Raw genomic sequence first — 143252 nt, forward strand, 5'->3', positions numbered from 1 at the left:
GTCTCAGGAAATCTTTGCCCACGTCAACTGTTTTTGAAGTCCGCTGGGGTGTATGGTGTCTTTCTGCAGAAGAGGCACGTTGGGGGCTCAGGGTACTGGGTGGGCCCTGGGAGTCATGTGAAAGGACGGCTGTATTTTATTTTCTCACTTTGCTCACCAAGCACCTTGTTGGGCCCCCACACTGTGGCCTTCAAGGTCTGCCCGATGAAAGGTAAATTAATCTTCCCTGTTGTGACTGCAAACAGAGGATCGGGGATGCTATGAGCTGAAAGGGCCTCGAGATGCTGCTGCGTCCGATGTCCTGGGGAGACAGGTGAGGAGCCCGGAGCAGGGAGGAGGTGGTGTGTACCTGCGCGATCACATGGGATTGAAGGGCAGGGTGCTGGCTTCCTGTCCAGAGTTTGACTTTAGGGGTTCCTGGAAAGGGGAACCAGTGCACCCCCTTCCGGTTCCTTTATTCATTCAGCATAGTTATTTTAATAAACTAAACACGACTGTACAGTTAACCTGTGTTATTCAGACAACACACGACCGGAGAGAGACGAGACAAAGGGTCCCTTACCCTGTCACTCCCCCTCAATGCCACCTCTCTCCCCTGGCTACACGTGGCACCTAAAGCAAGATGCTGATGTCATTGAGGACCTTGTGGGGGGGAGATCATCCTGGATGACCCGAGGGACCCTAGGTGTCATCACTGGTGCCTGTAGAAGAAGGAGGCTGAGGGGGGCTGGTATGCCCTCCCCCTTTTTGCTAGGCATACAATACCTATGTGTATCTATACAAAAGTTGGTTGGTCTTTATTTCAAAAGCAAGATTATACTGTACATATTGCTCTGAAAATCGCATTTTTTCCTCCCTTAACTACATCTCAGAAATCTTTCCATGTCAGTACATACAAATTTGCGGCATTCTTTTTCGTGGCTACATAGTATTCCACAGTAGCGATAACCATCGGTGATTTAACCCTTCCCCTGTTATGAACATTTAGCTCCCTTCCAGTTTTCTGCTGTTACAAGCGACGTTTCAGCGAGTACCTTCTACAAGCCATTTGCGTGCATGTTGGAGAACTTGTCTGAGATAGATGCCTGGGAGTGAAATTGCTGGATCAGACATATGTGCAGTTTCCATTTGAATAGATGCTGCCCAGTTGTTCTCTGAAAGGGCTGAATGCATTTGCATCCCCACCAGGGGTACTGGAGGCTTTTCTGGCAGGCAGTTAACTTTGCTGATGATTTTGTATTAAGGATTTCAATTTAAAAAGATTATATTTCAATCCCAGCAAAGGATCTTATGAAAACAAAGCATGAAAATACTTACGCCATCATAAATTTAACTGTGGAGAGAGTGAGAAAAGGTGGCAAAAGGAGAAAAACAATAAAGGCAAGAATCACCTGTCATTCCCCCATCCGCTGATCTCTGCCGTTCTTATGGATTTTTCTGAGTAGCACAGGCACCCACCTAACAGAAGCATGGGACCACACAGGGTACTTTTGTAAGTGACTCTTTTCACTGAACTATGTACCACGGAGCCCAGTCCACAGCAACTACCCCGGATCCACATAATCTGTCCCATGGCCGTTTAGTATTTTTTCAGTCCCCTCTTGTTGGGCATTTGGGGTGCTTCCCGTTCCCACCGTGGTGAGTGGTGCTGTGACGATGTCTGCTCACGCATCTGTGTGCACACTGCCATCTCCTACATTCATTTCATCCCTCTCGTCTGCTTCTCCGCTCCTGTTCCAGACCCCCTCAAGATCCCTGAAACAGGCTACTGCCACTCAGATTGTGAAGGCTAACCGGCAGCACTTCCCCGGGGCTGGGGTGCTGCCCGTCACCCCATCACCCCCTTTGTACTCACATCTCTGACTCTGCCTCCGAGGCACCACCAAGGGACTGCCCCGATCTGCCTAAATGACAAAGACCCTCCTCTGCCCAGGGAGGCTTGTATCAGCGTCCTGGGGCTGCCATCACTTGGCAAACAGATACTTATTCTCCATAGTTCTGGAGGCAGAAATCAGGCGTGAAGATGTCAGCACAGCCGTGCTCCCCTAGAAGGCGCTAGGGGAGAATCCTTCCTTGTCTCTCACAGCTCCTGGAGGCTCCTGGCATTCCTTGGCTTGTGGCTGCATCACTCTGGTCTCTGCCTCTGTGGTCACATGGCCTTCTCCCTGTGTCTCTATGTCTGTCCTCTGTGTGTCTCTTATAAGGATTTGTCATTGGAATTAGAACCAACCTGGACAGTCCAGGATGATCTCATCTGGAGACCCTTCACCTCATTACATCTGCAAAGACCCTTTTTCCAAATGAGGTCACAATCACAGGAACCAGGGACCCCAAGGCAAACGTAGTTTTTAGGAGCTGCCGTTCAACCCATTACGAGACCTTTTGTGTGACTGCCTTCCACGCCAGGCCCACCCTCGCTTTTACCCCACCTCCTCCGTGTCCTCCAGCAGATAAAACAGCTGCTCACAGCCAGAGTGCTCCAGGGCCTTTGGTTCTAAAAGCCTACGCAGCCAGGCCTTTGGGGCTGTTCCACACGCCCTGGTCACAGGAGGGGCCCTGGGGGAGGCAGCGTAGTCTCCGACATGCTTTGCAGACCAGGTCTTAGGAATCTGCCTCCTTCAAGGGCATCTCTACACTTGCTTCTTCATCTGCCCCTCACCTCACGCGTCCCGGCCAGAGGCTTGAGGCAAAGTGGGGTACAGTCGGACGTCTGGCAGACAAGCAGGAAGGGTACCCACCCGGATGCTGAGGCCGTGCGTGAGAATGCATGGGCCTGTACAGAAACAGAAGTAAGGTAGGCTGGTGGGCATTTCAGGGCCTCTGGTTCCTAGTTTGACTCCCTGGGACCTTGGCGAATCTCCATTTATACGGGTAGATTTGAGATTTAGAAACAGTCAGGAGCCCTGGGGAACTAGAGCAGCTTGTGAGACGGACGATGAAAAGCCGGAGAAGCCGTTTGGAGAGAAGAAGGTGGGCGATGACAGAGCCAGGAGGGGACAGCAATTCGGAACGTGGCATCTTGGGCGGTGAGCCAGCCCCCATCCACCGCGTCCGAGGCACCGACCAGCAGGCTCAAAAACTCTCACATTTTTGTTCCAAAAAAGAGAGAGACGCTCCTTCCATTCTTCCCCAAGCTCCAAACTAAGGATGAACAGTTTCCTGGGGATGTTCGTCTCCCCGTTCCCTCTCTCACCCTCCGTGCGGGTGTGGAGTCGGGGTGCTTGACTGGAAATCCCGCTGAAGCTCTGGGCTCCCACTTGTTCTAAGCCCTTTAGGGTTCTGAGCCAGAACAACCTGAAACAAAGTTGCGATCACACAGACTCCAAGTTGGGGGCCTTTGGAATGTCGTTGATGCCAGCAGGGACAAAGAATGAAGCTGATTCCAAAGGACCGTCGCCATCATTTCATGAACAAAAGGAGGTGTGGGCAGCAGAGCAGTAGAAGCAACATCGAGTCCCAGGAAAGGGTGGTCCTTCCGATCGAATGGGATGTGCTTTGAGAGACACCGGCCACACACGCCTCGTTTTTCTCCCTTGGTTGCCGGCCTGTGAACGTTTTGTTAATAAGCCAACACCGCTTAGAGCCGCTGGACCCCCATGAACAGGAACCAGAAGACTAAAAATTCGGAGTTAGGCACTGACCACAGTTCACCCTACAAGCTGGAAGCAGCTCATTTCACACGTGAATCTAAGTGATTTTGCCCAAGGCCACGCGTGGTGCAGGAGGAATTGGGACCTCTGGGCCTGCCTCCCAAGGCTGGGTCTATTTCCACCCTCCATGCTGCCATTCATTCAGCATGAGTGTGCTCTCTGTCCCAGGGATCATGGGCTTTACACACTTGTGGACACCAGCATTTACGGAGCCATTTCTGTGCATGAGGACCAGAGCTGGGTGCTGGGGATAGAGAGATGAATCTCACATGGCTCCTGATCGCAACAAGCTTACTTCACAGCCGAAGGAAGCAAGAGGTTCATGTAAAATCATGAATGATGCACGATTGGGAAATTCGGGGCCAAGGGACGGGCCCAGTCACCAAGAGTGTACAGGGCTGGGGTCCTTAGGGAGTTGGCACAGAAGACGTGTTGGGCATCTTGCCTTTCTGGACACGGAAACTGCCTGTGTAAACACGAGAGTCTCCAGCACCTGTTAGTCCAGGAGAGGTTCACACGTGCTGGCGGCGTGAGCATCTTCTCAGTGGGTGGGTTGACCATCTACATCAGCAGTCCCCAACCTTTTCTGGCACCAGGGACCAGTTCTGTGGAAGATAATTTTTCCATGGACCAGTGCTGGGGTGGGGGGTGGTACGGGATGGTTTTGGGATGATTCAAGTGCATTACTTCTTTCTAGCTCACCTCCTGCTGGTGGCCCGTTTCCTGACAGGCCTGGACCCGTACCGGTCAGCAGCGCCAAGGTTGGGGACCCCTGGTCTGCGTCATCCTTCACACAAGGACATTGCCTTTGAACGGACAGCTCCGCTGCTAGGAAACTGTTTTAATCCCTAAGTAGATTTCTCGGACGATGACCAGAGAAGTGTGCCAAGGTGACTGTGCTGAGGATTTTCACTCCAGTCCTACTGATAATAGAGAAAAGCAATTAAAAAACCAAACCCTCATCCTCAAAGAGAACATAAGGAAGCCAAACTGAGCTACATTGTGACCGAGTCAGTCCAGGTGTTTGCATCACCAGCAGAGGTGGGGTCTGGAGTCAGACGGTGCTGGAGCCCCGTTTTCGACCTTGAGCAGGTCCCAGCCTCTTTGGTGCTCTGTTTGGGGCTCAGGGAGAGAGGAGGAGCAGGCCCCCAGAGTCAGTGCAAGGCTCTGAGGGGCAGGACGATAATCTGGGCTAATGTCACAGTGAGGTGGGGCCGAGGGGAGGGAAGACACCCCCTGTGGCTGTTACTTTAACTATCTGCTTCTGAGGGAGGCACTGCTCATCTGTCCAGGGAAGCCCTGGGGCACCCCACCCCTGGCAGCCCTGCTGGAATGGGGGTGCGGGACCGCAGGTCTGTGCGACTTGGGTCATTTACGCTCCCCTGGCGTTAGCACGAGAGGCGGAGTAATTGCCCCAGCAGTGCCCTGGCTGAATTCCAGTTTGGGTGATTACATTCTGCCTACTTAACATTCCCTGCTCTGGGATCCACGGTAGAAGCAATTCCTCAGACCCTCTCCGGTTAGGGGGAAAAAAATTAAAAGAAAACCAGCCCAGCCTCCTCCAGCACGAGGCACTTAGGGCTGTTCTGTGCACCCCAGAAGTGGGCTCGTTGTAAATGGGGAGTGGAGGATCCCCATTGGAATCAATCTGTCAAACGTGCTGGAATTTTCTGGAAAGAAAAATTTTGTTCCGGGAGGGGAGGTGGTGGGAGCCGGGGCTCTGTGCCGGAACATGGGGCATAGTAACCTGAAGAGAGTGTTTTAGGTGGGATGGGCGGGCTGCCTGGGCTGCTGGCCTGGTGGGCTTGGAGCTCAGGCCTCTGGCCTTTACCGCCCCCACCTCCCAGCCCTCCCCACGCACCCCCTGCCTGTTGCATGCTCCGGATTGCTTAATTATAGAATATGAAATTGTTTCCTTTCATTTGGTTGCTATTGGGAATGATGTATGGATAACAGCTTGAGAATTCAAATTATACTACAGATCAACATGACCCGGGAGAAGAAACAATGTTTGGGCTGCGACGCCAAACAAACCGGGGTGGGCGCCTCCGCGTGCAGGCTCTGCGCTCGTCCTGCGTGGCTTTATTAAGGCAAGTGCACCGGGGCTTTCCAGCATTTGTGCCTGATGTGTTTTTTAACCACACACGTGTACACACATAAACACAACAAAGATTTCAGAGAGTTTGTCCCCCCTGCCCCACCCCGCCAGCTCTTCCCCACCTGAAGGGATTCTTCTGAAGCTTCAGCTTCCCGTTCCCACAGGTCTGAATCACAGTTAACCCCTGATTTATGGGAGGTCTGGCGCACAAGACACACGGGGAACCTGCTCGGTGGGAGACAGAAAGGCATCAGGAACCCCGTGCAGAACGATGTGGGAGCCTGTCCTCCATCTCGATGTCTGTGCACGTGAATTTACAGCAGCCCCAGAGCACAGCTGCATGAAAGCTGAGGTGCTCACTGCTGGGGTGACCACGCATCTCAGGGTGTCTTTACCCAGGCACCGGCCACTGCAGTACCAAAGGCCACTGCCCGGGGCATCCCTGTGTGCACCCGTCACTGACAGGCAGCGAGGGCCGGACGCTAGTAAGCTGAGGGTGGTCTGGGCACTTGATGCCTGTTTGGTGTCTGGGGGAGCCCCGAAGAACACAGACTAGACCGTACCTCCCTCCTCTTAGTCAGCCGCCCTGAGGTGGACAAATAGTCCAGGGTACCTTTCTGCCTGAAAAGCCCAAGACCTTGGAGGAATGTGCCTGGCCGCCTGGCTCCTCTGGGGGGCTGTCCCTAACTGCCAGCGAGTCTTCCAGAGTGAACTCACGAGCGTTCCTGTCACTGCAGCTCTAGCTGCCTGGAAAGATCAACCCTCAGGTGGACAACCAACTCCTTTCCACTGCTTAAGGCTTCTACTGAGCCAGGTCGATCCTAGAGGTTTTCCAGCCTGGGCCGGTCCCACGTGGCCCGCGAGGTCTGCACCCAGCTCCCTGGCTCCTTCTTTCTCTAGCACCCACTGCCTGTGGGGTCGCGGACGTTAACCCGGCCACGTGCAATCTCAGACGGCTGTCACCCTGAGGCTCCTGTCACAGGACTGTGGCTTGGGCTTGGGTTCCATCTGCAAAAACAAAAGCTAACAAAAAGAGCTGAGACTCGGCGGCAGCCCGGAGAGGGAAGGGACAGCTTTCAGTTTCCTCTGAATTATGAATCTATTTTGCTGTCATATTTTCTAGCTCCCAGCCTGTGTTTTTTTTTAATTTCATGAATGCTTATTCCAAAAGCTCTATCAAATAGTGGCACCATTTTAAGGGATATGGCTCAAAACAACACCCTACAAAGGAAAAGAGGAATGCAAGGGGAGATTTCTAGCCAGAGTGGCCAAAGGACCGCAGTCCGCACAGCCCTTTCCAAACGCAGCGCTGTGTTCCCAGCCGCAGCCACCACGCGCTCACATCACTGCCTCGCACAACGGGGTTTATTTTCCGACAGTGCAGCTGACTGACAGAGGCGTGGAGTGAACACTGCGGTGTGGGAACCTCTCTGGTCAGCTCTGGGGAAAGGGCTCTCTCCTGGTAAAACAAGCTCGAGGTTTTTCAAGGAGCCAGCGCGAGCAACTCGGATTCCAAAGCCCAGACAGCAGTGAGTGGCGAGACCAGGGGTGGGCGAGGGGGGTGCAGAGAAGTGGCTTCTGCTGGGTTCTCCTCCACTGTCCCGGGCTTCCCCTGGCTGGCAACATTTACAGAAAACAAGACCTATTTTGTGGGTTCTTCCCTGGAGAAAGCACAATCGGTCCCCTCCTTTGCCCCTACTGCCTCTGTTCTGTTCCCCAAATATATTATCACTTTTAAAACTGGTGGTAAAGGAAAGAATACATTCATTTTGCAGGCCAGCGAGGCTGCAGGAGAAAGCAGGTTCTGCTGCTGGGGTACAACATGGCATAATGTTGTTTTTCAAAACCCCACCAGCTCTGCCTCCCTCCTTTTAATGGTATTCATCTTCTTTCTTAGAAAAGGGGTTAAAATTAGTAGGCACATTTCATATTAGCGCATTTCATGCAATAAAGCATAAATTATTTAAAATAACACGACCTTTTATCTTGCACCTTTTGAAGGAAGCAAATTAAAAATGTAAATTGGGAGCTAATTAATATGCAAATGTATTCATTCGCAGTTAACAATTAGCAATTAAACCTGCAGTGTCTACAAAGAGCACGGACAAAATTAGTAACTTAATTTATCATTAAAAAATGAAAACGTACACAAAATTTTAATTGACTTTCAAAATATTTCCCCTGCTTTTTTTGCTTTCATTTTTTAATACGAAAAAAAAATTTTTTTTGATATTATGCCTTAGGTCTACAGATAAAACTGGGTACACGCAGCATTGGGGGAGTTCATTAAATAAGGATCGGAGGGAAGCGTGTTAGGAAAAGTTTGCCTTTTATATGAGGTATTAAAAGATGACATTTAAGAATGTTGACTTGTGTTTCATAGTTGAGTTCAGGAGAGAAATAAATACATAAATTCTCCTGTGTTTGGGAATATAGAGATGGCAGGCATTTGTACAAATAAAAAGGGGGTACGCTCTGCCTATGTGCAGAGACAGGGGACCGGCTGTGAATGTGTGTGTGTGTGCCCGCACCTTCTAGAAGACACGCAACAAAGGCTCAGGGTCATTTAAATGCCTTGGGCTCTGCTTTGAGAATTCGAGCACAGAACAGTTGCACAAACAGCTTCAGATGTAAATAAGATGCTGTGGGTTGAGCACGATGCACACCAACACGCAATGTTTCAGCCACCCTTCCTCACCGCCGCCCAGACACACTCATTTCCCACTTTCTGTGCTTCGGCGGGGGGGGGTGGGGGTTAAAGAGCAAGCCCTTCATGTGTTCTCCGTGTCCTTGCCACCAGCCCCGCTCTGCCCGCAGATGTGGGCTTGTGTTTTCACACACCCCTTTCCCAACGCCGTGCCTCGTAGGAAGGGACCCGGCAAACAGCGGATCTGCAGCTTGCAACCCTCTTCTGGTTATTTCAGCAGCACCTGCTGCTTTAGCTCCATGGAGAGCTTGCGAAGTCCCACTCACAAGTGTTTCGGTTTTTCTTGATTCAGGGCTGACTCAGGCTAGTCTTTCCGCCTCCTCTCCTCTGGGGAATTTCGTTCGTGTTCGGGACAGGGCTGCATCGCGCCGTCTGCTCCTTCCCGTGAGAGCTGGACGTAGTTCTCGTTTGCTGGAACGAGATTGCTCCACAGAAAGGGCCGTTTGAGCTTGGGTGGGGGTCTGGCTGCTTGTCTCCCTGGGCCCCCCGGGCTTGGGTGCAGTTCAGCCAGAATTGCCTGCTGTGCTCTCCCACAATCACAAGGGACAAATGGCATCTAGGGTGAGAATGTCAACGGCTGTGGCAATAGCATTAAGTGGATTTCCTCTGGTTTCCCAAAAGGCGATTCTGCCTTCCTGACAAAGTACTATTATTGATGAAATTGTTATTATTCTTATGTATTTATTTAGCTGTTTGCACAGAACTAAAGAAGTGTGTTGAGGCACAAGGAAATATTCTATCCTTTCATAATTGCACCAAAGAAATATGTTTTTTTTTCTCACCTAAATTTGTGCTTCTCTGGGGCCCTCTAATACCTTCCCAGTATGTGCCTGATGCAGAACTTTCCAACAATAAGAACGGCCAAGCGGAAACAAATAAAAAGGCGTGGTTTTCATGGACAACTAGATAATACATTAAACATTCCTCTTGACTTTGGAACGCTGGGATTCAGATCTGGTCATTTTTGTTTGCCAGGAAGATGTTTTAAACCGGGACCTCATCCCCATGACGCAGCTACAATGCCCTGGCTGGGACCTGGAGATCGGGAGGTCTGCAGAAGGCACTCAGGGACCAGCTTAGAATAATTAACGCTTTCTCAACTTATGGGAAATATGCATCACTCTAGTCAGCATGGAAAAAATACCAACTTCCTCGTGGTCACTTCTCACGGACCATTTTAGGTTTTGAGCATCTCAATGCCCTTTCATTCCTTCTGAGCTCTCTGTGGGATGCTGAAGAGAATGTGCACATTTCCCTATAGGAACTGTCACCAAACTAAATAAAAAACCTCAATCTGCACACCAGCTACCTCATCTGCCAAAAAAGGCCCAATCCGCCTTCCGTACTTCTGTGTGTGTGTTTGTGTGTGAGCGCTTGCGATATTAAGCAGCTAACAACAATCTGAGAATTAAGTTACCACAATTAGGAATTAGAAGCAGGTGGCATAATAATGGTGCTTTTTTCATTTCATTTATTAGCAAAAGGAGAGAGAGGAGCTTCATTTATTTTCATCAGCGCCTCAGTAAAAGCATAGCAATTTGCAACACAAAAATCATTTCAAGTACCTCAGCCTCGCAAACCTCGTTTTCTTTTTCTTTTTCTTTCTTTCTTTTTTGCATTAAAAACCTTTTAAAGTTCACCCCTCCCCCGTTCTGAAAGCGTGTATGTGCGTGTGTCTTTTGTGGAGTGGTGAGTGCTGGTGGAATCGTACTATGTCTCTTCCGAAGCAGTTTTGGGGTGCAGTTTGGAGCCGAGGGCTGTAGGTGTGGGGGCTCTGTCCTTTTCTCCTGCCTGACATTCAGTTTCACACGGGCTTGTCTGGGCTTTGCAAAGATTCACTGCAGGTGCAGCCTCTCCCACAAATAAATAAAATGCGCTACACCCTTTTGCCTGGCAGGGGCGGGCATCCGGGTCAGGGCCGCCCGCGCAGCCCCCCACTCACCCTGCTGCGGGGTCGACACCCTGCAAGCTGCAGGCCTGGTGGCTGCGTTTCGCCGGGGCCGCTCCATTCGGTCCCCGCGCAGAGCAGCGACCCTTGTGCGCCCTCTAGCGTCGACATCTGGGATCGCCACGACAGCTGGGATCGCCACAGCCAGCGTCTCCAGACCGGGAGAGGACGCGTGGGACCAAGGGGATGCAGGACGACCGGGTGCACAGGCGCGTGCGGTTTCACAAGTCCCGTCTGAGCTGCGGGCGTGGGTTGGCTGATTCTACTGCAAACTTTGGGAGCCCCTTCCAAGTCTGGAGCCGCTCGCTCGCGTCCAGCACCAGACATTCCCTGGAAGCAGGGCGAGTAGGCCCCAGACTCGGGCAGCCGCCCGTTGTCGTCCCAACCTGCCGCCTGCGTTATTTCGAAAGAGGCGGAGGCTGCAACGCGCTCTCACGTTCCCCCAGCACAGCGCCACCTCCCAGTCCCAGTCCACTCCTAGCCCTTCTCTTTCTCTCTTAGTCTCCATCTCCCGCGGCCAAGGTTGCTACGCCCCCTGACTCTCCGTCTTTCCCCCTTTCCTCTGTTTCACTTATTTTGAGCCGCGAATCCTCCAGCGCATTCAGGTCTCTCCGAATGTCTGTCTGTCTTGCAGTCTCCCCTGTCTGCTCCCCATTCCACCGCTCCAATTTTCTCACTGTTTTCTTTCTTGCTTCTTTCTCCTTTTTCTCCACTTAGGCCTCACTGGTCCTTCGCTCTGTCTCCATTTCTGTTTCTTAGTTTCCAACTTTGTATTTTTTCTGCCCTGTTCCCCTTCTTCTGCCCTCTCCTGTTTCCCAGGGAATTTCACAGTAAACCCGGGGCCTCCCATGTAATGATCCCTAAGGCGCGCCAGACTTCTTCATCCACCGCGTTGGAATTGGTTGTCCAGACCTGGGGAGATGAGCTGCTTGCTGGTCTGTGGGGTCCCAGTGCCCCTGTGCAGCCCACCCAGGCCTGGCTGTTGGTTTTGTTTTATTTTAAAAACGCAGGCCAATAGGAATTCTTCTGGAACGCACTGTCCTCATCCCAGGAGGGGCAGTAAGGTGGTGGGGGCCCAAGCACCAGCTGGCGGGTTGTCCAAGGTTGGACTTTCCAGGAAAACCAGGACTCCTGCCTGGAGAGTTGGCAGACCCGGAACCAGGCACACCTTTCTTGAAGACTGACCCCGCTCAGTCGCCCTGAACCTTTCAGCGGTTATTGGGATCTGAGAGAAGGACCAACCACCCAAATAATGAAGGAATTCAGATCAAAACAATGAGTCAGTACTTTCGTCAAGGAAGTGAGCAGATACTCCTACACTAAGACACCAGGAGGAGTCTTCAGAGCTTTAGGGAATATAAATCGGTGTAGCCCCTTTGGCAAAGAAATTTGGCAATCTGTATCAAGAACTTTAAAGTGCGCATACCTTTTGATCCAGTAATTCCACTTCTGGGAATGTAGCCCAGAGAAATAATCTGAAATGTAGAGAGAGCTTTCTGCCTGGAGATGTACATTGAGCTGCCATTTACGAGAGAAAAAAATTGGAAATAACCTGAATGTCCAACAAAAGTGGGCTTGTTTAAGTAAACTATGGTCTGTCCACGGCCTCAAGTTGACAATGGCCTGGAAGGTAAGGGGGGGGTCAAATGTCAAGGGAAGAGCAGACGCAAAGCTGAATTACAGTGTGATTGCAATGACCTCAACTAGGAAAGTTGGGCATGGGAAGCATTCATGTGTGTATCTCGCTACGGGAACCAGGGCGATATGTTTTTCCTATTCTTCTCGTTTGCCTTCTAGTTTTCTGGATGGCATGTGAATTTCCCTTTAGAATAGAATAAAAACAGTTCCCCTTTTCTCCCCCTTTTTTCAAAGTGGTTGTGAAAGGGACATTGGGCTCCGAGAAGAAAGGATGAGAGGACAGAAGGGAAGGAAACGAGGTCCCAGGATGACCATGGGCTGTGAGTTGGAGAGAGGTGGCTGAGAGTCGGGGTTCTAAGGTGAGGTAGGGGCGAGGGATGGAGAGGTCTGGGAGACAAATGGACCCAGGTTCGAATCCTGCCTCAGCTCCTGACCTGGGGCAGTGCTGGGCTCCACCAATGCTTGCTGTCATCTCAGCTGTTAAATGGGGGGGTTGGTTTCTTCAGCTGCTCACCGGACCTCTGTTTGTTTGCATCTTACGTCCCCTGTGGCCATTACCATTGTCCTTTATGCCGATGACAACAGAGAAAGGTGCAGAGTACGCTCTCTTTGGAGAGACAGCTACTCCCCGGTTGGGGTGTTGACCCAAACCAGCCCCTCTGTGGCCCACACCTGAGCATTCCCTCCGCAGTGGCATCAGCTCTGGGCTTCACGTACCACGAAGAGCAATGTCTCTGGACAGGTGTTTTCCAAGGTGTGCTCAGTGGCACCCTGTGCTGGACATGGTCCCCAGTGCTCTAGGTGTGCCCTGAGGGCAGTGAATCCCTCAGAGACAGGGAGCTACCTCCCCCAGCCGGGGTCTCGCCTCGAACAAGGCCCTCCACGCCTTGACTGTTCTTCCATTCACTCCATCCTTCCTTCAGGGCTGATCCCTGAAAAAATTTGAAGTGGAGGAAATTTGTTTTGATGACCTCTCAGCTCCCATTTCAGAATGCCTCTTCTCTGGCTGGACATGCATGCTTTCTCTCCCTCTGACCCCACAGCGCTAACAGAATATTCTATGACATGGGAAATATTCTGTAACCTGTTTTGTCAGATGCGGTGGCCATTAGCCACATGTGACTTATGATGGTGTGTCCAGGGCCACTGAGCAACTGTGTTTTTAGATTAATTTAATTTGAATTAATTTAAATTTAAACCCAACAGTCACTGACGGTGAGTGACCGCAGTAGGGACACTGCAGCTCTGGAAAACCAGTCCTTAGTCCTGCCTCCAGGCTCACTCAAACTCAGAGCCGCCCTTCCTGCCCCAGAGTCCCCAGCCCTCAGGTCTCAGTCTAGACATCCCTTCCCCGGGGTCCCATGCCCTGGCCTGCACCAGCCTGTACCCGCTCGCAGACCACACGTGTGGGTAATCTCTTCCTAACTCTGCAGAGACTTCACGTGGGTAGCTTGACACCAGCTGCTGTGGGAGTCTTCACACCGAGGAAATGGGCACATGCTGCTAATCAGGCCTGGTTCCCCGAGAGCCAGTCAAAACTTTCCTGGCACATCCTTGCGTACCAGGGCCACCGCTTGCATGCCCCTAAGAGCGAGGGCCTCCTTAAGTTTCACTCACAAGGTTCCCCCCTTGTCTCTCCCTAGTCCTGGCTCTGCTGAGTAACTTCCCTCTGGCTTCCCAGTGTCCGATTGGGCCCATGGTCTGGGATCTGGTGGCTTCCGGAGCTCACATCTGGCCCCAGACTCTCACACGGCCTCTTTTTGTCTTCTGCTTTTGTTAGATTTAGAGTTCCTTAGGGTAGGTGGTGCCTTTGTCCTACTGGGTGCTGAATGCCCAGGGCCTAGCACATAGTAGGTGCTCAATATGTACTTGATGAATAAATAAACGAAAAAGCTTAGTGGAAAGAACGTGGGGCTGGGGTTCATATCTGGGGCTCTGGGTTTGAGTCTTGCTCTGGCTCTTGCTAGCCATGTGACATTGAGTATGTCACCTCTCTGAGTCAGTGTCCTTGTGTGTTACATGGGTATGTCATCGCTTTCCTGTCCTCATGGGGATAGTATGAGGCTCAAGGAAAATGTAGGAATGCTTTGAGAAACCATGCAAATAAGCAGATTGCTTTTAGAAGTCCAGGGACATTCTGAATTCTCTTCAGTTCTTTGTCCTCTTAGGTTTGGGCATCCAGGAAGACCAGAGGGATCTGTATGGTCCCACTGATTTCAATGCAATGGGACCAGCAAAGCAACCAACTGACTTGACCTTGGCCTTGGAGGAAAGGTTGCAATTCCTTTCTCTCCCTGGACTGGGAAGTGAAGCTCGGCTGCAGCTGAAGAGAACGCTTCCTGCTCAGCACTCGCTCGAGGGACAGGCCCTGACTGTGACGGCTGAACTCCTGGGTGAGACTGTGATGGCTGAACTCCTGGGTGAGACGTTGTTTTCTTCTGACATTTGGGGGAAAAGTTCTCTTTTTAAACCTCGCAAATATTTGTCCGTTCTTTTTCTCCTTGAGAAACGTTTTTCTCCAGTCTGTGATGCTAAAGACTGTGGCGGGCCTTCCCGCTTCCGTGGCCCGTGAAAGTTGACTGCGTACCAGGCAGGGCTGCTCCAAAGGGGTTAATTGCATCTGAGCATTGGAAAGTGATTATCTAATTAAACTTTGAAATGGAATGGTAAAAACACTGGGTGACAGACTGTCTGTAGGAGGGTCCCCTGAGGTGCTCTGCAGTTATTGCTAATCATCTTCCCTGCCCGGGCTGTGCCTGTTTGCAGCAGAGCCGGAGCTCAGCCCTGGCTCTTCGGGGCTCTGGATTTAGCGGCTTGTCAGGCAGAGCGCCCCTTGGCGGTCGGTGCCCTGCCTGAACTCCGCAGTCCTGGACTGCAGTGTCCAGTGAACTCGGGCCTGGATACCTTGAAAGACGTTCGTCACGGGTCTTCAGCTCCCTAATTTCTACTTAAACTCAAAACGTTGTTTCTATGCTTAGAACCATGAAGTCCAACAGATCTGAAGGGCTGGGAGTTATTCTGGATATTTATGGATATTGCCCAGAAAATTTGGTTTCAAGACCTAGAATGCCAGCCATCGAGTACACACGTCACATCCCCTGTGTTTCAAGCTGCCGGATTTCTTCATCCTTCCAAGCAAGGCCCCTGGTAGGCCCTTGGGTGGGTGCAGCTTGCAGGGGAGAGGCGACCAGATGGGTAACTTAGACCTTGGTCAGGTCTTAGAGCTTAGACCGTAACTTAGAAAACGGTCCCGTTTGCCTCTCATTCCCACCTTGAGATGCGGTTGCCGACACCACTGCCCTTGTGTAGATAGATGTGGACACTCTGCCTGGCGCTGGGGACCCACGTGAGACCTGCTGCCTGTGGGGACCTGAGAAGGAGGAGTTTGCTCCCGTGGGGGGCGGAGGCAGGAAGGGAAACATCGTAGAGGAGATGGCGTTGAGTACGATTTTTTTCGCAGATGGGCCTCAGCTCGTTGAAGGGAGGCACAGAGCAAAGCAAGTGGACATCGAGTTTGGGGACCAGCACGTTGGCAGGAGTGGCTTGAGACACTGTACTTTGTTTTTATTTTCCAGTGATTCCTTTATGCAGCAATAAACATTTATTGAGCACCTATCACATGCAGACCCTGTGGGTTCAGGGACAGACAGACAAACAAGGAGGCTGCGTTCCCCTCCTAGCAGATGCTGGTGCTGTTTTGAACAGGACAAGCCGTGCTCAGGCCTGAGTGTTTGGGCAGTCACTGTGGTGACAATTTGGAGGAGGGGCTGGAGGTCAAGGAGGTCAGAAGAGCCTCGAGATTCCTGGCTTGGGAGAGATGAGGAGCTGGCACAGGACCACAGCAATGAGGATGGGACAGACTCTAAAGCACCTTTCACTGAAATTCCAGAATTATCTCTGTGTGTTCTTTTGTCTAGCACTAAGGCACTGTATTTACAGGCTTACCTTGAAGATACTGCTGTTCAGTTCTGCTGCGATAAAGCGATATTGTAATACAGCGAGCCTTGATCTCTTTGCTGGGGGAGAGTTGCCTTTAATTTGTAAAAAGTGCAACATCTGTGAAGTTCAATAAAACGAGGCATGCCTGCATTTAAATCCCCCGTTCCACTTGCCTTTGCGGAACAACACCTTAATGTTTTGCCCTCAGCGAAGGTTACACAATGATACAAGTAGAGCCACTCAAGGAACATCACTGCATTTTTTAAATAAAATGACTATTGGGGACATAATTCATTCTTCCGCTCAATGCCACTTATGCTAATGTCCCTATGACAAATGCATCTAGGGCACCGGGCCAAGAAAAACGGGTTCTCCTGGCGCACGGGCTGGACGATGGGAACCCGCGGCCTGCCTCCCCTCCTCCGGGCTACGGGAGCTGGGAGGTGCAGAGGGAAGTTTGGGGCTTAATTCCTGTAGTGTTATCTGGAATACAGTGCCCCCATCGCTCGATCTAATCGTGTCCTCTTTGTACTGTAAGCCGCTTTTTCTTTGGAAATGGAGGTGGGGAGAAAGTCCAGTGATTACGTCAGTCAATAAATGGCAGATAATAGCTTCTGGCAGCATTAATGGAGTTTGCATATGTCTCCGAAACACCATTTCCCAAACTCCGTCCCATGGCCATGGGCGGGGGCCAGTCACAGCTGGTGGCATTTTTAAGTGTATGTCAGAAACATGTTAAGCCCTGGCCAAGTGGCTGAGTTGGTTGGTGCGTTGTCCCATACACCAAAATGTTGTGGGTTCGATCCCTGATCGGGCTGTGTATGGCAGGTAACTGATTGATGTTTCTCTCTCTCATCAGTGTTTCTCTCTCTGTCTCTCTTCCTCTCTAAAATCAATAAAAATATATCCTTAGGTGAGGATTAAAAAAAAAGAAAAAAAAATGTTAAGCTTCTTGATGGAGCTGTTCCAATGATCCAACAGGAGAGGCTGTTTGGCCTCACAGAGTGCAGGCTCTGGGGCCAGAGTCCTCAGGCACAACGCAACCTAGGAAATCACTCGAACTTTTTGTGACTCAGCTGCTTCACCTGAAAATGGCACTTGTGTAGTATCTGCCTCAGAGGGTTAGCAGAGTGCCTGGCACACAGTAGGCCTTTGATTGGTGGCAGTTTCCATTTCTAAGTGACCGCCTACCTCTGGGAAAGGGTGTGTCTGGTCCCTGACAACGTCGGGAAGTCATGTGACAATTGCCTGCACAGGCAGCGTGAGGTTCTGCAGCGGGCTGTACGTTTTGCCTTCCTCTGCCAAGCTGTGTGTTTTCTGTTTGACAATCGCCAGTCTTTGTTATGCCTTTTATCTCATAATTTTAACATTTATTGGTGCAATTATTCAATGTTTACTTTATATTAAGCATATGGATCAAATTTTGATCATTTCTTACCACAATTAATTCAACTGTGAGACCCTTTTTTTTTTTGCTGTCTATTTTAATCTAAATGGTATTACATGAGCCTCTATTGGCGCCCTGACAAAACAGTGCAATTTCGATTATACTCCGTGGTCGGACACGTTTGGGAGCTACCACCTGAGTTTATATTTTTGTTCGTACATGCAGCCTTTGAGCAAGATGACTAGGCAGACCCAGACACAGCACCGGCCAGCCTGTCCTTCAAACACCAGTGCTCTCTGTAAAGAAAGCCTGACCCTCGCAGCTGTGGGTGTTCTTACCACCAACACCAGTTTGAAAACCGTGCCTGTGTGTTTGTTCAATCATGTTTGTTCAATTCATTCGTTCAGTCATGACTTACTGAGTCCCCCCCACGTGCCAGGCACCGTGCTAAGCATTAGTGGTACTGAGCTCTGCCTCCCCTGTTCAGGGTCTGTGCTGTCCCACGTGGCAGCCACAGCCACAGCCACGTGAGGCCACTGAGCGTGGTGATGTGAGATATGAGGTGTGGTGCACATTTAAGATGCACACTGGGATTCAAAGCTGTGGTGTGAAAAGGAATGTAAAATGTCTTTTAAATAATATATATGTTAAAATATACATACTTATTATATGTTAGAAATATATAACATAATTTAAATAATTAATATTGGTGGCATGTTGAAATAGTATTTTAGAATTACTAGGTTAAATAAAATTGATGATTAGAGTGAATTCCACCTACCTCTTTGTACTTCTTTTAGGGTGGCTATTGAAAACTTTTAGATTACATGTGTGAATCACCGTCTATTGTGATTGGATAGTCCTGGTCTTGGAAGCTTCACAGATGTGTCATTGGTTAATTATCACACAATAACGAGACTGCTGTGATTTTCCCAGCTCCCCCTAGAGCTGAAGCCTGACATGGAGAGGTCGCCCCAAGGACAGAATGGAGAGGTCAGCTGAGGTTCCAGCTATGTGGGGAGGCCCATGGCCCTACATGAAGTCAGGGTCAGGAGGCTGGAGTTGGGATCCAGGGAAACGAGAGTGAGCACAAACATCTCGGGAGAAAATGGTCGTGTGGGGATGTATAAGTCAGTCTTTGCTGTGTAACAAACAATCCCAGAACTGCAGAGACATAAAATAATAGCCTTTGTTTTCCCCTCAGACCTCTGCAGATGGACTGGGATCCAGCAACTCCAGGCTGGGGTTGGCTTCTCCCAGAGGGTTTGGCCCAGGTGGGAAGCAATGACCAGGGAGAAGCTCTCACATGCTCAGAGGTGCATGAAGCAAGTTTCAGTGAGGAAGTGCTTTTCAACCCTCAGCTCAGTCTCATCAGCTAACGTGGCCGTGGCCACAGTAAGCCTCGTGGCTCAGACCAAATTCAGCTGCAGGGAGGCACGCTCTGCCCATGCGCACAGGAGGACAAAGCAAGTCAGAATGGCCAAGCCATGGACATAATCCTGCACTCTCTGTCTTTTCCCTCACCTGCCGCCAGCTGTGGATGGGAGAGTGGGGGACTCTGACCCACGTGGAGTGACTGCTGTGCTGTGTGTACGAATGACCCTCACTGCGGGAAACCAAGGAGATTTGGGAGTTTGTAACCACGGCTGTCTGCTCTGATCTGAACTCCCCCCTGCTGCTAGAGCAGGGCCCCACGGACAACTGAACCACATCAGGCAAAGCCTGTGGGAGAGAATCGGGCCAGGTGGAGGCCTGGTCAGGGAGAGGCTCCCATGGCTCAGACACACTCTCCCCCCACCCGCTCCTGCCCATTAGGGTCCAGTGAGCTGGCCTGACAGTTAGGTCCCAAAGGATTGACCAGGGCAGGACACTTCCTAAGGAAGGAGAAAGTATCAGCCAGGACCAGGAGATTGGGAATCCCAGAGTAAGGTCTTCAGATGGGCCCTCAGGAGCCAGAGGGGGCAGTTGCCACAGGAGCGAGAGCAAGGACAAAGGATGGGGGCCAAGGTTAGGGGCCCCGCCTGGACCAGGTGCAAGATAGGTGTCTGCACTGAGGATGGAAACCAACCCCATGCGAGGTCCTGCTGGCTGCTGGTGAGGGTGGGTGTGAGATGGGAGGGTGTGCCAGGCTGTCCTAACAGTTTGGCATTTGTCATTCACTCATTCATTTGTTCACTTTCCAACACCCACTGTGAGCCCAGCCTGAGCCAGGGGAAGGGACTAACACACAGGATGCCTGGTCTTGGAGGTGCCTCCACTGCAAGCCAGCGGATCCATACCAACATGGAGTGTGCGAGGTGCTCTGACAGCGGAGGAGACGCGAGGAGAGCAGGGTCTCAGAGGGCATCTCCTGGAACCCGGAGGCAGGGGGCTGTGGTCACAGTGGCAGCCCAGAAGTGGACCCCTCCTGCACCCCCAGAATGACTCACAGGGCGCTCAGCAGCCGCAGCAAGCACCGTGCTGTCCCATTTACCAGTGAAAGCCTCCTTTGTCCTCTGCCTTGGGGAAGGACAGCGTCCTGACCTGGTCTCCTCGTGCTCGGGGCCAGCAGGCTCCTGGTGGATGTGAAACGCGAGAAGACCCACTTACTTTAGCAGCCTCTGCTCTGGTGCCCACTGGTAGCTGGAGGAGGCGCATATGCGTGCACACACACGCACTCCGCCCATGGGGTCTGGCAGATGCAATTAGCCTCTGGGTCCCTCAGAATTAGATGCAGGTGGCTAATTGTCCGTGCCAGGAGGCAACTGTGGGCACAATTAGTCATGTCTCTTTCCCCACTCGGGGCTAATAATGGGTGTGGAATCTGAGGGGGAAGGAGAGAATCTGATGGAGCTCGGGCTCTCCCTTGGCCCTGGGCTATGACGGACAGCTTTGGGTGGCAGTGCTCATCCTTTGGGCCTGGGGAGGGCTGAGGGGACAGGCGAGGGGGAGGGTGGCAGCTCTTCCTCAACTCCCCTCCCCCACCCCATCGGCACACTGGAGCCTGTGCGTCCCAACCTATGAATGGTGCCAGCCCCTTGCTTTCGTGTAGCCCTTAGGGTTTGCACAGCCTCTTTGCATGCATCATTGCATCTCACTCCCACGCAGCTGGGAGGGGGTGTGGTTTTCCATCCCATTTTACAGATGAGAAAATGGAGGGCCCCCTGGCAATTGGCAGAGCCTACACTAGAGCCCAGGCCTAGGTTGCTGAGCTTGCTCGTCATGCTGCCTCTTGTCCTTCCTCTTCTTCCTTTCCTGTAGGGTCGGAAGGATGGATCCCCAGAGACCAGAGAGCAGCTTAGGGCAGAGCAGGCCAGAGAAATTTTCAGTGTAAGGTTTGCCTCAGTAAATTTTAAACAATGCTCAATTAAGCCTTGAAAATCTTCCCTAAGAACTTTTCCAGGAGGTGTGGGGGATATGGAGACAGAGCAGGTACAGTCCCTGCTTCTGAGGAGTTTACGGTGCAGTAGAGAGAACTTATTCTCTCTATTGTTCACGCATATAACACCCATTATACCGGGGAGACTGCGATTGTGCTATGAGACTTCCCCAATTAGTCCCCTATCTACAGAGTGATTTCTGTTGCTTCTTGTTGCCCCTCTGGGCATCAGTTTCCCCAGCTGCTAAAGCAGGATGCTGAACCTCAGTAAGGTCTCAGGTTCTGTCCAGTTCTTCCGACTGATTTCCAACAGTGCAGTGAATCAAGAAGGAAGCGATGACTTCTGATTAGGGAGGAGAAATTGGGGGAGTCAAAGTTGGGGGAGGGGGCGCACCAAGAAGTGTATTTGATGTGGACTTGATGGTTAGGATTTCAACAGGGGACAGGCCAGAGCAGGCCTGCATCCTAATCCAGGCTCTGCTCAAACTTGCTTTGGTTGCAAGTAATGGAAACCTACCTCTAAGGACATCAAAGGGAATATATTGGCATATGGAGGTAACTAGTCTTTTAAAAAGGCCTCCCAGTGAATGATGCCTGTTGGAATTCATACCTTGGAGAGGCTCCTTTCCTTGAATTTGGGTTGACCCCCAAACTCCCGTGTAACCAATATAAGTGGCAGCAATAACGCTGCCTGGCTTTGGAGTCAGAAGGGTTGCAGGTTTCATCTTCTTCTCTTGGAACACTCACGCTAGGGAAAGCCAGACACCATGGGATGACACCTCCATGGTGTGAGAAAGTCTCAGCCTGCCGTGCGGAGAGGCTGCGCGGAGAGAGATGCCTGGCCAGCCCCAAGCTGGTCCAGCTACACCAACCCGGCCAACAGACATGTTAGTGAGGATGTCATCTTGCACACTGAGCTTGGGGGGCATCTCAACACAACATGCAAGACCCCGAGTGAGAACCACCTAGCTGAGCCTATCAACTCATGGAGCCATGAAGATGATGAGTTACTGTCCGAAGCCACTACATTTTGAGACGGTTCGTGATGCAGCAATGAACAACCAGCATACAACCAGCATACATATAGAAGCAAAAGTCCAGGGAGGTCTAGTTTCAGGCATGGCTGGATCCCAAGGCTCAAATAATATTGCTGCGTCTTGTCTTTCCTCTCCTTCGTGTGTCTTGCTCTTTTTCTGGGCTGGCTTCTTTCCTGAACCACCTCTCTCCACTGCTATCCCCCTGAACTTCCTGATTTGTGCATCCCCCTCCCTTCCACCGTGACCAGCAATACCATTGTGAAGACCTGCTCTTTCTCAGCATTACAACGAAATTCCTGAAAGCATATCTCATTGGCTTAGTAGCATGACTTTCCCTGAGCCTTTCCTGATGTGGCTGGAGGAGAGGGCTGGGAGGGGCATTCTCTACTTCTAGAAGCAGGAGTAAGTGACACGAGAGGGTGTGCCCTGCCCTAACCAGGGCTTGGGCATGGGGGATGACACTTCCTAAAGGGATGTTTAAGGGGACTGTTACTGAAGAAGGGAAAACGGACCCTGGATAGGCACAGAGAGAGGTCCATTCCCATGACCGTATGCAAGAAACCTAACTTTGCCATATCTTTACTTCCTCTTATTTTAGAACATCCAGGAAATCATTCTTGTCCTGCCTCATGGAGTGTGAGGCCCAGTTTGAGAAGGTCACAGTGGGAAGTGTGTGAAAGTTATTAACAGTCTGTACCTGGAAGAGGTGACCATCGACCTGCCGGCAGCTGAGAAGCTGAACCAAGGAGGGCTGGATGTGGCTCTCCAAACCCGAACCCACCCACAGTGAGGAAAGGAACGCAAACGCAAGGTTTCCAAATCAGTAGGCAGAGGGAGTCGGCGCAAGTCCTGCCCTGCCGGAGACCTTTGTCCTGCCCTTCCTGGGTCATGCATTTCTGGGCTTTAGCAGAGTTTGGGTCATCTAAGGATTCCCTGAAATCCAGGTCTCAGCTGAAGCAAGGGGGAAGAGAGGCACCTGTGCCGAGAGGTCAGAGACCTGCACGGGAGGCCCCAGTCTAGGGAGACCCATGTCACTTGAGGGCGTACGTGGTGTTTTCTTTCTAGTCATCACTCTCAGATGTCCCTGACATATCGAAAGAGAGGAACTTTTACCTTAGTCAAGGTCACAGGGCAAAAACACAGGCAATGTCAGAAAAAAGTCTCAGTGCTAGAGGTCAGAAAACCAGCGCTCTTTTCACTATGAAACCAGTTCAGTTCTTGAGCATCTAATTCTTAAAATCTGGTGTGCCCTGAAATGGTATGCATCCATCTAACTGTGCACACATGCACCCAGCCACCCACTCATCCACCATCCACCCACCCACCCATCCATCCATCCCTCCACCTGGCCATCCGCCCATCCATCCATCCCTCCACCTGGCCATCCGCCCATCCATCCATCCCTCCACCTGGCCATCCGCCCATCCATCCATCCCTCCACCTGGCCATCCGCCCATCCATCCATCCCTCCACCTGGCCATCCGCCCATCCATCCATCCCTCCACCTGGCCATCCACCTATCCATCCATCCCTCCACCTGGCCATCCACCCATCCATCCATCCCTCCACCTGGCCATCCATCCATCCCTCCACCTGGCCATCCACCCATCCATCCATCCCTCCACCTGGCCATCCATCCATCCCTCCACCTGGCCATCCACCCATCCATCCATCCCTCCACCTACCATCCACCCATCCATCCATCCCTCCACCTGGCCATCGTTCCATCCATCCATTCGGCCATCCACCCACTGCTCTATTCACATAGTCAACTATGGTTTTAGCCATACCAGCCTCAGTCAGAGAAAAGCTCCAAGGCCTAGAGAGAAACTCTCAGAGCAGGAAATGGTTAAAATAAATCAAAATAAAATCAGAGTTGGCTGTGGTGCTTATTTTTAATGACACACAGGAAACTATAAACCAGCCATGCTACATAATTGACCACTGAGGGTTTCTCGCTCTCAGTCAGTTTGAGATGTACCAAATCCAATATCATATCGCTGATTTGATTTGTTAATAATCAAATTGCAAATACCTTTTCATTTGGCTTCAAAAAGCAAACAGCCATTCGGAATAATTTTTATGGGTCTTGGAATGTAATATAAACTTAAAATATTGTGTTTGCAAGTCCTATTGGCATGACCGTATTATAATTTATATTGGCCTATTTTGATGTACAGCAGCATAATGAAACTTTAAAAAATATATTCTGCAAAGCTGCATCTAAGCCCAAGCCGGCAGCACAGATTAATGTAAGAACATCATGGGGATTCCTTGAATATTTTCTTAAGGAAATTTCTAGAGAATGGCTGTATTACTCACCAAAACTTGAACTTAAGCAGGGATTGCAAAGTCTTGCAGAGTTCTGCCTCTTGTCACCTTCCCAGACCCTCTGCCTGACAGTCCCCTCCCTGCCATGCACCTTCGCCCATGCCCTGTTATTTCAGGTCCTTGAAACATATCACGTGTCTACATTTCTGTATTCAGTCCGTCTAGCCTGTCCCTCCTCTCTTCTCTGCTCGGGGAATATCGCTTAGACATTCTTCAGCTCCTGGCCAAAACTGCCATCCCTGCTGATGTCCCCAGAAGTTACTATCTCTATTCTCCCACGGCAGTTTAAAGGGGACTGTATTGTAGCACTTGTCACAATGTGTTATTATTATTTGTTTACACACACTGGACTCTGAGCTCCTTCCTGGTCAGCCTGACCGTGATATGTTCAATTCAAAAGCCTCGGTGTCAACCCCCGTGCCTGGTGCATAATACGTGCTCAGTAAGGGTTTGTGCAGTGGTGCTGTGGGTGGGTGGGTGGGTGGGTGGATAGACTGAAGAAGAAGAATGCTTTCTCTGGCATTGGGAGCCTTCAAACACAGGTTGTAGAGAAATTTAAGGCCCTAGGTAGGTGGCCAGACAAACTAATCCATGATGCGTGGTGCTGAGATGTTAAGACAGCCATGATGTCACTAGGCGGTGGGAATTCTTCAGCTCTGCTGCAGTCTTTACAGGAACTCCAGGTATACGTGGTGTATCGTTGAGGGGAGCGTCGTTATGTGGTGCATATCTGTGTCTATCTCAACCATGTATTGAACTCTCCGATTATTTCTAGTACTTTTTCAGTAGGAAAGCAGATAATTCTACCACCTACCCTTAATGGAAATTTACATTTCTTTCTCTCTAATATTCATTATTTTATTCTCACCTAATTGCTTTGGCCAGGACATCCAGCGAAATGTTGAATAACACAGAAGATAGCGGGTATCTTTTTCCTGTTCCTGATTTTAATGAGAACATCTCTATGATTCATCATAGGAAATGATGTTTGTGGTGGTTTCTGGTAACTGTAATATTACTGTACTAATTAGGGCACAGGCTAAATGGCACAGCAAAGACACCCCAAAATACAATGGCTTGGATAACACAGAAGGTAATTTCTCTTTTATGTCAGAGTTCGCAATGACCGTCCAGGGCAAGCAGCCCAAAGCTGGTTCTGCCCTTCTCCTCCAAACTTGCTCTAGTCTCGCCATTCTCCTGCCAGCGGGAGGGGCGGGGAGGGAAGTCTAGGGAGAACAGCTTCCTCTGTAGAGCAATAAACTGGCAATTGTAGGTATCTTTTCTGCTCCCATGCCATCGGCTTGAACAGCTATCCCCCGATCACAACCACCTGCTAGGAAGGCTTGGAAATGTCGTCTCTGGCTCAGTGGCCAGATTGCCAGCAAAAACTGGGGTTAGGTACAATTGGAAAAAAGGGAAGGAGAGAATAGGTAATGGGGACCGGAACCACATCGGCATCTCTGGGATTCAGCTCTGTGGGTCAAGTTGCGCCGTTCCCTTAACAAACTGTGATTCAAGCTCTCCGCAGGATGGCTTCTGTATTAGTAAGTGAAATCGACCTATGGCTTTCACCTGTGCGGCACTCTTGTCTTATTACCAGGGCCACGCCAACCTGCAAGGATGAGCCAGGGGACTCTCTGCCTTTTGCACGCTCTGTAACAGTTGATATATTATGAAACTATCTATTTTTTGAATGTTTAGGAGAATTTGTTCTTAAAACCATCTGGCACGGAGATCTCTTAGAGACAGATCTTTGGCTACTGTGGCAGCGACTGCTAATTGTCCACAATACCTATTCTGTCCTTTTTCTAAGAAAAGAGAACCCTTGATTTGTAGTGGCGTCTACACACCTGGCATGAGACAAGTTTCCCTGGCTTCTCTGTGGCTGGATGTGACCTAGATCCAAAGTTCAGGTTGGGGAAGATTTCAGAATTCAGGTTGTAAAGGTGGCGATGTGGTGTGCGGCTTCTGGCCCAGGCTTTGACGTGTATGTTCCCCTTCTGCCCTCGATGGGCTGCCCGGAAGGGGCCCCAGCGGTGAGTACGCTGGTGCCAGGCTGGGGTGGCAGGTCAGAAAAGCAGTGGAGTGCCCGGAGGGCCCGGAGGCTCCCACGCCAGCTCCCGAACAGGTGTTCTGATGAAAAGTAACTTTTCTTTTGTTTTTAAACCACTTATTGTGGGTTCTTGCTACAACCACTGACTGCACATCTAATTTGTATAAGCCACATTTTTAATAAATTCTATTTTGAAAAATGCTTCTATCCATAGTTATGCCTCTCTCGTGTCTATTCTATATTTGTTCTCTCTGCCTGCATTAAACAATATAAGGCGACCCTTCCAGGTGGAAAGCGGGCCAGCCTTGACTCACCAGGAATGGAGACACAGTTCGGAATGAAGGCTCTGGATAATTCAGTGATTTGCCTGATGGGGTGTATGAGTCGGTTTGAGTCGCCCTAAGAAACTGGGAGGATTACACACTCCACACGGCCTCCCAGTCCGGAGGCCACAAGTGCCGGGTCCAGGTGTTGACCCCAGAGGCTGTTTGCAGGTGTCCGGGCCTCACAGAGAAGAGCGTGACTCCTGGGGCGGGCGTGCAACGCCGTGCAAAGCCATCTGCATATAGCAACTCTCGTCTCACTGCTGGCTCACCTGAGCCTCCATCTGGGACCCTGGGGATTTGCTTTTGAGCTATTTCATGCCCACCTCTGTGAGTCAAACACACCCCACACTATGTCCTTAAGAAGGGAAGCTTCTAGAAACAAGGTTTGAGTAAGGACATGCTCTGGGCTTCCTCCCTTTTCTCCCAACATCAGTGCTTCAACTAAGTGGGTAAAGAAGGTTCTCCTGGAAGAACAGAATTCTGTATGCAAAAAGTCATTCTTCAAACAATTTGCGGATTTCTCTGGGGCTCCTAACACTCCCTGAGGGGAGTGAGGGCCAAGTTCTACCTTGACAAGGAAAGACAAAAGATGTGAGTGGCAGACAGGGGTAGGCGTGGCTGAGCTCCCTGGAAAAGTCGGAAGTCCAAATTTTATAGTTTCTCATGCACTTGTTTTCCTTTTGAGGGTAGTAGACGTGAATACTCTGATAAACAGCAAGGAACTAATAAGTAAAATGAGGAAAATGAACATAAAAGAACAATTCCCCATAGGCATTCATTTCACAATAACATCTACGCACAAAGGCCCCGGGTTGGAACATTCATTTTGCATTTGTGACTCAATGAGAATAACAGATACGAGGCTTGGATAATTGAAAATTCCCAATTACCGTTCCGACGAGCGGGGTTTTCCAGCCGCTGCTGAGTGACGTGCTCGACAGTCCTGCTGAACCCAGTCACAACGTGAGAGGGAGATGCCACCCGCGTCACCTGTCTTCCTCCGAACAAAAGCCCCGATGGCTTTGTCAGGTCCCATTTGGAAACACAATATCAGTCTTGCCTTCTCCATATTATTGATGGGTTGTGGGTATTCTACTGTAATTATGTCAAAAATGAAATATTTCAAAATGTGATTGGCAGGCTGATTACAATAATGTGTGTGATTAAACCCAGGGCATGCTTGTGTAACTAAAGGAAGAATGTCAGTGGCAATTAACTCTATTTTCTTTAAAGTTTGCCAAGATTTCTCTTGTTTTCCATTGTGTCGTTGTAAAATAAGCCACCAGGCACCTGGTGGTAGGCATCCTTACTACTCTTCCTCCAAAGAGCCAATGGGGATTGGAGGCAGGAATGAAAGGAACACTCAGCTCCTGCGTCTACCAGGTAAGCTTTGCCAGCCGTAGGAAGGCACTAGAACCAAGGACAGAGACTGTTCCCATTCCCTCTCCATCTCTCTCTCTCTCTCTCTCTCTCTCCCTCTCTCTCTCTCTCTCCACCCCCGCTCTGTCTTACTCTCTGACTCAGGCTCTCTTGGGGTCCATCGGTCTCTCTTTCCTCATCTCTTTCCCCATCTCTTCAAGTCAAAATCCTGGAAGGAAGGGACTTATTGGCTCAGTTTGGGTCACCTTCCCAATTGGCTGCCATTTTGTATGATGCCACCAGCTCCCCCTGCCACCTCTGACCCATTGCATAGGCCACGGATGGGTGGACTTGATGGGTAGGTCCACTGTCAGATGTGGAGGAGCAGGTGGTCACAGCTTCTCCATGACCTCAGGGCTGGGCTGGGCTGGGGCTCAGCTTTGCTCTCATTTCCATTGGGTGAACATTTGTAGGGAGCCTACTAGGTGCCAGTCTAAACCCTGATTGGAGCCTGCAGGGTTTAGAGCCCAAGAAATTACATCCCGCGTCTGCCGCATGGAGTTCAGAGGAAATGGAGGGTCACAGGAAGGACCCACTGACCTTCTCTGACCCCTGGCTGCTCTTCTCCTCACCAGAGCCCCTATGAGGAAAACAGGATTCTTACCTCAGCCACACACTGGCATTGGGGGTTGTGTCTTGAGAGAAGAGAGAGCATGTTTAGGGCCAGAATCCTCCAGATGAAACATAACAGTGATGCTTAGCACCTAAAGAACTTGTCCCTCACAGTCTTGGAAGTTACCCAAATCTCAGATGTCGCTTCTTCCCAGAAGCCTTCCCCTATTCCCTGTGCCAGTCTAGGAGCCTCTTCTCTGCCCCTATGCACTGCCTGATTTTGAACTTAGCAGATGACTGTGTGTGAGTATTTCTCTCAGGAAGGCCCCTGAGTGCAAGGAGGGACTATCTCTTCCTCCTGTGTATGTGAGGCCCAAGGACACAGGAGGGGCTTAGTGCGTGACCCCTGTATTGTCCTGGGGCTGCCCTAACAAAGTACCACTAACCAAGAGGTTTAGACAACAGAACTTCACTGTCTCCCAGTCCTGGAGGCTGCAAGTCTGAGGTCAAGGTGTGAGCAGGGCCACGCTCCCTCTGAGGGCTCTAGGGAAGGATGTGCTGCAGGCCTTGCGCCCCCTGCTGGTGGTCCCCAGGCTTCAGACAGCCCAGCTCCTGTCTTCACAGGGCTTTCCCCTGTGTGCGTGTCTGTGTCCAAATGTCCCCGTCTTGTAAGGACATTGGTCCTATCCAATGAGGGGCTGGCCTACTCCAGCATGACCCCACTTAACAGATTGCATCTACAATGACCCCATCACTAAAAGGGCCACCTTTCTAGGCAAACTGGCAGTTAGGACTTCAACACAGACATTTTGGGGACTCACAACTCAACTCCTAACAACCCTTTATGCTGGTCTCAAGGCTCCATCCCCCAGACTTCACAGAGAGTTTGCAAGTATCCTACCTCACTGTGGCCTCACAATACCCCTGAGACACAGAAACAGCTGTCCTGTGACAGAGACCCCTAGGCTCAGAACGGGGAGTGAGCCCAGGTCTCCAGCGCCCAGAGCAGCGGGGGCCTGGCCAGCGTGCTGGCTCTCCAGCCCCCAGGACTGTCTCTGTCCTTCCTGCAGAATGGCCCCCCCGCCCCGAGGCATCTGTCAGCCCTGCCACCACAGAAGTCCAAGGTAAGGCTGAGCGCTGCCTTTGGCTGTTCTGGGTAGACTCTGTGCCTTGGGAGGGCATGAATGGCTAGAAATCGCTCCCAGTGCCTCCTGGGAAGGGAGGGAGGTTTTTACTGGCGTGGCAGGGGCGGCTTGGATCTGACCCAGGGTTTCGCAGTGGGGATAAGACACCACCTACACAGTGTTATTGCTTGCCTCCCGGAACTGCAGGAATCAACGAGGCACACCTACTAATGATGCTCCCTGCACCTAGGCCGCGCTCTTCTTCCTCCGAGGGGCCACGGTCCCTGTGTTGTCAGAACTGTGGCTATGCCGGGACATGTGCTGGGGCAGGAGACAGGGTGAGAGTGAGGGATGAAATAGGAGGTGTGCCTGAAGTGTGTGTGTATGTGTCTGTGTGTGTGTGTCCTGCTTCCTCTCCTCTCACATGACAGGTTTTACTAGAGTCGGTGCTCTGAGACTGCCCAGAGTTCTGTTTACGCCTTGCTGTGTACTAAACCACTCCAGCCCTCAGCCACCCCAGACAACCGCCATTAATTTCATGCACGGAGTTGTGGGTTCAGTATTGGGGCAGAGGCGCCGGACAGCCAGTCTCTGCTCCACAGAGGCCTGGACTCAGCTCAGATGGCCTGAGCGGGAGATGGCTGAGCAGCTCAACCGCGGCTGCATTGCTGCGGCCTTGATCCTGGCCGTTGGCCCTGTTCCTTGCTTCTTCTTCCCCTTGTGTTTGCTAGGGATGGATTGTCCAAGACGGCGTGGGCACTCCTGTGTTTGACGACTGGGCCTGGGCAACTAGAACAGCTGGGGGCTGGGCCTCTCACCCTCAGTATGGACCTCTCCATGTGGCTAGCTGGGGCTTCCTCATAGCGTGGTGTCCCCAGGGAAAATGGACAGCTAGCCTCCCTCCAACTGCTGGCTGTTTCTAGGCTTCTGACAGCTTAATTCTTCTCTTCACATGGTGTTCCCCCTGTGTGCATGTCTGTGCCCAAATTTCTCCTTTTTATAAGGACATGGGTCCTGTTGAATCAGGGGCCCACCCTGCTCCAGTGTGACCTCACTTAACAGATCACATCTACAATGACCCTATTACTGAAAAGGTTACCTTTCTAGGGAAACTGGCACTTAGGAATCCCGAGGCTTCCAGGGCCAGGCGGAAACTCCAAGGGTTCTTATTATCTGGGTGTGGAATTCACCCAGTGTTCCTTCTCCCACATTCTATGGGCCAAGCAAGTCACTAAGGCAAGTCCTGATCCAAGAAGAAGGGAATGAAACTCAACTCTGGATCAGAAATTTGACAGAATTTGCCACCATTGTTAACTTTTAAAGCTCATCCTGCCTGTCAGCTGTTATCCAAGGCTCCAGGTGGTCGCTCCACGCCCTTCTCCACGGGGCCTCCGAACTACTGTTCTTAACCCCAAATCCAGCCACGTCGTTTCCCTGCGCCCCCGACCTCCCACCCCCGCCACGTGCACGCGTGCAGCTGCACACACCACACAGATCTTGAATTGCCACAGAAGAACACCGGAGCTCCTCGGAACGCACAGCTCAGCAAATTCTTCATGGCCTGGCCTCTGCTCCCCTTGCCATTCCTCTCCTCTCATGCCCTAGTCCCCATCCTAATTAAATTCCTTCTAAGTTAGGAACCCCCCTTGTCTTCCTCTGGGCCTTTGCATGTGCTGCCTTGGAAGCATCACTGCCTCCTCTGGCTGTTTCCTCGGGCAGCGACTCATCCTTCAAACAGGCTCCTGTGAGGTCAGGCCCACCCACCCCAGCCTATAAGGTGCCGATTTATCTCGTGGACCCGGTCACTCTGCGTGGTAATTGACTGCACACGTAACTAACTTCCCTTTTAGACAATGACATCCTTGCAGCCAGAAGTTGTGTTTTCGAGGGCGCTGTCTTTGCCAAGGAGGGGTGTGGGATGTGGGGTGCATTCTGTGGAGGGGGATGAGTGTATGAATGGATGCATTGAGAACAGGTGGGTGGAGTCACCTGAGGAATGGCTTCGCATTAGAATACCCGAATGGAAGCATATGAAGTATCAGCAGGAATACTGGAGCTTAGAAATAGATGAAAGGTCCCATTTCGGCTTCTGGAATCTTGGAGGCCCCCTGCCCCTCACCCCCAAGAATGCTCTGCCTTCCATTGGGGCCGTGGAGTGGTGATAGGTGTTACTTGGGGGAAAGATATTCTGTGGGGGACTATGTTTGGGAAGCCCAAAATTGGACAAAATCAAAATTTTCCCCCTTGACTACGGGAGTTCCATATGCTGGCAGACATTGAAAATCTCCTCACAGGAAGTACAGATGTCATATCTGCCAAACTTACTTCACCCTGGAACTCTGGCAGGGCCACTGGGAAATGTTATTTTTTATTCTCATTGCTGCTCTGCCCACCACCATTTTCAGGGCATAGTCCTGCTTTCAGCCCCTGTTGACGAGGCAGACAGTGGACCAAGTGTCCCTGGTCCTCAGGTATTGGCAAAGGGTGGCTCAGTGACCAAGGTGGGCAACCGCATCCTCTTTGCTGTAGCAGGTTACTGAGCTGGGGGGGGCACGTGGAATTGCGTGGAGGCAGCCCTATCGGTCCAGGCACAGCGTGAGGGACCATGCCCACTCTGTGGCATATTCAAATGCCCTTGACAGTGAGGAAGAGGAGTCTTAGAGAGATGAATGGCTTGCCCTGGGTCAAGCTGAGCATCAGTGGTCTTTGAGCTCCAAGTGCGGGGTTCTACACACTGTACCACTTCCCTCAGTGGGACCTGCATCCTTCGGTTACTGAAGAAGGACGCCAACCAGGGACGTCACTGAACACCCATATGTACGAGGCTTCCTGGCAACTATAATTAATTGGCCCATCAGAACACGGGAAGCGGGTCTTATGGAACTTACATTGTAGCTGAGAGGACCCAACCAAGGAAATACACCACAGCAAGGAGAGGGTGAGACTTGAGCTCCATTTCTGGATGGCTGGGCTGTCTTTCATGAGCGATGGGCCTTGCAGTCCATCCGGAATGGTTTCGATATCTGTGAATAGACGACACTCGGAAAGTGCTGCCCGGTGAACTACTTCTCCCTCCCTGGCTGCAGGTCTGGCCTCGCCGTGGGCTTTGCTGTTGCCTGGGCTGCTTCCAGAGCAGACTTCTGGGGGGAGGATCAATGGAAAAACTGGGAGATCCAGCAAGGCTTTTGCAATAAAAGCTTTCTATGCCTCTTGTTCAAAGCAGTTAAGTGCCTTTTAGATCACAGATTGAACCATCGACATTATAAAGTGGAACCTTTTAATACCAAACTACACTTCCAGAGTAAAATTCCATTATGGGAAAAAGCGTTTCACGGCACCAGGCTAGATAATAATTCTCTCACGTGTAATAGGAGGTTTAAATGGTTGATGATAAATCGAGTTTCTCAGCATTGCAATAAGGCGACTGGGGTGTGTGTGTGTGTGTGTGTGTGTGTGTGTGTGTGTGTGTGTGTGTTGTATGTACATAACAAGTCCTGTCTTATTCTGGACCCCAATTTCTTTATCTGTAAATAGTGGGAATTGAACTTGATGGGCTCTGAGGTGCTTTCTGCTGTCAGGTTACATGAAAAAGCTATTTTGCCACTCTTGGTTTCCATTTCCTCATCCTTAAAATTAGGGCTTTTGAATGAATCGTCAAACTTTTAGTTTCAAGTGAGGACTGAAAGTGGCTTAAGCAAGAGAAAAAGGGGAAAAAAGGAAGGACTATAATGTCTCATGTAACTAAACATTTCACAAATGTCCTGCATTCAGGTAAGGGTGCATCCAGGTGCTCCAGCAAGGTTACCAGTCTCTTGATATCATGGTCAGTCAGGCTCCCTGCTCCTGCTTCCCTCTGTTTGGTCCAGGATCACATTCTCACTGCTCAGCGACACCAGCAAGAAGAACTTCTTCCTCCCAATATTTTCAACAAAAGCCCCTGGGCTGAATTTTATTGGCTCAGATTGGATTACATGTCCATCCCTGAACCAATCACCATATTCAGGGTACAAACTACACCAATTGGCCAGGCCTGGATCACACGCTCACTCTAGAGCAGAGGCGGGAGCAGGGTGAGCCCATTCCAACTGTGGAGTGAAAGTTCTAGAGGCTGTTTCCCATGGAATTGCAGGGAGCAGCTGATGGAGGAAGCAGGGAAGGATGCAAAGGAAACAACAGATACCTGTGTTTGGGGTTTGAACTAGCTCTGGCTGGCCCTCAGGCTTGCCCACACTAGAAGCTTACAAATACTAATGCTTAGTGCTAGAGGCGCTTTTGAGATGATCAAGTCTAACATCTTTTGCTTCAGAAGTTACAGGAGACTGAGGTTCAGAGCGGGGGAGTGACTTGCTCAAGGTCACTTGAGTCTTCTGTAGCGGGCCTACTACTGTTAAATCGCAGCTCTCTGTCCCTCAGCTCCAAGCTCCTTAACTCTCCTCTTTGAACTGGGCAGCTAGGGAGGCCTCCTGGGAAGGACTGACCCCAGCGAGCCTGTTGGCAGCATGAGAAGAGGTCTCTGCTCCTTCAACTTGCTTCTGCTGCCAGCAGCCCTTTGCTCCACCCAGTTTTGGCGGACGCCTGCCAAGTTCCTTTGTGCAGATTTCTGAGTATATGTTGCTGCTTAGCTGTGTACTGCTGGTCAAGTGACTTAACCTCTCTGGGCATCAGTTTCTCAATTTGTGGATCTGCCCTCCTACCAAAGCTCCTCCTTGTTGCCTCTCCCCCCACACGTACACGGTGGCATCTCTTGTGTTCTGGAAGAAGGCGATCCAATCTAATATACTCTTCCAAGACCTGGGTTTCCACAAAGGCTTGGAAACCTCAGGGAGGGTTTGTATTGTAACGAATGCATTTAAAGTATACAGTGTGCGTTCTCTAATAACGGGACTGTTTCAGGCAGCGTGGGGTGGCCATGTCCCTGGTTTTGGAGAAGACACACCTGGGTTCCAGCCTCAGCTCCTCCCGGTGTGTGACCTCGGGCCGCTGGTGTAACCTTTTCAGACCTCTGTTTCCTTCTCTGGAGGGGGGGGGGGCCTTGCACAGTGGTTGTGCTTGGGTCAGAGCAGACTCCAATTTGGGGAGGACGCGTGGCAGCAAGAGACAGGACCAGCGATACCTGGGGACAGAGAGAAATCGTCAGTGCAGCGTCCTGTTTTTATTCCATTAAAGGGAAGGACAGTATCCACATCAGCCATGGCAACGAGGTGGGTGTGTTGTGTCTCCGAAAAGATAGGTCCACGTCCTAAGCCGTGTACTTGTGACTGTGACCTTGTTTGGATATACGGTGTCTTTGCAGATGTAATCAAGTTAAAGGTTTTGAGACAAGGTCATTCTGCATGGAGGGTGGGCCTTAAGTCCAGTAACTGTTGTTCTTAAAAAGGACATGAGAGGGAGCTGTGGCGCTCACAGGAAGAAGGCCAGGAGAAGCTGGAGGTTGAGTGGGGGTGAGGGGGCTGCAGGCCTGGGGCCCCAGAAGCTGGAAGAGGCAGGAAGGAGTCTCCCCCGGAGCCTCTGGAGGGAGAGGGTCCCTGCTCACACTTTGATTTTGGGCTTCTGGCCTTCAGAACTGTGAGAGGAGACATTTCTGTTCTTTCAAGTCCCCTAGTTTGCGGTAATTTGTTGCGGCAGCCACAGGAAACCAAAACAGCGGCCAGCCTAAGTTTGTGATAAAACAGAAACTTTGTAAGTTCCGTAGCGTTGACTCAAACTGCCTTTCTGACTACAAGAAAGTCTTATCTCTGTCTTCCTCTCCCCCTCTTTCCCCTCCTCTCCAGTCGCTCTCAGCGTGAGCCCTATCTTTATGTTCAGTCTGATTACCCACGGAAATTTTCCCTACTGAGCTGATTAATCAAAATACTGAGTCATCCATGCTGCCCTTAGAAATTCCTGATCGCGCTTAAAAATGGTCCGTAAAGCATACATACAAATCAACCCAGCCACCAACCAGAGCGATTACTGGCAATTTAATTCACTCCAGATCATAAGGTGTGTGTGTGGGGGGGGGGGGAATGCAGTTGAAATTATATGGCGGGAATGCATTTTTAATCAAATGTCTTTACTAATAAAAATATATTAATGCATTATAGTGTGTAGGCTTTGGTGAGTTAGCCATTCCAGCCCATTCACTTCTTCATTCAACAAATATGTACGGGACTGTGCACCCAGCACCGTGCAAGCTTTCTGCTCTTACGGATCTCAGTCCAGTGCGGGAGACCAACAGATGAACGGGCAATGACATTGGACGTTGAGTTTGGTGGTGAGCGCTTTAAAAGGAAAAAGGCAGCGGTTGGGAGCCTGGGCTCTGCAGCCAGAGCCCCGCGGTTGAGTCCCAGCCTTGCCGCTCATTAGCTGTGCACTCAAGACCAGCTGCTGACATAGTGGGCCTCTACTTCTTGGTTCCCTCATCCTAGGACATATCCTTCCCTCTTAAGTCCTGGTGTTTGGGGAGTTTTGTGGACAGCCTGAGACATAGATCCAGCTCCGCTAAGCTGGCAGGGCTCAGACTCCAGCACAGCCTCCCCTGCAGCAGGCGGTGGCTACAGCCTCCACCTGCCTTTCAGCCCTCTGGTTGTTTTTGTCTTTGGCTGCTTGAAGTCTTGCTCGTGTGGGTGCAATTCTTTCATCGGCCACGGGCTTCAGGGGTGGTTAGATGGAGGCTTTAGGGCTGTCCCTATAATGCCCTCCTTCCTGGAATCCCCACCTCCCCAAATTCAAATAGCTTTGGCTGTTCACACTACGTCTTTTGGCTTCTCGGGCTAATAAGGTTGCCACATTCTTCTTGAGTTCGAGCCATGGTATAGCATGGCAAGTGGCCCGGGGAGTGTCCTCTGGGGAAAAGTCAGGTAAATATGGATATCCCACAGTATGACTCTTCCTTTCAAGGCCAAAACCCCTTCCGCTTCTGCCTGCCCTTGGCTCCTGTCCAGAGGGAGGTTAGTGTGATGTCAGCTCTTCACCAGAACCCTCTGGCTTCTTTTTAAAGCTACACTCACTCCTCAGGGTAGTTCGTCTATTCTCATAGACAACCAGTCCTCACTTCTAACAAGCCAGCCCTATGCTGATGATCCCCAAGTCTTATCTCCACCCTCTGAAATCTGTACATTTGAACGTGAGGGTAGAGAACAGGGCCTTGAAGACTCAGAAGTTGGACCTGAAGATGATGTGCCAGAGAAAGGTCCTGCAGGAGAGCTTTCAGAAAAGGAAACAGACCCGAGGCTAGAGCAGTTCCAGAGGCCAGGAGGGAAGTGATTGGAGCAGAGGGCAATGGGCAACTGGGTTGAGGAGGCCAGCAAGATAAGAACGGTGGCCATTGTAACCAGTAACACATGGTCACTGGGGACCAGAGCAAGAGTGCTTTTGGTGGCATGAAGAAGGCGGACAGCACATTGGAGAGGTTGAAGAAGCAAAGACATAGATGGAGACAAAGATGTAGAGCGAGGGGCAGCAGCTAGAGAAGGTGCCATCCACGAGACAGGGGCGGCTTTTCACAATCTCTCAAGCCCAAGCTGCTTTCATCCTCCATGCCTTTGCATGTGCCGGCCCCCTGCCAGGAATGCCCTTCCCATCCCCGTCCACTTGGTTCACATGCATTCATCCTTCAGAACTCCACTTGAGGGTCCAGCCTCACCCACCAACCCACTGCCCCTGCTTGGTTAGGCCTCTGTCCGCCTGTTTCCCTCCGTCACAGCTATTGGGGTTTAGGAACTCAAGTAACCAACACTTCATCTCCTTCCCTTTGAGTTTTCAAATAAATTGCAATACAGACGTAGAAGGAAACAGGTGAATATCTGAATGTCAAGCTCATAATTGGTAAAGCTGGATAGGAGAACATGGCTTGACCTGTGGCCCAATGGTTTTCCCTAGATTTCAACTTGACTCCCCTGAGCAAGTCATATACAGCCAGATGCAATGAGGGTCTCTGCCCCATGCTTGTGAGACTTAACAGAGTGGTCTTTGCTTCCAGACCTGAGTCAGGAAGGCAGGATTTGTCCTGACCCCAGCTTTGACAGAGAGAGATGGAGACAGACAGACAGACAGACACTTGCCTCCATGCTGAGTTCTGCCTGCCAGTCTTCCAATCAGACAAGTCACTTCATATTTGGGAGGAGTGAGGAGGAGAAGGGCTGAAATTCATTTTTAATAATGCTCCCCCAGGGCGTGGAAGAGAATAGTCCAGTGGGAACTGGAGGGTGGAGACAGCAATCCCCCCTGCCCCACAGTGCAACCATCCCCATCCTGTAGTTGTCCCTTTGTGTCCATCTGCCCCAATAGAGCGTGGCCTCCAGAGATGGCAATCTTGTCTGGCTCATCCCCATCCTGAGAAGCCAGCGCTGTGCCAGGGGCAAAGTAGGTGCTCATTAAACTCTCTTTCAACAGTAAATGAATAAACTTCGCATCAAACTAGTGGATGCATCAAAGGGCTGTGTGGTGTGTCTTAAATCCTCTTAAAGCTGCTTGACAGATGTTAAAACACCTGAGGCCTTATCTCTAAGACCAATGACAGAAGAAAGAATGATCAGGTTCACAAATTAGCCTTTGGTTTATATTTTAATTCCCAAAGATAAATGTTACATCAGTTAAATCATGCTTTACGCCACTATCGCAGGTGTTAGCTTATAAAAATATTGGCTGAGCTCAGCTCCCCGGTGTGAAATGCAAATCCGGAGAAATTCAAACATACTGGTGAATTACAGCCTGGGTTTCTTTTATTAATGGTCACTAATGTCTGCCATCAAGCCACACCTGTTAGAGGCCAAACACTTGGCTTGTTGGCTTGAATTGCATACACTTTACCAACTTGCTGATTATTCATTCTCTCTCAAGGTGTTAGATAGAGACATCTATGCAGGGAAGAGGGGAAATGTCCACTTATCTAGTTTCCTTAGGCAGCGAGGAGCTGTCAGGTGGTGGAGGCAGACAGTCCCGGGTATAAAACCCCATTCTGTCATTGTTAGGTGGCGGTAGTCACGCCTGCCTTTCAGGGCTGAGAATGAGGCTTGGAGAAGTCAGCCCCTCCCGAGCCCGCCCATCACACAAGCACAACACGTGCGCCTTCCTGTCCCTTTGTTGTTTTCTAGGAATTCTGTCCATCTCGTTAACATTTGAAGGTGCAGCTGCACCCACATCTCTCCCTCTGTTCACGCTTTTGGCCTCTTAGGAGGTGCCCTCTGGACCGAGGGACAGAAGAAAGGGCTCCTGGCCTGGGGCACAGCCAGGTGGCAGCAAGAAGTCGGTGCTCAAGAGAGGTGGATGGGGAGTAGGCTAAGCCTCTCGGGTCGGGGGGCAGGGTGGGGGCGGTGTTGGGGGGTGGGGATTGGCTCACGCGAGAGCCGCGCTGCTCCGTGGCTGTAGGTCTGGTCACCACGTGCACCGGCTTGCTGGGGCTGCCATAACAAAGCACCACAGACCAGGGGCCTCAACAGCAGAAATTCATTTTTCTGAAAGCCCAAGATCAAGGTGTTGGCAAGACCCTTTTCTTCTGAGGCCCTCTCCCTGCATCTGTACACGGTCTTCTCTCCGTGTGTATCTCTGTCCATGTTCTCTTCCTGCGAGATCAGGTTAAGGTTCACCCGAACAGCCTTATTTTAATTAGTCTCCTCTGTAATGACCCTGTCTGTAATGTAGTCCCATTCTGAGGTACTGGATGTCAGGACTCCAACATACGAACTTTGAACTTTTGGGGGGTGCACAACCCAGCCCGTAACACATGGGAGCAGAGTAAGCAACCCAGAGCCTGGGAGACAAGGTGAGCCCCCTACTCTGAGCTACATCAGATCTGTCCCCTACGGGGTTCCATCGTCACCACTGTCTGGGACTGGTCTTGGTGGGGTAGGGAAGGGGCAGGGAACACAAAGGGCCCTTCTCAGAGACAGCTTGGACCTTCCCCATTTGGCTTCCCTCTTCCTTCTCCCCTCCCAGCACCCCCAGTCTTAGACCAGACGGCAGTCTGCTGGAACTTCCACTGTGCCCTGGCCTTTCCTTAAGACCTTGACTTCTGAGACTCAGAAGCCCAGGCTTTTGACTCACAAACCGCCCTGAATTACATTGCTTCTGCCATGGGTTTCAAAAGTGTATCTGAAACTGTGAAAGCTGAGAATCGCCCTCTTTGTTCACTGGTTCCCATCCGTGTGGCATTCCTCCTCTGAGGCACTGGGCTGGGATCCTGCCTTTGTGACCGGAACTGGGGAGGAAGCACAGGCTGCAGAGAAATTGACAGGAGGAGGGAGAGGGGTATAAAGAGCTTCATTAACAAAACGTAGCCCCCTGCACTCTGCCTGCTCAACCTCTGCCTCACTACCCCTGAGCTTGACACTGGCCTCAGAGCCCAGCGTTCTGAAGATCAGGGCCACGTGCTATTTCCATTGTTTAATCCCAGGTTCCCTTTGACGTGAACGCAGAGTGTAATCGCTGGCATAGTGCAGCTGGGTTCAAGTCCTGGCTGCACCATTGATTAGCTTATGACTTTGGGCATGTTGCCGAAGCACTCCAAGGCTCAATTTCCTCACCTGCAACATGGGCTAATTTAGGGACGTACCTCACAGAACAGCTGGGAAAACCAAGGGAGATACTAGATGTAAAATACTTAGGGCCATGCCTGGCACATGATAACTGCTGAAATATGTCGATTATTATTTTAAAATATATTCCTATAGACTGATAGGTTATGGGGTTGGTTAAAACCGGGCGGCGGTGATGGCGGTGATGTGTGAAAAACAGGGAAAAATGCGTTTCCACGCAGGGACTATATTTGGCAACAAGTCTCTCCCATTCTCTTGTGATAAGAGGGTTTTGTTTTGCTCCGAGCCCCTTTGAGTCCCGTAATGATGCTTATATATAGTGCCTTTTGTCCCAGAGTCTTGGAGCAGCTCTGAAAACAAAACATGAGAGTTGGGTGGTGGCAAAAATAAAAGCAACAATTTGCTTTTGTCTTTGGAAAAGCTTCCCTTCCTTTCCTCATTTGCAACTTGGCAGTTGGATGTGAACATGCATGTAGATTTGACCTGAGTCTTTGGCCAACCACGGACAGAATGTGAGGACAACCACCGCGGCTGGGCTGCTGGAGATGGACTGAGAGGCAGAACTCGTGCTGTTTAGAAGGAGAAACGGGAGGGGTGAGCAGCAGGAGGCGGAAACTACCTTTCTGAGTGTCTGAGAACTTTTCACATGCAACCTTGTTTAACCCCCAAATCTGCAAATGTGTGCAGGTGAGGAGGGAGGCTCAGTGAGGTTCATCATTCCTACAAGGTGGCACAGCAGTGAGGAGGTGGAAGGGCGTTCCAGGCCTGTCTCATGCCTGACACCCAAGCACCTATCCCACTACCACACTGCTTCTCACTTTCCCTAGGGACGTTTGTCTTCACTTTCAAAGTGGGTGGAGTGGGAGGAAGGAGGAAAGGTCCGTGCCTGCGGGAGTTTGGGAGTTGGACCCAGTCTGCGGGGCGGCAGGTGGCACGCGGAGGAGAGGTAACCTGGTGGGCTGTTCTCATGAGCCAAGCACGAGGTGTCCCAGAGCGTCATCGGATCTGAGAGTCCATGGGCTGTACCCCACGATTAGAGCCCCGCTATTTTATGTTACTCATAAGGAAGAAATAAAATCACCACTAAATATAGTTGGTGTTGATTGGAAGGTATATCTGAACTTTAGTGACGTAAAAAGGTAAAAAGCTTGCACGTTACAACAGAGATGTCCTATATCAAGGACAGTTTAACACAGGATGCAATAGCATTCTAGGTATTTTAAGCACAGAATGATTTACTACAGAGAGTTAAGTACTTACAAAACCGCTGCAGGGCTGGGCTGGCAGGGAACCCACAGAAGGACTGCAGACGGGCCTTACGGGGGAAGCTGCCAGCTCTGCCACAGTAGAAAGGGGGAAGGAGGAGGAGGCTGCCGTCGGGATTAGAGGGTTTAGGAACACTGTGGAGGTTCTGGGTAACTGTACCAATAGAGGGGACACAGTCCACCACCCTCACTTTGACACCAACCGCATGTTGGGGGGGGTCCCCAAACCACCCTCAGTTTTTATAACTCACGAGGAGGACTCACAGAATTCTCTGAAGGCTGTTATGTTCGTGGGTGTGGTTTATTGTGGGGGAAGAAGACAGTTCAAACTGGCCGAGAGGAGATGCAGAGGACTGACGGGTTCCAAATGTGGAGCTTCAATTGTCCTCTGTCCATGGAGCTAATGCCAGCATTACTCTCCCAGTACCAGTGTGTGACAGCACGCGTGGAGTGTTGCCAACCCAGCACCTGAGCCTCAGTGTCCTGAGTTTTTACTGGGGCTTCATCACAAGGGTGTGATTGATTGCCAAGGGGCTGATCTCAATCTCTAGTCCTTCACAGGTTGACTGATACTGCGTGACTCAAAGCACCGCAAATTGCATCGTTGGTCCTTCTGGCACGACCAGCCCCCGCCTTAAATCATATTGGTGACTCAAGGCTCCCAGGCAAGCAAAGATACTCCTAGTAGGCATGACATTCCTTGGTCTTAGAGACCACCTCCCAGAAGCTGAGGACAAAGGCCAGAGCTCTTTTGCAGCAAGGTTAAATTCTTTGCTACACAAACTCCCAACTGTACCTGCCCCCAGGGATCAGGAAGCTGCTACAGCCACCAATACCACTGCCTTCTGAGCAGTGGGCCGGGCTGCAGAAAAACCCCACAGCTCTGCAATGGCACTGACACCTCGTTCTGCCCGTCACATTTTCCTTGAGGAGTCTAACGGATGGAACTTGATTTGCATCCAGAGCCTTAGGCACTGGGGTGTCTGGGAAATGCAGGCTTTAGCTCTGCAGCCTCTGCAGTAGGAAGGGAGAGGACGAGGGAGTAGAAACGAGCGCTGAGTGTCCGTAGACCAGATCTGCCAATCCTCTTGCCACGTGGGCAGAAAGCGGCCCATCCTCAGACGGCTCCCATCACCCTCGGCTCAGAGAGCTTCAGCAGCACACTGTGAAGCAATTCAGTGATTCTTGGAGGTGCACATGTTACTTCTTGTCATACCGTGAATTTCTCAGCACTTGGGAAGACAAATAACGACGGCGTCTTGAGAACAAGCTCAGTAGATACAAATACATGAAGTGTTGGGCACTGATAGACAGTGGCTAAACGTTTGGTCTTCTGTGTCAGTCAAGACCTGGGCTTAAGCCCAAACTGTATCTCTCATGTACTAGCTGTGTGACCTTGAACCAGATACTAACCTTCTCTGAGCTCTAGTTTCCTTATCTCTGCAGTGGGGAGGGCATAATATCAAACTTTAAGTGTTGCTGTGAAGATTTCTTGAAATTTCATTTGTAAACTCTTAGCACAGTTCCTGGAAAATGCTTACTAAAACTTAAAAAATAGAAGCTGCCATTATCATCATCACCATCGATGTCATCGTTATCAGAATGAAGAAAAGGAGAAGGAGGCCACTTTTTCCTAAAACTTTAAAGTCCCGATCATTCACTTCTGACCTCAGGATAATCTATAATTGTCCATTATAACGTCATTAAATCTAAAAGGACCTATTGCTGAGATTAGGTCAGCAGAGTATGTGGGTTGGTGTTGCTGTGTGAAGCCTGGCAGAACGACTTGCTCTTTTTCCTGTACCCTCACTGCACAGTCTGTGCCTTCACCTAGCTCTTCTCTCGTGACCGTTTCCACCATCAGCAGCTGTGATGGGCATTGGGGTGGCCTGGAGTCAGACAGCTCTACTGGTCACTGCAGTGTGTCCTTGAGCAAATCAGTCCAACTCTCTGGGGCTTTGTCTCCTCGTGTGGACACTGAGCTTCTCAAAGTCACATGAGATGGTTTTCCCAACACAGAAGTGCTCACAAAAATCACAGTGATAGAATCAACAGACATGTCTGCCTCTCCTGCCGGATTATAAATCTGTTAAGGACCCTGTGACAGGCACATGGTAGATGCTCAGAAATCCTTTCTGAAATGAAAATAAGGGCTCTGGGCACCTGGGAGGAGGTAAGGCATCAAAAGGGGATAGAGGAGCAGAACCAGAGGTGGGGGCCTCAGAAGACACTTGAATACATTCTGCTTCTCATCTCTCTCCCGTTTCCCTCTTCCCAGGAGGTAATACTTCCTTGGGTGGTTGTTGTTGGATTGCCGACACTGCGTAATGACACGCTAGTTTTTGTTCCTGGGAGATCAAAGTTCTTCTTATACATTAGCTCAACTACCTCCCATTAGCCTGGGGAGGCAGAGGACTGGTTGGTCTGGGATGATTGTTCCCATTCTACAGATGAAAGCAGCAAGGCCAAGGACTCATGAACTGACTCATGCGTGGAGCCAGCGTCCTGGGTAGCCTGCCAGGGCAGTGTTGTTTGCTAGTGACAGTCATGTTTGTTTGAACATCACAGACTGAGTTTCTGCCGTGGTCCAGACTGTACCAACCTCCTCACCCTGTCCCAAACTTCCCTGTGTTATTGTGACTTTTCTGTGTCTTTGTGTGGGGTCACCTGGGTTGGAGGAGCTTCTGGAAATAAAAAAGGGCAAATCAGCACAGATCCTATGTATGGAGTTTTAGCTGGTCTGCTCTTGCTAGGTGGCTGCAAACTTTTATTCCTTGGGTTGAACCCACTCATGGGCCACCTTGTTTTATCCACGATGATCCATCAGCCAGGAAACCCATTACCTGACTATGACAGTATTTACAGACCTCTATCACAGCACTGAAATTATTTCTTTCTGAGAAGTCGTCTCATGAACTGAAGTCACACATAAAGAGGCAGTAGAAACAATATTTAGGAGCAGATTCAGGGGACCTGGAATCATTTAAACTCTTTCAGATTTTTTTCCTTTTAAGAATTGAGATACTATATGTGAAAAAGCATAGTAGGGCCTCCTTAAACATTAGGGTAACCAGAGTCCACAGAGGTTAGTGCAATCCCTGGCTCACAGTAGGTGCTCAGTAAACATTTGCTTGGCCTGTAGCGACATTTTTGAAGATGGGGCAGGACTATATTCATGAATCTGTCCTTCCTGGTTTAATTCTTAACTTCTAAAGCCCAGCCACACAGCAAGTCCTCCCTGATCGGCCTTCTGCACAACACAGACCTTCATGCCAAGCTGTCAACTCATCTAAATTCGTTGAGGATCTCCTATGTCCCAGAGTTGTATCCTCGCCTACAGCACTTCAGACACGCTGTTTCCGTGATGGTAGCTCGCACTGGTGTCCTGCCATATTCTGCACGGGTAAGACATTTCAGCATGTGTGGGTGGTATTGGAGGTGTTGACACCTGCCTTGGAACATTGGTGCATTTAAGCAGCGTTTAACAGTAAGCCATCTGGCTGAGGGTGAGGGAGCCCTGAACTCCAGCATAAGTACATTCCATTCTTACCTTGGGATACTTCGTGCACTGCCTCTGATTTAATGGTGCTTTAAGGTCAGCCAATCGTCAGCCCAGAGTGAAAGCCGGGACAGTTTTCTGCATGTGTACAGTGAGGTTAAGGGAACATGGTCACAATGTGACAGCTAAGTTCTGTTCCAAGGCTTCTTAGCATGTGTGTGGGTGTGGGCGCGTGTGTGTACACATGGGTGTAGAATGTCTTTCTCTCATTGGATTCGGACCACAGAGTCTTGCTGGGGAATTCCACACCCATTAGATGTGTGAGTCCTGAGACCCCTGTGCAGACAAATGTCCATCATGTGCTCACTTTGTGGATGTGTTTCCATCAGGGTCTCAACAGGAAGCAGACGACACATCTGAAAGAGGATAATTTGAGGTAGGGTTGTGTGCAATGAGACTATTATCAAAGGTGTGGGGGTGGAAACCACAGGAATAGAAGAGGAACTTGAGTTTCAGCAGCATCCCGCAGTTTTTCATTTGAAGATCTGAGGCACAAAGGGAGGGAGGGGCTGTCACTGCAAGCTGGAGTGAGAGCCAGGGAACAGGAGCCTTCAGCTAAGGGACCTGACCAGCTGGAGGTGACCTTGCCAATGAACATCGGAGGGAACACCTACCCTCAGCAACCTTTGTCTTTCTGTGCAATGTTGTGGGGATGGGGTTCCCCGCTGGTGGAGGTGGGGGGCATGCTGGTGAGGGCATCTGGAGGGGCAAATGTAAGTCATCACGGACAATGCTGCACGGTCCAATGGACAGAGCGACTCAGGTTTTGTGGGGACTAAGGCTCACACAATGTTGGAGGCCTTCTTTAAGAAAACGATACAAAAATATCCTACATGGCAAATATGAAAACCAAAACCAACCAACCAAACAAACCCCAAACGAACCCAAACAATGATGTAACTTCATTGTTAAGGCCCTTCCCGGGGCTTTTTGGAAGGGACCTGTACAAGTGAGGCTTCATTGTAGATCTCCCTTTGCCTATGGCTTTGGAGGTTTTGACAGAACAGTGTTCCAGTCCCCAATAAGCTTACAGTCTCCTGCGTGATGGAGGCTTGGGCAACTGATTGTAAGTACAAAGCAAACTGTGGCATAAGAGGATTATAGATAAAATACTAGGGAAGGTTAGGTGGACATTGAAAAAGGCTTTGAAAGGCAGGATTTAGACACACGACAATGGGTAGGCAGAGTAATATACATAATACTATCTACTGTTGGTCACCTACTATGCCCAAAGCACTGTCTATAGATTATTTATTGGATCCTGATGGAAACAGGAAACCAAGACTCCTAGGTGTTAAAACTTAGGTCACAGAGCTACAATGTGAAAGAGCCAGGGTTTGAACTAATGGCTGGGCTGTTTCCTTCCAGAGGCAGCCCTTGTACACCGCGGCACAAGCATTCCAGGGCGCTGCAACAGCCGTGAGAAAACCCAAGTTCAAGTTAGGGAGGCAGAGGAGATAGTCAGCCAATGGGAACATGGACTACTTTTACATCTTACTCGTTGTCTACACTTAGTTAATAGTGAAGCCACTGCGAACACTGACAATAATTATTTTGCTGGTTACGGCCTTGAGGCTTACAGCCTCTGAGCAGGACTGACTCAGAGCATGTAAACCACATTTCCAAAGGCCCGAGGGACTGTGAGCCTCTTTGGACTGCGAAAGACTCCACTTCCCAGCATGCAGTGGGAGCGCGGGCCCAGGGCTCCCGGCATTCCGAGGGAGGCAGCAGAGCCGGAGCAGGCTCCTCCCTGCTCCGCGTGGTTCTCGCCCGCCCCGCCTCTCCCGCTCGCCGCCGAGCCAATGGGAAAGCTGCATACTGCAGAGTGCGACGGGGCCGGCGTCATTGCGGAGTTGCGTGTTGGCGAAAGCGGCGGGAAGTTCGTACTAGGAAGAAGGCGACGGTTCTGCGGCTCCGGGTAGGGAGGCTGCGGGCGGCGCAGTCCGAGAGCGCGGGCGCGGAGCCGGGGCCACGCAGCAGGCTCCCGGGTGCTGGCCCGGCGTCAGGCAGCCGGGCGGCCGTGACCTCGGGCGGCCGCGAGGGCCGTGGGCGGCGCGGCGCGCGCGTCCTCTCCAGCTTGGTGTCCCGGAGTCCCGGCGGCGGCCCCGGGCTGCCCGCAGGGGCCTGGCAGGCGCCCAGGCTGGCCCCCACGCTTAGTGGCGCGTTCTGGACGGCATCTTGGCGCGGCCTCTCCTGGGTTCTCGGGGCGGGTCTGAGAGATGGAGTCTGTGCCAGCCTGGACCGATGAGGTTCCTCTGCTGTCACGGGGCTGACGTGCTGGAGAGTAAAGAGAATAGATGCAATACGGTCATTTGCAGGTGCCGAAAAGCTCCTTTAAACCGAGGACAGGCGATTGTGGGCCCGGGTGGTGGGGCCGAGGTGGGGTATCTCGGAGCAGGTGACGTTTGACTTGAGACCTGAGAGGGAAGAAGGAGCCGTCCCCCTGGATAGTTTTCAGGACCTCACCTGTGCCTACCTGTCCCCACCTGTCCCGCCCGGGTGAGAGCTTGCACTTGAGGGTCTGGCGCCAGGCTGCAGAGACCTGAGGGGTTTCACGAGGGATTTGCGGGCCCCTCTGACAGTTCCTCTTCTGACCTTTTATCTCCTTAGCCGGCAGGGTGGCACCCTTTGCTGATGCACCTGTCTTAAAGGGCAACGAACAATTTTTCCTGCCATCCGGAGAGCTTTTGGGCCGCGGTCTCATACGCTTAGGTGACTTAGTTAACCTCAACATACAGCACCAGAGTCTCTGGGTAGAGAGAGAGAGACAGACAGACAGACAAACTAGGTTCCTATTCAGGTCACCCATTTTTCTAACTTTATCAAGTCAACCATTTTTGTCTTTCTTCCTAGCGGCTATTCCATTCCCTCCCCATCTCCCTTTTTTCGGTAGAACTGGAAATAGCGGTTTTGCTATTGAGAGGGTGGTGCTTTTAGGGAACTGTTGCGGAGCGTCTTTCATTAGTTTCCTTTCTCTTTTTTAAAACCGGAATTGCCCATCTGTTGAGTCTGAAATTTGCAAGAGTAAAAAAAAAAATGGAGAGCAGCATTTCATTTTTAAGAGTTCAGAGTAAAGACACCTTACTTTTTATGGCATGCTGAGCATGATACTTTTGGGGGAGAATTTAATCAATTTTAGAGGGAAGCAACGGTTCTTTATATAATCATTTTATTCAGGTTATGATTGTGCTTGTTCAAAATGGCAGGTAGTAATCGGAGTTAAATTTCTGGGTAGATAAGGTTATGTTCATCTGCCACCTCCAGAAGGGAATGTAACCCAAGTAGCTCTGTCTGCTGAAGCTATCACATGGTTTTCCTGTGCATCTCAGCATTGCTGATCACATTCTGGGCTAATACAGTAAAACAACTTGAGTTTGATAACAATAAACTTGTGATCAGCATTACTGTCAAATTAGTACCAGTATGTAGAGCAAATGGTATCCAGTTTGTAGTGTGATGGCTTCCTGTGTTCAGTGCTGCAGAAATTATGAGAGGGTATTTGTTAAACAAATGAGGTAATGGAGTAATGTGTCAAGTATAGAACCTGGCAGGTGGTCAGGTAGTGAGTGCCCAGGAAATGGTGATACAAAAAGCTTACCGGTTTCATTCCAGGATGCAAGTGTAGAGTTTAAAAATAACAGCGATGCATCCAAAATGTTGACAGCGCCCAAAACGAAGTTTTTTGAATAGGCCAGCTATTTTTTTTTAAAAAGAACTAATGTGAAATAATGATAAATATATAAATGAATGTCTCAGATGTCTAAAAGAAAAAACAAGATTTTTATTTTGACAACTGTGTTTTTTTGCCTTAAAGCCATTCCTACTAAGATATAACTTACTATGCATAGAATTTTTATTTAAAGAATAAAACTTACTGAAAATGAAGCAAAACTTCATAGTTTACCTTATATCAAATGAAGGATGACTCCTGAATTCATACAAATGTGCAAACACTGATATCTTCATATACCAGGCAGTGAACTTAATGGGAATTACATTCTGCTTCTGTGTGTGTGTGTGTGTGTGTGTGTGTGTGTGTGTGGCTTGCAGGAAAATTGGTCTTGATGGGTTTTGAGAATGTATTGGTCACTGAGTAGGACTGGAGAATGTTTTTCAGACTGGTTGGAAATTTGACTAGCCCGCTGAGGTTATTTTCAGTGTGAGCAGAAAGGGACTCCTCCAGTCACCGGGGTCACGTGCCTGTTGTGTGTCAGGAACTGCTAGGTGTGGTCTCTGCTGGCTCTTCTGGCGTTTTGTTGAGCAAGTTTTCTTTGTTTTAAATTAACAGAGGTCACTCTTTTTTACTTCAGTTGTCTAGCATCCAGCACACAAGGAGTCAGTAAATGTGTAGGGTTCATTTAAAAACTGTATTATTACTGATAAAATAGAGCGAATAAGGCATTTTTGATCAGGATGTAAGGTTAATTTAGAAAGATGACAGAATCCTGACAAAGCACCCAGCTGGGTGGTGTAACCAGGATGTGTTTGTACTCTAGAGTACGTTAGGCTCTTTTGACCAAAACTTCACTTACTGGCCATTGTAAAGATGCATAGAAGGTTGTGTCCTGTATGCCTACCTCCTACCCGCCCCCTCTTGCCCCTCGCCCCGGGCTCCTGAATGTATTCAAGTACTTAGCATTCTGAGGTTGCTGTTTTGTGTTCATTTATTTATTTTTTAAAGGTTTTATTTATTTTAGAGAGAGGGGAAGGGACGGAGAAAGAGGGAGAGAAACATCGATTGAACCTGCGACCCAGGCATGTTCCCTGACCCAGAATGAACTGGGGACCTTTCACTTTGTGGGATGACGCCAAATCAACTGAGCCACACTGGCCAGGGCTGAGGTTGCTGTTTTGTAGTAATCATGCACTTTCCCAATTACTCCTGCTCCACCTCTCCCAATGTTGTAAATCTTTGCACTCAAATGCAAGCATGTTCATTATTCTTGTTCTGAATGATGTATGCGCAACACTTAAAAAAAAGCGCTCTCTAGAGAGATATGAGGTGTACCCTTCCCCCGATAGGAATTAGATTTTTAATATTCACCAATAAATACTAATGACAAGAAACTACTTTAATAATGTTCTTCAGTAAACTTATTAAGAATTTTATTAGCCACAGCATCAACTTTGTCAGCTGGGAAAAATACATTGTGAGTCATATTATTTATTTAGTCCTCACGAAGGTACAGGGATTTTCATGATTCTTTGCAGTAACTCCTATCTGTCCACGGGCCTGTGGCCCATAGGAAGAAGGGAACCAGTGCTCTAGGATTTGAAATGATAGACACTCCTCACACTGGCTAGTACTTAGGATGAATATTAAACACACACTGAAATGTTTATCAGTAAGCCACACAAGTGGGAAGATATACTAGACAGAAGTCATATAATTAAATTGCAAATTACTTTGAGATTTGGGAGTGTTCTGTTATATACTTTTTTTTATTCCCACCGAAATTTAGGATTTTTTTAAAATCACAGATGCAGACAACAAACCAAGTAGAATTAGCAGTGCCTACAACTTGGTCACCAATTGAAACCATGGATATGTTTTATATCACTTTACTATTATTGTAGGAATCTTGAAATATTTACTCACCAGTCATACACTTTTTGAGCAAATGCCTACTTTATTGGAAGGACTCGTTTGTCTTGTGGAACTCAAGTGTCTGGAACAGTACAGTTGGTCCCTCAAGGGACTAAATGAGAACTGGAAAGTCACTGGGAACAAGGAATGCACCATCCCGCTCTGTTGGGGGCTTTAGAATGTCTTTCTGTGCGTTCATTTGATTTTCCTCGCAGACTGGCATTCTCGCTGCTGTCCTCATGTGGGCAGATAGCTTTGCTCTAGACCCTGCTCCTAGTTTCAGGAACCCAGAAGAGACTGTTATCTATCTGAATGCCTAGATGACTCCAGCTTTATTTCAGGTTAATTACTTTCCTCAAGTTGTTTTTCCAAGTAACAGCTGATCAAATGTTGTTTGATGGTACTGTGTCTAAATGCATTGTGATCACATTTCAGAGTTCGAAGTGCTACAAATGACTGTTACACTTTCGGTCTTCATAGACTGTCTGGAAGATAGAAACTTTTTCTAATGCCAGTGTTGCTTTTTTCCACCTTTCATTGCAATTTACTATATGATATGGCAACAGAGCCATCAATATACAGATTATATCATAAATTCTTTGAGGTAATAAAGCAGTCTCTTTGTGAGTCAGGAAAAAGGTTTAAAAATTTATTTTTTAAAAACATCAGGTTATAACATTTAAGGCTCAATTTTGTTGTTTTTTACAGACTTTTAGAAAATATTTTAGAAACTGTGACTTTCAGATTTATATTACCTCACACATTGCTGGTGGGAATGTAAAATGGTACAGCCGCTCTGGAAATTAGTTTGGCAGTTTCTTAAAAAGATAAACATACACTTCACATACAACCCAGCAGTGCACGCCTGGATATTCATTCTAGAAGGGGAAAGGCTTTTATTAATACTAAGCCCTGTACATGATGTTCGTGGGGTTTTGTCTGTAACGGCCAGAAACCAGGAAAAAGCACCCTTGTCCTCCGGTGTGGGTCAGTGGTTAAGGAAAATGTGGACTAGCCATAAAATGAGGCACAGCTCATAAAACAAAAGGAGCAGACTAGACACATGCATCAGTTTGGGTGGAGCCGAAGGGCATTGTACTGAGTGAAAAAAGTCAATTTCAGAAGGTTGTGAGATTGTGCGATTACATGTGTATCACATTCTTGAAGTGACAAGGTTATGGAGACGGAGAACAGGTTTGTTTTTGCCCGGTCAGGGCTGGGGGTGGGGTGTACCTGTGAAAGGGTAGCACACGGGAGCTGCTTCTGGGTCACAGAACAGTTCTGCATCCTACTTGTTGTGATGGTTACATGAGGTTTTACACGTGATGAAATTCCTTAGACCTGTGCACAACACGAACAAAAAGAATGTAAAAACTGGAATTAAGTAAGTGGTGTAATTACTAATGCAGTATCAGTGCAGTGTCCTGGCTTTGGCACCTGTGCTGTGCTTGTCCCTGGATGTCTTCACCACGGTTCATTGAACCATTCGCCCGCTGATGGACATGCGGGTGGTTTCTAGGTTTCGGCTGTTGCCAGTGAAGCTGCCATGAAGACTCACGTACAGGTTTTCGTGTGAGTATGTCTTTGTTTTTCAAGGGCAAGTGCCCAGCAGTGCGGATGCTGGGTCGCAGGGTAGGTGGTTGTGTTTACCTTACTGAGAAACTCTTGCTTTCCTAGAATAGCTGTACCGTTTTGCAGTCCTGTCATCACTGTATGAGTTGTTCGGTTTCCCCAGGTCTTTGTCCGCACCCGGTGTGGGTGAGAGTTTTTGTTAACTGTTACAGTAGGCGTGTAGTGGTGTCTGATCGTGGCTTTAATTTTTATTCCCTAACAGCTAATGAGGTCACACATTTTCATGTGCTCACTTGCCATTAATATCTTATTCGGTGACTTGTCTGTTCGGATCGCGTGCCCACTTTGTAACTGGATTGTTTTCTTACCGTTGAGTTGAGTGTCCTTCATGCGTTCTCAGTACACGGCTGTGCCGGACCCATGGATTGCAAACGTAATCTCAGTCTGCGTCTGTCTTTTCATCCTCTCGCGGTGTCTTCTGCAGCACGGAAGTTTTTAGTTGTGGTGCAGTCTGACTCGTCTGATGTGCGGGTTAATTTTTCGGTGTCCTGCGTCTCGGAACTCTCTGCCTGACCTCCATCAGGAAGATGTTCTCCTGTGTCTCTTCTGTGTGCTTTTCACCTTCATGTCTTACATTTCGATTAGGACCATTTTGGGTTCATTTTTACATAGGATGTGGGGTTTAGGTCTTGGTTTTTTCTTTTCATGTTGCCTGTGGGTGTCCAGCTATTCCAGAATCATTTATCGAAAAGATTATCCTCTCTTGGCAAAATTATCTTACTTAACCTTTAGAAAAAACAAAATCAGTTGGCCACACACTGTAAACTGCATACAGAGTGAAGACAGAAAATGAGTAAGCCATTAAGTATGAAAATTAACACAGATTTATGAAGGTATGACATGGCCCGAGTCTTGGTAAAAGTAAGTGCACCGTATTTGCTGTATAATGTGTGCCTGCGTTTTTGTGTGCACTGGGCATGGGATTATAATACCCATGGCGTGATCATTATACCATGTGTAATGCGCATCCTTATTTTTCCCTAAAAAATCTGGGCAAAAAGGTGTGTGTTATACATGGCAAAATATGGTAGTTTTGAGAAGAAGTGGGGTAACGTTTAGGGAGTAGCTGAGCGAAGATAGGTCCTAGAGAAAATAAGTAAGAACTGGCTGTTACGGGGAGTCACTGACTGAAGGGGAGGGATTTGAAGGGAGGGGGTTGGGTCACGAGTATGGAAAACTGCTGGGTAGACAGCAGACTTTATCATCGGTTTCGGTGGCTACTAGGAAGGTGCAGAAGGTTCTTGAGCGGGAAAACAATACGGTAGAGATGATATTCAGGGTAAGGTGTTGGTGGGCCATGTGTGGGAGTAGTAGGTTGGTTGGACAAACAGGATGCAACCATGACCCTTAACTTGACTTACAACTTTGTGTAACATATGTTCTTCAGAAAGCTGAAAAGCTGGCGTCTCTTCCGAATATTAAGTCCCTAGTACTTTATAAAAGAATAATGGTAGATTGTAGACTTTGCCACTGTGTTCAGTGATGGATACTGAGAACTATACGGAACCTTCAAACTTCTTCATATTAGTGCTGCTTTTAGTAAGTTGTACATGTGGCAAGAAGAGTAGTTTAAAATTTTTTTTGGCTCATTATTCATGTGGATGACATTTCTTATCAGGCCTACCTAGTAAGGGTCCAAGAGGTGAGCAACTGAAATGATAAAAACAGGGTTGATAAATTGGTCCAAAGAGGAAAAGTTAATGGAATCACTTTTATTTATTATGGCAGAGCAGAGACTCGGGGGCTTTTTAATCAGTGTGCCCTGGTTCTTGTGTATGAAGAACTATGCAGAGAATGATGATGACCAGCTGTTCCTCAGCACCTCGGAGGACTGAGTAAGGACAAATGGCTCGGCCGGCAGCCCGCGGTTTTAGTCTCAGGGAAGCATGTTCAGGCAGCAAGGACAGTAGATACCTCAGGCCAGTGATCCGAGAAACCCTGACAGGTGGAAGGGGAGCCTGGACAGCTTCGAAGAACATTATAGCCGGGGCTGTGGTGGGCGACAGCCCCCGGGTCCTCATTTGTTGTGACTGAAAACACTCAAGTCTCTTTTTCTGAGTACCCACTTCACTTCTTGATTTCTTTCGCTGAACAAATTATCCTTTTTTTCTACTTATCTCTGGGAGTCTTGTTTGGTTTCTGCTTTCTTTTGTGCATTTAAATGATTATCTTGGAAATAGATTAGACTTCCGAAGTTTAAGAAGTAACCACTCAACAAGTAGAACCTATTCAATGTCAGATAGACTGCTAAGTGTCCAGGCATTTGTACTCTGTAATTTGGAGCACGGGGAGTGTATTACCCCGCTAAAATCAATGAAGACTTGTTGAGTAGAGGACTCTACCTGCGTGAGTGATCACCCTGCCATGGATTAATGGGAGGCTGGCAGTGTGAAAAGTTTTTGGAAACCGCTTATTTGTCCTCAAAGTACTGTTTTGGTTTGATTTAATTTTCTTAGTCTGATGTTTTTTTCTACCATTCTAGATCTTCTCCCCACTGAAATGTTGAATGACCAAGAATACTTCACTTTCGATTGCAAGCCTTCGGTATTGTCACAGAAAATTTGTTTTTCTGCAGAAGAGCAAGCTCGTACAGTGCTGTGCAAGCTGCCCATTTAAAACTATCATTGCTTGGCACCTATGCCCTAGTGACAGTTTGACCAACATGTGAGCAGGCACAGTGCCATCCTGACAGATGGGCGTGAGTGTCGGCAGCCAAGAAACAATGTGTCTGCATCCAGTGTGTTTGTTGAGGGCAGGATTCCCAGTCGGGGATGTTCAAACGTCTGTCCATCCCGAGCTTTCACGCCTGTGGATAACGGGATGTCATCATTAATCTCAGCCTCTGACTGAGAGTCCGTGGGTGCATAAGAGCTGCTTGGCTCGAGCGGAAGTGGGCAACTGGGGACAGTCAGGATAGTTGTTCTCTCTTCGTCACAGGTCGGCTTCAAATAATCCTTTCCCCTTCCTCCTAGCCAGCTAAGTTTGCAGTGAGTACAGACCTGTTCAGACTGTGTCCTGCTACTTTTAGAGTATGTACGGCTTTATTTGTTTTCTAGAGAGCAAAAGCTCTGAAAGTAATTTGATATTTATCGTTTGGACAGTGGTGTATACACTTGGAGTTACATAGATCTGAGTTCAGACATTGACTGCTGTATGACATTAGGGCAACCTGAGTTCACCTTCAGATCAAGGTGAAATAATACCTGTTTCATAGGGTAGCCGTGAGAATTAGTGTTAAGTGTGTGCATTAGTCACTTGATACAACGCCTGGCCCGCAGTCTGTATTCAGTAAATGTCTGTCATCACCGTCATCTTCACTTTACATCCCTGTCTTTCTCTGGAGAGTTATTTGAAACAGATAATGTGTGTTTTTTTTAAACTCATTTCCCATCTTTCTTGAAAGTCACGTCCTAGATATTATCACAGTATCTGGTCCATAACAGAGTGCTTCCCATGGCAGGGACCTCTGCCTCTAGCATTTTTCAGCCAGGAGGCTAGTGACATTTTAGGTTACTCTTTGTCCTGGAGGGTTTTCCGAATTTTAGGATGTTCAGCATCACCCCTGGCCAGGGGACAAAATCGTCTTCAGTTGAGAACCACTGCTCTAGAGACGCCTGTCCTGTTTTTAATAAAGTTTTGACTGTTAGTACGTTTTTGTGTTGAGTGGAAGTCTGCTTTCTTGTTTTCCCACCCAGTTCTCCCTTTTGGAGACACGTAGAACAAGCCGAGTCCCTCTTCCACACGTCGTTTCCAGTGTGTGAAGGTGGTTATCAGGTCTTCTCCCTGTTCCTGAACTGAAACATCTCCATCCGGTTGGTGAGCTCCTCCTTAGGAGGCATGATTTCTTGTCAGTTTACCACATTAGTGGCTTGCTTTGAGTCAGCTCCGTTTTTCATCTGTCATGCTTAGAACTGAATGCAGTACTTAGGCATGGCTCTTGTTCTAGATACAGCGCTTTTCTTCTGTGAATATGGGAGAGTATTACCTTTCTTCTGCATACCGTCTTAATATCAGCTGTATCCTTTTGACGAGCACATCGTTCAACCTGGAGTTGACTAAAACCTCTCGGTTTATTTAAACCATCTGTTTTTATGTATTAGTGTTGGCGTTCCACCATAAGAGCTAATGTTTATCCTGTTAATTTTCTTTTTATTGGATTTAGCTAACTGCAGTCTTAAATTTTGGTCAACTCTGAAGTTTCTAGTTCAGAAGTACAAATAGGTGATGATGATGCCCGCAACCGAGAGAAAGCACAGGAGAAAGGTGTGTGTGTGTAAAGAGGATTGGGGATGGAAGTCTGGGGAGCCCCCACACTAGAATCGCAGTATTAAGAGCAGCTGGGCAGGAAGGAGGCAACAAGCAGACCACGGGGAGGGCGGGTGAAAAGGTAGGGTGGACATGAGAGGCGTGTCTGGGGAGCTGGGTGGCTGTGTGTGCGGTGCTGTGGTGGATGCTGGACCACAGAATGAACGGGACCTGCTTGCTGCTTCCTGCTTCCGGCTTCCCGCCCCTGTTTCTGGTTGCCCCGGGTTTAGCCTTCAGTCAGCAGCACTGCTGGGCAGTCGTACCTGACAAGTTGGAGTCGTCCTTTGTGTCTCCTTTGTACCCTTACATCTGCCAGGTTACAGCGTTCTACTGATTCCTTTTCTTGGAGTAACAGCCTTCATCCTGGAAAACGTGCACAAAGCTGAAGTGTCTAGCTCCGTGATCTCTCTCTCTCTCTCTTTAAACAAGGACCACCCAGATCCAGGCACTCACTGACTCCTAGCATCCCAGAAGCCTCTACTGTCCCCTCCCCAGTAGCCACTCCTGCCCAGCGTAGGTGTTCTGATTTCTGGTGCTTAGAACTTAGTTTTATCTGGTTTTGCCCTCGTCTGTAAATGGCATTATACCCTATTTACTCCTTTTCACCAGTCTTCTTTTGTTCAACATTGTGTCTAAAATTCATCTGTGTGTTGCATGTGTTTGCTGTATTTTTTCAATAGCTCTGTAGACCTGTTACTTATTACTGCATAACACACTAGTTTTGGTGGGTGATTACTTCATGACACACCACTCAACTCAGCGGACTACACAACAGCCACTTCAGCCTGCTCACGGACTCTGGGTCAGCGTGGGGCTAGTTCGGGTGTGGGATCCTTAGCTGCCCCTTCACTCATGTGTCCGGCGGGGATGTCTTGAAGACCAGTCTCATCTGGATGTTGAGCACCTACGTTTATTTTTTAAGTGGCTATTTTATTTTTCCAGTGGTGTATCTAAAACACAATTAAACGGAGACAGAAACTTGAAGCTTGCTCTGCTTGTTTGCAACTTTGGAGTCCCTGGCGGACTGTTCAGGTTGTGTTCAGATCTGGCCGCCGAAAGGCTGCGCTGGGGTTTGTGGTCTTACACGACCGGAGGAAGGTTAATGTCCGGAGCCGGAGGCAGAGGCCCTGCTGAGGAGGAGAGGGGTTCAGGAAGTGGCGGGTGAGCCCAGTCTCCCTGGTACTGGATAAAATCACAGCCATTGGGAGGGGAGCTCCTGCAGTTGTACTCTGGGCCCTCGGGATGGGACCCCAAGCTCAAACCGGACAGTGTGCGCATAGGGGCTGAGTGCCTTCGGTGCACCTGCCTCCTCTGTGCTTTGTGAATGCGCCCGAAGTCTTATTCCCAGCACTGCGGTCCCTTTAAAGGTGGCTCTGCCCTGGTTGCAGATTTTCCACAAGGCCTTGGCTTTTCACAGCATATTTGGCTGGATTCCCAGAGGAAGCTTCCGGAGAGTCGTTTATTCTCGTAAGTGACACAGCGTCACATGCGCTGGACCCTGTTGGTTGAAGTAGACACCAGCCTGCCTGGAGTATCCAAGGGTGGGGAACTGTCGCCTTGTATATTTAAGGGAGGTGTGTCAAAATGGAGCTGGCTGTTTTTTAAAACCACTATGAATGATATGCCGCAATGTATTTATCCATTCTGTTGTAGATGGATACTTGAATAGCTTCTGATTTGTAGCTGCTGTAACCGCTCTTGTTCGTACCTTTTGGTTCCCGTATATTCCTTTTAGCCTGGTGTCTAGCTAAGAGTAGAATTGCCGGCATACGTATGTATCTTCAGCTTTAATGGGTGGATATTGCCAAACAGTTTTCCAATGTGGTTGTACCAGTTCTTATTCCTGCCAGCAAAGCGTGAGTCCCAGGACCTCTGCAGCCTTGTCCCTGCTTGCTACTGTCAGTTAAACGTGAAAAACTTTTTTTTAAAACCATTCTGTGGTTGTGTGGAAGATCTCCTTGTGGCTTTAATTGGCATTTCCCTGGTAACTAGTGACTTGGGCTCCTTTTTATATACTTGTTAGTCATTTGAGTGTCCTGTGTTATGAAGTGCCTGTTCAAATCTTTTGCCCATTTTTAGATTATCTCTGTTTTTACTTATTGAAATGTTGGGTTTTTTATACATATGTAACATGTGCATGATAGGTCTCTTTATTTTATATAGATAGAACCGTTTGACTTGTATACACAGTTCTTCCTTTGTATTTTTACTTAACTGTATCTCGGAGACCATTCCCTACGTGTAGGAGGGAACTGGAATGTCTTGTACTGGAAAGCAAGGCGAACGTTTTGTTTTACGTTTTTAAGACAACATGAGACTATTGGGGCCACGTCAGAAGGGCACAGTGGCCGCCTGGAAGGGCTTTGCTGCCTAGTGCAGAGGGAGAGCAGAGAGCGGCCCTGGTGTTGGGGGTGGCTCGGGGCTCACACAGAGACCACGCGGTTCTCCCGTTGAATGTACAGTCCCCTGCCGCGCACTTCCGACCAGGCATCCCTGTGCTCCTGGTGCATGGGGCAGAGCAGGAGCGCAGCCCAGCTGCCCTGCCACCCACAGAACACCCGGCCAGGACGAGTGCCCGCTGCTCCCTTACCCGTTACAGCGCCATCTTCCTTCCAGTCTCCCCTTCCTTGGAAAAGATTTCGTGAGATACCCAAGCATAGAACGGCCTCACTTTCTGACAGCATCCAATTTAGGGAAAACCCTGCTTCGCTAGGTCCTTCCCCAAATTACCCAACCAAAGCCCAAATGCTGTAGTAGATTCTTTAGGACATTCTCTCACTGAGGTGTCCTTCTGGTCCCCGTGGTGTGTGCTCTCCCGACCTGTTGAACTACGAGTGTGTTCTTGGTGGGCTTTGGTTGAAGGGCTTTGACGCCAGAGACGATTTCAGCAGCAGCAGCAGCAGCAGCAACAAACAGCAAATTACAGGGGGACTGGTTAAGTGACAGTATAGGGACACAGTCAGCAAAGCTCCAAATTCTGGAAATTTTACAGAGCCAATGACCAGGGGAAGGAAAAAAATAAAAGAGGAAGATGACATTTGTTTATTAAAAAGATTCAGGGACACATCAGCCAGATGCAGTGAGTGAAAAATCAACTACAAGAAGACATTTTTTGAGACAGTGAGATTTGAACATAGTCATACATGGGTGCTCCTTGGCTGTAGAACTTGTCAACCCTGTACTTATTGCATTTTGATAAAAAAATATGTTTCTGCACTCGGTGCTTGCTCGAGACTGGTCGCACTTGCCAGAACTTGTACGCGCCACGACACAGTCCTGCAGAAGAAAGTGCCTCAACATTCGGTACTCACTGGTTTCGGTGCTTGTCATGAGTTCCGGAACGGGTTAATGACGAGCGCCCAGGTACCTCTGTATCTTCTTAGATACTAAGGGATTATTATTAATTTTGTTAGGTGTGGCAGTGATATACGGCGGCGGCTGTGTTTTAAAAAGGTACCTGTTAGGCCCTGGCTGGTGTGGCTGGGTTGGTTGGAGTGTTTTCTTACAGACAGAAAGGTTGTGGGTTTTATTCCTTGTCAGGCAGGGCACGTGCCCAGGTTTCCAGTTAGGTCCCCATGTGGGGGGGTGCGCCCAGTCGGTGTTTCTCTCTCCCCTCCCCACCCCCCATACTCTCCTGCCTGCAGGCTCTCTCCCTCTCTCTCCTCTCCCTCCCTCTCCCTCTCCCCCTCTCTGTTTCTCTCCCTTTCTCCCTTCCTCCCTCCCTCCCTCTCCTTTCCCTCCCCTCTAACAAAGCAGTGAAAAAATGCCCTTGGGTGAGGGTAAGGAAGAAGTGACCGTTAGAAGGGGTCACATGTGAAGTGAGGTGATGTCGGCTTTGGTCTAAAGTCTTGGGGGGCACTAGAGGGCTGAGGTGTGCAGAGGACCCAGGTGGCCGTGTGGGGGCCGTTGCTGGGGCTGCGTGATGTGTGCATGGGGGTGCACTACGCCACTCACCTGCTTCGCATGCAGTGCTTAAAAGCTCCGCCAATACGGATTTTCTAAAAGCTCTGTGTACTTTTCTGTGCATTTGCCTCTCCATGTCACTTTTTTATCTTTTTCCTTGTAATAAAGGGTTTTTTAAGTACTAAGAAAATTAGCCTTTTGTTATATGTTTTGTAGACATTTTTTACTTTTGAGTTTTTATTTTGTAATCTGGAGAATTTTTATTTTGTCAAATTTAGCAATTTTCTTTGTATCTTGAGTGTTTTATTTTGTGTGTTGCTTAGAAAACCTTGTCTCAAATTCTGAAAAGTTCTTTTTATGTTTTCATCAAGAATTTTTATTTTTTTATTTTTTCATTTTTTTAAAAGATTTTATTTATTTATTTTTACACAGAGAGGAAGCCGGAAAGAGAGGGAGAGAATCATTGTTGTGTGAGAGAAATATCAGTTGTTTGCCTCTTGAACACCCCCTACTGGGGACCTGACCCGCAACCCAGATGTGTGCCCTGACTGGGAATCAGTCGAACTTCGTCAAGAATTTTTTTAATGACTGTGGTACACTTCTGCTAATACTTTGCTTATTTGGTAATCCTAATTTCCTTTTAGAGTATTTAGGAATATTCTCCTTTTGAGCCCTGCTGCAAGAGTATGTAAGGAGAAATGCTATTCAGTAGCTATTCCATATAAACTTAATAGCGAGCACCCAGAGAGGTAACTGTGAACAGTTTGGTAGTTTATGTACCCCTGCCCCACCCAGGAGAACTAATGAGAAGTCTGTCATTTACCAAACTGAAAATATGCCAAATGTTATGTAAGAATATTAACAGTATGGTGCAGAATTTCTAATTTGGGGAAATGTTTGCTTTACATAGAGAAGCATTCCTTCCAGCTCTCCTTTTAGGGCTTCTGAGAGGGCCCTGCCACCGCCCGTTGAGGTCCACATCCATCTCCCTCCCTCCCGCCCTTTCTACCTTATTTCCCCATTCTCAGTGTATAACTTCCTCTAAACCGTCAACAACCAGGGCATCTGATGAGAAAGGTGAGCATTGTAATAATTTTTTAAATATGCGCGTAGGCTGGTTCCCCAGGGTTTGTAAGAAAAATGTACGTTTGAGTATTTTCACAGACCCAGGTCAAAGAACATGGTGATGATGATCTCATCAGATGCGGTAATGCTTTTCGATGTAGGCCGGCTGCATCAGATCGGGGAGAAGTTGCGCAGCGGCTTAGCAGCTGCCTTGGTTTGCTTTCCGAAGTCCTCATCTCTACACTTGCCCCCCCCCCCCCCTTAGGTAGGATGCCTTTGCATAGGCAGAGCAGGAAGTTTCTAGTTTCTGATATGGGGGCGGTAGGAGAAGATAGAAGAACGCATTTCCTGCAGAGTCGGCTTCGCGGGTGGTTCCTGGGCTCCTGGTAGGACTCAGGGATGGGTCTTCTACCCACTGCGCGAAAACTCACGAAGGAAGTGAAGAGCGGAGGTCTCACGGAAGCCAGCTGCGTTAGGGGGAGTGGTGGCAGTGAGGTTGTCGGGCTTGTGTTTGCAGTCGGGCTTGTGTACTGCGTGGTCTCCGTTATATCATTTGAAGGAATGAAAGTTGGGAAGTATATTTGATACTGTATTTAAACATTTTTATTCACTATACCAAAAATGTACTGTTGTAACATTAACCACTTTCCTAATACAAGTAAAAATAATTATGGGTAGGAAGAAATTTTTCTCCTCGGAAGATACTCATTTCCTTTTTCAGAGTTAGAAGCGAGAGTCTTCACCTAGTTCTTTCCAGCTTAGGTGTGAAAACATGACTAGTGTGACAATTGCTTCAAAGATTGTATCATAGTTTGAGTTTCACTTAAAGTTTTTCAGGAATAAACCTATGACTTTATAGAACCATTATTTCTCGAGGTTCACTTCTGTAATCTTGTGGTTTGTTGTGTTATATTTGACTCTTACTTTGTTAATGTAACTACAGGTACCATGTACTGCGAATGTTTCTCTTATTTTTATTCATATGCGTGGTTCTCTGAGTGAAACCGGGGGATGGACTGGGTGCCCCTGGCAGGAACTCACAGGTCACCGTCTGTGGCTCAGCTTCTTATGTTAAATGGTGTTGGCAATGAGTGTGCTGTTATTCCTCATTGTTCTGCCTCCACAGTAGGGTTTGCGTGGACAAAATGTGGTAAATGTATGGAGACTCGCTGTGTTATTGGGAAGTGGCTATATAAAAGTGGTATTTTTCACATGATTTCTTTGCTCTAATCAAATGCATTAATCAATTTCTGATTAGCTGGCTCATTTGTAGGAGAATTGTCTTTAGATGTATTGCTTTCAAATTCTTCCTGACGTAATTTGACAAAAGAGGTGATGAAGTTCTTTGTTGACCGATGACCTCTTGTTTGATTTTATTCTTTAACTTACTGTAGTTTGGCAGGAAGCCACCTACACGAATCTATGTAATTCTTAATCCCAAATAAGTTAGAAATACAAATGAAGGATTTTGGCTCGGGATACAATGGGATGGGAAAAGGGCATTTTTTTTTTTGTTCTTCCTCTGGCTTTTATACACTAATTTATATATTTCACCCAACTTCTAAGATGACTGGAGGGGACTTCTATTAAAATTATCTAGTCCGCTAGAATTGTATGTCATAGAGCCGTTACGCAGAAGTGCATGACTCGGTGAAGGGAGGCAGCTGCACCAGGCAGAGCACCTGGGCCAGTGGGCCGGCCTGCGCATCCCAGCCCTGTGCTGTTGGAACGAGGCGTCCTGACATTGTTTAAGGGCCTCTGGTAATTCCGTGGACAGCTGTGACGGTGGAGTGCCGCCTCAGACGAGGGTCAGTTTACATTTTGGCGCTGCGCTTTCTGGCCCAGATTGAAAAAGAGGAAGAAGCAGGAGTGTCAGAGCTCTAAATACCTTGAGCTCTGCCATCGCTGGAAGAGGCACTTTGTCCCACCATGAAACTAGAGTTTGATTGTGTAGCTGTCTGCAGCGGCTCCCTGTCTTTAATAGACAGCTTTATCGAGGGTTCAGAAGCAGTCTTTACCTGGAGGGCTTTTTATTGACTCTGCGGTGAAGCCGATGATACGGTACCACACTGCATCTGTGAGATGGTGCTTCTGCGTGAGGCTAGTACAGCTTCCTGAGTCCAGAGGCTGCATTTCCGTCAGCTTGTATTTCTGGCCCCTCACACAGTTTCTGGCACATGTTTCAGAGATGTTTTATAAATGCCTTTGGAATAAGTGAGTTCATGTGTTCAATTTCCTGGTGAATTTAAATTGCCATAAAGATAGGGCTGAGGAAATCTAGAGTGAGGTGATTAGCATGTTTCCTAGGCCATCTGACACTAATATCAGTTGTTTCTACTTGGCACAGAAGTTATTTTTTTGGGGGGGATAGTTTGTGTAAAGTTAAAAGAATATAAGAAAACCTCTTACGTTATTCTGTAACCCTGCGTTTAGTGGCTAAAAGTCAGTGCAGTATGTAAAAAACCTGACATTCTTACTATTCAGGGAGGACTAATCCATTGGTTAATCCACTGGTAACTCCACTGTACTAACTGGGAGCGGTTTCTGCCTTGCCCCCTCCCAGTCTGTTCGATGCATTGACCAGGGTGAGCTTTAAGAATGCAAGTCAGCATGCCACTTCTCTGCTGGAAACCCCCCTGGTTTCCCTCTCCCTGAGAGTTGAAGTCGTGCCCTTGCAGCAGCCCACGTGTTGGCTGTAACCGCCACGTCTCTGACGCCAGTCAGCTAGTGTGCTCCCCTGGCTAATTCCCTGGCGGCTGCGCCAGCCTCCTTGCTGTTCTAGAACAAGCCGGGCATGTTCTTGCCTCAGGGCCTTTGCACTTGCTACCCCCCCAGTGTGGGATGCTCTTCCAACAGATGACTGCATGGCTAGGTTCCCTCACTTTATTCTCAGGCCTTCATTTAAATGTCACTTTCCTGTGAGGTTTTATCAGGTCATCTTTTACATTTCAAACCAACCCCCAACTCCCAGTCCCTACTGTATTTTTTTTTTCTTAGCAATTTTTACTGTTGGACATAGCACATGTTCTAATTTTTAAAAAATTATGTTTCTCCTAAATAAAAATGCAAACTCAGCAAGGGCAGAGATTTTTGTCTGATTTGTTCAGTGCTTTATTCCCATCTTCTAGAAGAGTTCTGGCATAGAATAAGTGCTCAATAAATATTTGATGAGCAAATGAATTAATGAAGCAGGCGTTACCCATTGTAATAATGTAGAATTCTATGGGGTTCAGTATTATTTTCATATTAAATTAAAAAGGGGCATAGCATGGTAAAAGTTTTTATGTTTCCTGTTAAAAAGTTGCAGACCATTCACTCTAGTATAGTGCTACCAAATGCGTGCATTTAAGTGAAAGGAGAATAGGGTTTAATCCAGGGTACCTGACCTTTTGGTGTCTCTGGGCCACCCCCTGGAAGGAGAAGAGTTGTCGTGGGCCGCACATTAAATACACAAACACCAATGAAAACTGACGAACAAGAAAAGGTCCGTGTGTAATTTTTGTGATATGTGCCACCACAGATAAGCAAAAAAGTCCTCACCTAATAACCCTAATTATGCAGTGGCGCTTTAAATAATTTTTTAAAGTCGTCGAGCAGGTCCCAAGTTTGTGATCACTAATATAGAAAATGTACATATCTAAGTAATAAAACTAAGTCTTGTTTTAAGTAAACTTACGATTTTGTGTTGGGCCGCCTTCATAGCCATCCCGGGCCCCGTGCAGCCCATGGGCTGCAGGTTGGACACCCTTGGCTTAATCCTATCCTCTACCTTTAGGAGTGGACTTTGACCCTTTACCCACCCATTCCTGCCTTAAGGTGACGTTAGTGATAAAAGGCACTCAAAATTTTGGATTTGTATAACGTTTATATATTTCAGTCTATAGATGGAGTGGATTTTGAGAATGGAATAATACATGTTAGCAAGAACTATAAAAATGTAAGAACTTCAGTGAGAAATTGGTCTGGGGGAGAATTCTTCTTGCCTGAAGTGTTCAGAGTGTGATTTTTGTTTTGATCGAGGTGTTGTGAATTTAAATACAAGTACAGTACCTGTTCCAGAAGAAGCATGTTTACCCTTTTGCAGAAGTCAGAGCCCTTACAGAGGCTTTGGGGCACACTCGCCCCATTGTCCATCTGTTAGCTCTCTGACTCCCCCCCCCTTCTGGTCCCTGTCCCTCCCCTCCAGCTGCACTGGGGTCCTGACCCGTCTTTGGGTGCCTGGCATGTTCCCGCCTTAGGGATGCACGCTGCTTACCCTCCGCCTAGTTGCCTGCCCAGGATGCTTGCCCCGGATGCTCACATGGCTGATGTCCTCACCTCCTTCCAGTCTTCGCTCAGATCTTACCTTCTCGATGAGGCCGACTGTGACCCCTCTGTTAATGCTGCGAGCTAACCCTTGCCGCCTGGCACTCTCTGTCCTCCATCCCCCTGACCTGCTTTACTTTTTCATTTTTCAACAGGGCACTACATTTTTCAAAATATTAGATCATTTATCCATTGTGTCTGTCTTTCTGGTAGAATGTAAGTGTCAAAGGGCAGGACCTTGGTCTCGTTCCGCAAGTGTCTAGGGCAGTGCTTGGCGTGTGGCAGGATATCGGTAAACGTTTGTGAGGGATTGAATGAGTGAGCACACCGTTGCTTGTCTTCATGAGTTCGCAGTTAACCTTGTTTGTTGCTGTGAAAACTAGCACTACAGGAAGTGGAACAAGCGCCTTGGAAGAGCAAGCTCTTACTCGCTGCCCTGTCTCCCCAGGTGTCTAGACTGCGAGTGGCCTAAGCAGTAGATGGAACCCGGAGGGTATCGTACTGGGACAGCAAAGGCAGAGCGTTTCGGAAGGGAAGAGTGAGCACGTCGCTGAGTGCTGCCAGCTGGGCAGTGAGAAGATCGCAAGTGTCATTTGGATTCGGTGCCCTTAGCAAGAGTGGTTGGAGTGGACTCCTGAGGGTGGAGTCCAGAGGGAGGGGCTGCGGGCAAGTGGGGGAAAGGAAATGTAGCTAAGTACAGACAGTTATTAAGACAAAGGGAGAAGACAGTTAGGATGATAGTAGAGGGGGGTTAAAAAAAACATTTAAAAACTGGGCGAGGCAAGAGCATATTTAAAAGGTGTTGGGAGGATCCAGGTGAAGGAGATGCTGAATGAACCAGCGAGGGTTAATGGCTAGGCTACGTTCTGAGGAGGCTACAAGGCTGAGGACGGCCTGGTGTTTGACAGAGGGGGTCGCGTTCCTACGTTGTGGTGGCAGCAGAGAGGGCAGATAGGATGGGTGCGGAGTTGGGCTGCACGTGGCGGGGGCAGGTGGTTTGTAGCTTTGGGTCTTGGCAACTAGGGAATTCCCACCCGAAGCTTCTGCCTTTTTGTGTTTTTGTTTATTTCCTGTAAACTAGGAGGCGAGTCATCTTTTGAGAATTATGAGTCAGGAAGGTGGGTTCTAGTTTTGAGGAGAATTAACAGGGTTCGACATAGTCTTTGTGGAGCGTGGAAGAGATTTTAGTCGCTGGACTTGTAAGAGTGACAGTACCCACTGCAGCGGGTGATGTTCGTCGAGTGTGAAGTGAGATGTCAGGAACTCAAAGGGAAGAAAACGCTCAGCCTTTTGCTGTGCAGTTTTGCACACTTTCCGCATTCCTACCAAGTGCGGTGCGTTGCGGGACAGTTTTCTTTTCAAGGAGCTCATAAACTTGCAGCGAACACTTGTCAAATGCCGTAAGAGGTAAGAGCAGAGCGGAAGCCAGAGCGCATATCCAACTGAGGAGAGGTGTTTGGGCGTGGAGAAGTTTCAGGGAAGGTAGATGGGGGCGGGTAAGAGACAGCTTTATACTGTGCAGAGTGGAGATGGGGCCTTGTTGGTACCATGTTAACGGAGTGGTGACTAGTCCAATTGGTGCAGAAGTATCCTTGAGTCAGCGTGTCTGCAGTTTAAAAGCATCACAGGTGCTTGGGATTTTAAAGAAAGCCTCATAAATTACACAACCCCCTCAGAGGAACTGACGTGCACACCTGTTTCAGGGAAAACGTGTGACCAGGTGTCCGGTGTGTAACAAGCTTTGTGCAGCCCTGCCGTCTTCCAGCTGGGGTGCGATGGGTTCGAAGCGCTCACTAAGTGTAAGTGGAGTTGTTGGAATCATTCAAACTTTTTTCTCTCTTCAACAGAAGATTAAAAAAAGAAATTGCTCCAAATTTGAATCCAGGACTTGAAAGTGCCAGTTGTCTAAATACAGTACCATATTGTGATAAATATAGCTATTGAAATTTAAAAACTCTCTTCACAACACTTTAATATTCATAGCAGAACTTTTTTGGAATGTTATCTGAAAAACAGGACCATTTTATTATCAGAGCTGACTATTAATTAGGGTATTGTTTCCAATATAAAAGTTGATCTGCCACTGAAATTCTATTTGAATATGTATAGTTCCAAGCTTGCTTTGTGTATTTAATAACTTTAGTACCATAATTACTCTGTTTACAATTAAATTTTGGTGAATATGCTAATACGGAATATACCAGTGAGTGATTTCAGCAAAGGGCAGTGTTGATTTGAATTTTGATGTGCTTTCACTTGCATTTGCATTTCATTTCATATCAATGGGAACAGAACTGGTCGGATTATGTAGTGGATTGTGTGTGCTGGGGCACTTTTTCTTTGAAGCATCTCTGTTGGATTGGCTCTCATCAGAGTGGATTTTCTTTGTTCCAAGTGGGCAGAAGTTCCGTGGGAGGACTTGGTCGAGGATTGTGCCCTCCAACGTGCTCTTTACTAGAAATCTCGAAGTAGGTATTGGGTCTTTTTTAGAAGAAACCTATAAGGTACTAATGTAATTGTTTAATTCAAGTTAGTATTTTAAGTTCTTTTTTTAATGATTTCATTTATTTATTTTAGACAGAGGGGAGGGGAGGGAGAAAGAGGGAGAGAAACATCAGTGTGTGATTGCCTCTGGCTCGCCCCCTCCTGGCCCACAACGCAGGCACATGTCCTGACTGGGAATTGAACCCGCGACCCTTTGGTTTGCAGGTTGATGCTCAGTCCACTGAGCCACACCAGCCAGAGCTTAAGTTCTTTAGAAAATTCACTAACTTGCTGAAGCAAATGCTATGGTTATGCTGTTTATCACAGTTTTTAGCAGGGACTTCTGGTTTTAAATAATTTTTTATTTCAGAAAATCACCTGAAAAGGAACAAGGAGATTGAAAAACACAGATTTCATGTTCTCTAAAACTAGGAGTTTTACGGAAGTAACCCTGTAACTTGAACAAGAGGGGCTGCCAGATGCAGCGAGGATCAGATAGGGCGTGGCAGACTTGTGCTCTCTGAAGTGAGTGGCTGCCCCAGGGGCTGCCAGTAAGCTGGGAGGAGAGGTGGGAGTGGGCCCTGGCAGGAGGAGGGCTCTGGGCGACCTGATGGTGCGACGCAGATGTTCCTAGTGTCCTGGTCCCGGTGCTTGTTGCCCAGGTGTGTGTGCGTATGGAAAGTTACTCAGTCTTGTGCACATGAGCAGTGCACTGCCTCCCGACTCCGAATTCACCTTCCTTTGCTCGAGTTTGACCCTGTGAACACTTTTTCCTTTTCAGCACAGCGTGAGGTTTTGTCACTAGACAGGGAGGGAGGGGGGCATGGCAAGGCAGAAGGGGCTTCTCTCATGTTGCAGTGTGCTTGGTTTTTTTCCTTTTCTCTCTCAGGTGAGCTGCCAGCCAGGCTTCCTCTTCATGACTTTCCTTAGCGCCCCAGAAGGCAGCTCTTTGCTGCCAGAGCACCCCAGCAGGCAGAGTCCTTTGGGCCAGCTCCAGCCCACTGGCACCCTAGAGAACTCTGCCACCCAGCGGGCTGGAGCCACAGCCTGTCCATGAAGGGTTCCGTTTTGTGTGCCCCCGGTAGCCTTGGACGGAGCCTCCTGCCCTGGCTGTGCCTGCGTTGCCTAGTGTTCTCGTTCGCCCCATTTAGTAGTGTACCACCTTTTACAGATTAGCAGTTTTTACATTAAAGTTTCCTGTTTACGTTCCTTGTGTATTTTTTATCTCCTGACTGTGCCCTGACTGTCATAACACTGATGATTCATGTAAATTACTGTTAATTTCACATAGTAAAAACAATGGAAAACATAAACATACAGCTTGATTAACTTTTGTGAAGTGAACACACCGTTTAAGGACCACCAGGTTGGGCTATAGAGCATCGCTCTGTCCCCAGAAACTTTCCTCTGCCAGCTCTGAGTCGTGTCCTCCCCCAGGTGGTGTCCCTGTTTGAATTCTGTCCTCACGGCTGAGTTCTGTCTGTGGTTACACCTCACGGAAGCGGAGTCACACAGCCTGTTGTGTGGTGTGTGACTTCTCTTTCTGCACACTGGAGGCTCACCCATTTTATTGTGGATCTTCTTCTGTTGACAGACACGTGAGTGTCCAGTGTTGGGCTGTTTTGAATGAAGCTGCTGTTACCATTCTTGTCCGTGGCATGGTGGGCCTGTTTTCATTTCTCTGAGGCTGGCACGTAGGAGAGCAGTTGGTAGCAGCTGCTGCGAGTCAGATTTCGCGCGGTTGCAATGGTCGGTGCCCTGGGTACGGGGCTCCACGTGCCCCACTTCCTTGGCCCCACTCACGTTGTCCGGTGTTCACAGCTGAGGTTTTCAAGGCCTTTGAGGATCTGATCACATAAATGCTGTTTAAATTTTCTGTTGTGCTAAAAAGAGGAAGAGCTTCTAAAGTCTTTTTATGAAGCGAACATAATATTGAGGTCAAAATAGATAATAGAAAAACTGCAGAAAAATTTCTCTTATGAATATCCATTTTATTCCTAAATGAAATAATAGCAAGTAGAATCCAGCAGCATGCTCCAACAATCATAACCATTCTTATGTATGGCTTTTTTTTTTTTTTTTTTTTTAGGAATGGTTATTATTTGAATTGCCTGTACAAGTCAGTGACAAACCAGCTATACATGCTTACCTCTTTTATGTTTCTCAGCATTTGAAAAGATGTGTTATTTGACCGAAGGTTTATTCATTCACTGTTATTCCCTTGAACACTGGCATGGCCCTCGCTGCCTGAGGCCCACCTAAGATTGTAGGGGCTGGGAGGCTTCTACATCTTTTTCCGTGAAAAGCCCCAGAGAGAAGGGAGTTTCATTTGGGGTCTGTCTATCTATGTATCTATCTGTCTGTCATCTAGATATGTTCTCACCTGAGGACATGCTTATTGATTTTTAGAGAGAGGGGGAGGGAGGCAAAGAGAGAGGGAAACATCGATGTGATAGAGAACCATTGATTGGTTGCCTCTCTAAGCACTCAGAGTGGGGACCCGCAGCCCAAGCACGTGGGGATTGAACCCACAACTTTTCACTTCATGGGATGATGCCCCAACCAAGTGAGCCACACCAGCCAGGGCCACTTAAGAGAAGGAACATTTAAAAGAAGTAGTTTGTATTACAATGGCCTTTCTGTAGAGCAACGGAGTATGTTTCAAGGACTTCCTCACGGTCATGTGGAATGGACCAAAGTGTGAGGGCGGTTCCCGCCCCCCCCAGCAGAAAGTTAGTGTCGTGTACTAACTAAACGAATCTGTTTTTCTTCCTCTTTTTTCTTCTTTTTGTTTGTAAAGAAGCTGGTAATCTAGGACCTACATTGAAGAGCTTTATATGAACTTTGTGCTTAGTTAAGTTGGTATGATAGAAGTTCCTTCAGCACTAGATCTCTCGAGGAAAGGAAGAAAAACTGGATAGCCATTTGGAAAAAGCTGGATTCCCACTTTGGATTTTATTCCATGATAAATGTAGACAGATCAAAATTTTACCAGTGAAATATGAAGCCACAAGAGAAAACATGGGAGATAATTGAAAAAAGTAATTTGACTGGGTGAGGTCTAAGGGTGATGTAAAATCCAAAAGCTCAAGTAAACAGTATGAAAAGACAGATTAATTGGGAAGACTATTTGCAATACAAAAAGCTAAATTCTTTAATATAATGTATAAGTGTCTCTAAAAAGCACAAGGGCACCAGTAGTTCAGAGGAAATGAAGTACAGATTTTACTATGAGAGTCTTTTTCTTTCGCGCGCGCGCGCGTGTGTGTGTGTGTGTGTGTGAGTGGACAAGCTCGTGGAACATGAAAAGATTTCTAGTTTTGATTCTTTCATGATTGTTTATTAGAGGAGCAGTAACTTTTTAATGTTTAAAACCATAAACTAACAGAAAACCTTATCAAGCAAATATAGACAACGGATTACAAGGTGCTTTGATAAATAGAACTTCGCCAGCCATGTGCCCCATCCTTAACACAGGTTTGCTATGGTTTTCCAGTGTCACTTCTGTCTTTTATGTAATCCCTTCCCTGTCTTTATAGTTTTAGGCTCAGATGTGCATCCCTGAACACTAGCTTGGATTTGCGTGATTTAGTTTTGTTTTACGTATGCCGTCTTTAAGTCTTTTTACATCTAGTTTTTCTCCCCATATCTTCTCTTTCCCTCTGTTGAGGAAACGGGAGTCCACGTGCTGTACGGTTTCCCAGGGTTAGGGTTGTGCTGACTCCTTTCCCGCCTTACGGTTTATCCTGTTCTTGTGTTCCCTCCAGAGCCTGTGAATTGGTAGGCTTGACCAGATTCAGGGTCTCAGTATTTTTTATTCCTTTTTTGGCAAAATTGCTTCATGGGTAGTGGTGTATTCTTTTATTAGGAGGCATATAATGCCTAATGGATATTTCTTGTATTTTGATGTTAGTAGCTGTTAAGTCTCAGTGTCTGGGTTTATTTATTCTTTAGGAGGGAGAAATGGTATTAACCCAACCGTTCTTGCTCATTTCTTAGTTGAAATTTTTCTAAAAGGAGAAATTTTTCTTCATCTTCTTTTGGTTACCCAGTGGTGCAATTTATATTAGCAAGAAAGGATAAATGCTTGATTCTTGCCCTTTATTTTCCACTTTTCAAAATTGAGTGGTCTTCTCTTATCCTCCAGAGGTGACCATTTAGGGTTTCTTGCTGTTATAAACTCTTGGAGTTACCCCTATTATGCCTTAATCCGTTGTGGTGGTTGGTTATCCTTGTTGACACAAACTGGCTCGTCTTTGATCAGTGGGAACGTCTTTCACGCTGGCTTCTTAGATGTAGTTGACATAACTGCGGTGGTTTTTGGTAGCTTCCTTGACATCCACAAACGACAGGTGTTCCAAGTCTGTCTCGTGCATTTGCAGCTCCAGGCCTGCAATCAGCTGTTTCTTCACCTGGTTCCTTTTAACAAGTAATGGTATTTCAAGAATACAATTTGTATACTAGGGGTGCTCATTGCTACTGGGTTGGTTATTGTTTTCAAGCTTTTTTGGGAATGGGGTTAGGAAATAAAGTGTGTGTGTTTGTGTGTATGGTTTTTGTAAAAGATGCCATCTGAATTAAAAATATTTCCCAATATACAGCATTTTTAACCTTACTTCTCTGGCTATCTGAATTCTCTTTCTTCCATGTTTGAATCCTGATTTTTAAGGGTGCAGGGATATGATCGAATTGAAACATCGCAAAATTACTCATTTGCATTATTCCACATTTGTGCATACAGTAGCCTTAGTTAACAAAACCAAGTATCACTACAATATAATTACTGGGTAATTACTTTTTTGCATATGTTCTCTGGTTTTTCACAGTTGTACTGTATCTGCATTGTCAGGACATACACCATTATGTGTTCTGTTCTTTCCTTTATTGCCTTTGGAGTCTCAGGTTCTACAAGTAGTTATCTGTTGCTGCTCACTATCAGTTCTTATGCAAGTCATTTTGGATATCTGAGGCTTGTTCTCTAGTAGATTCTCCCTTTTTCCATGTTGATAACACTTTGAAGTCTTTATACTTGAAATTTAACTGAGTATAAAATCTTCAGCTTATGTTTCTTATCCTCAAGTCTTAAATAACATTACATTTTTTTTTCTGGCATAAAGTGTTGCTGTCAAAGTGATGACAATCTGATTTTATTTTCCATGTAAAATATCTTTTTTTTCTTGGCTTGGGTGCTCAACGAATGCTTAAGTTTAGTAATTCTATTAACTGTATCTTACTGTTGGTTACCCTGGGTTGACTTTTCTCATTTATGTGATGTGGCCTTTCATTTTGATCTCCACACTACTTTTAAGTTCAGAAAATTGCTCCTTCTCCCTTGGTGCTGTCTGGTGTTCTCAGTCTGTATGCTGTGCCCTTAGCACGTTGGCGCCGACCCTTGTAGACTCGCTGCGTTACAGTGAAGTGTGTGTTCTAACTGGGGCGTCTCCCCCTCAGCTTTATGGAGCAGTTTTTTGTTGTTAAGTAGCACTTAAAACTAAATATTTTCTTGAAAGTAATTGCATAGATCATTTTATTTATTGTTTTCTCTCCAAAATTAAGAGATAATCAAATAGGATTATAAATTACAGCAGATGTCCTTTGAGTTTTAGAATTAGTAGGAATTTAAGTAGCATCTGTATTGCACAGAAGCTTTTCTTAGTGAAAAACGTTTTTGAACACTTCTCGGATTATAATTCTGAGTGTTGCTTTATTTTATATTTCAGTGAAAATGCCTCGTGTTAAAGCAGCTCAAGCTGGAAGACAGGGCCCTGCAAAGAGACGTCTTGCAGAAGACTTCGCAGCTGGGGAGGTGGTCACCGACTTGTCCAAAAAGGAGTGGAAGCTGGGGCTACCCATCGGCCAGGGCGGCTTTGGTTGTATATATCTTGGTGAGAGCAGTCCTGCCTCTGATGGTTTGTCAGGCCGAGGTGTATGCGCCTTCTGATCAGAGTAATTTCTCAGGAGCTTTTATAGGATGTTCCTAATCTACAGTCACTTCAACATTATATGATGAGGAAAAATGCATCTCCAACGTAGGAATGGAAAAGAAGATGGTTGCTTTAGTCATGATAGAAAAAGAGGGTAAAATGTCTGAAATAGTGTCATTAGTGAGAACTGTGGCTTTAGCTTTTTAAGGCATTACATATAATCTTAAATTTTTTTTGTGACCCAAAGAAATTGATCTGGATTTTTTTCCCACCTCCATCCAATTAGGATTTACTTCTCTGTTTTGGTTTAATTTGACAATTTTCAGATCTTTAATAGATGTAGATTATTTTTCTTTCTATACAACCCTAATAGTCATCGTGGAATTAGGAGAATGATCTAGAAACTGCATTAGGCCTGATTTAATGCACTGGTAGCATATTTACCTTGAAATTTTGAGGGACCTGCTGTGGAACTCTGAGATTCTAACTAAATTGTTGATGTAAAAAATATTTTACCTGATTACTTCTAAAGCTGTCTGCTTCATCAAGAACATTATAATGATACAATGCACTTCATATTTGCTTTTGATACTTCTCTCTAATTCTTCTGTGGTTTCACCTTTAATCGTGATTTGGTTAGTCCATCACATAATTCATTATTTAATTTCTGCCTGGAGGTTTATAAAATTTTATTTTTAGTAGTGGAACCCCTTTTCCCTGAGAGAGAAGCAATCTCTCTCTCAGATGCCGATGCTATAGTGCAGATTAGCATCGTGTGGAGACCTGTGTGAACTGCAGACGCGCAGGCCCCGCCCCAGACGCGCGGGCAGAAACTGTAGCGGGCCCACGCGTGCTGAAGCTGAGACCACTGCCGTAGTGAACGGCGCAGCCGCGCTTCCTCAGCCTCCTCCAGGTCTGGTGGGCTGCATGCAGTCGGTTAGCCTGTCTGTGGGGTACATCCACAGACAGCTTAAAACCCGCTGCTTTATTACATTTTAAAAGTGTGATTCCTCTAGGTCAGTAGGAAATAGGTGTTGATTCTTCAGTTTTGTTCAGAGCCAAACCCATTCCGGTGAACTAGGCTGTCTTTGACTTAAGGTGAAGTCCTCAGAAACCATGAAAGGTCAGTAGCTTTATTAGCCAGGTGTGTGTTTCTTGACCTTGCAATTTAGATACGGCCGATTCTGTCAGCTGTCTCTGCAGAATGTGTCTATCAGGACGTCCTGTGGCAGGAATGGGAACTTGCCTTTAAACAAGCAGCTTCTTAATTTTGCATTAGTTACTTTGCTCGTGAACCCTTTGGCAATTTTGGAACTTGTTTTGCCTGAGTGCTAGCAGTTTTATTTGTGATAAAACTTCGCTTCTGTAGAACTGGATTGATGAATCTGGGGAAGGGGTTGCTTCAATACTGCCTCCAGTTTTACCACAACTGCCATAATCAGGATCATCAGCAGTTTCTGCTCATGAATTAGACAGATTGCTTTTGAGTTTTCTGTGGGTATTTTTTGCAGCATTTGATATGGTTTCACTTTCACACTCATAAAAATTGCATCCATTGTCTTCCTGACAACGCACCTTCACTTCGGGTTTCCCACCTACCTCTCTGGATGTGCTCCGTCGTAGGTGTTCTGTGTTCTGCAGCTTTCCTCCTTTGGCTCACTTTTTATTCTGCACATCCCCTCTGAGTGACCTCATCCAGTCTCATGGCTTCTCTCTGTTGCAGATTTCCAAATCAGAGCCTGGCCTTGCCAGTCCTCTCAAGGCCTTTTATCTGTAGCCTAGGACTTGGTCTCCTCAGGGCAGGCCCTAGCCAGTGGCCTACAAGGGACCTCTACACGATGTCCCCCGGGCAAGTCCAAAACTCTATCATCCTGTGCTCTCTCCGGAGCCGCTTGTGGCTGGGTTATCTGAACGAGAGGGTTATCTTGGGGGGTGGTTATCCCCCCAACCTGGACACTGGGAGGGCACTCTGCAGCGTCCTTCACTACCACCCCCGGCATCTCATCTGGTTGTCGCTCTAACTGAGGGGCTCCGCAGACCATTCATTTCTCTCCTCCTTTGCGGCCACCACCTTATCAGCACAGGTCGTTTTCTTGTCCTGTCTGCATTCTCATCGTGGCAGTGAGTCTTCGCTGCTCAGCCTTGTCCCTGGCATCCCGTTGTGCATGTTGTGGCTTGAGTGACCTAGCCTGCTAATCAGATCACAGGGCCTTCCGTTTAAATGTCTTTAATGTCTCCCGGGTTCCCTTCGGATTTCGTGCCAAAGTTTTGAGAAGGGCATACAAGACCCTTCATACAGTCTGGTTCCTCTGTAACTATATCTTCACCCCTCTCATCCCCTCAAAATCCATGCTTTGATTGTTATGCCGCCTTTTGCCTCTTGATCTTTGGCTGTGTTGCTTCTTTTACTTCGATTTTCCAAAGCTGAGCTTAGGGTGGGCACTGTCTATTTATGGTCCCTCTGTGTTAATCCTTTTATGGTCCTTTCCATGCTGTATTGAAATGACTTTTCTTCTTTCCAGAATACACATGTGCTTCTCGACGATGGGACAGCTCTTCTTAGGGTGTTCCTAGTGCCTGGCATATTTTGCAGTACATATCGTTTGAACGAATTATTGAACTTCTTTCCCCCTCTTTCCTCATTTGAATTGTACAGTATTATTAGTATACTATCTTCAATTTAATATTTTGTACATTAAATGCTTATTTTTAAAAAATCTGTGCTTTATTACTAATTCAGTATCTAATTGATGTTCCTTGGCTCTTCCTTCTGCCCATTAGCCAGTTTTATGACTTGGTGTTTCTTCTTTCGACTGAAGCGTTCTAGTTACTTCCCAGCTGGCTGGTGGTCTCCTGGTTCCCTTTGTCTGTCCCTCCTCGTCTCTTCAACCTCTGGTGTGAGAATGCCTTAGGACTCAGTCCTAGGACGTCTTCCTTTCTGTTCACCTGCATTTCCTAGGATGTCTCCTCCAGTTTCATAGGTTGGTGACCCATTTATTTCCCAACTTGCCACCACTCTTCTGAACTGAAGACTTACACGGGGTGGAGAAAAGCAGGTTTACAGTTTTGAGTATGTGAAACAGAGTTTATTCTGGTATTACTATTTACTCATTATTGTATTTCTGTACGAACAACTATTAACCTGCCTTTGCCCCACCCTGTATATCTGCTGCGTATTTAACATCTGAACTTGGATATTTAATACGGATCTCAAATTTTCGATACCCCCAAAGTGCCAGCAACTCCTGCAGTGTTCTCCGTCTTTGGACGTAGCAACTTCCTCTTTCCAGCTGCTCAGACCAAAGACCTGGAGTCATCCTCATCTCCTTTTCCCCACTTAACCTCTACGTCCAGTTCATCAACAAATCCCGCTGGCTCTTTTTTGGGAATACATCCACAATCTGACCATTTGGCACTGCCTTGTCTGCTGCCTCTCCGGTTCAGGCCTCCCTCGCGTCTTGCCCAGAGCGCTGGTGTCCTGCCCTCACACTCCATTCTCCCCAAAGCAGCCGAACAGTTCATTAAAAGGCAGAGTCTGATCTGGCCAGTCTTCTTTTCGAAACCTTCTGGCGCCTCTGCACCTCATTCATAGTGATAGCTTTATGTCAGCTGTCGGGCTCGCCGTGTTTGTTCCCTGCTGCTTTGCACTCACTCCTTCTTCTCCAGCTACCTTGTCTCTTTGCCTTCCTCAGACCTGTCAGAAGCTCCCATGACGTCAGGGCCCCTGGGCTGGTTGGGTTGGCCCGGAGTCACCTTCGCTGTGACACTTTAGGGCTCATCCCCACCCTGTGTTCAGCCCGCTGCCCCCGCAGTGACACCCTGGTGGTGAGGCTTCTCTTACACTCTTGCAACACTGCCTGCCTTCCTTTCCTGCTCGGTTCTCCCTGCTGCGCTCGTCACCGGCACACATATTTATGCTTTCGTGGTTGTCTGTGTCCTGCCACGGAAGTGTTAGCTTCATAAGGGTAGGGATTATTTTTTCTCGTTCACTGCTAAATCAGCTTCTTAGAAATCTGCATATAGCAGGAACTTGGTAAGCATATTTGTGTAATGGATACTGGCAACCTCGTATTCCTAACTCAGTGTTCTAGGGCAACCGTGCTCCTTTATTTGCATGAAATAAAATGACAGCCACATTAACCGTGTTCTGGCTGGCAGTTCGGAGTGTCAGTGCCAGCATCCTGAGTCTAGGCACGCTCCCCCTTGTCCCTCCCTTCCCCCCCCCCCCCCAAACTAGTGATTTTGGAACTTCAGCTCCCTCTTTTCATACTCCTACTTAAAATGATTCCCTAGTTTATTAAGTATGAGCAATTGCATCAGTTATTGTCTTGGTAATTCTCAACATACGTTAGTGTATCACCGGCCATGCATTCTTTTGAATTCAAAGTTTAACTTAGAGTTTTTCATACTTACTTGATGATCATATTGAAGATATCAGCCATTATAAGATGCATTCCAGTTTCAGACATGTTAAACCATGAGAGTCTTAGAATTGATAACATATATTGTAATGATATCCCAAAATACATATTTGGGGACTGAAATTTATTCTGTCAATGGGTTATAGGGATATGGACCTAAATATTAATAAAGTGTTAGTAACAGTCTGTAATGATACTACTTCTTGTTCTGATATTATATGTCATTTTTTTTTTCAAACAGCTGATAAGAATTCTTCAAAATCAGTGGGCAGCGATGCACCCTATGTTGTAAAAGTGGTAAGAACATTTTTTTATTTTTGTTGTTGATTTAGTGTAGTTCCCCCCAACTTTTTAAATCCTTACCAGAGGATATGTTTGTTGATTTCAGAGAGAGAGGAAGGGGTGGGGGAAGGGAGGAGGGGGAGAGAGAGAGACAGAGAGACAGGCATCAATCAGTTGCCTCCTGTGTGCGCCCTGACCGGACTGGTCCCACCGCCTTTTGGTGCACAGGACGGTGCTCCAGCCAGCAGAGCCGCCCGGCCAGGCTCCCCCACCCCACTTTTTTTTATAATCAGGTTTTATTGCTTTTCATAATTGGGTAGTAAAAGAGGTATTCTGGATACAAGTCCTTTTTCAGATATGTGTTGTAAATATTTTCTCCCAGTCTGTAGTTTGGCTGTTGGTTTTTTTAAATGCTTTTCAGCATCTGTTGAGATGGGTCATAGGATTTTTCTTCTTTATTCTGTTAATGTGGCAGTTATATTGATTGATATCTGAGTGTTGAACTCACTTTGTATTGTGAACATACACTCCACTTAGTTATGGTGCATTGTGCGTTGAACATGATGCCGGAACTGACTTGCCGATAGTTTGTTAAGGGTGTTTACGTCTTTGTTCATGAGGAAGACTGGCTTTTAATTTTTTTGGCGTTCTTTTTTAACAGTTTAAGTTTTCTTTTCTTTTTCATTATTTATTTATTTGTTAAAATATTTTTTATTGATTATGCTATTACAGTTGTCCCAATTTTTCCCCCTTTGCCCCGCCCCACCCACTACCCCTATTCCCTCCAGCAATCTCCCCACCCCCTTAGTTCATATCCATGGGTTGTGCATATAAGTTCTTTGGCTTCTCCATTTACTATACTGTTCTTAACATCCCCCTATCTATTTTGTACTTACCAATTATACTTCTTAATCCCTGTACCTTCCCCCCCATTCTCTCCCTCCCCATCCCAGCTGATAACCCTGCAAATGATCTCTATATCTCTGAATTCTGTTCCTGTTCTGGTTGTTTGCTTAGATTGTTTCTTTTTTAGGTTCAGTTGTTGATAATTGTGCATTTGTTGCCATTTTAATGTTCATAGTTTTGATCTTCTTTTTTAAAAATAAGTCCCTTTAACATTTCATGTAATAATGGCTTGGTGATGATGAATTCCTTTAGCTTTACCTTGTCTGGGAAGCTCTTTATTTGCCTTTCCATTCTAAATGATAGCTTCACTGGATAGAGTAATCTAGGTTGTAGATTCTTGCTTTTCATCACGTTGAATACTTCTTGCCAGTCCTTTCTTGCCTGCAAAGTTTCTCTTGAGAAATCAGCTGATAGTCTTATGGGAACTCCTTTGTAGGTACCTCTCTGCTTTTCTCTTGTTCCTTTTAAGATTCTCTCTTGATCTTTAACCTTTGACATTTTAATTATGATATATCTTGGTATGGACCTCTTTGGGTCCAATTTGTTTGGGACTCTGTGCTTCCTGGACTTATATGTCTATTTCCTTTGCCAAATTAGGGACATTTTCTTTCATTATTTTTTCAAATGAGTTTTAAATTTCTTGCTCTTCCTCTTCTTCTGCCATGCCTGTGATTTGGATGTGGGTATGTTTGGAGATGGCCCAGAGGCACCTTATACTATCTTCATTTTTTGAATTCTTTTTTCTTCTTGATGTTCTGGTTGGATGCTTATTTCTTCCTTGTGTTCCCAATCATTGATTTGAATCCCAACTTTATCCCTCCACTGTTGATTCCCTATAGATTTTTCTTTATTTCACTTAGTGTAACTTTCATTTCTCCCTGGGTCTTTTTTATTTTGTTGCCATACTCAAGGAGTTCTTTGAGCATCCTGATCACCAGTGTTTTGGATTTTGTATTTGATTGGTTGGTTATCTCTGTTTCGTTTAGTTCTTTTCCTGGAGTTTTGTGCCGTTTTTTCATTCAATTTGGCAGCCTCCCCGTGTTTTTTTCTGTGTATTAGATAGAGCTGCTTTGAGTCCCTGTGTTAGTAGTGTGGCCTGTTGTAGAAAAGGCACCTGTAAGTTGTGTGGGGTGGAGTCTTAGGTAATTGCCAGGGCAGGGCAACCCGCTTCACCACTTTGCGGCTGTGTGTGGGGGGAGGGCTTGGAGAAGTGGCAGTGCCGCCATCTGGCGTTTGGAGGTTTGCTGAGCATTTGCCCTGTGTGACTGATGTCCTTCCAGCTGTCGCCCTGGTGATGAATCCCAGAGGGGAGGTGTCTGGGTATAATTTAAATATGTGCGGGACCTTTAAGCAGAGTCTCCTGGAAATCCAGCAGTATCTTCTGCCACCCCAACCCTCACTGGTTTTTACAGCCAGAAGTTACGGGGATTTATCTCCCTGGCGCTGGAACCCTGAGCTGTGTGGTCTGGCCTGGGCCTAGGATCACTTGCTTCCAAGGTGTCCCTCCTGATTTTGATCCGCCACGCGTGAGTGTGGGATTGCCTGTTTCACCAGTGCCGCCTCTCAGTGCCACACCGCGTCTCCTCGCCTCTCTGCCCTTTCTGCGTCTCCACCCCCCACCCACGTGGATGATGGTTGCTTCTTTAAATCCTTGGCTGTCAGACTCCATACAGCTTAATTTTCTGACGGATCTGGGTGTTACTTGTTTTGAGATCTATTTGTAATTCTTTCTGTGGTTGCATGAGGAGGGGAAGCATGTTTACCTACACCTCCATCTTGATGGGAAGTCCCTGGTATTTCTAAATTAAAAAATTTCTCCTCTCTTGTTGTGTGTTCTTCCCTGCTGTGACTTCATTCTCTTCCTTCTTGCCCCCGGTGCCTCTAGGACACAGCTGGGGCTGTCGAGGGCTCACGTGTTTTCTAGTGCCGCAGGTGACTGTTCTGCGCGGCCCGTTCTGTCTAATGGCAGAAGATGGTAGTTTCCTATATTGTCCTGCTTCTGTGTCCGTGTACAGTGGGAGGGGTAATTGGGTCCCCATTACTTCGTCGAGTTCATACGTGGAAGGGTCGTTGATAACTTTAAAGTGTTGTCGGCGTGTTTGCCCACCATTTCACTTTTCTTCATGCCTTTTCACTCGGGGTCTTCTTCTTTCTTATTTGTAGGACAGGATCCCGCTGTTAAATTGGGTCACTTGCATGGAATTGCAGAATTCTATCTGCATTGTCTTTGATACGATTAATTAAAATATTAAAATCCATGAATAAGATTAGTTTCTTCTTGGGACCTTTAAAAAGTCTCCATTGTAAGAAGGAAGAAGATCCTCATACGACTTCTCATAATCTGGAGGTTCAACAAATAGGGTCCCTTCGGACCGCTCTGCAGCTGGTCATCCTGCGCGGCCGTCTCCAGGTCGTGGGAGGGAGGCGGGGCTGGTGTGGAACTGGTCTGTCTCCTCTATAACCTGGGCCTCTTCAAATTGTGTTTTATTTTAGAGGTATGGTCCTCTTCTTTGTTATGGGTAGTTCTAAGAATTTCAGTTGTGTTTCATTGTGACCTCACTTTTACTACCTTTTTTACTTAGAGTTGTGGAATATATGTTATAACAAGTATTTCCTAACTGCTTAAGGTAGCAAATTACTTTACATTTCTTAGTTTAAAGCCATTTGTTATCAAACCTGGTTCTGTGCTCTGCCTCTCCTCTCTCCTAACTTAGTTTTGTTCCCTTTAGCCTATGTTACTCCCCTCTGTAATTAGGACAGTGATAAATATTCAGTTGATTTCTCTCTTACATTTAATATTTCAGGAACGTTTTCAGCATCGTCGTTTTTCTGTGGCCCTGGAAGAATGCCATGAACAAAACAGTGGTGCTGGCTTTCTCTGTCGTCTCTCAGAGATTGCATAACTGCGGTCGCTTGTTTCTTTCCTGGTACCTGCCTTGTCCGAGCTCCTCTAAACTCCTCTCGCACCCACTCTGTTGCCATTTATTTCACAATTTCACACGCTAATATCCTTCTCGTGCCACTGGCTGTTTTTAGTTTATCTCCCTGACCTGGTTTTCAGTTATTTCATGCTAAGGACCTTGTTTCAAACTTTATGTTCTTTAAGCTGCCTATTTAAATGCCTATTTTATTCTTTTGAATAATTTATCCTTTCACTCTTTACACTGTCCACTTCCGTTTCTTGCCTGTGCCTTTAGAGGAGGCCCGTTTTGAAATTGCCTTCACTTGTGACAGGCTGTGCCGGGGCTCCGTCCATACTGTAACTCCTCTGTTCTTAGAGCTTTATAATACTAAAGTTGAAATGGTTCATCAAACATAAGCATATAAAATGGGTATCAGATCTTTTCAGTATTAAAATCTGAACTATTTATGAACATTTGGCACATAAAACATTAAGGGCTATTAAAAACCATGTTTTCAAAGAATAAATACTGCTCTGGGGAAATGTCATAATTACTAAAAGAAAGGCAAGATAGAAAACTGTAGTATAGAGGAAGTTTTATAAAATAGCTATGTATGTGAGGAAAACATAGCAAAAATATTTCCAATTTTGTAAAATGAGCACCTATTTTGTCTTCAGAGAAAAAAAAATCTCAGCAAATGCTGAAAATAAAGGCAAATTGCTTTTTAATGTGACGTGAAACGTGGTGACATAACAGCATGTCAGACGGCAGTCCTGAGCCCCGCCTGTGCAGTCTCTGCCATCAGAGTCTCTGTGCGCCTGGGCTGGCGAGCGCAGCTCCCAGAGGCTGCTCGGTGCATCGAGGCTGAGAGCCACCGGTAGAGCCTGGGGCCCAGAGCACCTTAGTTACGTCCGGTGAAACGTGTGCACGGTCATGTTTATCCTCGCTGGGGGATCCGTGTCAGGAGGGGCACACAGGTGCCCTGTGCTTCTGGCTGGGCTTCCACCTTCATGCAGGAGACAGGGCCAAAATCGTGGTTGCTGCTAACATGCACATTTGCTCTGCAGAAGAGCCCCAAATATTGTAGTTAACCCACAAATTTTTTACAGTTGGCTTTGAAATGAAGTTAAGACACACATGTTGAAGATAAATGTCTAGGGAAATGCTAAATATATTCTTTCTTCTACCAAATGAGTGGGTCTGGTTTTGCTCGGGGCGCGCACCCTTGCGGACTTGGGAGCAGCCTTGGAGTCCGGGCTCCAGAGATGGCAGCCTTGTCTCTCTGACTGGAGAGAGCTGGGCGGCACGCTCTGCATTTTATTTCAGGGAGTGAATGTGCCCGGAGAAATGGTGAATTGATCATAGTAAGTCGGATAATGCAAGGAGAAACAATTCTCTTTTGTCAGTTCTTGTTAACAGACTTTTTAATAACTAGCACTTTCAGTTACACGCCCTCTCTGCAGCTGTGTCAGTGAGTGAGAGAGAGCTGCAAATACAGGTCAGGCTCTGGGGTCTTGGGTCCTAAGTGTTCTTTGTATTGTCGTCACTTTCCAGTGTGAACTAATAAAAACCTGTATTTTGTATTCTTTGGAAGGAAGTTTGCAGACTGATGTTTATATGTTCCCTCACTGATACGAGAAGTGACCTGAATTTTCAATTCATGTATCCTAATTTTTTGGTAGGAAGGAGAAACTTTATACAGCTTCATTTTGAAATGGCAGCCAGTTGCTTTTAGATGGTGCCATTGAAATATATCACATTTTAATTTTTTCCTGTTGTCATCTTCATTTTGACACTTAAAAGTCTTAAAGAAATGTTTAGTGATATTCTAGTTAAAATGTCAGTCCCGATTTCTTTTCTAAATCTTGGCTATTACAGAGTTGGCAAAGTACTTTTGATTTGAAATATGTTAATAAAATTTTAGTTATGAGTTAAGGTAGTTTCTCCAACAGAAATAGCTGGCTTTGGCTGGAGTGCAGCGCCAAGGAAGTAGCTCCTTTATTTTGTTGTAATGGAGTCTTACTGGATTAGAAAAATCTGAAATGAGCTCAGAGAGCTGTCACTGTAGTGAGGCTTCCACTGTAACAGCCTGATTTATATAGGTTGATTCTCATTATTATAAGTTTAATAAATTATTGCCTGAAGGGAAGACTGAAAATTAAACTTGATATGACATAGGTTGAAATTGAATAAATCAGAATTTTATACTGATGGATAATAAGCCAGGATTTGTCTTAGGAAAACCCCTTTCAAACCTGAATTATATTAACGAGCTGTTCTAAAAGTTAGCTTTTGGAGAGTAACTTTACCAAAATGCCTCCTCTTTTATATCCATTTCTTTGTTTCTTACAACCGAGTCCTTACTCCTGCTGAAGGCCCGTGCTCAGCCCCGTGAGCTCTGAGCATGCTCCTGTGTCTGTCCAGCTACCACTGCTGAAGGGAAAAGGAGCCGCAGGTTCTGCGGACCCTTGACGTACTGAGTCTGCACATTAGGGACTCGGCCCTCACACCCTAGTATGTTGGTTCCATCCTTCTTCTTAAGAGTGGTGGTGACATGCCAGGGCCTTGTGTGCCGTTCACTTCCAAGGCTGGGCTGAGAAGGACGCTTAGCTGTGACGCACGAGGCGAGCTTATTTTCAGGTTCTGATCCAAGTGTCATATATGTTGCCTCTTTGCGGTCGAATGCTCAGTCTTGACTAGTCCTGCCTGACTCTGAGGATTGGCTTAGTCTTTTTCCTATGAGTTCTTTAACTTGGATTCCTATTTTTCTAACCTACAAGAAACCTGAGATGGTAGAACTGTGCGTGTAGAGTGGTTATATTTAAACCTCAAGGAGCAAAATTAACGTCTTTGACCGTGAGGGTGTCTTGAATGAAGAACACATTTCAAGTATTTGCAAAATGCATTCCTGCAAACGATGCATTTTCACGGACGTTCTCTCAGGGCAGTGGGCCCCATGTAGCACGTCCACTGCTCCTCCGACCCTTGAACTCCAGCTGCACATATACTCTGTCCAAAGTAACTTTGTTCATACTTCCTAAAGGAAAAGCAGCTCTAAAATTAGTTTAGAAATGTTAGTTTTCTCATTTGAGATTTTCGCTGCTTTTCAAAATTTTCCTCAGATTCTCAATAAACAGGATAATACCAACACTGAATATCAGACACTAAATAAATACCAACCAATTTTAATGTGACCGAAGTCACTGTTTAAAAAGTCCACATGGCCCTGGCTGAGTAGCGGGTCCCACGTTGGTCGGGCACATACAGGAAGCAACCAATGAATGCACGGGTGGGTGGAACAGCAGATGAATGTCTGTCTGTCTGTCTGTCTGTCTCTTTTCTCCCCCACCCCACTTCAGATCCTCACTTCCTTTCTCTTTAAAAAATTCAATAATTTGTTTTTATAAGCCCACAAAATTGTAAGATCTTTCCCACCTTTTCATATATTTTTTTAAACAAGATTTCCAGCAGGCTGATATTTCTTAGTTGTCAAATATATTTTTGTGAGTATATACCCCTTTACAAAAAATTTTGACTATTAATGTCCCTTAAAATGTGAAATGAATGTAATCCAGTAAAATTGGTGGGAAACAATTGTTACTGAGCCCCATTTTTCTCTGGATTTTCAATTATCACGTAAGTAAATTGTAGGGCCCCTCAGTTTGACCCGTGAGAATCAGTGTCCGAAAGGAGAGGCTGCAGTTAAATGGCCGGAGTTCGCTGTCTCTTCAGTTCCAGAATATTACTCTTTGTGGTAAGGTTGGCTTCTGCCAGTCCTGACAGACTGTACGTAATCGCCATGAGAAACACGAAAGAAGGGGGGTTTTGCCACTAATTGGTCAAATCAAGTATTGACGTTTTATTAAATCTCAAAAATGTCTTGTAGCCTCTCAGTGAAAGAGTTAATGTGGTTGCTCATCTTTGCTTCAAAGAAAGCTTAATGAAGATAAAGTTAAGTTTAAATATTTTTCTTAAGCTTTTACGAAGACTGAACCATACACTTAATTTTGTGTAATTTATCACGTAATGGAATTGCAACTGGAGAAAAGTGTAAGACTTACGGACTGTCCGAGAACATCTGAAGCAGTTTGATTTACTCTTAAGTATAGTCACAAACTTAAGCATCAAAACTACCTCGTTTGGTAAGAAAAATTGATTTGTTAGTCTTTTTTGAAGGTTCACTGAAAATAACTCCGTAATTTTAACTGCTGCTAGTACTAACGCACGCCTGTGTTTCAAGGAACCCAGTGACAATGGACCTCTTTTTACTGAATTAAAGTTCTACCAGCGAGCTGCCAAACCAGAGCAAAGTAAGAACTGTAGGGCTTGTGTTTACACTTTAACATGACCACTGCTTGTTTTGCCAAGACTAGAGCATTGCGTCTTGCATTGTGATTGTTTATTTTTAACTGTATAAATATGTTCTATTTAAAATGAGATCTGTATGGAAGAATTCTGATCTCTTAATGAGTTTGTTAGAAGATTTTACCTGTATTGATATATGGAATAAAGTGAGTGATGACATATAATTTAGGAAATGTTAAAAATTGAGAAATGACCCTAATCCATGACACATACGGCTCAAGGATCTCCACATCTGTTTGCATAATGTTCTGGACTCTGGAGAACATAGCCTGGGGTGGGGGTTGCTGTGTCATTTTGTATAAAATGACCGTTCTATTGACGAAACAGAACAGACTGCCAAGGTACAGAGTAGGGCCTCTTCTTGCTACTCTGTACCCCTACCCCCTGGACCCAAGGTGTCTCCTGGTAGGGTAGTATAGGCTTGGCAATCTCAAGGAAGCAAGCCCTCCCTCCCTCCTGGGGTATCATTTCCTGGTTGAGGACTTTTAGAGTGAAGTATAAACTTTTAGATTGGGGTAAAAAAAATGTCTGTGGAAGCAAGTAAACACTTACATAATTAGGGATATTAATTGCACCCAGAGTACTATGGTTTGACTTAAGAATGTTTTGTTGCAGATTATTCATTGTAAAGACAGTGTTTAGGGCAGGTTAAGAAAACATTGTGGGTTAATCAAAGTGCTTTCAGTTACGTATTATTTATTGATTATAAAGTACTGTTTACTTTTTTATGAATAAATAAAAATGAAATTTTGTTATGCATATAAATTTTACTCTTAATGATTTAAAAGATTATTTATGTCTAACAGAATTGAAATCACAAGCATCTGTTTTAATTTTTAGTTCAGAAATGGATCCGTACCCATAAACTGAAATACCTGGGTGTTCCTAAGTATTGGGGGTCTGGACTACATGACAAAAATGGAAAAAGGTAAAAATAGACGTTTTGCGTTTCTCTTTCTCTCTTTGGGCATTCACTGTGTAGTTGGTTTAGCGAAGACGGACACCGTGAGCAACTACAGGGCCACTGCTTGGCCTTCCTCCAGGCCCTGCGCGGTTCGTCGACAGGCCAGCGAGGTGCTGTGGCAGCTCTCTGCTCTCCATAGCAACAGACTGCGACGCCTGGTTGGCAGGGGCGCCTCTGGTCCGGAGGGCTTGTACAGAGCGCTGACAGCCTCCCGGGGCCCAGATGACAAGCAGGAACAGACCCAAACGCCCCTTGCGTTTTTTGTCTTTAAAAATAAACAAACAAACACTCCACGTCCTTTATGTACAAGGGACCCTCTCAATTTGGTGTTACGTGTTAGATACATAATCTCCGCACTGTAGAGTCTTCTTTTTATGAGGCTTCAGTCTGTCTGGTGCGAAAAAGCTAATGTGGAATGTGATTGAAACATTTAGAACAGTTAAGTGCTAAATTGTGTGGTTCTGACTCTTAGGGATCTTGAGGAGTTCAGAGAGGGAAAGAGATTGTTGGCAGCAACAACAAACCCCCCCCTAAACTTCAGTGAACTGGATGACACTAGACTCCATCACGCGTGGTTCTGGGCTGGTTACTCTCAGTTCTTTGTGCTTCCTCGCGTGTGAGAGGAGAGTAATGGGGCTTTCTTTATGGAGTTGCTGTGAAGATGAGAAGTAGCACCAGGTTGCAGTAATCCAGTTCATCTTTTGCTCTGAGGACCACGTTTGTCTTAAGTTTTCCAGATTCTGACTTGTTTAGTTAAATCACTCAATAAATCATTAAAAGCCAAGCCCACACTAAAAATGTGTCAGGATATCTTCCAACAGGGATAAGAGACATAACCATCAGAGTAGCAACAGCTAGCGTTTACAGAAGCCTTGGTGTGCGCATGGGCTGCTGCAAGCACCTCAGTGCATCAGTGCACCCCCTTCCCATCACCGGGAGGGGTGGGCGCCCCTCCTGTCGGCCCCGTTTTGCAGCAGAGGATCGCAGACGAAGATAATTCGTCCTTCAGTAAGTAGTGGAGCCTTTTGACCAGTGCACTGGACATAGGGGAGTAAACGTCACCAGGACGTAAGAATCCCACTCCCGTGTGTGGCGTCGGCTTCTAAGACAAGAGCACAGTATGACGCGTGCAATAGGGAAGGGAGAGCTAACGTGAAAACACAACAAGCCGAATACAAAATTCAGAACTCTGCCCGTGTTTGTGCTGGAAGAGAGCCAGAGATCATCTTGTGTGGACATCTTTGATAAATGATTAATATCTATCGAGGTACAGTGATTTGCCCAGAGTCCTGCAATTAGTCAGTGGCAAATGTATTCACTCGTGGAAGAGTTTCCAGTACCTTGACCTCTAAGAGAAAGAGGGAACGATAATTTTTACTGCCTGGTTTCAAAGGTTGAGGGATGAGACCGAGGGCACGTGTGCGTGTTGGTTTTTACAAGTAAGTGACGTGAGTCTAAAATTAGTATAAAATAATATATGGGTAACAAATACAGCCTCTGCTAGCAGTCTGAAAAAGGACCAAACCACAGATACTTGATTGAACTTGGGATCCATTCATCCCTCACATTAAGTAGTTCTTTGTTCATATTCACAGATCACTCCACTGGTCTGTGACACTGCTCTATAAACAGCCACTTAACCGCCTCCCTGTTTCTAACTTAGCCACGTCAGCTGAGGCTTGGTTCTGCACTTGCGTAAAAATTTTCACCACACTCTTCTGGGAAGACATTTCTACCACTGAGTACCAACATGAAAGTTATTCCTAAGTAGCTCCTCTAAAGTAAAACCGTCTACATACACGTTCCTAGAAATTTGAATAAAACAATGCAAATAGTGGGAAAATAGAAATCAGTATAAATAACTTAATAGTGATAACAAATAACATTTTTTATAATCCTGATACTGTTCTAAGCACTGAGTTACCTATTAATTCAAATCAGTTGCAGGGAAAAGTAAGGATTTCTATATCTTTACTTTTATAAGAAACAAAATGATTGTTCTTAAGGGCTTCAACCTAAAAAGTAAATCACTACCTTAGAGGCGATTAATGCTCCATTTTAGGAGACACTTCCAGCAAGTTCATGTCTTAGGAGGAGCAGGAGAGGAAAGCAGTCCCAGGAAGGAGGCTAATGCCCAGAAATGTGCATTAACTAAGGAAAAAGCAGTGATACCGTTCTTACTCTGACTGATTTGCCTTCACTGTGAGTGAACCTGGTGGGTTCTCTCTGTGGGCATTGTCTGACACGGCGCGCCGTCTCCTCGGACTACCGGAGACCCGGAGGAGGCCTCCGGGGGAAGGACAGGAGAGCAGCTGGCTCCTGAGACTTCTAGTTAGAGGAAACTGTTTCAAGGGTTTGCCTTTTGTGTCGTCTTTTTCCTAAACATTGTCTGGAAAACTACTTTGACAGGAAAGTACTCTTTGCAAAGTCAGTTTTGCAGAGTTATATGTTGCTCATTGTCTTTTTTTGTTTGTCTTCAGTTACAGGTTTATGATAATGGATCGCTTTGGGAGTGACCTTCAGAAAATATATGAAGCCAATGCCAAAAGGTTTTCTCGGAAAACCGTCTTGCAGCTAAGCTTAAGAATTGTATGTGAGCTACGTGTTTCTTGTTTTTAACCAGTAAAGCTCCTGAGTTGAAGCTCGGTCCTCTGCTGGTTGGTATTGGGTACTGCATTAATTTATTCTATGTGATGCTTTCATAGCTGGATATTCTGGAATATATTCACGAGCATGAGTACGTACACGGAGATATCAAGGCCTCAAATCTTCTTCTGAGCTGCAAGAATCCTGACCAGGTAGTTTTATCACTTTAATTTCTACAATTTAAAACCTCTTGTTTGAAAACAAATGTGGTTGCTGTGAACTTTCGAACCCATGCAGAAGTTTTACTTTTTGAAGTAGATGTGGTAATAATAATATTTCTTCTTGACACTTTTCTCTAGTTAACATTCTGCATTTTTGATGCAATTTGTTGGCACTTTATCAAGCTGGCTATTTTGCCCTAAATAATATTCAGAAGAAGTGCTTGTGATACAAAATGAATTTCAAATAGCTATTTGGGGGTGGAAGCTTAAAATTATATAGTGCACCAATGAATTATGTTTGCCTGTCTGCTTTGTCATTTTTTTATTTCCTTTGTTCAAGAAATCCATCAAATGTAAGTGTTCTGTTGCTTGGAAAATTTGGTCTTTAACATGTTGATTACTCAAATCATTTGGTTTACACAAATATCTTAGCTGTCGAAATTTCTGTGCCCTGAGTGTTTGGGATTCAGATTTGCATTTTTTTTTTTTCTTAGTTTATTACATTTCCTTTGTAATTTTTACTTTTTAAGGAAAGGAGAAAAGCTGATGTTATTTTACCTTTTTTTCGAGTTGGTTTAGTTGGAGCAGAGGGTCTGTACTACTTGATTATAGCTGCTGTTGTGATTTCGGCATGCAAGGTGTAGTTGACGTTGTATGGCGGGCCACCGCGCTCACCCATTGTGTGCTCCCTCGCTTCGTGCTTGTTCTTGTGTGAGAAAGGGTTATTTAAACATTTTACATGTGTTTATGCCACAGTCCATGCTTCGTTTTTATTTTCCTCAGACCTGTCTTTGACTTCTGTTTGCTTAGTTTTTCCTTTGGCTTCTCTTTTCTATCATCTCATATATTCGCATCCCCTCCCTCCCATCTCCGTTACGGTGGCCATAAGGGATCTGTATACATATACAGAAGAAAGTTGCTACACGAAAGCATGCTAATGGAGAAATCTTAAAGGCAGTCACAGAATTTCCAGCCATCTTATTTTAGATTAAAAGCAAATAAAAGAGCGCTGAGAACCTGAATGATAAGGATTTCATTAATTGAAGTAGAATGGACTTAGGTAATATAATACCTAACAATACAACCTATTTCAGTTTGCAGTTCACTAAAACACGCTGCCTTTTGTTGACACAGAAATATTTTGCAGCTCTGTTAATCTTTGGGCATAGGCTTTGGATGGGGTTCTTTTTCTAGGATTAGACGTATGGGCTACATCCATCTCCATATTTTTACTTCAGTTCCCTCTTGTGACCAACTGCATGCATGTGTGAGACAGCCCCCAGAACCAGAAATGCAGGGCGAGGCTGTGCGTGGAGAAAGCCGGACTCATTGGGTCCGCATGCTAGTCCGACCCACGTGGGCATGCCCACCGACACGTGTGTGTAAGGTTACAGTTCACTTTTAATGTTGAATGCTTGTCTTTAATACATAATACTTAAATGTAGACGAGAACCTCATCTAGAAGTTCTTGAAATCATTTTTAAAACCTGGCATTCTTTTATGAAGGGTATTGATATCGGATTATTTTACAAGTGAAGATGCAGAGGCACGAAGACAACTAATGTGTCGTGTGTCAGCGACGTTAGCAGGATCACACTGGAGTGTGGCAGTTGTACTGCGCGCGGCAAGTGCTGACGGTTTGCTTTGTGCTGAGTTTTCTTCCAGACTGTGAAGAAAAGTATGAGGTTTATAACCCATGCTCAAATCGAGGAGGCAAGATTAATTATAAGTATAACGCATATCCAAAACAGTATACAAAGTCAGGTGATACTATCTGGACTGTAGCTACGTGGTCACCTAACATTTTCCTTTAAATAGGAATCTTGTAGAAGGAAGTCCTCGCTATTGTTCGCACGTAGGACCGGACTTGTTTGGGGTGAAGCAGTCTTGCAGTGCATCACCCTTAAGTGGCAGTACTTTGTTTCTGGTCTTTGGAGCAGTCTGTGTGCAATCATTCTGGCTCTAATCTGTCCCGGTGCTTGGAAATTTGTAGGTGTACCTGGTGGATTACGGCCTTGCTTACCGGTACTGCCCGGAAGGAGTTCACAAAGAATACAAGGAAGACCCTAGAAGATGTCATGATGGCACCATTGAGTTCACCAGCATCGATGCACACAATGGCGTGGGTACGTCGGGGCAGCTGAACAGGAGACGCACTGCTGGCGTTTGCAGTCCAATTCCTACGTGGTCCTTATTAGTTCTGCATAAATAACTAAGGAGGAGAATGAAGAGGCGGGCAGGGTGGGCGAGGAGGGGCGGCTGGACTCCCAGAGGAGCCCCAGGCCCCTTGTGGTCCCTCCGGTGTCCTCCCACCCACGCTTCGGAGACGTGAGTTCTCTCAGTGAAGGCGGTCCAGGCCACTGCGTGGGCTTTCTTTGTGGTTGCATTAGCTTAAACAGAGTGTCGGTTGTTTCCCCCCCAAAAGTCTAGGTTTCTCATGCAGCTACAGTTTTGTAACAGGTAAATTTGTGTTTTGTCACTTGTTAAATTAGTCTGTTTCCTCAGCAGTCATTTCTTTTTTCTGTGCCCAAAAGTGGGGGAGCTAAATCCCCCAGTTCTCTGGCTCTCTTAATGGCTCATAGCATTTTTGATATCTTCAGTTTTTCCAAAGGCAATATTAAATGGGTCATAGTTTTATATTTTATTTCTTAGATTAATAGTCTCCGTTTGAAACTCTAGAGTTCGCCAGTTTAGGTTTTAAAGTAAATTATTAGTTGGAGGTAAAGTATCTTTTCGTACTACCCAATGCGCAATATTTTTATTGAATGCAGTCAGAATTTTATGATGAGAAACAAGACTGTAGAGTGACTGTTTTACCTTATTGCTTTATATATCCTTGAAATTAACCTTAAAAATTATTTCACTATGCTTAATCCACTTCTTTTGTATTCATAGCCCCATCCAGACGTGGCGACTTGGAAATACTTGGTTATTGTATGATCCAGTGGCTTAGCGGCCATCTTCCATGGGAGGATAATTTGAAAGATCCTAACTATGTTAGAGATTCCAAAATTAGGTAAAGGAGACTTATAAATTATTTTGGGCAAACTCACCATGAGGCAGACATTGTCCAGTCATAATTCCTTTTTGGAACTGTAGCTTTAACTGATACTAATGTAGAAATAAGAAAGTACTTGTGAAACAGTAAGATCGCTTGGTCTTTTGTTCAGTTTATTATAGAAGAGTGTCTGTGAGCATACTTCGCACATAGCGCGGTGCTGTTACTGTGCTACGTACAGTTGTTCAATGTTAATGACCCTGTGGCATCAAGCTTCAGGCAGTGACTCATTCTTTAATTCTTAACAGATACAGAGAAAACATAGCAAGTCTGATGGACAAGTGCTTTCCTGGGAAAAACAAGCCAGGTAGGAAAAGACTTCTTACATATTCACAGGGATTTTGTTTTCCGAGAGGAAAGAGTCACGGTGCCCACGGAGTGACGGAAGAGTTTAGGTGTGATCGTGGTACTGGGCTGCGCTGCTCAGAAAGCACCTGCTTCTCGGAAGCGAGCTCTGGGAGCGCGGGGGCTTCCCTCAGTTACTTACTGCCTCCAGGAAGGGAGCCACGTTTCACTCATTCATTCAGCTGTGTCTTTTTTGAAGTTTTATTGTGTGCCAGGGAGCATTCTAGGCACTAGGGACACATCTGCGAACAAAGCACAGTGGTCGCTGTCCTCATGAAGCCAGCAGTCTAGTCGGAAGTAGGGCGGGGACAAGGGAGTGACTTGTATAGTACATTGCGTAGTTAGTACGAAGGGAACAGGAAGAAAGCGCGGAGTAGAACTAGGGAACCGGGTGGGGAGCAGGACTGGGATTTGGAATGGGGGAGCATGGATGGCCTCACTGAGGTGGGGACGTGTGAGCAGTGGAGGAAGGAGAGAAGGAAGGAGCCCTATGGGATCGGGGTGGGGAGCTCCGGGCGGAAGGAACAGAAGTGCTGGGTGTATTTGAGGAAGGCGTCCTTCTGGGCCGTCACGAGGGCTTTGCCTTTGGCTTTGAGCAAGAGTATAAGGTGTGGAGTAGAAAAGTGACATGGCCTGTCTGTGTTGAGGGGACATCTCTCTAGCTTGTGTTTTGGGGATAGGCTGCTAAAGGAGCACGCAGGGGACCAGCAGGAGCAGGTTCGGAGGTAGAGAAGTGGTTGGTTTGGGTGGAGTCAGAGGTCTTTTCAAGCCTTTGCCTAGTTGTCTCTTTTTCAGGGGGGTCTACCCTGACCTTATGCTATTTAAAGTTGCAACCTACTGACCACATCAAGAAACAGAACATTATAGGCTTCTCGGAATCCCCTCCTGGTCCTGGCCTGTCCCTCTGGCCTAGTGAAGCACTAGCCTGACTTCCAACAGCAGAGAGTTGCGTTTGAACTGTATGGATGTGGAGTAAGCGGCCTGAATGGGACGTGAACGCCCAGCCCCTGTGGAGCTGACCTTCCGGGTCTGGTGGGGCCCGTGTCTTTCACTCAGCGTTGTGTTTGTGCAGCTCACTCCCATGTTGCTTGGTGTTTGGATGCTTTTATTTATTTTTCATTTTATGGAGGAATAGTTGTAATTGTATATATTTAAAGCATACAACATGATGATTTGATACACATATACATTGTAGACTAATTACGAAAATCAAGATGATGAGCACGTCCACTACCTCACATACTTAATGTTTTCATGGTGAGAGTGCTTGTGATCGGCTCTCAGCTACTTCCGTGCACACACTGCTGTGCTGTCGGCGGGAGTCTCCACGCTGCGCGCCAGGCCCCCGACCCCACGGCCACGTAGTCCACAGTCGTTTGTTCGTTCTTGCTTCTGTGTGTGTTCCGTTGTGTTTAGTGCTACCGTGTATGTGTCCTGCTGTTGGCCTGTGTCCAGTTCTGACTACCCTAGATCGCCACTTAACACATGCAGAGGTGCGGGGAGTACCTGCAGGTAATTGCTGTGCGCTGTGAAGGGAGGGGTCGGGTTTCCTCATCCCGAATTTGTATCTCGTCACCCAGCAGCCTTTCTGGACACGACCATTGTTGCCCTGCGTGCCACCCTCGTCTTAAATCATGTGTGGATCTGTGATCTGTTTCCAGACTCTCCTCTCTCCTTGCTCTTTTTGTTTATTCTTGGACCATGCTGTCTTAATTATGTGCCTCTGTCTTAAGTCTTGGTGTCATATGTCCTCCAGCGCTGTTCTTTAAACTTGACCTGGCTATCTGGCTGTTCTTGGTCTTTTGCGCACCTGTGTACACTCAGGAGTCACCTTCTCACTTGGGCGCTCACCGCCCCGCCCCCAGCGAGCCGGCACTGATGTGGTTTGTGTGCTCTCCCCCGTCTCAGGTTCCCTCTGTGTTTTCCGGTGTTTGCTGCAGAAGATCGTGCCCGTCTTTCATCCTATTTGATGCTTTTGATGCCATATTGTGGGATATGTATTTTAAAAATATTTTCCAGTTGCTTGTTGCTAGTTTATAGAAACAGAATAGATTTTTATACTTGCTTTTGTGACCTTGTTATGTTTACCTATTCTAGTCATTTTTTAAATAGATTCCTTAGGATGTTCTACATGCACTGTCGTGTTTGTGAATAAGCTGCTTTAAATCTTCCACGCATCTCCGTGCCTTTTCCTCCTTGTCTGGCCTTCCTGTGCCCGGCTGGACTGGCTGAAGCATGGCGACCAGTGCTGAGGAGGCAGGGAAGGTGGGCGTCCTCGCCATCTTCCTCTCTCAGAAGGGACGTTGTGATGTTTGCTTGAGGTTTTCTGTAGACGCCCTGTATCAGAATACAAAAGGTGAAAGGAGCGTTTCTCTTGTCTCTGTTTTCCTCCCGTATCTCAAGTATGTTTAATCGTGCCAGGTACAGAATGGGTGCGTCATACATAATTGAATGAGGGAAGGTGTGTGTAGGAGATCCCTGACAGGCTCCGTGTTTGTTTTTTAATCCTTCCCTGAGGGTATGTTTGTTGATTTCAGAGACAGAGGAAGGGAGGGAGCGGAACGTTGATCTGTTGCCCCTTGTACGCCCGCTGATGGGGCACTGAGCCTGAAACCCTTTGGTGTGTGGGATGGTGCTCCAACCAGCTGAGCCACCGGGCCAGGACCCTGCCGGGATCTCCCGGTTGGCTAGGTGTGGGGTGTGGGGAGAGAAGAGTCTTGGCTGGAGTAGCTGGAGGATGGAGTTAGTAATCCAGACAGGGGAAGGCACAGGTAGCAGGTGCTCGGGGCGGGTCAGAGTGTAGGTCCGATTTGTCGGGGTTTGAGATGACATCTGTTCGTCTGAGAGCCACCACGGGAGGCAGTGTGTGGACAGGTCTGAGGTCAGGTGAGAGGGCCGGGCTGGGGAGCCACACGTGTGAGGCAGCAGCCCACAGAGGGTGTTAATATTGGGAGGTGCTGGTCCTGGCTGGTGAGATTGCCTTGTGGGTATGGTTTTCCCGCAGTGTACAGTAACCCTTTTATCAAGCAGAAGGTGATTTTTCTCTTTTACGGGAAAACCAAGCCTTGCTACCTGTTTTTGGTATGTTTTATTCCTCATTTACACAATGAGACCAAAAAATAAACCAAACCCCATTAGCTATATTCCTTGTAATTAAGCACATTTTACTTCATGATTATATTTTACATCCTTTTATATTTTTGATAACTTTAAAACTATTGCAATTATTTTTGTGCATTTTAAAATTTTAAGTATGTCTTCTTTTTGCCTCACCATTACAAAACTGCTTTTACACAGTATCTCAAAGCATATTTTTTATTTTGACTATTATCTGATAATTCTTGAGTTCAGAAGCAACTTTTATTGAAGAAGTGATTGAAAAGACATCATTAACAAGATAAACATTTTTATTCTAATTTTACTATAACTAAATATTTTGTTAGAAGGGGTAAATATGTATTTATAATTTAAAAATTACAAAATAATTGTTATTCTTTTAGATGAAATTGCTAAATACATGGAAACAGTGAAATTACTGGACTATGCTGAGAAACCTCTTTATCAGAATTTACAAGACATTCTTTTGCAAGGACTGAAATCTACAGGAAGTAAGGATGATGGCAGATTGGAGCTCGGCGTTTCGGAGAACGGGGGTCTGAAAGCAAAACCTGTAACAAAGGTGAGTTTGGTTCTTGAATTATCCTTTGGACTTCCTGTGATTGTAACTGCAACAAATACTAATTTTAGTGGAGTAAATCAGTATCAGTAAAGAAAATAGTAACAGATTGTTTGACAATTAAATATTTATCACCCTTATCTAAAGGCAAGCTCTTTATGATACAGAAAAATACATAGAGCGTTGTAGAAAAATGAATATTTATATATTTATTGTGTCCAGTAGCAAGTTATTAACTTCTTATGAAGACTCTAACACGAGACAGTGCCATGTGGCAGAGGGATTTGGCGGGGCACTCAGTTCCCGGTTTGGGCATTCTTTTTACCCAGGTCAGCCCCAGTGGGTGATCTTGTCGCTCAGTTTTTTTCGTTTGTTGGTTTGGTTAAAGTGTTTATGACTTGAAAATTGGTATTTGAAAATCACCATTTGGACATTTTCTGGTTCCATAGTGTGTTTACCATTTGAACGTGATTTTGCAGTTACTGAAGTGTCATTATACAAAGTCAGGTATATGCATATAGGGGCATTCATTTTTTAGAGAGGAATGTTGAGAAATAATGACCTTTATGGTAGAAGTATTGTGCAGCCATGTAAATAACTCCTGGTATCACGTTAACATTTACATTTTATAGATATGCATTGACTTTCTGGTTTATTGTTGATTATTTATTATTTTATTACTGACTTTTCCGTTATACTCTGACATTATTTAATAAAATGTGCCAGCTGTTTTGATATGGAAAAGGAAAACTACTTTAAGAAAAATGTTTTTTGCATTATTGACCAGTTTTACTGTCATTAATTCCGTAAGCTTCAGTAGATTCCTTTGGAAATCTCATGTTCTAAACTAATGAGGAAAAGGGTTAAAAACAAATTCTCTCTTTTCAAGGAGCAGCAAATTAAAAGACTTTTATAATTTTTCTAACTTATAAGGGAGATTGGAATTTTGAAAAAAGAATTTTTTCTGTAAGTTTTGTGTTAATTGCATTTGTTCAATTTTGAGGTTAGCTAGTGGGCTGAAACTTTGCCATGAGGGGGATAACACGGAATCCTGAGTGGGGTTTTTCAGGAAGGCAGTGAATTTACAGTTTGCATACGTGGCTAAATATGCAGCGTGCACCTTCATCCTCGGGATCATTTTCTTTACGTTGTGTTTGTAGCTAGCTGCTAGAGTGTTTTTCTCTAAAATTTTGCTGGTTGGGAAGAAAAGACCTCTGTGCAGTGAGAACTTGTCCAGTGCCATTCCCCCACTCTTTGCAAACCACTGTTGGACCTGTGTGCTGGAGAAAATTTGGTTTCCGGGGGTTGGCTGACTTTACAGTTGAGTAGGTCAGTCTGCTGCAGAGCTAACATCTGTGACCTTGCAATTCTGTCTGTCCTTGGGTAGTTCAGAAGGCTGGAAACATCCTATTGGATCATCCCTACATGTATACAGCTTCATTTGGGGGGAATGTATGAATACCAAGTTGAACTATTAGGAGATTTCCTTTATTAGTTTACTGTTTTGTTTTGTGTTTTTCATGGATGAGACAGGGCTATTCTAAATACCAAAAAGAAATTAATGAAAGTTAGGATTAGGTAAGATAATGAAGCTGCTTGATAGGTAACTGTAGTTGATACAGTAATTTCGTTGGCTTTTATCCTTTTATTTGTAAAAGTGAAAGAGTTGGACCAGACTCGTTTCTTTGTTTTTTCTCTCTCTCTCTCCCTCCCCCTTTCCTTCCTTCCTTCCTTCCTTCCTTCCTTCCCTCCCTTCCCTCTCTTTCCTCTCTTTTCTCTTTCTTTCTTCCTTCTTTTCTTCCTTCCTTCCTTTCCTTTCTTCTCTTTTTTTGTTTCTTTTTGTTCTTTATTGGGGTGACATTGGTTCACAAAACTATATGGGTTTCAAGTGTACATCTCAAGAAAACATGATCTACACATTGTGTCGTGTGCCCATCAGGCCAAACAAAGTCTTTTTCTGTCCCCATTTCCCCCCTCTTTGCCCACCTGCCTGGCCCCCGCTCCCCTTTCCCTCTGGCCATCACCACACTGTTTGCTGTGTCTGTCGGCTACATATACATGTTTTTGGCTAGTTCCTTCACCTTCTTTCATCCAGTCCCTCCCCGCCTCCCAACAGCTGTCAGTTTGTTCTGTGTGTTCATGCTTCTATTTGTTTTGTTCTTCAGTTTATTGTGATCACTAGATTCCACACATAAATGAGATCACATGGTGTTTGTCTTTCTCTGACTGGCTTATTTCAGTTAGCATAATGCTTTCTAGGTCCATCCTGGTAAGATTTCCTTCTTCTTTTTATGGCCGTGTAATATTTCATTGTGTAAAAGTAGCACAGATCTTTTAGTCACTTATCTACTGATGGGCATTAGGCTGTTTCTAGGTCTTGGCTATTGCAGAAAACACTGCAGTGAATACAGGGGTGCACGGATTCTTTTGAATTGGTGTTTCAGGATTCTTAGGATAGATTCCCAGAAGTGGGATTGCTGGGTCAAAAGGCAGTTCCAGTTTTAATTGTTTGAGGACACTCCATATTGTGTTCCACGATGGCTGCGCCAGTCTGCATTGCCACCAACAGCGCACAAGGGTTCCCTTTTTTTTCATATTCGTGACAACGCTCATTTGTTAATCTATTGATGACAGCCATTCTGACAGGGGGAGGTGATATCTCATTGTGGTTTTAATTTGCATCTCTCTAATGGTTAATGATGTTAAGAATCTTTTTATATGTCTATTATCTGTATGTCCTGTTTGGAAAAGTGTCGGTTGAGGTTCTTTACCTATTTTTTAGATCGCTTTTCTGGTGTTGGGTTGTGTAAGTTATTATATATTTTGGAAATTATCTCCTTATCAGATGTATCATTGGCAAATAAGTTCTCCCATACAGTGGGTTCCCATTTCATTTTGTTGATGGTTTCTTTTGCTGTGCAGAAGATTTTTAGTTTGATGGACTACTATTTGTTTATTTTTTTTCCTTAGGAGACATATTGACAAAAATATTGCTATGAGAGATATCTGAGATTTTATTGCTTATGTTTTCTTCTAGGATGTTTATGGTTTTGTGACATACAAGGGGAGACCCAAAAAATCTCAGAATTTATTTATTAAAAAATTGTGTATTCTTACATGTTTAAACTTCAGTCACCTTCAAAGTACTCTCTATTTGATGCAATACACTTATTGAGACGTATTTTCCACTCTCAGAACAATTTTTAAACTTGTCTATTTTGATGTTTTTTAGTGTTTCTGCTGTTTTTTGTTTCACCTCTTCCACATTGGCAAAATATTTCCCTCTGAGGATTTTTTTTTGATCTGGGGAAACAAAAAAGTCGCTCAGGGTCGGATCGGGTATATAGGGAGGTTGGGGCACGGGGAGGAGAAGTCATATCATTTTTGGTCAAAAACTACTGAATACTCAGTGCATTGTGGGCAGATCCACTTGTAAATAACCTATTGTGAAATGGGCAAACACATTGAAAGAGTCTTCAAAAAAATTAGCTGAAGTTGAATGTAGCTTCTTATAACAACGCCAGCTGGTACACGAATGGGCTCCTAGTAGGGGAAGTCTGTCCTAACAGGGCCCTCCCCCTCCAGAAGTTAATTCTGGTTTTTTTTTTTTTTTTTCTGGGTGGGGTCTCCCCTGTACATTGAAGTCTTTTATCCATTTTGAGTGTATTCTTGTGTATTGTGTAAGCTGGCCTTGTTTCTTTTTTTTGCATGTACCTATTTAATTTGCCCAGTACCGTTTACTGAGGAGACTGTCTTTAGTCCATTGTGTGCTCTTGACTCTTTCGTCAAATATTAATTGACCATAAAGGTGTAGATTTATTTTGGGGCCCTCTGTTCTGTTCCATTGATCTATATACCTGTTGTAATGCCAGTACTGGGCTGTTTTAATTACAATGGCCTTGTAATATAGTTTGATATCAGGTATTGTGATCCCTCCAACTTTGTTCGTCTTTCTCAAGATTTCTGAGGCTGTTCGGGATCTTTTTTGGTTTCATACAAATTTTTGGAATATTTGTTCTAGATGTGTGAAATATGCCATTGGCATTTTAATAGGAATTGTGCTGATTTTGTAGATTGCTTTGGGTAGTATGGACATTTTAATGATGTTAATTCTTCCAGTCTATGAACATGGTATCTGCTTCCACTTGTTTGCATCTTAATGAATTTTTTTCTTTAATGTCCTATAATTTTCTGAGTACAGGTCTTTTACCTCTTTGGTTAAGTTTATTTCTAGGTACCTTTTTTTTGTTGTTGTTGTTGCAGTAGTAAATGAAATTGTTTTTTAAATTTCTCATTCTGATAGTTTATAATTGATGTATAAAATGCTCCTGATTTCTGAATATTAACTTTGTATCATGCTATTTTGCCATATTCATTTAATAGATCTAGTAGTTTTTTGGTAGAGTCTTTAGCGTTTTGTATGTACAATATCATGTCATCTGTGAATAAGGACAATTTTACTTCCTCCTTTCCGATTTAGATGTCTTTTTATTTCTTCTTGTCTGATTGCTGTGGCTAGGACCTCCAGTGCTGTGGTGAATACGAGTGGTGAAAGTGGGCATCTAGGTCTTGTTCCTTAAGGGAAACGCTTAGTTTTTGCCCATTGAACATGATGTTGGCTGTACGTTTGTCATAATGGCCTTTATTGTGTTCAGGTATGATCCCTCTATTTCCACTTTGCTGAGCGTTTTTATCATAAATTCTGCATCTGTTGATATGATCATGTGATTTTTATCCTTCATTTTGTTTATGTGATGTAAAAATACTGAAAAAAAATACTGGTAAGAGACCATCTCAGAACAAAAGATACGCAGTGAAAGTGAAGGGATAGAAAAAATATTTCATGCAAATAAAAATGAAAAAAAGCTGGAATAACAATATTTCTGTTGGGTGCGTTATGTTTACAAGGGTTACATCCTCTTGTTGGACCGACCCCTCTGGTGTCATTCAGTAGGTAGTGACCTCCATTGTCTCTTGCTTTAGCCTTTGTTTTGAAGTCTGTTTTGTCAGATATAAGTATTGCTATTTCAGCTTTTTTTCATTTTTATTTGCATGAAATATTTTTTCTATCCCTTCACTTTCACTGCGTATCTTTTGTTCTGAGATGGTCTCTTACCAGTATTTTTTTTCAGAGACCAGTATTTTTTTTTTAACTTTTTTTTTTTAAGACAGAGAACATTTTTTCCAAATAAATGGTAAATACTACATATCTAAAACATAAAAGCAGAGCTCCAGTGACTGAAAAGTTGGGGGCTCCCTATGAGGAAAAACTTTCTTTTTTGAGAAATTAGTATTCATTTCTTTCTTAGCAAGGGGTATGTAATCAGGATGTCTTTTTCCCTCTGGTTACTAGGAAGCTCAGAGCTGAATATGATTCTGTGATTATAGAAAATATAGTATTAACCCTTATAATTAGCATATTTGCCCCCTCTGTCACAATTTTTAAATTTTTTTCAGATTTATTATTCAGATAATCTATTTTTAAGTGGTAGTTTTTGTTTTCCAACCTATTCATTCCTTGGAAATTCATTTTTAGAATTACAAAGGACCTTAGAGACCCTAGTATGATTTATGCAGAGTCAAGCTTTGGAACTGTAGCATCCCGACTCTCTCTTTATTACACACTGCTTCCTTCAACTTAGTAGCTGCTTTATTTATTTATTTATATTTTTTAATCCTCACCCAAGGATATGTTTATTGATTCTTTTTTGAGGCAGGGGGAGAGAAACATTGATATGAAAAACATCGATCAGTTGTCTTTTGTATTTGCCCTGACCAGGGACCGAACTCATAATCCCATGGTGTGTATGGGACGATGCTTCAATCAGCCAGACCGAATGAGCTGATGAGCCACACAGCCAGAGGAACTCAATAGCTGATTTTGTCTGTCAGCATTTACATTTATGAAAATTTTGCTAATGCCTTATTTTTTTTTAAGTCTTTCCACTTTTATTGAGATATAATTGACATCCAGAACTGTTTAAGGTGTATAGCATAATGCTGTGACTTATATATCATGAAATGATATATATTTAGGAAAAAAATAGGGAAAAAGTGTATGTTCTTTGTATTTATCAGACTCAAATCTCTTTTGAAAAGGGGCAGGTGTAATCAATTCAATATATGTTTTTTTTTATGTTCCTAACAGGTATCCATTATGGTAAAACCTGTAAGAATTGGTCAACATGCTTCAGCCATGGATTAAGTGATTTTCATTCATTTTCCTACAATCATGTACATATTTGTGATATCCACCATTTTGATTCTGAGCATATTACAGTGAAAACGGGGAAAAATAACTCTCAATTCATTGCACTTACATTGTGGTAGGGAAAAATAATAAATGGTAAAGAAGCAACATAATATCACTGTATTAGCTTCCTGTTGCAAAAAAATAGGAAAAAAAGAACTGATCAACAATGGAATGAAGCAAGGTTTCTTATCTGTTTTTTATAGCCATGCTTTATTATGATATAGCATATTTGGAAACGAGTGAACTATGAATTTACTCAGTTGGAAGGGTTTTTAGTCTCAATAGCCTAAGAGTTTTATTTAAGGCACAGAATTTTGGGATGACAGAAAGCTGAGGAAGAAAGAGTCTGATGATCAATCTGCCTTTAAAAAGCACAGCCAAAGATTTTCATTGTTGATTAGAATTCAACACTCGCTGGAATCTGGCCGTATAGTTCTGTTATTGGATTTAGTGTCTACTCTTAAATCAACATTCAACAGTTATGTGTAAGGTGTGATTTATACAGCTGGTCCAGGCTGGGTCTCTGGGGCTATAAAGATCAATAACATGTAGTTTCATCCATAGGGAATTCCTTCCTGTCCATCTGGGGTAAGAATAGTTCAATTTACTGGAAGGAACTCAGCAAGTTATAAGGACGTGAATATGTCCATTAGCTCTTTTCCTGTAGGTTTTGATTAAGTTGCTTACCGAAGCCAGCAAAAAGGGGACTGTTCGTTAGACTCTCTTGGGTATCATCCCTGGAGAGCCACTGAGTAGGTCTAGAGGGTGACCCTGCAGTTTTTATTTTACCTGTTCATTTTCAGGCAGTATATATTGTTGTTCTTTATGAATGGGGTGCACATACCTTTCTTTGTGCATCCGAAGTTTCTGTGTTTTTTTTAAGTTGGCTTTTCTAGAGGTCTCTGAAAAATCACCGATCGTTGGTAAATAAACCCCTGTGGCTGGCATTCAGCCTGGAACATGGTGCAAAGAGCTGAACAGGCGCGAAGCCTTGCGCTGCAACCCGTGGCCTGCAACTGCGCTGGCCACGCCCCCAGCTCTTTGGGGTGATTGTACCTCGCGCAGTGCTTTGTTCGCACCACGTAGCCTTCAGTTTGTTAGACTGCCCCGCTGTACCCGCTAAATGTGGTGCAAGTCTATCTGGTTTTTTCGGCGTGATAGAGTAATAGAGAGAAACTATGTTTTAAATATGTAGATTTAGGTTGCTGAAGTTGATACACTTTTAAAATAAGGCATGAATTTTTTAAAAAGCTTTCTTTTTGCTCAAATAATGTTATCTGTCTTGTTCATAACATTGTCCGTCTGGTGGGTTAAATGAAATATATAAAGTGCTTGGAAGAGTGCTAGATACATACTGTGATCAGTACATGCTAATACATTATTATTTTTAAAGTCGTTGCCCTACGTTTTCTCAAGTCTTTCTGCTTTCTTGATGTCAAGAAAATAGCATGTGGATCTTTTTCGCTTGAATCTGTTAACGCCTTTTGAACTAAGATATCACAAACTGAAGATGGCTTACGTTTCGCCTGGTGTGTGTTAAAATAGGTTGTTTTGAATAGGAAATGACTGGGAATTGGTAGAAGTTGATTTTGCAACATAGATGCGACGGTAATTTCTGTGAAATAAAGACTCCAAAATGCAGCTCCATAGCTTACGCATATTAAAAAAATATAAATCAAACTAATGAGTTTGAAGTTAACTTTGTTCCTGAAGGTGATGATTGCTATATAGTAAAGGATTATGGGTAGCTGACACAACGCACAAGACTTGGAGCCAGAGAGTTCTGTGTCTGCTGTTTTCTACCTGTGGGTTTAGGAAGCAGGTCTTTTTGGACACAGCCTTTTTGGGGGAAGTCAGGTAGCCTGTTTCTAATAGAACTTTAAGGCTGGTTTATTTTGTGAGAAACTTATTTGTTTATGGCTTGTGATCAGTTAATTCCTCACCAGTCCATATGTGTAGGGATTGTTTTTTATTGAAATATTTATCTTTATATAAATATTGGCGTTTTTAGTGTGAAGTGTTACAGGTTCCAAGTCTTATGCTTTCTTTTGAGAAGTCTTCAGGGGTCTGACGGTGATAGGATGGCAGCCCTTTAAATTTTAGGTTATCTTTGAACATTTATGTAGTTGGTCTGTATCCTGTAAGTACTTTTAAATTATTCCACGTAAACTTTACAGCATTGATGTGAGATACATCTGCTTACAAATGATGAAACTAAAGTTCAAAAGAGGCTACGTGCCTTGTCCAGGGGCCGTGCAACCACTAACTTACGCATTTATATACTTTTTTTCCTATTGGCGCTCTAGGCACTTAAAAATCTCCTTGTAATGTGAGGCATAAAATATTAAGACAGTTACAGCATAACTAGACACCCATTTGTCTCTGTTCATAAATTGCCCCTGAAACACCTTAACTGATAGACGTTTTTAACATTAATGGGGCAGGTCATGGGCCCCTCAGAGGAGCATGTGAATGAAAAGGGATCATGTTAATTCCAACTTAGAGTAGAACACAGGGACAGAGAGTCTTCTAGACCTTAGTTTACTGAATCTGTGGAAACTTCTTGCAGTTGTGAAGGGACTGCTGGTCTGATCATGGTGGAAGTACTGTGGTCCTTGTGATGTACGTGTTATTAGGCTCAGGAAAGGCCACTGTTGCCAGCAAGTTGGAAATGGGATGTGCTGGTTTCAGAAATGCTATTGGGAGATTTTTCCAGGCTGTGATTTCCATTACTATATGAAAATCTGCTGAGAGTAAGATCTCTGGCACGTAGTACTCCTGCAGATCACGTGATACAGGCTCAGCTTGTTACTCAGCTCACTGCTCGTTAGCTGCGTGTCTTTTGTAGGAAGATGAAGTGTCACTGGGCTCTGGAGCAGCACTTTTCCATCCTCAGCAGGCCCAGCCTCTGAAGGGACTCAAACACATCTGCTCCAGATAAGCAAGGAGACATACTATGCCTACTTTGTGAAAGCAGTGCTTTTGCTAAAAAATACACTGCCCATGGATCAAGCGATCAATTCTGATTTCCAGCTAGATTTATTTATTTATTTATTTATTTATTTATTTATTTATTTAGACAGAGCCTAAAAATGCATCGGTATTTTTTGGCACGCTCATGAATTAGCAGTAGTTTTGGGCGCACCGTTTGCAGACAATTACGGTCAATTCTTCATTCTTCATGGTATTGGAAGAGTGAGATAGCTTGAACTAGTGAAGAACATAGATATTCCAAACTTTCTTAGTTATGTATTTTGTGCATTTTCTTTTGCTGAGCCCTTTCCTCAGGGTTAGTAAAATTACTTGAGGCTTACTTCCTCTTCCCACCTCCAGAGTAGATAACTAAAAATATTGACAACAGGGAGTGTAAATTAAACAAATAGCAATAACAAACAACAAAACAAAGTCAAGAGTTGACTGTAAAGGCCTGCATCTGTTACATTTACATGCAGCTTGCTACTTCATAGAATGACATTCCATGTGCGTGGGGTTACACTGGATACTTTCTTAAGAAGAGCCATGTAGGGAACTCTAAAATGATTTCTTACATAAATAGTTTTAGAAATTTAACTCTGTGTGTGTGTGATGTTTTTATAAAAGCTGAAAATACTCTTTTTCCTTAGTCTTCTTTTTAGCGGCTGTTTTTCAACTTGAGAATGAAGCCCCTAACAGTGGCAGGCACACAGTAGGTGCTTAGGCAGTCTGTGGTGGGATCTGCACCCCTGCTCAGGTGGGGGGCAGTGTTCCTGTGGAAGGAAATGCTCAGTGAGGGGTCAGCAAATGAGGAAAAACCATGTCCTTGCCCTCTGGGAGCATCCCCGGTAGGAGAGAAGTAGAGAAGAGGTGGAAATGGGCCTGCCAAGTACCAGACGTGGGCTCTGACTCTGGGAAGGGCTGCTTCCAAGCGGCAGGCAACTGGAAACTGCTGCTTCATGGGTGAGGTCGCCTGGGGAGGCCGTGGGGCTCTGCAGAAGGAATGGCGGAGAGAGCAGAGAGCTCTGAGTTCCTGTCTTTCACCACTGCCAGCAGAGAAGCCCTGAGCCACTTCTCTTGGCTCTCTTCTGTCCCTGGCCTCAGGGTTTTTTCTGTGTATATAGTGAATTTTAACTAAAATCCACTGGTTTTGTAAATATTGTGTGTAACAGCTTCATGGGAGCTATGTTCTATCTTTATTTTTAGTTTCTATACAGTAACAAATATCCTATTTTTGGTTATTATTAAGGAATGTAATAGTAATTTATGAAGTGTATTCTTTGCGTGGTGAGTTCAAGTGGCCTTAGATACATGCAGTAAGATTGATTAGTGCAGACACATTTGCATGTAGAATTCTTTATTTGACACATGCAATACCAAACAATAACAGTTTTAGGCCGTATGTTCTTAAGTCTTCATAATAAACATTTGTGACTTTTATAATAAGGGGACAAGCCCAACAGTAGCCCCTGAGTGCACATCTCCTTTGCCGCAGCCCTGACTCTGGCCGGCTTTTCGTAGAGGCCACTGGAAACATCTAGACGTGATCTTTTGAAGTTTGACTTGGGAAGCAAAGAATTGGCTTTTGTTGTTGTAGTTGTTGTTTGTTTATGTTTTTGCCTCTGAAGATTTTTTATTCTCTTTTCCACTGAAACAGCTTTAAGTCTATAACTGGTCTCCAGTCAGTATTTAGACTATTAGTAAATTATCGGCCTAAATGCATCAAGCTGATTTGTGTTTCTGTTTCTAAATTGGAAGTGAGAAGCTGCTAATTAACTACATTTTAGCCTAGCATATTTGAATACTTCAAAAATACAATGTGTATTTTATATGCTAATGCCCTTTGAAATAAACCTAATTTTTCGAAGATGGTCGTGCTGAATTAAAAGAAAACTCTATCGTAAGTCTTTAAGTTATTCTTGTGTGTTGTACAATACAGTCAGACCTCGGTACTCGTTGGCTTCATAACTCATCAAACTGTACACGTCGCTTTTGATGGGAAAAAATGTTGTAGCGCTTGGTGCTTGTTTGGGACTTGTTGCACTTGCTAGAACTTCTGTGAGTCATGACGTCATCCTGCAAGAGCAATGGTTCAGCGTTCGCTGTTTGCTTGGTGCTCACCGGCTCTGGCACTCCCCACGAGTTCTGTGATGAACTAACGGTGGGTACCAAGCTACCCCTGTAGGTGGGTTTCACTTGTAAGTGCCAGTAAAGGCGCCTGGGAACCCTGCTGTGGAACGTGACAAAATCGGAGATTAGCATAGTCACTTTATGAAGCTGGTTTCCGCTCAAAGAGAGCCAGGTTACGGTCAGCTCTTTGTGTCTGTGGGTTTTGCATCTGCAGGTCTAACCAACCTCGGAGTGCAAGTACTAAGGAAAAACAATCCTGGGAGGTTCTACGAAGCGGGACTTGCATTGCTGGGTGCGAAGCACGACACTGAACCCACGTGAATGCAGAGATGCGTGGGCACGCCCTGCGCACTCTGTGCAAATACGGCTTACGTGCACAACGCCGTGCCGTTTTATGTCCGGGACCCGAGCTAACGAGCGTCCTCTGATCGGAGCATCCACGGGGGTGGCCCCGGAACCGGTTCCCCGCGGATGCCCAGGGACAAGTGTGCGCCCTCTCCGGAGTCGAAGATGCTCACGGATAACAAAGTGGAGCATTTGGGTGTAATCAGGAGACAGAAGCTGGCAACAGATTGTTTGGAATTGTACTCAGTGCCTTATCAAATGAGTAACATACTTAGATACAGTTTTTAGAAATTTATTGTGGTAAAATGCACATAAAATACAACATCTCAGCCGTTTTCTAACTACACAGGTCACGGATACTAAGTGCAGTCACGTCGTTGTGCAACCATCACCACCCTGCATCTCCAGCTCACGTTTCACCCCCCAAACGGAAAGTCTGTCCCCAGGAAACACTACCTAACACTCCACTTCCCTCCCCCGCAGCTCCTGGTGGCCTCCTCTACTCTGTCTCCGAGTCTGACTGCTCCAGGTCCCTCACCGGAGTGGAGCCGTGTACTGATTGGCTTATTTCCCTGATACACCTTCCTCAGGGTTCACTTCCGTTGTAGTATGGCTCAGAATTCCCTTCCTTTGTTTTTAACACAAGAATTATTTTTCAAGTACAGTGAATACGACATACAGTGCATACGACACCGACTCCGTTCCTGGTGTACCGCGTGGTGGTGAGGCGTTTCTGTGCCGTGCGCCCTGCTCGCCTCAGCAGGTCTGGTGCCCGTCTGACAGCCTGCGTAGCTGCTGCCTGCCACTGACTGTGTGTGTGTGCTGCGCTTCGCGTCCCTGGGGCTGTTTTTATAACTGGCAAGTTGTGTTAGATACTACCAAACTTACAGGTTGTGGTTTAAAAAAACCAAATAGATCATATCCTGTCGACCACTGGCTCTTTCTAACCAAATGCATGCGTTGCCAGGAAAGTCAGGCAGGAGGCACCCAGGTGAAGTGCGGATTAATGAAATTCCGTGCTTACCCTAACGCATACTGCCTGAGACACAGGTGTTTCTTTCGTTGGTTGAATACTGTCTGATTTTCATTTCTATGTCATTTACCTGCATGGAGATTAAGAAAACTCCTTTTTATTAAATAAGCTTGAAAACAAGATGAATGCACTAGGTTCTTGGGTAGAATTATTGGACGGCTCTTTATAATGAGCATTTAGAAATCTGCTTTCCTAAAACTGTAAAATGCATTTTCTCCTGTACGGAAGCAATCTAGCTCTCAAATGTTCCTCCTTAATTCTGGTCCGAGTGAACAAAAGTGTCTGTGTGTATTCCTGCCTAATGCATCACAAATCTGCTGACATGCTAACCTCGGAGTCCCGGCTGGCGTTAATCAGGCCTGTGCGCCGGCAGGAAAGACGGACCTAATGCACTCCATCAGTGCAGTTTGCATATGGAAGTTCTCGCAGGGGAGCTGCCCGTGCCAGCTGAGGGTTACCTGCCCACCGCAGTTATTGTATGTAATTATCGAACCAATCTGTTCAGCCCAGCAGGGTTTAGATGGTAATCATGAAGCAACCCTTTGGAAAGGAAAGATGTAAGGCACTTCCCCTTCTCTCATCAGTTATATGAAGTTGCAGCCACTTTACAGCTATTTTTGAGAAGGAATACCTCCAGATACAAATCTGCTAAGTGAATGCTTTTCAAGGTTCCTAAGCTTCAGTCAGGTCCTTAGTCTTGTATTTGTGAAGCTTTTTCTTTAGGGACATGGTGGGTATCTCTGAGCTCTAATCTCTCACAGCCCCCTTGAGAATATTTTGAAACAGTGGGATTGTCATTGTCAATTGTCATAATTGTCATTAATTGTCATACATAGTTAATAGCAGTTGTGACCATTCGGAGGTGTTAACAGAATGTGGTTTGAGTGGAGTTGGGCTTTCCGGAGTAGCGCTCTGGGCAGACCCCTGGCTGCCCGCAGGAAGAGCAGGGCGCTCCCAGCAGGTGTTGCGCTCTGGTGGCCGGGAGCAAGGACCAGTCTCGATGAGTTTAACCTAATGTTAATTGTGAGAAACCATGAAGGAGAACACACCGATGCATTGTGAACCTGTGAGATTCGCAGTCTCAGATGATTTCCTAAATGATGCACACTTATTTTAGGCAATCTAGAGAAGCTTCGAATTATAATTTGCATTTTAACACATTTAAATTTGAGACTACATGGGATAAAGTTATATGAGAAATGCAAAGTTTTAAATTTATTACTAAATAAATATAGTTACATATTTATTCTATGGCTATAGAATAAATACCTACATATAGTTACAGTTGTAACTATAGTTATACCTACATATAGGATGTTAAGTGATTTGAAAACTACACAGGGGTGAACTAGTTAGAAAATGGGGTGGTGAGGGAAAGGAATAAAAAGTTGAATGAATAATTGGGAAGAATGGGTGGTGACAGAATATGATGAGCATTAACTTTTACGTAACATTCAACTGGAAAAATAGAAAAAAGAAAGACCTGAGAGAATGGTGGAAAATCCAACGTGTTTTTGAGATTTTAGGAGAGTTGTGTACTTTTAAGATACTTCTTTCATAGTAAGGGTTATGGCCCTCTTAAACTTTTAATAAAAATAGAAAGAAAATACACATCCTTCCCCGCCCCCAAACAGACCCATATTGTAAAGTGGGAGAATAAGTATCATTGGCCTCAATGAGTGGTGATACCAAGTTTATAAAACAGTTGGCTTTGAAAGAGGGTTCCTGAATAATCAGCCCTGGTGGTGAAAACGTGGCTCTCAGTAATGAACTGTACCAAGCGTGAAAAGGTAGATGTGGGTAGAACAAGTGGTCCCGCCACCCAGACTGACTGCGGAGCTGAGGGTTCGCCCCATCCCATGGTCTCCCGCCCCATCCCTCCTTCCCGCAGGCGCCCCCGCCCTCACCCCGGCGTCCGCATTTCTCTTTCCCGGTTCAGGTCCCTGCAGTCCGTGTGGTCTGAACGTGGTAAGTGGGGAATTTCAGAAGTAAACAACGCGTAGGTTTTAAGCCCGGCACTGTGCTCAGCAGCGTGATGAAATCCCTTGCCATGCCGCGGGACGCGTGGACTGTCCTTCTGTCCAGCGCTTCCACCATCCGTTAGTCGCTCAGCAGACGTCCAGGTTACCCGGTTGCCTGGTGCGGCACCGAGGGTCTCGTGTTCAGGTCGCCCCTATTTTAAGAGCGGACCCGGGTCCCGAGAGCAGTGATTGGCAGAGGGGAGCCGTGCGGCGCAAAGGGGTGTGCGCAGGAGAAAGTGGAGTGTGCTTTCTGTGCGGGGCTCGCCCCTCCGCCGCTTCAGGAACCCACCGGGGGTCCGGGGGGCGTCCTTGCAGAGGAGGGGATATGGTTACTGATACACAGTAAGCTTGGACATTTGCTGCGTTGACCCTGAGACCACATCTCGTTCTCTCTCTTTGCACTTCACCTGTAAGCAGCGGAAGAGAGAGATTGAGAAAAGCACAGACGCTGGTGTGGAAGACATGGAGTGCGAACATGCGCAGGCGGAAGGCGCGCAGACCCGTAAGTCGGACCCTCTGGCCCACTATCTTCTTCCTCCCTTTCCTTTCTCGAAATGTTCGGGTCGTAGCGTGTGGTAGGAGAAGGCCTTCCGTCTGTGCGGGACGCGTCACAGTGACGGTGCGCTCGCCGCCCACAGCAGTCCTGCAGTCGGGCCAGGAGCGCCTGTCATTTTGCAGACGTGGGGCCGAGACCCGCGAGTTTGGATGACAGCCGCTGGGAGCGGGTCAGACAGAGGGGCCAGTCTTCCCGTCCTGCACACACGTCCCGCACACACGACGACCCGACCCGCACACGTCCCGCACACATGACCCGGAGGCCAGCCGGGGCGGGTCAGGCCCTTCATTGTGCGCTTCCCGCAGCTGCCCCCTCCCCTGGCCGCGCCGCCTGGTCGCTGCGCACAGAATGCCAGCCCCTCTTTCCTCTCCGTAAGTTGGGGCGCAAGGAATCAAAGCCCCGAGTCAGCATTTTCCAAGGCCCGCAAAGCCTAGAGCAAGGTGTGAAGTCGTCAGGTGGCTCACAGACCAGCCCGCACGGCAGTAGACCCGCGCCAAGGCGGGCTCAGGCCGGAGGGGCCTCGGCCTGGTTCATAAAGGCCAGTCTATGGGGCGGGCGGGCCTGGTGACCCAGAAGAGGGAAAGGGGTGTCCGTCAGAGGTGACTTACCTGACGAGGAAGGGAGAGCCACTGTGGCTGCCCACCGTTTCTTCCCTGTCGGTCTGCGGTCTGCGTTGGCCTTTGGCTTCTAAGGGCGGGGCTCGCTGGGAGTTTCACGGAAGCATGTGCCCCGTGGAGTCTGGGAGGGGAGGGGCGTGCTCTGCCGGTGCCCAGCGGGAGCGAATCCGGGAGCCGAGCGCGCTGATGGAGCGTATTTCTCTTAGGAAAGGCCCCGCGATGTTCTAGTGAGGCTGGCGCCCGCGCAGGTGGAAGTGAGTGCACACTTAGACGGAAATGAGTGCACGTGCAGGCGGAAGTGGGTGCACATAGATGGAAGTGAGTGCACACTTAGACGGAAATGAGCACACACTTAGATGGAAGTGGGTGCATACTTAGGTGGAAGTGAGCACACAGATGGAAGTGAGTGCACGTGCAGACGGAAGTGTGCAGGGAGGACCCAGGCGCCTCTTGACAGCCTGGAGTCACTGTTACCTGACCTTTGCTGACCGGGCATCTGAGGCATTTGTTTTGATACATAAGTGATTTTAAATTTATTTATAATTATAAAATGTGTCATTTATATCTGAAATTTTAGTTGAAGGTCCTTATACTGATAGTTTTCACTGTGAGAAACTATATTAATATTTTTGTTTAATGACAAAACGAGAGAATAGCTCCCATTGCTAATTTAAGAACAATCAGATATTTTTTGATATAAAAATGCGAAGAATAATCAGATTCTCCCTTCTTGACATAAACTCTGAATTGCTTTACTTAAACACTGCTTATTTTCCCATCGTAATTTGTATTTTCCCTAAAGTATAAGACTAGTTAAGGTATTCTACTATCTAAATATTCAAAAATAAGAGAAATATCTCCTGAAATGATAAAATTTTATTGCTTCTATAGCAAAAAAAAAAAAAGCCAGGGGGTCAGGAAAATGTATATATTTGTATTTATCAGTTTAAAGTAAGTTGAAGAAAGCACATTATTACTTTCGAATTTTTTCAAGAAAAATGTAATCCAACTCTGTGAATTCCCGTTTGAAGAATGGGTACCTCTAACAGCAGCTTTAGAAATGTCAGTTTCTTCATTAACAATTTTATTTTCAAACACAGTTTATGGTTTACAGTATGGTGAGAGATTTTTCTCACTGTGCGATCTTTCAGAGCTCTGTGCCTGGCAGCACGGGACCAGCTTCCCTTTAATGTCTATTTAGACCATTGTGAAAACGTGTATAATTTTCTTGATACACCTAGACTCATTTTGACTGGTTGGGGGTCTATTGTGTAAGAACACACTCTGAAAGCTTTCAGACTGTGTATTGTGTAGGTTTTCTCACAGCACGAGACGGGGCGAGGGGTGGTTTTCAAGAAGAACAGAGGCTGCTAATCCTTTTATTTTTATGCAAGGCATAATTTTTACCAATTGAGAAAATTTGGTTATTTGCTGCAAATAATTTCTCCCACAAAATGATAAGCCTTAAAAAAAACCCACGTGTATCTGGCATTTCAAAACCGTGCCAGTATTTCAGAATCGGGCTGAAAATTAGTTAATGCAGCCACGATATTTATGGCTGGAATGCTCGTGTCTGCCACTGCCACTCACAGAGTGGGCAGCGTGCGCCGGGAGTCTTGGTGGTGGTTTTGTTTTTGAAGTCCCTTGGATTTTGGACCATTCTTGGGGATTCTTTGAGGAGAGTGTGGTTTATGTGTAGCTCTTGAGGATCCCTGGTCTGGTCCGGGGAGAGGTATTTTTCAGGACTTACTGCATAGACACTTCCCACTTGTTTTTTCCTGCTGCATTGTACATTCGTAGTGTCCCCGAACTTCACGTTCTGTTTTTTGTATATTACATCTTATGCGCACTCGTTTTGTGATGGGAACTCATAGCAGCAGTAACGTGTTAGGAAAACGAGTATACTTTTAAAGAGGTGAGAAGTAAATTTTTCTGCAGCAGTCGGAATTGTTAGGGAAATACCGAACTGACACACGCAGCAAGGAGTCCGACTTGCATCCTAGTGATTGTGTGGTAAGTAATGTAGTGAATTCCAGGCGGCGGTGGCAGTGGACTTTAAATCCAGCAGCAGTGGTAGTTAATTTGAGCGAAATGTCAAATTAGGACGTTGATGAGACAAAACTACTTGAACGTGGCTGCGGTCGTCGTCAACTTTGTTGTTCTTGGTGTTTGTAGACTGAAGGTTCATTGAACGGGGGCTGTGCTGCGGTATTGATTATTGACCCTGATCTTGTGATACCATTTAGCCAGTCTCAGAAGATCACAACATTTTCAGGTCTCTGTGCCAAATTAATTTTGAAATTCTTGATTTAACCACCTACAAATCTACCACGGGGTACTTTAAAAGGAGGCCATATCATAAAAATTGAAGAAAAAACTCAGAGGTTTAAATCCAGCCCATAGTCGTAGGCTATACTTTTGAGCGGCAGACAAACAGATAGTTACATGTGTTTGAAATCTGCCTTTAATTTAGTGCAGTGATTGCAAACCTTTTCATCTCACGGCACATGTAAACTAATTGCTAAAATTCTGCAGCACACCAAAAAATATATTTTTGCCTGTCTGACAAAAAATAGGTATAATTTGATTCATTCACACCTGACAGCTGCTGTTGTGTTGGCTGTTGTCTTTTTTTCTCATTGGACAGTCTGAGGGAAAAGTGGTCAGTGCCCCCGGCTACACAGTCAGGTGTCGCACGTTTTAGAAGTTCTTGCATCTCACTGGTTGAAAATCACGGATTTAATGTATGGCAGTTGAATAGAAACTAGAAGTTGGGAAGATTAAAAAAAAACACTAATTTTTAAACTGATCTTCCAGTTAAGTGACTAAATAAATTGGTAATCAGAAAACCTTTAGACACTATTTATTATTAGCCATGTATTGTAGACATTTTGTCCTAGATTCAAAGAATGTTTTGTACGTTTCAGAAAGGAAGTATTGATTTCTGTTGTTTGGTGCGTTCCCTGATTGATCACAGGCCACCACGCTGCCCCTCACACTGGCAGAGCGCGGTGCTTGGCCTCGTGATTGGCCTTAAACTTGTCATCCTGACTCGCTGGGCTCAGGTGGGAGGGGCGTGGGGTGGTGGCTGGGAACAAAGACTCCTTGGTGAGGCAGAGCCCTTGTGCTCCCGATAAAGAACCGCAGGTTTATGCCAACCCAGGAGCAGTTGCATAGGACTGCTGTAAGTTACGTAGACCAGCCTCTTCCAGAAGGCTGCGCAGCTGGGATCTACTTGCTGCCCATGGTGAGCACTGTCTGGGGATAGTCCCCTGCTCTCCTGCCCACACAGCGTAGGCAGCAGGTTTCTAAAGGCCACGCAGTGGTGTGGGGCCTGACTGTGGCAGCCGGACATGGGATGGCGGGGGAGGGCGAACGGGGAAAATTGGGACAACTGTAATAGAATAACAGTAAAAAATACACAAAAGGCAACACATTTAGAATAAAATGTCTTGCTTTTCATAAGCTGCATAACCTCATAAATTCCCCCAAGGAGCGAATGCTTATTTTGTTGCTATAGTTTACATTAGGGTTAATGTTCTAAATTGTACAACAGGTTGTTTTGGAGAAATATCGTACTTCAGGAGCACTGTAAACTGGGTATGTCTTACCAGTGGAAGAGTTTTGATGGAATTTAAAAAGTAGACTTTGTTAGCACATTTTTTGACATATTAAAAAATTGACACAATTTTCTAAAATCTTCAGGGTATTAACAGTGATACCTTTGTGTAAGCATTTCATCTCCACAAACCTCATCATGATCAATAAATTTAAAATATTGAAATCTGCATGGAAATACTTACAATTCTGTTCTTCTTTTGCTTTTATAAATTAATGATTAATGTTTTAAATTTCTTTATTTTCTCTTCAAGGTTCCAAAGGGAGAAAGAGAGTCCAGAAGTAAATTACATGCTGTGAACCCGTTTTCTATTTTTCTTTCATTTGACTTTTTCTTTTTCTATTTTAAGTGTTTTCATGTGAGTCTTGTTGGGGGGGAGGGTGACAGGAAAAGGCCTGTGTCTCTGAAAAACAATTTTTTAATTAAAATAAATACTTTGTACAATTTATTAAAGGCGAACTTGTAAAATTTCAGAATCTCCAGGTTATACATACTCTAAGCTGCCCCACATGGTGTGAAAGGTTCTGGAGACTTACAGAAAATTACTGTGATGTACACTTCCCAGCCGCCGTGTATTTCCCAGAGAATGTAAACTGTCTGACCAAGGCCTTCCTTTCAAGGAAATATGAAGCTTAAAATAAAGGGATCTTTTTGCTTGATACAAATACATAGTTTGTTGTGGCCGTAAGTTTGGTTTGTATTGCTTTTGTTCAGCTCCACAAGCATTTCTTAAGCTCCTCTCTATGGAGCAAGTGGTATAAAGAGGGGAAAGGCTATGAAAGCAAAAGTGGAGCAATAATTACATATGTGACAGATCAAATACACATATTTGAAAGTTAAGTTATGTGGGAATTACAGAAGTGTGCAGGCTGCCTGGGAAGAAGGCAGGTGACAATTGCCAGGTGGTGGCGTGGTCACAGGTTTTCTAGGCTTCTCTGTGTCTGTCTGTCTGTCTAATCGGTATCTCTCTTTCTCTCTCTCTGTCTCTTTATATTTTACTCTTCACTTACAGATTATTTTTCTTATAAGTTTCATATTTTATAGCATATTTTTGTACAGTAAACCAAACACTTGAGAGTTTTGGTGATTAGAACTTTTTATAGTTGCCCTGGGAGCAGAAGCTTGGAATTTAAACATTTATGAACAGTTTCCAGATTTACTTTGTTAGAGAACCTGAGATGGGGTTCTCTAAATGTTGACACACCCACCAGTTGTGTCGTGCACAGTGTTGTTAGATGGTGTAGAGACACACTTTTACCTAAGTGTTTGAGCACTTATTTTAATAGGTATTCAAAATACAAGTAGCATGTTAAACTGGTGACTTTCTGTACTGCTTAGGACAAGAGTAATGTAGGTGTTTCCGTTCTTAGAAAAAGCAGGTTGATCTGAAGAAAACATTAAGTAATAGTACAGGTGAGATGTGGACAGATGAACAATTGTCCAGGTTGCACAGGCTTGAGCAGCTCGGGACCGACACGGACTGTAGCTTGGCGCTGCAGTGTGGACGTTGAGCTGCCCCGCAAAGCATTTACCCGCAGTGGCCACATTCCGAGAAGCGGAAACCAACCTGCAGACTTGCCTGTGGAGGCTCCTCTCCAATGCCGCCCGGAGCTCCACAGCTCTGAGCCTGTACGGAGTGGAGAGCTTGGCGCTGGTGGAGATCGCTGCTTCCTGCAGAGCCTGGATTCTAGAGCTGGCAGTGCCGGGGCCCAAGTTCGTGTGGACACCCAGATCCACCCTCAAGTTCTGTTTCAAACCCACTGGCGCCTCAACCAGGATAAAATGTGTGGTGTGTTATTGTGTATATGTCTTAGCCTTTTTTATTTTTCAGAACACAAAAACATAGCAAAGCCTGTTGGTTTAACATTAAAAACACAAATACTTCCTCCCATACTGGTTTTAGCAAGTGCTGGTGTTCTCTCCAGCGCCGCTCTGCTTGCAGGGCTGCAGGATGGAGGGCCAGTGGCCCCAGCGGCCAGTTTGGTGTCGCAGCTGCGGCACTATTCTGTGGGTTTCCTTCCCTGTCGTCCGCTGGCGTTTCCTACCCCTTTGTTTAAAAAAAAAAAAAAAAGAAAAGGTTAAATAATTTTCCTGCCATTAGATCTCCTCCTCCTCCTCTCTTCTTCCTCCTCTTTCCTCTCCCAGCCCCCGCATGCAGTGGGTTTTGCCATTCTTTGTTCACCCTTCACAGTTCAACTTCCGTACCTGAGGTGTGTTCCTCACACCACTCCGTCCCCTCCTCTGCACTCACTGCACCTGTGACCGGCTCCTGGTGTCTGCACAGCAGGGTCGTGGGTGCCCTGTTTTCTAGAAAGCCAGCAGTCCTTCTTTGCAACTGACAAAGCCCTGCGGTAAAAGAGCTTCGAGGTGGTCTTCAGAAGTCATCCCTTAAGACAGATAAACGTGACTAGGTCAAAGCCATAGAACCCCTGTTATTTCTCTGAATTACTAAGTTAAATTTGTGTGTACAGAGCCGAGTTGCATAGCAGTAAATTAGTGGTGGGAATAATAAATTATATACATTGGGTGTGTGTATATAGTTGAGTATTATATGCTTGTTTATACTTTAAAATTCTATTTTTTACCCCTGGCTGGTGTGGCTCAGTGGATTGAGTGCCAGCTGAGAACTGAGAGGTCACTGGTTCGATTCCCAGTCGGGGCATATGCCTGGGTTGCGGATTAGGTCCCTAGTTGGGGGCTTGCAAGAGGCAACCAAGCGATTGATGTATCTTTCACACGTTGATGTTTTTCTTCCTCTCTTTCTCCCTCCCTCCCTCTCTCTCTAAAACTAAAACTAAATAAATAAAATCTTTAAAACCAGTTATATTTTTAGTATTCTTTATTATTCGGGTTGTCAGTACGTGTTGATAAAACATGGCCACAGTAGAAAATTGGAACATACCGCAAGCTGTCAACAGACGAACTAGCCACGCCGCTGCCACCGCGGGCAGTCAGTTCTTGTTGCGACATGTTCTCTTCTAGTCTTTTTAGGCATTTTTATCTTTACACAATTACCATACTTTACATAAAGCTTTATATTCTGCTTTTAAAGCTCACATTGAATACTTCCCATGTTATTCCAGATAATAATTGACAAATACAGTTTTTACGTTTCCCTAATACTGTTTTCTTACGGATTCATGGTGCTCTCTCATGACCCTTTTTCTGAGCGGGGGTGTGTGTTTTCAGTATTGCAAGAGTATAAGGTTGCTCACGAATAAAATGGGCAGGAATCTTTGTCCACGTGCACAGATATTTCTTCAGATTTTGAGAAGGGCACCACTCGGCCGAAGATGAGAAGACTGGAAGGAGGTTACCGGTACGTGTTCGCAGGTCGCTTTGCAAAAATCCATCGCGTCACACTTGCCCGGTAGGCCAGGGTGCTCCACTTGCCGGTTTTTCGTTTTTGAGCCTTACTGATTTTTATATTTTGATAATGTAAATTCCTCTAATGGCTAGTGAACCTGAGCACTTTTTATTTGCACGCCGCTCCCCGTGCTCGCTCTTTGGAGTGTTTGTACTGTTTGTAGAGTAGTAATCGTAACCCTTTGTCACGTTTGTTGCTGACTTTCTGGTTTATTTTTTATTGATATGTTTATTTTTATGAAGTTTGATTTTTATGGCTTAATCTATTGACATTTTTCATTATAAATTCTGTCACTGTTTTAAAATATTTCCCATCCTATATATAGTCAGAAATATTAACCATAATATTCTTAGGTTTTTTGTTTTAATACTTCTAAATTTTTAATCCACGTGAAATTTATTTCGGTGTGTGTGTGTGCCATGAGGTAAGAATCACAGTGGGCTTTTTCCAAATAGCTAACCAGTAGCTTCAGTGTCACTTGCTACATAAATTCTCTTCGCCGCCCGCCCACCACCCTGGTTTGGGACACCTGCTTTGTTACGTATTGAGTTCTTACACGAGAGTCCGTTTCTGGACTCTGTTTGATTTCATTGATCTGTCCTTATGCCCACGTCATGCTGGTTTAATTAATGTCATTGAACTTGTTAATTCTTACTTATTGCCCACATCAAATTAATAGGAGTCAAAGCTAAAGAAAAAAATTACTTAAGAGTCTCATCACCAGTATAAAATTCAAACTCTTATCCTTCGGCTGTGTTATTTGTTAGTCCTGTTTCATGCCTACTTAGTTTTTCATAGTTAAAACAGTTGCATAGATAAAGTTTTGTGGTTTTTGTTTTTTGCTTAAAGTTCACAGGTTATTCTGTATCCCTCATGTATGAAGCTCTATACAAAGAGTGCAAGACACGCTGAGGCACTAATACTGGGAAAGGGTCTTCCAATAAAAGCGGCCCCCCATGGTGCAGGGACTCTGCACAGTACACCACTGGCCGTTCAGGTGAGGCAGCTCTCACGGGGTGTTACTCTACAGGCAAAATGCTTCCATTTCCACTGTGCTGAGGATGTGTTTGTTGTTCAGCTAATGGAGAGTTGTCTCCTTAATCCAGTAGCATTTTTTTATGAGTAGTGTTCCTAGATTTTTGTAATTTTGTCTTGTCATGAAATTACCTGTGAAATTTCTGAATTACCTGTGAAATTTCTGCATTGAGCAAATTTTTTTTTTTTTAGAGTTTATTTATGTTTTTAGATGGGAAGGGAGGGAGAGAGGGAAATACCTATTTGAGCCTTGGTTGCCTTTTGAGCGTCCCCTACTGGGGACCTGACCTGGCCCACAACCCAGGCGGGTGCGCTGACTGGGAATCGAACTGGCGACCCTTTGGTTCGCAGGCTGGCGCTCAATCTACTGAGCCACACCAGCCAGGGTTGAGCAAATTAGCTTTATTTATAAACTGCAAATGATCTGAAAATCTCTACTTTCTGACTTTGAAGTTCAGCATTTGTCAGAAGTGTGAATTACCAAAAGCGTGAGTGGGGATGATCTGCACCTGGGGCGCGGAGACAGGAAGGGGTTTTGAAGGAGTGAATCCCGAGTCTGGAGGGGTGGAGGCGGGTGGTAGTATGAAATCTGTTCCCTGGCTTTCCTCACAGGGCTCCCCATGTGTGAGCACTTGGGGGTCGGAGTGAGGCACCCGGAGGCCCTGCTCACCCTGAGCACGTCTTAGGCGGTGCGTGTGCCACGGGGCACGCGGCAGCCGGGGAGCACATGCTGGTTCTGCTGGGGTGCCTGGTGAAGCTGGTGAAGAAGAGGGTGGAGCTCACTGCCTGTACTTTTCTAGGTAGAGAAAGTTGCCTTCAAGACCCTTAAGAAGACCTTTATATTCTGGGCAATTTAGTCTCCCCCGCCCCCAAAATAAAAGCTTCGACTTCATTTATTTGGTCAGGTTGGTGCTAATGCGTGAATCGGTCCCCCCAGAGAAGGACTGAGCCGTCCCAATCTGGTTAACACTAGTGGCAGAGGCTTGTGATCTGGTCCCTGCTCCCCCAACCAGCCCCCCAGCTTTCTCGTTCAAAAAGCCTGCGCAGATATTTAAAAGCTTATGATAAACATGTAATCTACCTTACCGTTTATAATTCAAAGAAGGATCATTTAGACATTTATAAAGACATACATAAAGTCAGTGATTTTTCCCCTTATTTTAAAATCATTTTTGATCCTCACTTGATGATACGTTTTTTATTCATTTTTCAAGAGAGAGGGAGGGAGGAACATCGATCTGTTGCTTCCAGTACGCATGCCCGGGCTGGGGATCAAACCTGCAACCTAGGTATGTGCCCTGACCCGGGAATTGAACCTGAAACCTTTTGACATGTGGAACAATGCTCCCATCAACTGAGCCACCTGGCCAGGGCTCCCTTTTAAAAAAGTTTCCAACTGGGCTTTTGAAAGATGCTGTATTCCAGGTGCTACAGCCCCAAATACATCTTTTGTGTGTCATGCAAAGGCCCAGAAGGCAGAGGCGACTGCAGGGACATCACTTGACTTCCAAGGCCCTGTCCTGTGGCAGGGAAAGCACTGCCTGCAAGCATGCAATTCGCGGTCAGGAATCTGAAACACCCGCTGTCCCCGGTGAGCTGTGTGATGCATGGAAGTGCTTGGGCGGGAGGGTCGAGCCCAGCGAACAGTTACCATAATACCCGCTTGGTCTTTTAGCAGCAAAATTGGGGGGAAATACAGAACTTTTTAAAATGGTTTTTTTTTTTTTGGTCTTATTGTTGATACCCCCATTTGAATGAAAAGTCCCCGACAAAAGAAGCGAGCTGCCTTTAGACTGCATTTACTGCTCTTGATGACTCCAGTTGTGTGTAAATATTAGAAAACAGCAGGGCCCTGCATTCCAAGAATCACTTGAGCAGCGCCACGAAGACAAGTGTCCTTACTGGTATTGTAGTCATACTCCCAGGCTCTCCTGCTGTTTCTAATCTGCGCGCACAGCCGTGAAAAAACTGGACTGACATTTACAGGCACAGCAGGGAGACTCTCGACGAGGGATGTTAAAGACGCCAGCACCTCCGATTCAAAGTGGCCACCGCACGTGATGGATCTTCACAGGCGCGCGGTCTGCGCCTCAGCTGATGCCGTAATGAGGGTGTCCGTAATGAAGCAAAGAAGTAGAACGTTTTCCCCCCTCTAAGCTCAACTTTTTAGCAGATATTAACTGTTCTTTAGACCTAAATATCTAAAGGGAGAATCTAATTCTCTGCAAGTGACGGCTCTTTCCTTTGGAACTGGGCTTTTCGGAGGTTCTGCGGCGTCCACCCTCATTCCCCCGTCCCTGCTGGGGTTTTACAGCCTGCTCCTCAGTGGAAGACCCCCTCTCCATCCACCGAGAGTAAAAACGCAAGGCTCCGGAGTCGGCCCTGGCTGGTGTGGGGCAGAGGGTCGCTGGCTCTGGGACTGGAGGTGGGCGCGCCCCTCCGCGTGTCGGCCCGCGCGCGGTCTGCCACATTTGTGTGCCGTAACACCAGCGATGCAATTAGGCTGGCTGCGGTGTCTGGTTGGCTTCTCAGCGAAGTTTCTTTTCCTATGGGAATAAGGCGAGACAGGCTGTCGTTTGCTATTACTAATTCTGCGTAGCATTATCGCCGGAGCTTTTTTTGTAATTAGCTATCTTAGTTGGCTCTTAAATTTTAATAGCCAATTGAAGCTACGTTTTAGCCAAGTTCCATATCTAAATTGCATTCAGTCCATTAACAGAGTTGGTTAAAAGGCTATTAAGACAAAAGCCAATATATGGCGGTTCTCACTTTCGTCTTCGTGGCGGCTGCAACCCCAGCCTCCCCCGGGTTCCCTAAAGGAGCTCACTCTCCCGGAGCGCAGTGGCACAGAAGCTGGACTCCGCTTCGAGTGGCAAGAATGAATGTTGACAAGGCTTTTATAGAACAGTGTCGCTGCCGACCCCTTTTCATTTCCGTGAGCGTTCTTTTGGGGTTGGGTTTTATCTGGGTGACGGGGACAGAGGGTGGGAGAAAGGTCTGCTTAATATTCCAACTTCAAATTGACGGATTTTGAACAGTGGGTAATTGAAATGATGTTTTTCTCCATTTCAGCCGATCAAAATGATTAACTAACCCATCTGAGGCACCTTCTGGTAGAACTGTATCTTGCTGGGTTCAGTTCGTGAAGCATTTTGCCTGACATTAAAAAAAAGAATTGTGGACGAGCCGGTGCACAGGCACACGGCACATGCTGCCCGATCGACGGTCCCCACTGTTACTGGTTTAAATTTCGAAGACTGTTCCCACACCAGCGCTCCCCACCCTTCGAGCGTTAGCTCGCCCTGATTTTACTTTCTGCTTCCAGTCCCCCTCCCTCCAAAATGGGACAGTGGGTCTGTTTTCCATTTTCAAAGCTACTTCACTTCAAAACTTTGTATATTTTGTGAAGCAGGCTGTCAAAAGGAATTAGATGGGTACAGGGCTTGTGGAGCCGGCATTTTATTTCTGAGCCATCTTCGTGGGAACGAAGATGTGGAGAGAAACTGGTGGGCAAGTGGTCTTGTCACCTCCACTCAGCCGAGTGCATCGGGAGCACTCACCGCCACCAGCCCAGTGGGGCCTAAGTCCTGTTTTGCAATGAATGGTTTTTCTGCTTCAAATATGCAGATCTTTTAAAACTCCACATGGAGGTTTTTTTTTTTTTTTTTATTTCCTCATTTAGAAGATGTTAGGAATTGTAGTTTCATCTGAAAGTGTGAAAGCAGTTGGTGGGTTTGAAAACTTGGCCTTGCTCGGCATCTGGCCATTCCTCCAGTTAGCTTTCTCTAACTCCCGGAGCCGCTGTCTTCCCGACGCAAGGCCGCCCGGCAGGCGGAGCCTAGTGAAGGAAACCCAAGCATGCATGTGATTCTGTTTCCAGCTGAAATGTGTTTTGTAGCCCCTGTTCACTTAACGACCCGTGGGTTTGCTTCCCTGGCCTGGGGCCAGGTGGCCAAGGTGCCATCGAGGGAAGCAGGGCCCTCTTGACAAAGGTGCAGAGCGTCACTTGTCTCGGCAAAGGATCAGAAAACCTGGAGGGCCTCGTGTTGGTTCTCTGCCAGGAGCCGAGGGGAGAGGCCATTTTATCCAGTGTTAGTTTGTATGCTGAAATTCACATGCCATTGAAATGATATAACTAATTGCCCTTTGATAAAAATAGAACTGGCTTTGAGAATCAGGTCACCACCTCTACGAGGTCAGGGCTGACGGCGGGCACAGCCCTGCCGTGGTTTTTCAGGGGACCCTCCAGCTGTTGATGGTCCTTTATGGGCTTTAAGTGAATGTCTAAGGCACAGTTGACCTCCCCTAACCGTACCTCACTTCGAACTCATTTTCAGGAAATAGTCTTTGAATAGCAAATACATGCACATTGTAGATAATACAAAAATCAGTAAGAAAAAGGTAAATAGTGAACAGTCTTAATTTGAAGACCATGGACCTCCAAGGAATCTCGGTAGAAAAGAATCCTCTTTTTGTTTCATTAAAAACAACCCATGGCAAAAAAAAAAAAAAAAAAAAAAAAAGCCTTTCCTTTTCCCTAGCGCCCATTCTCCTCCCCAGAAATAGAAACCATTACAGGTTTGGGGAGAGCAGATGAAAGCTTCCGTGTTTTCCGTACCGCGGGGAAGGGTGTAGCCAAGTCGCCGTTCGTGATGTTAGCGCGCGTGTTGTCTCATCGGTTAGCCTCGGTTTTACTGCATCTTTGAGGACCTCTTAGTGAGTCCGATAGAAGAGACTGGCTTTGCCTGTCCGCACTGGGGACCGGTGACTGGCTCTCCAGTCACAGGAGGACAGGTCACAGTCCTCAGGTGTGGGTTTCTGAAGCCTCCCCCACCTGCACAGCAGTCTTCCTGGCGGCTCCTCTGCACCCTGGGGCTTCCTCTCTGTGCCTCTCCCATGTGGGGTTGTGTTTCCTGGTCCAGTGTGTCTTTCCTGGATTATTCCTTTCATGTTGGGGGGTCACCTCCATTAGAGACGATGTGGAGGAGGTAAATTTTTTAGAATCTTGTGTGTCTGAAAATAATCTGCCCTACCTTTTCTCTTGACTGGTAGTTTGATTCTTGTAGAATGAGAGATTGGAAATAACTTCCCTGCAGCATTTTGAAGGCATTACTCTGGTATCTTCTAGGTTCCATATTGCCGATGAGCAGACTCGAAGTCATTTTGTTCTCTTTCAGAAACTTTGTCATTCAGATACTGGGAATCATGGGCTGATCTAAGGTTCCTCCCCTACGCCCCAATTCACGCACCTACCTGCCTCTGGGTCAGTTTCCCTAGAGAAGACTCTTCCTCTCTGGGTTGAATCATTGCAAGGTCCCCGTTGTCTTAGCCTGGGCTGCTGTGGCAAAAATACCAGGGACTGGGTGGCTTCTGAACAACAGAAACTGACGTCTGTCTGTTCCAGAGGCAGGAAGCCCTAGAGTGCCAACATGGTCGCTTCTGGTGAGGGTCCTCTTCTGGGCTGTATATTGCCAAGTTCTTGTACATCAACATAGCGCAGAATGGAGAGGGGAAGCAAGCTCACTCCTGACTTTCACAAAGGCATAGATAGTCCCAGTCACTGGGGTTTTGCACTTGACTTCGTCTAGTCCCAATTACTGCTGCAAAGCCCCCACTCCTAGTCCCAGCCAGTGGAGAGCGAGGGCCAGTGTAGGAATTCGGGAGGGCACACAAACGTTCAGTCCGCAACGCCCACCTGGGGAGTCGATTGTGCCTTCTATGTTGTGTCACATGTAGCCCTGGATTCTGGAGGTTTTCTGTTTTTTCCTAGGACTTGTACAGTGGCGTGTTCTACATTTCCGTCTGTCATCCACTTTGAGCTAGTGTTTGCGCCAGCTCTGAGTTTTTTGAGTCAGAGTTCAGTTTTTCACATGTAAATACCCATTTGTTCGAGGGCCACTTTTTGAAGACTACCCTCCATCGAGTGGCTTTGCACCTTTGTCAAAAATCGGTTGGACACGTTTGTCCTGGGTGTGTTTCCGGTTTTCAGTTCTGTTTGATGTGTGTCTTCATCCCGCTGTGGCTGCGGCTGCCACGCCGTTCTGATTATCGCAGCTGTGCCGGAAGCTGCGTGTCTGGCAGGGTGATGCTGCCGATGATTCCTCCCACTCTGCCCTTAAAAAAAAAAAGACTTTTAGTTATTAAAGAACCCTTTTCTTTCCATGTAAGTTTTAGAGTAAACTCACGTTTACAAAAACTTTGCTGGGGTTTTGATAGAAATGGCATTAAAACTCTAGATCGATTTTGGGAGAATCGACACCCTTACTCTGTTGAGTCTCCCAAGCTGTGAACACAGTACGTCTACTTAGAACGTCTTCGGTTTCTTTTATCAGTTTTTTGCAAGTCGCGGCACGCAGACCCTGCACTTGTTTTATTAAGTGTGTACCTAAGCACTGCATTTTCTTTGGATCAGCAGCCGCAAGTGGTGGTGTGTCTTTAGCTTTGGTCGCCACAGCTTCGTGGTTCGTGTGAAGGACGCGGTCGTGTTTTGCGTGCTGATCTGGAGTCTTCCGACGTTGGTGAAGTCGCTGCTTGTCGGTTGTAACACTCAAGTATGGAGTTCTTGTAATGGCAGATGAGATCGTAGGGATTTTAAAGATAAATTGATAGTCAGTGTTTAGGTGATTTTGGCTAGATAGGTATTGTTTACTTCAATGTACTATGATAGTTCATATTTTTTTTTGGAAAACTTTATTTTTCCTGGAATTAAAAAGGACTTTTTATTTTATTTTATTATTTATAAAGTTGTCTACCTATTTCTGATTCTTTAAAGTTTTTCTCATCAGATCCATTGTAATAGCCATCAGATTTTTTCTTTTATATGGTCAGTCATACCAGAAAACCTATCGATTTTATTATTAAATGGAGCCTCCTTGCTGGAGCCTTTCTTCTTGCCCCATCAACGAGGAGTTAGTCCCAGGCCCCTGCACAGCTCTGCACGCAGGGCGGTACTGGCCTGTCCTTTCCACTGGCTGTATTGTGTCTCCTGCCCCTGGTTTCTACGGCTTCCTTCTTGATTCTCTCTCTTGTTTTGTCTAGTTCATCTTCCTGAAAAACACGCACGGAGGTTGTTACTGATTTTTTAGATCCTTGCACGTCTGAAAACGCATCTGACTGCCTGATGGATAGTTTGGCTCGGTATAGAAGCCTCGGTTGAAAATTCCCGTCCTTCAGATTTGTGTTGCACCGCTGCCTCCTAGCACTTAGTGTCGCTGAGCGGGAGTCTGATGCGTTCTTGTCCCCTTTTCCCCAGGAAGCCCTGAGGATCTTCTCTTACTCCTTAGTGTTACAATATTTCATGCCTTGGCAAGGCCTCTTGTCATTCGTTGTACGGGGCACTCAATTATTTGTCAAATATCGAGCACTTTGTCCCAGACACTGTTTTAAACCCTGGAGATTCTGCAGTGAGTTAAGACAGACAAGGTTTTCATCCCATAATTCTGGAGTTTATAATCTGGTAGGGGGGAAAGATAAGAAATAAAAAATAACTACGACAATTTCAGATAGTGACAAATACAATGAAGAATATGAAACAAGAATGACTTTGCAGACTGTCTGTGGGGCAGTGGGTGCTGTGTTGTTGGGGGGGCCAGGGAAGATCTTAGGAGGTGATGTTAGAGCTGAGGCCTGGGGGGTGAGAAGGCAGAAGCCACCTGAGGAAGGTAGTGCCCGATGGAGGCAAAACCGAAGGGGGAGGTGCTGAGCTCAGCAGGTTTGAGGGGCAGGAGGGCCGTGTGGCTGGAAAGGGGAGGGCGAAGGAAGAAGTGGCAGGAAACGAAGCCGAGTTTGGCACACGCCACTCCACCCAGAGCCACAGAGAGGAGCCTGGCTTCTGTTCTTTTTGAAATGAAGAGCTCTTGCACAGTTGTGTGTACGGGAAGGGGTGACAAGCTCCTTCTGGACCCTTTCAGAAGCCCGCTTTAGCTGCTCTGGGAGGACAGCCTAGAGAGGAACAAGAGCAGGAGCAGGTGACTTCTGAGAAGCCTGTTTCCAACACTCATTGTCCAGCCTGGACTCGGCGGCCCTTCCCAGCCAGAGGGCTCTGCTGCTCAGTGCTGGGCAATGTTCTTTGTCCCTGGATTATTTTCTCCGCTCCAATTTCTCTGTTTTAGGTTTCTGGATCTCTTAGCTGTGACTTGTTGGACTTCTCTATTTTTCTGTATGTTTTCATTCTATTTTTGAGAAATTAGGAAGTTGAAAATAGCAATAAATTGCTGGTGTCAGGTCATGACCTAAATGGCAAGAATGTCAAGGAATGAGACTTGAGTTCCCTTGTGGCTCACGGATGGTGGTCTTGTCTTATGGTTCCCAGGAGATTATGGGGACTTCCTCGTTCAGCAGCTCCCTTGGCTGTGACTTTGGCGACAGTGCTGGGAACAATGAGGGCCCTGTCTGGCGATCACCAGATTGAGCCGGTGGCTGCGCCCATCCCCCTCCTCTGGCATTCGGCCTGGGAATGCAGGTGAGAAGCCCTCGAGCTGCTGTCTGCCCTCGAGGGCCGGTCAGCACCGCACACGGTTTGAGGCCTCTCCCCCTTTTCCTGCCACCTCCCAGGGACAACAGAGTTCTCTGTCCTCGTTTGGAAATCCAGACACCAAATCCAGAAATAAACTGAAAAAGGGCCCAGGTTCTTATCTTGACCCCTACATCCCCTCCATTTTCAGAAGAACATGCTTATGAGGGGCCGACTGGCAGGAAGTCCTCATGGGGCAGTGATTGAGGTCACCTAGAGGACATTCCCAGTGGCCAGAGCTGGGTCCAGTGTGTGTGGGACGTGAGGGGACATGGTCCCGCTACCTCCTCTCACCTACGGCAATCCCTCTGAAATTCACACTGTTCCCAAACCAGGAAGTTCTATTTCAGGTCATCGGGTGGCCCCCCACTTGCCACTGTACACACAGAATTAGAGTTGGCCTGGGGACACGGCTGACAGTGGTGCCCGTCTGCCGTGACACAGAACGAGAAAATTGTCTGACGCTGCTTGGAGCTGAACCTCACCATTTTCTCTTCCTCTTTGATTTCTGAAGTTACAGCTGCCAGATTACATACAGGACGCTCAGTATCTGAATTGCAGATAAACCCCAAGTACTTTCTCAGTATAGGTATGTCCCAAACACTGCCTGGGACACGCTTGTCCTAGAAACATCACTCATTGTCTGCAATGCAGATTAACTGGGTGTCCTGTATTTGCCCTTGCTGAACCCCACCTCAAGTGCAGCTGCCACTGACTTTCACACACCACGAGCTGGTGGTCAGGGAAGCGCAGTGCCGACCGTGCACGGGAGCCTGCCTCAGAGCCTGCTCCCGAACCTGTGATGTGGGCCTCGGCGACGGGCACGACGGAATGCTACAGACAGATGACTTTCATCAGCTTCCGTGGAAGGCGCAACCCTGTGTCTGGGTCATGAGAAACCCCCCTGATCACCGTCCACCAGGAAGGAGCCACAGCAGCACAGCTGTCCCAGGAGACAGTTAGCCCTTAGCCGGAGCTGGACGGAGGAGGGTAGCGAGTAAAACTCACCTTTTCTATGAAGTGAGAGTGTGCTGCCTGGACCCGAGGCAGAGCTTGCCAGGGCCCCAGCCAGTGGTCACCATGGGCAGCACAGCGGACTGGTTCTTTTTTCTAAAATATATTTTATTGATTATGCTATTACAGTTGTCCCTTTTTTTCTCCCCTGTACTCCCCTGTGCCCTGCACCCCTCCCTCTCACCCGCATCCACCCCCTTAGTTCATGTCCATGGGTTGTACATATAAGTTCTTTGGCTTCTCCATTTCCCATACAATTCTTAACATCCCCCTGACAACTTTGTACTGGCCATTTATGCCTCTTATTCCCTGTACTTTTCCCCCATGCTGATAACCCTCCATGTGATCTCTATTTCTGTGATTCTGTTCCTGTTCTAGTTGTTTGCTTAGTTCGTTTTCCTTTTTGTTTTTTTTTTTTTTTTTTAGGTTCGGTTATTGATAGTTGTGAGTTTCTTGTCATTTTACTGTTCATATTTTTTATCTTCTTTTTCTTAAATAAGTCCCTTTAACATTTCATATAATAAGGGCTTGGTGATGATGAACTCCTTTAACTTGACCTTATCTGGGAAGCACTTCATTGGCCCTTCCATTGTAAATGACAGCTTTGCTGAGTAGAGTAACCTTGGATGTAGGTCCTTGGCTTTCATGACTTGGAATAAGTCTTTCCAGCCCCTTCTTGCCTGCAAGGTCTCTTTTGAGAAATCAGCTGACAATCTTATGGGCACTTCTTTGTAGGTAACTGCCTCCTTTTCTCTTGCTGCTTTTAAGATTCTCTCCTTCCTTTAATGTAATGTAATTATGATGTGCCTTGGTGTGTTCCTCCTTGGGTCCAACTTCTTTGGGAATCTCTGAGCTTCCTGGACTTCCTGGACGTCTTATTTCCTCTGCCAGATTGGGGAAGTTCTCCTTCATTATGTTTTCAATTTCTTGCTCTTCCTCTTCTCCTTCTGGTACCCCTATGATTTGTATGTTGGAACATTTAAAGTTGTCCTGGAGGTTCCTAAGCCTCTCCTCACTTTTTTGAATTCTTGTTTTTTCATTCTGTTCTGGTTGAATGTTTATTTCTTCCTTCTGGTCCAGACCAGTTGATTTGAGTTCCTGTTTCCTTCCCATGACTGTTGGCTCCCTGTGCATTTTCCTTTATATCACTTTTCATAGCCTTCACTTTTTCCTCTATTTTGTGACCATATTCAACCAATTCTGCAAGCATCCTGATTACCAGTGTTTTGAACTGTGTATCTGATAGGTCGACTATCTCTTCATTGTTTAGTTGTATTTTTTCTGGGGCTTTCATCTGTCCTTTCATTGGGGCTATATTTTTTTTGTCTTGGCTTACCTGTTTTGTAGTAAGGGGTGGAGCCTTAGGTGTTCACCAGGGTGGGGCAACCCACCTGGCTGTGTTCTGCTGCTGTACGTGGGGGAGGGGTCTGAGAGGGAACAGTGCCGCTTGCTCCGCTCTCTGCTGGCTCTTAGTCACTTCCCCACTGCCCACAATCAAATTGGACCCTTCTGGTGCTGATTCCTGGGTGGGTGGGTCTGTGCACATTCTAGGACCCTGTGGGTCTCTCCAGTGGACTCTCCTGTGAGGCTGGGAGTTTCTCCTGCTGCTGCCTCAACGCCCACAAGTGTTTTCATTCAGAGGTTTTGAGGCTTTATTTCCCCTCGCTGGAATCCTGGGTTGCTTTTTTGTCTCACTTCCCAGTTGTTCCTCCCTGTTTATCCGCACACAAATGTGGGACCACCTGCTTTGCCAGCCACTACCTTGCCCCGAGTCCTCTCCTCCCCAGCTGCCTGTCTCTGCCCCTCCTACTGGTCTGGGTGAGTGTTTCTTCTTTAACTCCTTGGTTGTTGGACTTCCATACAGTTCGATTTTCTGGCAGTTCTGGTTGTTTTTTGTTTTTAAATTTGTTGTTGTCCTTCTTTTTGTTGTACGAGGAGGCACAGTGTGTCTACTCACGCCTCCATCTTGGCCGGAAGTGTCTGCAGTGGTTCTAAAGAGACTTTAACTGCACAATGTTGCCATCTAATCCTCTCCCAGAATTCCCTGATTGTCTCCTGCTTACGTGGCAGCAGAGAAGACAAAATGTGAGTGGAAACCTTGCATTTGGACTGCTTGTTATCATTTCTCTCTGTGCTGTGTGCCATTTCACCTAATGATTTCACACGATTTAGGGTTTGGCAGGTTCTGGGTGAGGGAGGAATCCTGCTCCTGTGGGCCCCAGTCTGGGAGCAGCAGCCAGGAGCACAGGCCAGAGGGCCTCTTTCGCACACTTGCGGAGAGATTGCCCCAGCCTGGGCATAGGAAGCTTTTCTTTGCTGGTCTCGGATGTTTCTCGTAATGGCCGGAGGGATTCGTCCCCGCTTTATGGACAAGGACCTGGGGCTTCGATCCTGGGCCGCAGTGGGCTTAGATGTCTTTCTGTGATCTGCTCCACGTAACAGCCCCAAACTCACATGTGCAGGCCCTTTTGGGATGCAGAAACAGAGGCTCAGTGAGATGAGGCGAAATGCTCAAAAGTCCCAGGAGTTGGGACAGGGCTGGTTTGCAGAGGGGCCTGCTCGAGGTCACCTAATGCCTTAAATCAGGTCCCCTGGGAATGGAGCCTGGGGCGGAAAGGGGTCCTGTGTTCAGGAAGTTGACTGAGGGCCTTGGGGTTGGCGGCGTGGGCCGCATTGTGCTGGGTGGTGTGTAACAACAATTTTCTGGCCAGGAGGAGTTCTCATTTGTGTTTGCCAATTTCTGTGGTGTAAACTCTCCCACAAGGGCCAATTTCTAGCTTTCAACCTGATGTGACTGAATTCAGAGTTTACAAGTGGTGCTCAGAATTGGTTCCCATGAGCTCCCCCATGGGGGCGTGAGGGACACAGGCCAAGGCAGAGGGAGAAGTTAAACTGTGGTGCGGTCATCATAAGGGGAGGCTGGGCTGGCCCTTCAGCATAGGCCCAAACAGAGGGGAAGGGCCAGCCCTGTGCACCCTTCTCCCACACCGACCTGGTATCAGATAGGGGCTGTGCAGTGGTGCGCCAAGGGCCCTTGTGAGCTCCAGCCCTGCACGGCAGGCACGCCTTATCCTCGCATCTCGATCTTCATTGGCAGGGAACACTGCTTCTGTCCGCCCTTGCTTCCCAGTGTTCTTGGTGCTTGGATAACACATAGGTGGGTGAACCAGTGATGGACGAATGTTGAAGAGGTCTGGTGGCTAAGTCTCCAGCTCAGCACATGAGTTTCAGGCTCTCAGCTGCATTTGGCTGTGTGAACATGGACTTCTCCACCTGGGATGATGGGGGCACTCACACTGGACCCTCACGCCTCCTGTGATCCGCGGAGCTGCCGGCCTTGCTGCCACTCACTGGTGGGAGAGATTGAGTTGGGGACCCTGTGGCATAATCGATGCATCTGATAAGGACTTTCCCTTGGGTAAATCAACTTTTATTTGGGAAAATAGGAATATTAGAAATTAAGAAAACAGTTCAAAGTTACTACAGGGTTCAGGAATTCCAGTGAATGGGAGGCGCTGGGTGATATTTGCACCGCATTATGTGGGTGGGCACAGCAAAGAAGCAACATTTCTGGAAGACCTCACAAGGTCAAAGTCGTTCCCGTCCCCCATATCACAGACGCTTTCTTTCCCATGTGGACAGGTGGCATCTCGGGGACACCTCTGTTCTGTGACCAGCATCCTGGCGATGCCTGGCCTGTACGGGTGTCGGTCTCTGTTCTGCAGTGCTTCCTTTCCCACGGAGTAGCCCTGATTTCTGGGGCCCCTTCTCCGGGCCACACAATCCACCCTCTACCTGAACAAATGACCCAAACGCCATGCTTGATGTCGCCTAGTTGTGTGTGTGGAATTGCAGGGTCCAGCCCTTCGGGAGGTTGACTTTGCGCCCCCCACTTTCCCTGTGATGGTCAGAGCGTCACTTCCTGTGGCCTCTGAACCCTCGTTCACCTGGCCTCTTCCAAGAGCCTCAGTGCCCCCTCGCCTCTCATTGCCATCCATCGCTCTAGAAATCCCTCTTCCCCTGGCTTGTGCATTCTCTCTCATATTGGCTATTTTATAAAAATGGTAAAGACTTAGGGCACTGGTTTTCAATCGTACCCTGAGGGGAACAGGAGGAAAGACTCAGGAAGACTCTAGATATTGTGCGGGAAAACCAGTTGGAAGCGGAGGTTTGCCCCTCGGAGTTCACGTCGTGGGAGGCACCTTATAGAAATGCCTTGTGGCGCTTCAGATGAGCTGCTCCGCCAGGCCTCTGTCGGCACGTGGCACTCCCTCTGCCCAAAAGCCCTTTCTCCTCTTTCTCAATTAAGTAATTCCTACCGATTCCTTAAGAGTCTGGGTTCACGTCCTCCAGGAAGCCTTCCCTGATCCCATCAATCTGGCTTGCATATCCCCCCTGCTTGCTCCCTATTTACACTTATAAACAACATTTTTTTAAATAATTCAATATCTATATGCTATCTTTCCCCCCAAAAGCTCACAGAAATACCAGAAGAAAAATTGTCTGCTGACTTAATCCAAGATGCCCAAAGAACATGAGACATTCAATAAATGAATTTTTGGTGGGATAAGTGAATTATGAAGTTATTTTAAAAGAAGAATTGCATTACTTTCAAAGGGATTTGATACCTGAATGACAAAGCCTCCCTGTCTGCAGAGATTGGGGCCCAGGGAGTTTTGGGCCCAGGGAGTTTGGGGCACAGGGTTCGATATCACACAAAATAAAAGGAGACAATGGGCGGCTGCTCACGCATCTTGTTTCAAAATCTGGTTGAACTAGAAGTCAACAAAATCTAATTCATTCAAATAATATACTGGGTATGCCTCCAAATATAATGGATGAAATTTATACCCTTTAAAACTTCGCAATGAAAATTCAAGGACAAAGACTAAGAAACAATGATTAGTCACATTATTTAAGTATGAAATGAACACAAAAGATTCAAATACATATGTTTTTATGCAATTTTGCAGAGATAGCTCTGTTGGTAATAATGTGGCGGGGGTGGGGCATAAAGAATCCTGTGTTTTCCCCGGGTCAGAGCCTGAGCGCCGCAGGCCAAGTGGCTCCGATTCCCGCTCGCCTCCGACATGGCCCCGAGGGCTGGCTGCTCAGAGGAATGATGTTCTTCCATAATTTTTGTGTGCGAGCTGGTTTGTGCCCCGCACCTACATCGTTCTGGCCTTTCTTCCGTTTACCTGCGGCGTGTGGTACTCTGGGAAGTGAACTTTTCTTGGTAAGTGACGGTGTCACACTGCTCGCCAGCTTTGGGGAAAGCAGGGCAGCCAGCTGCCCCGTCGCCCTCGGGAGCAGGAACCGGAGACCCCACCAAGGTGCCTCTGCCCATCAGTCCCAGCCCAGAAATGCCAGTCATTGTCCCGGTGCGGTCCCAGGGTTTGGTTTTCAGTAGTTCACAGCAGGTAGTTCTGAGAGCCAAGGGGGTGTGTCGTAGAACCACAGTGCCCCCCACTGTCCCCACTATGAGGAGATGGTTCTGGGCTGGGGGCTCACACCAGCCGGGGCAGAGGCAGCCCCCGAACAGGAAGACAAAAGGAGGAGAATCTTGCGATTAGCTCACACGCTCTCTGCTGGAGAAACGGTCTCTTGGTTCCCATCATCCGTCTGGGTTCACAGTCGTGGTGCCTGGAAAAGGATTTTGCCAACATTTTGAAAGGACAATGCTTCGCTGCCCAACCCGGCATGGTCTGCCTAGGAGTGCGGCTTTCACTTAGTCATCAGCCTTTATGAAACAAACATTTCATATTGATTGTATCTTAGTGAGTATGTTGTCTATCCAAGTAGAGCTTCCTGGAATCCCATAACCTTCAACCCCAACCTTGGGGCCCTAGACCCCTTGGCTTGGAAATGAGCATGTTTAGGTGAGAGTGGGTAAGTTGGCTGAACCCCCAGGGTGCAGATGGGGGGACAGGGTCACTTGATCCCACTGAATGGAGGACAAGTGTCAGCCATGAACCCTCAGGGTTCTCGGCCTTCGGGCACCAGGTCCCGTGCCCAGAGTAGCCCAACCAAGGTCCTGGCGGCTGACTGGTCAGACGGTGGCTCCTTCCCCTGGGCAGGGGTGAAAAGGTGGCAGACTGGAGGTGCGCCCTTCTAACGAGGGTATTACTTCCTCCCCCCTGCAGAGATCGCCATCAACCTTCGAGACTAAGTGTGAGGCTTGGAGATAGTTCCAAATTTGGGGGAGGCAAATACAGCAACAAAATGGATAGTCGCACTGAGGAATATAGCACTTGGGATCGAAACAATGTGTTGCTCCAAAAACAAAAGTGTTACATGGCTTACAAACGGACCGCCGTGGCCATCTGAAAGTAAGAACCCACATGAGGTTGGCACAGTGGCAGCCCCAGCGACATGAGCATGTGGCATCCCCAGGGGCGATCACAAAAGGTTCCACGCTAGCACGGACGTGGACGTGTTTGCCGAACGGCTGGGTGACACACAGCCGCAAAGCTGTGGGTGTGGAGTCAAGGCCACGGCCTTGGGGGGGCAGTCCGCACTCTGCCTTAGCGTTGGCACGTGGGTCCTGGAGGACCTCTGCCCTTCGCTGCAGTGCGCAGTGTTGGTTCGCCGCTCCAGCCGGGATGCCCGACCCCCTCGCCCTGGGTGGACTTCCGGGCATCCTTCCAGACTCCGCTCGACTGTCACCTCTCTAATCCCCACAGAGGATCACCCTCCTCTCTGCCCCATTTGCTTTTGTCTCTGTTCTGTGACCTTCCCACCGCATCATTCCAATTGGTTGGCTTTTTATCACCCTCCACCCTTGTCCCCCACACCACGGACATCTTGGAGGCAGCAGCTGCCTTCATGACGTCTGCCTTTCCATTGCTTGGCATATAGTAGCTGCACAAGGAAGTACACTGGGAACGATGGAGTCAACTTTAACAGACCTCCGTCTCCTCACTGGTCACGTGTGCTCTAAACTCACAGGATCTGGCAGAATGAGAGGAAGGGCGTGGGAATTCTGTGGCCATGTGCTGCTCGCTGCAAGCACGCACGGCCGGCACCTGGTTTCTGTGGTAACTGCGGGAGCGTATTTCATGGGCCTGTGTCTTGAGCATCCATATGCAGCGGGCGTTGCTGGGGGTGCCCCAGACCTGGAGAGCTGGTTCCCCCAATGAAATCCACGTTTACGTCCACCGTGTGGCTCCACGCCGCCAGACGTACCCCCGCTGACGTGCAGTATGTAACGAGGAGTATTTGAAAGTCAGTTACCGAAAGGGTACCTCTGCAGGACAGCAACGGGCGGACTGTGGAAAATTAGAAAGCTACACAGAACAGCCTTTAGTCTCAATTAGCCGTGTTTCCCCATCTCCCAGCAGCTGAACTCAGAGGGTCGTTGGAGCGTGAGCTTGGGCCTGGCATGGCCTCTGATGCCCCTAATGATGCAATAATGGTAACCACTGACGAGGGGCTCAGCTGAGAAATTCGGGTTCCCTACATCCAGAGCTCGGTGATCAAGGGGGAGGAGTACCTCGGAGCAGAAGTCTCTGATTTCGGATTATTGTTCGAGAAGGCGATCAGTGAGCAGGCTTTTACAGCCCGGATCGTGGAGGCTGAGGGGTGGGAACCCCACCTCATAAGGATGTGTCAGACAGAGAGCTCAGTGCCCCCCGAAAAGGGCCGGCTCCAGGCCTGTGCTCCATCCCCATCCCCAAAAGTGGAAGGGCCATTTAGACAGAGCAGAAATCAACTTCTGGCTAATGTTCACCTCCCACTCAAAATAACCAATTTCTATCATCCAGGGCTGGAAGTAGGGATAAGGGGTAGGGCTGGCTGTTCCCTATTTCTCACACCTGGTGGGGCTTCCAGTCTGCCCTCCAATCGGGCATTGGCAAAGGCGTTCTGAACACTCATTGGATGTCTTTGGCATTTCTGAACAAGTAAGGGCAGAGGTAGATTGCAAAAATAGTCGCAAATCCTTTCCCTCCCACCAAGAGGTGGAGTCTCTACTCCTTGGAGTTGGCCATGTGCTACGTTTTGGCCAGCTGAACATTAGCAAAGTGTTGCAAGTGGAACCCTGGAAAGTGCTTGCACTCAGGGGCCTGCTTTCTCTTTCTGCTCTTGGGTCACTGCAACTGCCACCATGTGAGCAAACCTGCCATGTCCTGGAAGATGAGAGACACATGGCCCAGGTCCCCAGTAATCCCAGCCGTATCTGGCTAAGGATCGGATGTGTGAGTGAGATCGTTGATTGACGGCTCACGCATCCATCTGCCCGGCTAATGGCAGCAGAGGATCCTTGTAGTTGAGGTCCACCGAAATTGCCCAGCAACAGAATTGTGAGTTAAATAAAAGATTGCCCTTTGAAGTTGCTAATTTTGCTGGGTGGTGCCGCAAAGCTAATGGGTACGTGGCTAACCCTTGTGCGGCATTTCCTAGGTGCCAGGCACCGTTCCAATCACCACGTGTATTCACTCATCTCATGCTCACGAAGCTCCGGGAAGGAGCTGTTCTTGTCATCCCCATTTTGCACGTGAGGCAGCTGCGACCAAGTGCCCTGCATGATTACTAAGCCGGCCTGTTGCAGGGGCAGGAGTGGCACCCTGGCAGCCGGGCCCGAGAGCCGTCACTGCTAACGTTACACCCAGTGATGGCACCCTGGCGATCCGAGCGTGTCACGTGCTCAGACCTCTCCAGGGGCCACGCCGCTGCCTCAGGACGGGAGCTACTGCGCTCCTTGGCGTGGAATGTAGGATGTTCTTGATTTCACGCAACAAAGCTTTAACTGAGGTCTGCTACACGCAACTCCTCCCTGTCCTGGACCTGAGCAAGCGTGGCCCCACTGAGTCCCAGAGCTCGGGGTGACCAGGAAGACCCGCTTTGCCCTTTGGGGCCCATGGAGTCCCATTCTCGCTGGGCAGGTCCTGAGGACGGGCCCAGGAAAAAGAATTTATTCAATTCCATTGTGTCTTTCTTGTTCGAAGTCATCAGAGCCACGCTGGAGTTCAGTGTGCATGTTATCACCTAGAGAAAAACTCATTCCTGTAAAAAAAAAGAGTTACAAAAGATAAACATGGACAGAAAACACATTGCTGGAAATAAAAAAAGTAATGAATAACATTCCACATAATAGGGACTAAAAGCAAAATAGTCTTGGGCTGTGGTTCCAAGTTGAGTTCAAATTGAAGGCACTTTGTAATACTGATAAAACAGCTGTCCTTTCTTAGGGAAAAACGTATTGTACTACATTTTATCAAGTGGCCAAAGGAGGGGGAAATTAAATCGGAGGAAGACAGCTTCTGGAGGATGGAGGGGTGCAGAGGGCGGGTGGATGGGGACTTCAGAGTTTCTGCTCCTCATGCTGACGGGGGAGAGAATAGAAGCACAGAATCATCGCAGAAATGCAGGCTTTGATCAAAGGAGTGATTACTATTTGCAGCCAGGGGTTTAATCTCCAACTTTGCAATTTTTCTCATGGGAGGGGGCACCTCTGCCTCTACTCACGGGCAGTTCCAGGACCTTCCTGTGGAGCTGGGGGAAGACCTCTGGGCAGGGCAGCCGGAGGCTTGGCTGCAGATCCCGGCTCTGCCCTAGTTCACTAGACATCAGGCTGCCCACAGCAGTCCAGGCCTTGCCCAGAACCCCTCTGAACTTGGCCTGGAGGCCTTCACCATGCAGCCTCTGCAGTGCCCATTTTTTTGAGCTGGTGTTAAGTAAGGTCATGTGACAATCCCTTCTGTCTGCTGACCTCTCGCCCTTGTCCACATTCCATGGTGCTAGGTGCTCAAAAATCCTGCTGCTCCCTCTGCCAAGCTCCCTTGTAGCTTGGTGAACTCATATGTTCCAGCTTTGGATTATGAGATGCACAGGAACACTTCTGGGAAAGATTTTCTTCTCCAGCAGGAATAGAGAGGTGTGCATGGGGAGTTCTTTTCACTAGAGTCTCCCTTTTTGCTTCTTGCTTTGGTTGCTGCAGTATGAAGATGTGATTGATGCTTGGGGCAATGGCAACCATCTTGCAACCATGAGGGATAAGCCTCCGAACAAGAGCCGGCTTATTAAGGATGATGGATTCTAGTCTTGGGGTAGATATGCCTCCTGAATCGGCCCAGTCAGATTCAAAAGGAAAGCCTCTACGGCCACAGATTTTTAAAATTCTGTCTTCTTGTCCTGCTGGGCATGAGTCAGCCCTGATTGCCCTACCAGCCTTTCCATTTATTCACCCAACCAAGACCTAGGGAAGGCCTTCAATGCTCCAAGCTCTGCTCCTGGTCCTGGGATCCATGAAAGAATGACATAGACTTCACACCCTGTCCTCATGGAGTCTGCATTCTTACAGGGGGGACAGGGAGTGGCCAGCCCCACTCCCGCCCTCCATCTGTCTTCCCCTCTGTGTGTGGCCGAACATGGAGACATTGGGAGCCACATATTGAAGAAGCCACAGGATGGAAGGAGCCTGGGTCCCCGAATCACTCCTTGGAGAAGAGACACGTGCCAGTCTGAACCCTGCTTTGGGCTTCACGGAGGGGAGACATAACCCTCTGCTGGACTTGGAGCCTCCGGTCACTGTGAGTGTGCCCCTGCTTGCCGGGAGGAGGCCTCTGATCGAGACAGCCTGCCTGGAGTCCCCCGCTTCTCCCTTCACACTTGTAGGGAGTAAAACCTGTCTGACCAGGACAGCTCACAGCACCTTAGCATCCCAACTGATGGCATTGTCAGGTTCCCATGTTAATACCTATTGCAGGGGCGGGGGGCATCTCAGCACACGGCCCTGGGAAGCTAGCAGTCTCCCTCCATACCAACACCGACATCCAAGGCAAGGCATTTGAAAACCAACTGCGAGTCCCTCTGGCCCTGGTGAAGAGCAGGCGGGGAGAGGGCTGGATGGCAGGCCGGGGCTGGGCAGCCTGGAGCAGCTCCAGGTGGGCAGAAGTCTCTAGAACGAGAAGGACCCTCCCCCTGAACCCCAGCCAGCCCTAGAAAGAAAGCAGAGACTTGCTGAAGGCTCAGGCAGATGCCTTGCGTTGTCTGGGAAATGTCCCTTTACAGGCTTCATGGACCACAGGTGCTGGCTTACTTCCAGCTGGTCCGGCTTCCTGTTCCTGCCCCAGGTCCATCCCTCCTTGTGAATTCTTCGGGGGCTCTCCAGGCTGGGGGAGCTCAGTCCCAGGGAGCCTGGATTGGCTCGAGATGGCCTGGAGGCTGTGACTCAAGCCCAGTGTCCAATCAACTCAGAGTTTGTGGCAGATGGTCTTTGTCAAAGGTGTCCCTGCCACGTCCCACGTGGTCTAGCCTCCTCCCCCTTGCATCTGGGTGCACGAGTCTGAGTGTCCTGTGGCTGCCGTGACAAATGACCATGAACTGGGCAGCTTGAAACACCAGGAATTCATTCTCTGATGGTTCTGGGGGCCAGAAGTCAGAATGAAGGTGTCAGCAGGTGCTGCACCCTCTGAAGGGCTAGGGAATGATGCTCCTGTACCTCCTCCTAAGCTCGGCCACCTGCCAGGGGTCCCTGGCTTGTGGCTGCATCTCTCACTCCAGTCTTGGCTTCCATTGACACATGGCCATCCTCTCCCTGGGTGTCTCTCTGTGTCTGTGTCTGAACCTTTCTCTCCTTGTAAGGACACCAGTTGTATCGGATTAAGGGCCCACCCTCTTCCAGTAGGGCCTCATTTTAGCAGCTTACATGTACAAAGGCTCTATTTCCAACAAAGGTGACATTCTGGGGGTCTGGGTGTGCATGGATTTTGGGGACTCCACTGAACCCAGGACAGCTCGTGACTTGGACCCAACAGAAGGGGCAGAATGGTGCCGCTGCCTGACTACCCATCTGCCCACTTGCTCACTGGCCGATCACGTGGTCAGAGCCCAGTGCTGCCCTGCAAGCAGCCCGCTGCCTGAGCAAGCCCTCCCCATGCACTCGGAGACCACCGGCATGAAGGGGAAGGAGGGCCCAGCCGGCCCATCTCCAGCACCAGC

The 143252-nt window shown here is 46.7% G+C and overlaps 1 protein-coding gene across 3 annotated transcripts; it reads left to right on the forward strand.

Moving 5' to 3' along the window:
* Window positions 1-46709: 46709 nt before the first annotated feature.
* Window positions 46710-118055, forward strand: VRK1 (VRK serine/threonine kinase 1). Of its 3 annotated transcripts, none has more exons than XM_024568294.4 (13): window positions 46710-46823; window positions 73907-74071; window positions 78773-78828; window positions 86863-86932; window positions 87828-87915; window positions 90432-90540; window positions 90657-90749; window positions 92752-92884; window positions 93654-93774; window positions 94065-94123; window positions 97662-97840; window positions 113007-113094; window positions 117638-118055. In XM_024568294.4, the coding sequence occupies exons 2-13, from the start codon at window positions 73912-73914 to the stop codon at window positions 117667-117669; spliced, it is 1188 nt and encodes a 395-aa protein (XP_024424062.2). In that variant the 5' UTR covers window positions 46710-46823; window positions 73907-73911; the 3' UTR covers window positions 117670-118055. The 3 variants fall into 3 exon arrangements, with proteins under 3 accessions (XP_024424062.2, XP_024424063.2, XP_071078181.1); XM_024568295.4 differs by having other exon boundaries at window positions 113010-113094; XM_071222080.1 differs by lacking the exon at window positions 46710-46823 and adding an exon at window positions 67434-67501.
* The last annotated feature ends 25197 nt before the right edge of the window (window positions 118056-143252 follow it).

The sequence above is a fragment of the Desmodus rotundus genome, chromosome 7, assembly GCF_022682495.2.
Source record: "Desmodus rotundus isolate HL8 chromosome 7, HLdesRot8A.1, whole genome shotgun sequence".
NCBI classification, from domain to species: Eukaryota; Metazoa; Chordata; class Mammalia; order Chiroptera; family Phyllostomidae; genus Desmodus; species Desmodus rotundus.

What these genes read in the sequence shown, in the direction of transcription:
- VRK1 (XM_024568294.4), top strand. Translation starts at nt 73,912, where the DNA reads ATGCCTCGTGTTAAAGCAGCTCAAGCTGGAAGACAGGGCCCTGCAAAG. An exon ending in AGCTGCCAAACCAGAGCAAA is followed by an intron (nt 86,933 to 87,827) that starts GTAAGAACTGTA and finishes TTTAATTTTTAG; the next exon opens with TTCAGAAATGGATCCGTACC. An exon ending in AAGCAAAACCTGTAACAAAG is followed by an intron (nt 97,841 to 113,006) that starts GTGAGTTTGGTT and finishes TTCACCTGTAAG; the next exon opens with CAGCGGAAGAGAGAGATTGA.